Source organism: Panthera leo, chromosome C1 (genome assembly GCF_018350215.1).
Source record: "Panthera leo isolate Ple1 chromosome C1, P.leo_Ple1_pat1.1, whole genome shotgun sequence".
NCBI lineage: Eukaryota > Metazoa > Chordata > Mammalia > Carnivora > Felidae > Panthera > Panthera leo.
In genome coordinates this window covers 101,758,893-101,902,700 of record NC_056686.1, presented here as the reverse complement: position 1 = coordinate 101,902,700, position 143,808 = coordinate 101,758,893, and the positions used below count along the sequence as shown (strand labels likewise).

At 46.0% G+C, this 143,808-nt stretch overlaps 3 protein-coding genes across 3 annotated transcripts in view; 2 read left to right on the top strand and 1 right to left on the bottom strand.

Annotated features, from left to right (window-relative positions):
- The window catches only part of REG4 (regenerating family member 4), a 15,374-nt gene extending 1,217 nt beyond the window's left edge, over nt 1-14,157 (top strand). Inside the window, exons 2-6 of the mRNA XM_042952365.1 lie at nt 980-1,163; nt 4,177-4,274; nt 7,450-7,587; nt 9,285-9,390; nt 13,644-14,157. Of these exons, the coding sequence (XP_042808299.1) occupies nt 1,097-1,163; nt 4,177-4,274; nt 7,450-7,587; nt 9,285-9,390; nt 13,644-13,711 (477 nt within the window). The 5' untranslated portion in view covers nt 980-1,096 and the 3' untranslated portion in view covers nt 13,712-14,157. The remainder of the gene's footprint in view (nt 1-979; nt 1,164-4,176; nt 4,275-7,449; nt 7,588-9,284; nt 9,391-13,643) is intronic.
- Nucleotides 14,158-40,761: 26,604 nt separating this feature from the next.
- On the top strand, nt 40,762-59,963 carry HMGCS2 (3-hydroxy-3-methylglutaryl-CoA synthase 2). The gene is made up of 10 exons (XM_042951752.1): nt 40,762-40,907; nt 45,459-45,913; nt 49,376-49,501; nt 50,089-50,253; nt 51,692-51,857; nt 53,669-53,839; nt 55,150-55,256; nt 55,863-55,988; nt 57,447-57,558; nt 59,619-59,963. Exons 1-9 carry the CDS (start codon nt 40,804-40,806, stop codon nt 57,551-57,553), a joined length of 1,527 nt encoding a protein of 508 aa, XP_042807686.1. The 5' UTR covers nt 40,762-40,803; the 3' UTR covers nt 57,554-57,558; nt 59,619-59,963.
- A 3,595-nt stretch (nt 59,964-63,558) lies between these two features.
- On the bottom strand, nt 63,559-96,272 carry PHGDH (phosphoglycerate dehydrogenase). The gene is made up of 12 exons (XM_042953663.1): nt 96,016-96,272; nt 88,565-88,716; nt 86,520-86,585; nt 81,082-81,136; nt 80,885-80,983; nt 73,059-73,191; nt 72,410-72,558; nt 70,842-70,994; nt 67,169-67,301; nt 66,081-66,211; nt 64,785-65,022; nt 63,559-63,862 (listed from the first exon to the last, which is right to left on the bottom strand). Exons 1-12 carry the CDS (start codon nt 96,151-96,153, stop codon nt 63,708-63,710), a joined length of 1,602 nt encoding a protein of 533 aa, XP_042809597.1. The 5' UTR covers nt 96,154-96,272; the 3' UTR covers nt 63,559-63,707.
- Nucleotides 96,273-143,808: the final 47,536 nt, after the last annotated feature.

Below are 143,808 nucleotides of genomic sequence, written 5' to 3'. Positions count from 1 at the left end.
AAAAAATAAATATGACAGTTTTTGAAATTCTCAGTGTGGCAAGAAACAGAAACGAGAAGATGTACAAACTGGCAAATATTCTTAGTTATATGTGAAAGACAATAAATACACAAGAAAAGCCCTACAAATTCCTGAGAAAAAAGATAGTAATCGAGCAGAAAAATGCATAAAGCTCTAAGTCAAAAATTTGCAAAAGAAAATTTTAAAGATAAGCATTCTAGAAAAAGATGTTTAAATTCTTTTTATATATTTTTAAAATTTTTTAAATTACTAATTTAAGTAATTTAATTACTAATATGTTAAAAATACTAACAAAAACAATGAGGTTTTTCTTTATCAAGCCAAAATCAGCAAGAAAAAAATGGACAAATTGGGTGTTCTTCAAAGTTTGGGGGAACAGTACTGTTGTCCGCACACTATTGCCCATTTATTTTCTGAAAACAAAACAAAAAAAATGTGGTTATCACCTAAGTGTGAAGGAAAGAGGGTTGCCCTAAAGTCAGGAGATCTGGTTATAGCTGTGTGACAATGACCAAATGACTTCATACCCAAAGGCCTCAGGTAGACTCTCACCTGTAAAATGTGGACATTGGACCATATACTCACTTTTAATTCTAACACAGAAAAATTTACTCTTGGGACTGACTTGATTTGATTGAGCTGAATGTATAGAAAGCCCATTACTGCCTCATCTGTGAGAAAGCTTGGCTTAGGCTCCCTCTGCTGATTCCCCAGAGAATAGCAGGAGCCGGCTCTCCACAGTACACTGAGACCAAACGATCTCCATCCAGACTTTTCAGCCCAGTACAGTTACGTCTCTGGCGCTGGACCAGAGGTCTTGCAGGTGACATAAGTTAACTATTCCCAGTCTCTACATTTAGCTTGAGATTCCCTTCATTGTATAATCTGGGCTTAGGAAAATATTTTGTTTCCTCCATATGTGATTTGGCATCTAAATTCCTGGGTCTGTCTCACCCAGTGTGTTCAGGCTGCAGGTCTAGGCGAATCCAGGAGCTTCAAAGGAAAACTCACAAGGTCTTTGAAACCCTTGTAATAGAGGCTTCTGAAGCACTTCTGTGGCCAGGAGAAGAAGAAGATGGCCCCCCAAAGAATGTGGCTTCTCCCACTGCTGAGCTGTGTACTCAGCACTGAAGTCCTGGGTGGTGAGTATCCGTCACTCAGCTGGGACTGAGCCCACCCACAGCCTGTGTTCATGCAGCACACTGACAGCCATCCATTCACCGCCCCCCAAAATATTTAGGTGCTACAGGAAGTAGATGTCAAAGACAGGAACGAAAGACAATGTCACATGGTAAAAAAAGTACAAGGACTCGGGTCACCTGGGTGGCTCAGTCGATTAAGCATCCGACTCTTGATTTCAACTCAGATCATGATCTCATGGTTCATGAGTTCGAGCCCCCCATCAGGCTCCATGTTGACAGTGCTGAGCCTGTTTGGGATTCTCTCTCTCTCTCTCTCTCTCTGTCTCTCCCCGACTCTCTCTCTCTCAATAAATAATAAACTTTAGGGGAAAAACAAGTACAAGGACTATAGAATCAAACAAATTCTAACCTCACGTGGTTGTGAGCCATAGTTAAATCATCAACTAAATGTAGATAATAACAATAGTTTTGCAAGTTTCTTGTGAAGAGGGAAGGCAATGTGCACCTGACATCTAGTAGTCAATAAGTGAGCGCTATAATTAGAGGTACCCAATGTTTATGCATTGCTTTCCTATTTGAGTATACTGGGAATTCTGGTTTGCAAGGGACTTACAGCCTTGTTGGAGAGATGGCTCCCCCACACATGTAGACCCAGCATCAAGTACAAAGTAACATGTCAACAAAACAAGAATCAATACCCTAGGATCTTCCAGTGGAGAAAGCCAGGAAGAGAACTCATGAGCTGAGAATAAGTATCATGGAGTATCTGAAATGGAAAGAAATGAAATGTGGGCACATCTGGTGTAATGCCTTCGTTCTGTTTATGAGGCCCCAAGAAGGTAGAGACTTGCCCAAGGTCACAAAGCAAGATTACATAATGTTCTGGCGCCTCATCCGGGGTGCTTCTCATAGTCCTGCATGGCCCAGCGAGGGAAACCATGCCTGAGCACGTATATAACCTAACACTACTCCCACTGGGGAGTACTTTGGCCAAGGGGAGAATCAATTGGAAGAAAGCAGGAAGAGAAGCAGAGTTATTTCTGGCATCATGTTGGTGCCCGTGGCTCATGTGTGTGGTCCTTGCCTTAGCCTACCCTGGATGTGTCCTTGTGCTTCAAGGTTCTTTGCCCTCCACCCCATGCTGACTGCCAGCCACCAGTTCTGTCAATCCTTATGGCTGCTCGGGACCGGGGGATTGAGCCGCTTTCTCTGAAACGTGCTAGAATAGGGAAGACTGGGGCGCCTGGGTGACTCAGTCGGCTGAGGGTCCGACTTCGGCTCAGATCATGATCTCGTGGTCTGTGAGTTCGAACCCTGCGTCGGGCTCTGTGCTGACAGCTCAGAGCCTGGAGCCTGCTTCAGATTCTGTGTCTCCCTCTCTCTCTGCCCCTCCCCCACTCACACTCCGTCTCTCTCTCCTTCAAAAATAAATAAACATTAAAAAAAGTAAAAAAAAAAAAAAAGAATATGGAAGACAATGAGAGGTGGCCCTCAACTCTCCTGTGGAGGCAACCAACCAGGTGGTTAGCTCCAGGGGCTTGAAATTCACCCAGGCTAAACCTGGGGAGCGAGAAACCAGTCTCCCGACTCTGGGATCTCACCAGCCCTCTCTGGTTTTTCTCCTCTGGAGGAGGTAGAGCCAGAACATACCACCGGTTACTCTACTCTTCTACAGATCTTCCTCCCTGTTGTAGAGACTTCCTGGGATTGCTGCATAGGAAGATTCGGCTGGATAAGGCTGCAGAACCAGGTCATGAATGCCCTGCTAGCCAGAGTAGGGAGCTTATCTGAAAGCATAGGAAGTCCCTAGAGATGTTTAGGCAAAGGATGAAATAGATCAGGGCAAGCGAGTGACAGGAGTGTCATTTGAGTGGGGAGAGAGGAAGTGCTTGCTATGTGACAACGACAGACTGCGGAAGTCTCCGAGGAACGGAAAGACCCCTGCGCTCATCTATAGCACTGGAGTGCAGCCACGTGGTCACAAAGCCCGAGCTCGCCAGCCTGGCATTCCCTTCATCACCGAGGCCCTCTGTATTTCCAGCCATTTTCCTGCTTCTTAAACCTTCAGATTCGGTGATGTGGCCCACTCATTAATCAAGTAGCAGGAAGAGCCTGTGCCTCTCGGTCATGGCTTCCTTGTCCAGACCTTGATTCTCCTTTCCCTTTCCACCATGCTTGCCGGGACGATTCCCTCTACTTCAGGCAAACTTAAGTGCTTGCCCTTGTGGTGCACATCTTGCACGTTTCTGCCTCCATCCCTCTGCTCACACACCTCCTTTGCCTAACGTGTCCCCTCGCTATTGACACAACCCAGCTCACCCAGTGTCAAGTTCCATCCAAGTTGCCATCTAACCTGTCCTGTGTCCCCCTGGTCAAAAATACCCACTCCTTCCTTATAATGCCTAAACCTACCAATTTATGCCCTTTGCCCACTCTTGTGCTGCCTTGAATTATAGCTGTTTGACCTGACAACCAATGTGAGGATTCTGCCAATTGCTGAGTGTGGCTATTCTAATTGTGCATTTCATAACTGGAGAGATAATTGTGGGATGGATGTGGGGTCCCCCTGGGTCTGCTATGAAATCGTCTTAGCTAGGGGCAGCTGGGTGGCTCAGTCAGTTAGGCATCTGACTTCGGCTCAGGTCATGATCTCACGGTTTGTAAGTTCGAGCCCTGTGTCAGGCTCTGGGCTGACAGCTCAGAGCCTGGAGCCTGCTTCAGATTCTGTGTCTCCTTCTCTCTCTGCACCTCCTCCCTCCTCTCAAAAATAAAATAAACATTAAAAATTTTTTAAATCTGATTGTAGTCTTTTCTCCAGTGCACAGTTCCCCTTACAAAGGCCATAGTTCCCTTTGAAGAAAGCTGGGAGAAAGATTACCCGTATAAAGTTTGGGCAGCCCAGCAGGATCCTTCTTCAGGACAGCCAGCCTCCCTTGCATTCTGTAGACTGACGAGTGTGGGAATGGATTGGCTTTGCCATCATCACTTGCAATCGCCTTCTGTGTTTGTGCAGACATCATCATGAGACCCAGCTGTGCTGCTGGATGGTTTTACTACAAGTCCAATTGCTATGGATACTTCCGGAAGCTGAGGACCTGGTCTGAGGCTGAGGTAAGGAATCTGGCCCATGCTAGGACAGGTATCTCTAAAGCCACCTGGAGGTATCTCTAAAGGGGCCATCCAGAGCTGCAGGTCTCATTTGGCTCAGAATTAAGAGTCCTCCCTTGGCATTCTGAGGAGTCACCTGCTGCTGAAGTGCAGAGAATAGCGTTGTGTGTTCTCCTCTTCCAGTTCTATAAGCATGGATGGAGCAGGTGCTATCTGCCCAGATCCTAGGTGAGCTGTGAAGACGTAAGAATGGACAAGAAACAGCCATTACCCTCAAGGAGTTCGCTGTCAGTAAGAAAGACAGAAATACACAAATAGAAGGAGAATGAGAAGATAAAGTCCTTCCAGAAAGAACAATTGAATAGCTGCACCAGACTTACCAGAAAGAGCAGTGTGTAGGCAGTCCTGGAGCACACCAGTCTTCAGAACCACCTGACAGAAAGTGAAGCAGTCCAGACAAATGGAAGGCTTCATTGTCTACACAACCCAGCAAATGTGCTGGCTTTATCTCCCTAAGGCTTTGTCTAGAAGATACCCAAAGGGCCACCCCACCTCAGAGGAGTGTGGGAGCCAGTGCTGCCGTTTCTCTGGGTTGTGGCTGTTTAATTGACATGACTGGTTGGGGAAAATGTGGGGTGATCTGGGCCTAGAACGGCCTCAGAATTCTGTGTATAAATAACTCACCAAGGACAGAGCACCTACCAAGTGATAGCTGTTGAGGATACGAAGTCTTCTCTGACCTTAAAAAGTGTGGGGTTAGTGCAAGATTGTGACATTTAAATGGAAAATTCCAATGCAGTGTGAGCATAAGTGACTTTCCCAAGATCACACCCAGAGTAGGTAGCAGAGCAAATCCAGGGAAGTCAGCCCTAATGCAATGCTTCCTGAGCTGATGCGAATGAGAGAGGGAGAAGGAGAGAGAGAGAGAGGGAGGGAGAATGTGCTAAATGAAGAAGGGGTTTCTCAGACACTGTTCACTGAAAGGAAAAAAAAAAAGCTGGTGGAAAGTAATGGGCCTCTCCTCAATTCTTGAGAAGCAACTTGAAGAAATCTTAAAGGCCACCTGTATTGCCTGTACCCAGACATTCCAAAACTAATTCTGCCCAAAGAGGAAGTTACCTGGGAGGCTTGGGAGTAATACAGACCTGAGTTTGTTTAGTTATTTTTTAAATATAATTTATTGTCAAATTGGCTAACATACAGTGTACACAGTGTGCTCTTGGCTTTGGGAATAGATTCCCATGATTCATCTCTTACATGCAACACCCAGGGCTCATCCCAACAAGTGCCCTCCTCAATGCCCATCACCCATTTTCTCCTCTCCCCAACCCACTCCCCCATCAACCCTCAGTTTGTTCTCTGCATTTAAGAATCTCTTTTGGTTTGCCTCCTTCTCTGTTTGAAACTATTTTTTCCCCTTCCCTCCCCCCATGGTCTTCTGTTAAGTTTCTCAAATTCCACATATGAGTGAAAACTTAGGACACCTGTCTTTCTCTAACTGACTTATTTCACTCAGCATAATACCCTCCAGTTCCATCCACATTGTTGCAAATGGCAAGATTCCATTCTTTCTCATTGCCAAGTAGTATTCCATTATACATATAAACTACACAAAAAATTAAAAATAGAATTATCCTATGACCCAGCAATAGACCTGAGTTTAAATCATGACTCTGCCACTCACTAGTTATAGCCGTACCTCACTCTACCAGTTTTCTTGCTTTAACATGGGGATGTCACTTTTACCCCATGGCCTTGTCAGAAGGATTCATTAAAATAACTTACCAAGAGGGGCGCCTGGGTGGCTCAGTCGGTTAAGCGTCCGACTTCAGCTTAGGTCACGATCTCGCGGTCCGTGAGTTCGAGCCCCGCGTCGGGCTCTGTGCTGACAACTCAGAGCCTGGAGCCTGCTTCTGATTCTGTGTCTCCCTCTCTCTCTGCCCCTTCCCCGTTCATGCTCTGTCTCTCTCTGTCTCAAAAATAAAATAAACGTTAAAAAAAAAAATAACTTACCAAGAGCTTATTACACATGCTGGGTGTTCATTTGAGGTTCTTAAGGCAAAAACGGTCCAGGATTGGTACAAAGCCTTAGCAGAGTTAATTGCTCCTGAACATAGTGCAGAGAAGGTGCTGGAAAAGGACCCAACAAATAAATACCTTGGCTGCTGCTGCTAGTTGCCAATATTGAGGGCCAATCTTAGTTCTCGAAATTCCTGGTGTGGAGGGGACCATGAGAATGACAGTTTCCAGGTCTGAGTTCCAGGTCCTGTTGTGGCACTACCAGGAGCGTGAACTTGGAGAGAAAATCTCACTGAACCACAGAGACTCTTTGCTCTTTTGTCCCAGGAACCCTTTGTGACTGGGCCTCTCACTAAACGTTGATTGGTAATCTGGCTTCCATGCCTCACTAGTTTGACAGTCAAATGAAGTTATGAAAACATGCCGGTGTTGTGAAATGGTCATCAAGGGTGAGGAATGCATTAACATCCAACACCAGCCATGTCTAATCACGAGCAAGATACCAAAGGGGGGCATTGAAGTAGCAACTGCAGCCAAAACCATGTTTTCATTACATTAAATTGCATCATGGAGGCAGAACCTGTAATACAACCGCAAAAAAGCATAAGATAAGTATACTTCTCTAGAAGATGTGGATATATAAAATGTTTGCCTTGTTTATTGGGACAGTATGTTTCCAGTTAGAGAATGGTTATGCCACGTTTCATCCAATCCCTAAAACAAAAGGTGATTATCATTCAGGAATCGAGAAGAAAAATCCAGATTGCCTTCTCTCGATAGCATCTTTGAAAAGCAAGAATTTGGGATCCAAAAAAGACATATAGGGGCGCCTGGGTGGCTCAGTCAGTTAAGCATCTGACTCTGGATTTCAGTTCAGGTCATGATGTCATAGTTCATGGGATTGAGCCCCACATCTGTCTCTGCGCTGACAGTGTGGAGCCTGTTTGGGATGCTCTCTCCCCTCCCTCTCTGCCCCTTCCCTGCTCCAAACAAACAAACAAACAAACAAAAGACATACAGGAGTAAAACAAGTTCGGGTCTGGTGCTGAGAGTTTTAAAAGTTGCCGCAGAGAAGATAGTTATGTACTTACTAGGGTTCTGGGGTGAGGACTATGTGTTTAAACCTCAGGAGATGATTAGCACAACTTCTTGCCCACAGTACGAGTGTCAGTTGTATGGAAATGGAGCCCACCTGGCATCTCTCCAGAATGCAAAGGAAGCCAACATCGTAGCGAAGTATATAAGTGGCTACCAAAAAACCAAGCCTGTATGGATCGGCCTGCATGACCCACAAAAGGTAACCCCAGACTTGGCCCACACGTGTCCCATTGGGAGAGCCAGATAGATGGTCCCTGCATGGGAAATGGCTTCCAGGCCTACTGACGGAGGCACAGGGAGTGAATCTTTTTCAGTTACTGCCTCCAACCAACAGAGGCCAAAGCCTCAAGGTCTAGGTCTCAGTTCTGGCCCTCGACGGAGGAAATTATTTCAATGGCATCACTTTGTAGAACTTCTATCTAATTAAAGTCCTCCCAAATCTTAGAACACAAAATGACCGGCTTTTCACAGCCTAAAAAAAAGTTATGGGGCTCCGTCAGTTGGGCATCCAACTCTTGACTTCGGCTCAAGTTAGGACCTCATGGTTCCTGAGGAGGAGCCCCACATCAGGCTCTGCACTAACAGCATGGAGCCTGCTTGGGATTCTCCCCCCCACACCCTTCCCCTGCATCTGTTCTCTCTCTCTTTCAAAATAAATAAGTAAACTTTTTTTTTTAAGCTGTGTAAGCATATATAGATACATACACATATATGAAAACATACATACACATACACGCACATACATCTGTTAGGGGATGTAGCTTAATTAAATTCCCATTAGATCTTGAGTTAAAGTTGGGAACTTTCAGCCAAACTTTTTCCTAGATGCTATTATTTTTTTTCATGTTACCCATAACTTTTTTTTCACTAGACCTTCATTTTAATCTCCATCAGTACCTCATTGTAAAGAACGGTATGTGAGGTCTTTGGGCTGGTTGCCGAGGTCCCTCTGTGGGAGCTGCAGTTTACAGATTCTTCGTGGGAATCTTCTATAGTTAACCCAAACAAACATAAGGAACACCAGAAAAGAACCCCCAGACTTCCCGTTTCTTGATAAAACTTCGCCATAGATGTTGCAAATAATTTATACAATTAATTACACATTTTTATGTATTTACATTGCTGTCAATCAACTCTCTTCTTCAGAGTTAGGACAAATATTTACATCTATTTATACAATTTTGGGGGTATTTAATTTTCTACATTCATAACTAAAGAAAGTAATTGGCTAAAAAAGTCCTTAAAAATGTGTAATGTCTCTAGTTATCAAAGATGCAAATTAAAATAGAAATATAATTTGACTTATCAGATTATCAAACTTTTGCTTTGTCTTAATGAATAATATATTTAAGGACATAAAGACATTGTCCAGTAGATGGAAAGCAGTTTGGCCATGCATATCAGTACCCTCAAAATATTCACATCCTTTGACCCATTAATTCCACTTCTGGGTTTTTATCCTAAAAAAATAAGTTTAAGTACAGAAACAGCTTCAGGAACAAAGTAGTTCATAGCGGTATTCTTTATAATCATTGTAAATTAGAAACAACATAAACATCATCAATACCATTAAGGTAAATTATAGTGCACCATGACCATTTAAAAATGTTTTGAAAGCAAGATACACAGTTGAGTATGTATTTTTAAAGACCACCACCTATTTTAGTCCATAAAAGATCGTGATAAATAAAAATGTTTACACCAGAAGTAAATATGCCAAAATCAATAGTAATGTTTTCCTCTTTAAATGGGGTGACTTTTCTCTTTTTCATTCTGTGCACATCCCTGTGCTTCTTGTGATGAAAGATTTTTACGGGTTTTCAAGGGGCCTGAGAGGACCGCCTGGCTGTGAGCAGGTGCACAGGCTGACTGTCTTCCATCTGTGGTCACTTGCAGAGCCAGAAGTGGCAGTGGATCGATGGGGCCTTCTATTTGTACAAAAAATTGTCGGCCAAGTCCGCACGTGGGAACAAGTACTGCGTGGAGATGAACTCCAGGGAGGGTAAGATCCGCCGCCCCCCCCACCCCCCCCCCCCCCCCACCCCGGCCCCATTTCACACCAGCAGATCTGTTTTCCACAGGATGGTGGCCTTGCCACAGACATTATTTACCAAACCACAGTCATTTGTGATCATTTTACAATCTTTGCCATATCCATAGACCAACTATTCTTAATATCTTCTTTAAAATACACTCACTTTTTTTCTTAAATACACTTACTTTTATTTTTATTTACATTTTATTTATTTATTTTGAGAAAGAGAGAGTGAGAGGGGGAGGGCCAGAGAGAGAGAGAGAGAGAAAGAGAGAGAGAGAGAAGGAGGGAGGGAATCTTAAGCAGGCTCTGCACTGTCAGCACAGAGCCCGATGCAGGTCTCGAACCCATGAACCGTGAGATCGTGATCTGAGCAGAAACCAAGAGTTGGACTCTTAATCGACTGAGCCTCCCAGGGGCCCCAAATACATTTATTTTTTAAATCCTATTGTGTACATATGAAGGGGAAAGATGTCACATTTTGGGAAACCCAGGCTACAGGAAAGAAATACATATAACTTCTTTCTGAATTCCTTCTAGTTTGGGTTCCCCACGAGCCCTGGGAACCTCATCTTTGCCTGACTCCTGCCCTCTTGTTTGTTTCCCTGAGTTTTGTTCCCAAAATGCAGGGCCCAGAACCTTAGCTCTAGGTTGCACACAATCACTTGAGTCTCCTCGTTTTTCTTGTCTTTCATTCCTCGCTTTTTATGCTAATAACTTCCAGTTTTCAACTTTTGTACCAATGACATTTGGGGCTGGATAATTCTTCATTGTGGGAGCTGTCCTGTTCATTGTAGGTTCAGGATATCCTGGTCTTCAATCTTCAGAGGTGGGTAGAACCACTCCCCCACTACAGGTTGTTACAACCCAAAATGTCTCCAAATGTTGCTAAATGTCCCCTGGGGGCAAAATTGCTAGCATTTGAGAACCACGGAGATTAAGTGATGTTGAAAAGTCTTCTGCTGTAAAACAAGAAAACAGAATAGCAAAGAGAAAGAGGCTATTTGATGCCGAAGACAACATCCTAGTGGGTTTAAAAGGCCATCATGGTGTCACCGAGACACCCTTCCTAGGCCGGAAGTGGGCCTGGGAAAGGCCTGGACTGAGACTCAGGAACATGACGCAGGGTGGCTGTTGTCTGGGGAATAAAGTTTTCATATGCACAAAAAAAGAGTGTGAAAATTTTCCAACAGCAAAAGATGAATGGTAGAAATAAGGTAACAAACTCTGAGGCCAGGTCGAGACCCTTTGCAATAAGAGGGTCTCCTCACGGGCAGAGGAAGGGCTTCCCAATGACTTGTAGAGCCCATAGTTGCTGCTGGGAAAGGCATAGACAGCTCCGATGGAAGGAACACAACCAAGACCAATAGGTAGAAACTGGTAATACGTGGATTTCTATCTAAGGGGGGGAAAGTTTAACAATTAGCACTATCCAAAACTAGAACGTGCAGGAAACAGTGAGAACCCCATCACTAGAATTAACCAGGCAAAAGTGGACATTGTAGTTGTAGTACCAAAAGCATGAGAAGAGGAGCACATGGCACATGAAGGAATCAACTGAGGAACACTTTTGAAGTATAAATTCCAGGGATCACTTTGGACCTACAGCATCAGAATCTCTAAGGTTGGAGGCCAGACCAGCTTTGGGGAAGCAATGGACTAGACACCTTTCAGAGTCCTTCCTGTGATTCTGAGATTTCAACTGGACCAACTTCTCAAACACAAGTCTTTCCCATCAGTCCGTGTTCACATGGGCAAAATCCCAGGAACGAAGCCACCTGTGTGGGAACTGGAACCCTGATGTCTTCCTGAGAACTAGCTCTAGGTCTTTCAGACTCTCTTCCTTTTCTGGGTTCACTCAGCCCAGCTCTTAGGTACCAGAATACAGGTACTCAAGCCAGAAAAGCACAAGGAATGAAACAAGGATTAGCAAGAAACTGGTGGAAGGTAGGATTTTAGACAGCCTTCCCTTGGCCCTGTCAGTGTCATTTTCTATTTGTGTAACAGATTTAGCCCCGCCAACTCAGTGGCTGAATTGTTTCCTTCAGACCCAAAAGGTATGGTATTAATGTCCCCAAACACCGCCACACACACGTCCTGTGTGTGGCTAGACCTGTTCCTTTTTTATGTCTATTTAGAAAGACCCTCAGAGACCATTTTGTCTGGTTGGTTCTTTCACCCCCTCTGACTCCTTTTCTGCACCACGGCGGAACGTGCTTGTGACTCTCTGACAAATTGCCCTTACAGTGCTTTCTGACAACTCTACTGGTCCTCTCTGACACATTTAAAAATGTAGTGCTACAATTTAAACGGAAACTTCAGGGGCACTTGGGGGGCTCAGTTGGTTAAGCATCCAATGCTTGATTTTGGCTCAGGTCACGATCTCACCATGGTGAGATGGGAGCCCTGAGGCAGGCTCCACGCTGGCAAGGAGCCTGCTTAAGATTCTCTCTCCATCTCCTTCTGCCCCTCCCCTGCATGCATGCTCTCTCTCCCCCTCTTTCTCTCTCCCTGTTTCTCAAAAATAAGTAAACAGAAATTTCATATTCAATGGAGTTGGAGTCAAGACCATGGGCTCTGCCTTTGGAATGCCTGGGATGGGATTCCAGTTCCTTCAGTTAGCTCTGTGACCCTGAGCCAATTTCCTACTTCTCTGTGCCTCAGTTGCCTCTCCACAGAAAGGGAAAACCAAGAGTACTAATCACCTGAACGCATATATGTGAAGTGCTTATCCCAGTCAGCATAGACTCATGGTTCTCCGACCTGGAAGGGAGGGGTATGGTCTACACACACCTCTCTGGTGTAGAGGAACGGAGGAGGAGAGTGCAATCAGACTCCTCCCTAGGTTGGTGCCCATGGGGGAGCTGCCTGTGTTCTTGATTATTTGAAGCCTGGAGCCGTGTTCTCCCGGCCCCACACCCTGTCTGTACCTAGAACTCATCGTCTCCATATCATTACTCTCTGTGGCCCGGCTCTGGTTGCCATGGACATGGGCATGGGCTGGCCCCATCCTCTCTACCTCTGGAGACCTCTGAAGGGGAGGTGGCACACCTTCCCCCACTTTGCCTGGCAGTGCCCTCTGTCCCCGGGGCTCTCATCCCACCAACACACACTGGCCCCAGGGCAGGACGCACATGTCAGAGCCAGGCGGAGAGACGTCTAACGACTCACCACTCTGCTGCCCACACTGCAGGGTGATAAGCGGATCTGTGGACGGCCCTGGTGGGCCCTGTCCCCAAAAATACTTCCGTTTCCAAGATCACCTGCTCCTTGCCGTCAGTCCTTTTTTATAAAGGGGTGGCCTGTGGGACGTGACTGGCTCAGCAGCTTCCAACTCTTTGAACATCTTAGAGCCTCAGCTGCGGACTTTGGAAAAACCACCTCCACATCCTTGCAGCCTCCTGTTCCAGACACAAAAGACCCCCGCTTTTACGTCCAGCTCTCTCTCCCCCTCCGAAGTTTCGCTGGCATGGGGCTTCTGCAATTGTGCGTGACGTTTACATTATTTTTCTTTCCGTGAACAAAGTTAGTGCTGGTATTTGTCAGAGAAACAGAAGTAATTGGATGTATACGGAGAGAGATAGATTTCTTTTAAAGAACTGGCTCCCAGGCGCCTGGGTGGCTCGGTCAGTTAAGCATCTGACTTTGGCTCAGGTCATGATCTCATGGTTTGTGAGTTCCAGCCCCACATCAGGTGAGCGCGAGCCCTGCTTTGAGTGAGCCCCACTTCTCTCCCTCTCTTTCTCTGCCCCTCACTCACTTGCACCCTCTCTCTCAAAAAAAAAAAAAAATGGCTTTTGTGATTGTCGGGCCAGCAAAACTGACATGCGCAGGGCAGGCTAGGGACTGTGAATTCCCACATGCACTGATGTCACAATCCTGAGGCCAGGGCACTTTGGAAGCAGAATTCCTTACTCTTTGGGAAAACTCGGTCTTTTCACTGATTGGATGATTACCTACATTATGGAGGGTAGTCTGCTTTGCTCATTTAATTTTCTCATTACTAGTTTAAATACTAATCACATCCCAAACAAATCACCTCTGCAGCAACACGTAGACTGGTGTTTGACCCAACGCCTGGGTCCACCTCCTAGCCCAGTCCACGCATGAAATTAAGCATGGCAGTGCACTTCCCGGGGTTCCAAGCAAGAGACCCAGGGAACGCTGGTAAGTGCAATACAGAACTGGAGGGATTTGAACGTCTGTTTATTTTCTTGCAGACTTTTTAACTTGGAGGAGCAACGAATGCAGCACGCACCAGCACTTCCTGTGCAAATACCGAGTGTAGAGCACGAATCGAGGCTGTGCTCACCCCACACATGCCCCTGCCTTCCTCCCTCTGTGCATGCTGGCTGCGTCTGATCATTGTCTCAGAGCAAACACGGCAGCTGAGGCTGATCGGCCCTGTCACACTCACTCTTTTAGGTTTATTAGCGTCCGAGGCCTCAACACTGTACGACAGTGGCTTCTATGACAATTATAGGAAATGTGGCTTTGGTGTGATCTCGTTTGCATTTCTTAGAAGCACCCCCAGAGAGGAGAGGAAGTGTGGCTGGGCCGCCCACGCAGTTCGGGATGTGTGGATGGCCATCGGCTTCCCCCACGGTGCTGTGCCAACCGGTCAACACAGAGTCTTATGCCAGAACGTGAGAACACCCACCTGCACCCCTGTGACCTTAGCAGCCCAAGACAGGCTAAGAAGCTGGCTCGGGGAAGGGTGCAGCAAAGGGAGGGGGAGTGAACAGACAGCACGCTGGCCCTCCTGCCCCCTGCCCCACTTCTTCCTTCCTCCCCCCACACCCTTGTCACTCTTTTGGAAGCCAGAGAGGAAGACATCAGAGATAACGTATTGCTTCCTCTAAGCACAAAAAAGCTTGTTAACCCAAAGGATAAATGTCTTCATGGTGGGAGTCCAGGCAAGATGATCGGCGGATGGAAAAGGGTCATTCTTTGGAAGCTGATAGGTCAGCAAAAAGCAACCACCAACGCCTTCGAGGGTTCTGGGGAGCCACTGTTGGAGAAACAAAGAAAGGTATCAGATTCTTTGACTGAGATGGTAAGATAAATCAGGAATGCTAGACAGCCAGGGGCCATGTACGAAAATCATTGGGGCAAGTGCCAGATTCCGTGGTATTTCCTGTAAGAACTAACAGAATGTGAAGGAAACATGGATCACAATATCCCAAAACGGTAGAGGTTCCCTACGTCTTCTGACTAGAGCCCACCTGGGAGGTAGGCCCACCTACCTCCCTAATTCATTCATACTCTCTGGAGGAAAAGGAGCTCATGATGGCAGAGAAGTAAAGAGAAACAAAATAAAAATCCAAGAAGGGATGAACAACAGATGTACCAACACAAAACAAAGTAAAATCTAATAGTCATTCTGTAAATACATTAAACATATGTAACAGCTCCAGCTGAAGAGCAACACCAACCTAAAATACTCTTTAAAAAAATTTTTTTTTAATGTTTATTTATTTTTGAGAGAGAGAGAGAGAGAGAAGGGGCAGAGAGAAGGAGACACAGAATCCGAAGCAGGCTCCAGGCTCCCAGCTGACAGCAATGAGCCCGATGCGGGCCTGGAACTCACAAACTGTGAGATCATGACCTGAGCCAAAGTCAGATGCTCAACCGACTGAGCTTCCCAAGCACCCCCACCTGAAACATGTTTGGTGATGTAGCGAAAACGAAGCACCCTCTCTGAAATTGCTGACATGCCAACAAGCCGCGTGTACGTGTGCACAGCATGTGCTTCGCGACTTTCGCAAATAAGGATGGGCAGCTGCTTGTCTTATTAGAAGGCTGGTCCTTGGTTAACTTTGGAAAATCAGTGTGTGCTGATTTGTGCATATCGCATTTTAGTAATCTTTATTCATTGGGTAGATATATCACTACATCATTCAACAAAAGTTTATTGAATGCATGCTATGTACTAAGAACTCATTTCAGGGACCGCGAATCGATCAATGGACAAACCAGATAAATTCCTTGCTGTTAGAGAGCATACCGTTCGGCAGGGGTGAGGAGTGGAGGTAGAAACACAATTAACTAAGTAAATAATGTTGTATGAGAAGGTGACAGGTGCTATGATGGGAATACAAAGCCAGGAAGGGGGGATGGGGAGTGGGCTTGTGTGGACTATGTACGGAATAATTAGCGTGCTTTTGGTCACAACTGACAGCCAGGTTGTCTAAGCAAGACAGAGAATTTATTGGTATATGTTACTCTATGGTCCATGACTAGATTTGGGCTTCAGGCATAGCTTGACCAAGGGCTCAACAAAGTCACCAGCATAGGGTTTTCTCTCTGCATTATTTTTGACCTTTTTTTGCTGAGTATTAACCCCATTATCAAGCCCCATCGAATTGCAAGAATGGCTGTGGCAGTTCCCATCCTTACCTTATGAAAAAAGAGACCCCACAGCCCTCAAACAGAAGCCTCTAACCTAAGCCTCATTGGCCAAGAATCTCCTGACATGGGTTATGTGCTCAGTCCTCAACTAATCACTATGGCTAGGAGGGTGGGATGTGGTGATTAATTCCGCAAAGGGATAGCACACGTGACTCCCCTGGAGCTCAGGGGTTAGCCAGCTTCCCCTGAAGGACAGGGCCCCCACTGGCAGACACAGTGTCTTTGTGGGAACTGAGAAAGGAAGACACAGCTTCATGGACCCACAGGACAAAAGCAGGTTGGAATTCAGCCTTGACCTGCCCCTTTAGTTGTGTACTTGTGTGCAGTGCACCAGCCACACAACCCTCCTCTGTGGCCCTGACACGTGACACATATGCGCAAGGGGAGTCTCCACCTGGGGGCCGAGGGCCATCCTTTTGGAAACTGTCCAAAGGCTGCATGGCAGGACTTAAGAATCAGGTGTCTGAACTAAGACTGGAAAAGCATCTGATTCAAGAAAGATAACAATCAGGTGGATATTGTTTCCCAAGATGTACTCAGTGACATAAGACTCCAGCCACAGCCTGTGGTGAATTATTACAGTGGGAAGAGCAAAGCGCTTGGAATTAAGCCCCCGGCATCTGACCGACCCTGCCTCAAAATGGCTGTATTAACATGGAGCCTAAAGTCTCTGAGCCTTCACTTTCTTCCTCAGGGATTTGAGGATTAAGTTAGCTAAAATATGTAAAGAGTCTGGAATGAGGTCTGGCCTAAGAGCTTAACAAATGTCATTGTTCTCTGTGAATGTCACATGAGATGTCCTAAGTAGCTGCTTGCTTGCCGTGACACAAACTAGCGCCCTCTGCTGGAGCGTGGGAGGACAGCTGTAGAGGAGAGACCTTGGATTCCAGAAAGTTCTGTGGATGTGTCTGCCTGGCTGTGGACAAGCACATAGGAGGCAATACAGACACAGGATAGTGAAGGAGGTGCACACCAAGCACTAATTTAAAAATTTAATACACATTTCCATCAGGCTTACTATAATAGGTGAAGTCTTTGCATTCACTACATGAATAAAGATAGAGGAGAGTAATCTGAGGGCATTTAGATTAAGCCAGAAACCATTTATTTTAAGGGTAAATATAGGTAGCAATCTTTCTTTGTGATCTTGGGTTAGATGTATTAGGACACAGAAAGCAAAAACCAAAAAAGAAAAAAATTGAGAAACTACTTCAAAATATAATCCAAAAGAACAACAAAACAAAATGTGATACAACTATACATCCTCTTGAATGGCTAAAATTAAAAAAAAAAAATTTGTAATGTTTATTTATTTTTGAATGAGAGAGAGAGAAAGAGCACAAGTGGGGAAGGGGCAGAGAGAGAGGGAGACACAGAATCCGAAGCAGGCTCCAGGCTCTGAGCTGTCAGCACAGAGCCCGACGTGGGGCTCGAATTCATGAACTGTGAGATCATGACCTGAGCCGAAGTTGGAAGCTTAACCGACTGAGTCACCCAGGTGCCCCTAGAATGGCTAAAATTTAAAAGACTGATAATACTGGGGCACCTGGGTGGCTCAGTCGGTTAAGCCTCCTACTTCAGCTCAGGTCATGATCTCACAGTTCATGAGCTTGTAGCCCCGCGTCTGGCTCTGTGCTGACAGCTCAGAGCCTGGAGCCTGCTTCGGATTCTGTGTCTCCCTCTCTCTCTGCCGCTCCCCCACTCGTGCTCTGTCTCTCTCTTTCAAAAACAAATAAACATTATAAAAGGAAAAGACTGATAATACCAAGCACTGGTGAGGAGTCACAGCAGCCAGAAGCCTCAAATATACATAGCTACAGGAATGCAAAAGGGTCTCTCTGGAAAACAGTTTGGCAATTTCTTATACAAAGTTAAACAGACTTACCATAGGACCCAAAAGTCCTTTCATGTCCATTTACTTAATAAGAATAATGAGAACACATGTGCACAGAAAGACCTATACACAGTTATTAATTACATTTTATTTTGTGATAGTTTGATTCATAATAGTGCAAAACCAGAAAGAAACCCAAAGGTTTTGACTCACCTACTGGACCTACGGTGAATGGATAAACAAACTGAGGCAGATCCACACAATGGAAAACTGCTCGGTGATAAAGGGGAACCAACTATGGATACACATAATGGGGACAGATCTCAAAAATTATGCACATACAAGAAGTCAGACACAAAAGACCACATACTGTAAGAATCTACGTATCTGAAACCCTAGAAAAGGCGAAACTACAGTGACAGAGAGCAGAGCAGTGCTGGCCAGCAGCTGCACATGGGAAGGGGGTTGGCTGCAAAGGACCATGGGGGAATGCTTTGGGGTGATGGAAATGTTCCAAATCGCAGCTGCTGTGGTGGTCACACAACTGTGTACAGTTGTCACCCCATGACACTGTGCACCTAAAAAGGGTGAATTTGATGTATGTAAATTACCTCTCAATAAAACTGACCTAAAGTTATAGGAAAACTTTCCCAAAGGGGACGGAAAAGATTCACCCAGAAAGCATTTTCAGTGACTTCTCTGCTTCTGGAGAGCAAATACATGTCTCTTTTGAAAAACCTTAAATCTAAACCTATTTAGGGGCACCTGGGTGGTTCAGTCAATTAAGCGTCTGACTTCGGCTCAGGTCATGATCTTGTGGTTTGAGAGTTCGAGCCCCATGTCAGGCTCTGGGCTGACAGCTCAGAGCCTGGAGCCTGCTTCGGATTCTGTGTCTCCCTCTCTCTCTGCCCCTCCCCCGTTCATGCTCTGTCTCTCTTTCTCTCTCTCTTTCAAAAATAAATATTTTTAAAAAACGTTTAAACCTATTTATTTATAAAAACCCTTCACATTCAGGTTCCTCGCCTCAGTCTCCTCTCCCAACCTCATCCCTATGGGAATTATTTATTTTCCTTCCCTCCCTTCCCTTATCATTGCAACTACCTTCTTAATCCAATACCAAGCCACTTAACTGCATTATCTGTTAACACTTCAAGGGCCCCAGTAAAGTGAGAGACCAGTGGGTTTAACCACTCCTCCTCCCTTCCGATCAGGACCTCTGTGGGGAATACGCTAGAACCCCTTCATCCGCTAGCTAATGTCCGCATGTACTTCCCACCAAGTGCCCCCACCTCTTCCAATACCCCCACTCCAGTTTTGGTAACTAAGGCTTTTTAAGAAGTCTTTTCCCTCCTAACTGCTAGAGCACAAGGCCTGTCTCTCAGTTTTGTTGCCATTTTAAGTCTTTGGGATTTGGGACACATGTCTCTTTCAAACCTCAGTTTATGAAATGAGGGTCTTCAGTTAAACTCAAGTGCTCAGAGCATCTGGTTAGATATGAGTAAGTGAAGTGGCCTGATGTAAAGCAAGTTGGACTGGGAAACTCGTCAAATGAATTTCTCTCAAAATGCGTGTGAGCCAAACAGAGAGGGTCCACTGGTCTTTGCCCACGGAGGCCAGTAGGCAACCCTGGAATGAACAATCCCTTCCAACTCCAACATTCTCTTTTTGTATTTCTACCTGGATCATATAGTTCCCTGAGTCAGGGGTCGTCTCTAATGTCACCAGGAACTTAACAAAAGTCAACAGTGGGGATAAAATATAGAACACGCATGATGATGAAGGCTCAGATATGTGTCCTACTTGAAGACTGTCATTCTGGGCTATGTTGCAACCAAGAAACAGCGCAGACGTAGCAACAGGTTGTAAAAGTACAAGTAAGTTTATGAGCAACACCGAAGTCTTGCCCTGTAGCTCAGTGGCCCCGGGAAGGCAGCTGGAGAGGCAGGTTCAGGGACAAAGCTGGGGCAGAGAGGAATGTGCAGGAGGAAGCCTTGATTTTGTACTATTACCTACAAGTTAAGCCCTTTTAAGATTCTAGAATAAAGTACCATCCATAGTACATACACAGGAAGTAGTAAATACCTGATTAAGTCATCACATCTACTCTATTTTTTTATTTTCAATTACTTTTAATGTTTATTTATTTTTGAGAGGCAGAGTGTGAGCAGGGGATGGGCAGAGAGAGAGGGAGACAGAATCTGAAGCAGGCTCCAGGCTCTGAGCTGTCAGTACAGAGCCTGACGTGGGGCTTGAATCTACAGACTGTGTGATCATGACCTGAGCCGAAGTCAGACGCTCAACCAACTGAGTCACCCAGGCGCCCCATCACATCTACTTTAAAACTATGGTATTTTTGCTCTCCGCCCCCCCCCCAAAATTCTTGAGGATGTAATTAAAACCATGAAGTTTCTCTATGAAAATTTCTTAGAAAAGATGGCTGAGCAAACCCTAGGCCTCCTCCTGAGAGAGGTTTATGTAGGTGGTTTCCTATATAAAACCCACCATTAATTGGATACTTACTAAATGCCAAACATAATGCTGATTTACATACATCTCATTTAATCCTCAAACACATAACACCTGACAGATAGAGTCTCGGAGATGGTGAGCAATCTGCCCTTGACCATAAGTGCCAGAGCTAAGATTCAAACATAGGAATGTCTGACTCGGAAGTCCACGCTTCCAAACCCTATGCTGCAGATTAAGCGCATTCACTACTCCTTCTCTGTAGTGACAGAGTCTGCAGTCCGGTCTTCAGGGCCCGGCCACCGAGCACAGAGGAATAGTGCACCAGAGTTCCACCATCATTTGTTCAGAGTGGCTAGGATCTACTCCTGGTAATGCCATTGCTCAAGTAAAGCTGCATGGGTGGTGACAGGCAGGAGGGACAGGAGTGGCCAGAATAGTTTCTTACAGTGCAACCACACTCAGGGATCAAGACATCATACGTGGGCGGGCATGTCTGGCTGCGTTATTTTTAACAGGCAGAAGTCCGAGTGACAGATGAGACAGAATATGTAGATAAGAGTAGTTTATGCTGTTTCCTGCTTTGACCCACCTAAAATATCAAAAAAGAATAAAAAATAATTCTGGTTTGGGGTGACTGGGTGGCTCATTCGGGGAAGTGTCCGACTCCAGCCCAGGTCATGATCTCGTGGTTTGTGAGTTCGAGCCCTGCATCAGGCTCTGTGCTGACAGCTCGGAGCCTGGAGCCTGCTTCGAGTTCTATTTCTCCCTCTCTCTGCCCCTCCTCTGCTCATTCTCTCTCTCTCAAAAATAAGTAAACATTAAAAAAAATTAAAAAAAAATAATTCTGGTTAAAAAGTGGGTGAACATAAGCCTTATAAAGAAAAAGTTTCAGGTATAACTTAGAATATTATTGACGTCATAGCACATGAATATACCAAGCCTATAGTAGGAATATCCCAAGCATTTCTCAATACTTAAAAAGAAGAGCCTTTTTGCTAAATACTAAAAAAACAAATAGGTATTTTCATAACTAAGCTTGATATACATGGTTTTTCATCTTAAAGTAAGATACTATTTTGAGAACAAAAAATTCTTCAATGCCATGTTAGTATCTGCACGTGTAATGATAAGGAAATTTTCAGGTGTCAGAAATTGAACACTATCTATATTTAGAATCCTCAAATCAATTCCACCAACTTTTTCATATTCTAAGTTTAGAAAAATTGTTTAGGGTAACAACAAGAACAAAAGAATATATGTATCAATATTAGGTAAAAGATTCAGCAAGTCTAGAGTAGGTCCTCAGCATATGTGTGTTAATAAACTCCATAAGTAACTGCTATCGACCTCGAATAACTGAAGTTACGACGAAGAGCATTGTCTAATATCAGGCAAAGTAACACCAAGACTGATAGATAGCAACATACCATAGATAGTAAAGTGCACTGACCAATTGCTAGCAGCTTCTCATAGAAATATTTATAGTAATGGGGCACCTGGGTGGCTCAGTCGGTTAAGTGGCCGACTTCGGCTCAGGTCATGATCTCGCGGTCTGTGGGCTCGAGCCCTGCGTCGGGCTCCCTGCTGACAGCTCAGAGCCTGGAGCCTGTTTCAGACTCTGTGTCTCCCTCTCTCTGACCCTCCCCTGTTCATGCTCTGTCTCTCTCTGTCTCAAAAATAAATAAACGTTAAAAAAATAAATAAATAAATAAATAAATAAACGTTAAAAAATTAAAAAAAAATATTTATAGTAATAACATTGAACTCATACCAGTGTGGTGTAGACAAGGCTAAGTGTCTCTTCTGATTTGACAATTCTACCAGTGCAGACTTGTCGACAATAATGCATCAAAGAAATAGTTGTTTCTAACAGTTTTTTTTTTTACAAAGTAAAAGAACAAATCTTTGTGCTTTTCCAGGGAATCTCCAGGAAACCTCCAAGTTAGTGTTAGATGCAAAAGATATCCAGAAAAGATTGAAGTTTTAGTTTGAATTTAGAATTTGATCTTAGGGAGGCAGAAATCAAGTTGTTGGGAGATTTGAACATTTACATTAGAAACAATACTTGGCTGTTCATTTCAAAGTGATAATAAAACTCTAAGAGAGAGAGAGAGAGGGAGAAAGAGGGGATGGGAAGAAGTTAAACATTTCCTACATTCCAAATTGAAGTATTACAAACCAAAGCAAATAAAATTCATTTACAATTTTGTCTTTCAATAGACTCTTTCCTATTTGTGAACAAACTGATACTTTAAGACCATCTCAGGGGGTTCATGAGGTTAAAATTAAATTTATAACATTGCTAAGATATTATTAACATGCCACGCATTCATTGCCACTATCTTCGAATGAATCGATAAGTAAGTGTTTTAAAATTTGTTTCTGTTTTCAATATGGTAAATATCAATAATTATAATCCACAAGTAAAGCTCCTTGGGACCCTCAATAACCTTCAGGAGCACAGAGGGATTTAGAGATAAACCAATTAGTCCTGTAGGACAATACTCACCTTTTCCTTGACAAATAGAAGCACGTACACACAGTGGTATTTCTCTGAAACTATTGCTCCTAAATAGAGCCTTATCACATATATTCGTTATAACTTTTTTTTAGATTTTATTGTTTTAAATGTCTATTAATTTGTTTTCGAGGGGGGAGGGGCAGAGAGAGAGGGAGAGGGAGAATCCCCAAGCAGGTTCTTCACTGTCAGCACAGAGCCCAACGTGGGGCTCAATATCACCAACTGTGAGATCATGACCTGAGCCAAAATCAAGAGTTGGACACTTCACCGACTGAGTCACCCAGGTGCCCCATATTCACTATAACTTTTAACCAAAGTAACTTCTAATTTGCAGACAAAACTGGGGGGTGGGAGACAACTGGGGTTCCATACCAGCTTCTTTTCAAGTCCTGCAGAGCCCATCAATGCAACACATCTTTCTATGCCGTATTTTATACAACTTCTCAAAATAACAAAAATGAACACATTCATTAATAGACTCAAGGATATATAGTCTCCCTGTAGCAAAGAAGAAGCAAAATCATTTAAAGTTAAAATTACACTTGGTAATTAGTGTTTCAGTATTTATCTTACTTGGAGACTATAGGTATTGTATAGCCATCAATTAATCCAACTTCATGTCAGTCCGAGGTTTTAAGTTACTTAAACATCTTGGAAATTACCTTCAAGTTGACATACTACAAAGCATAATGCTGAAATAAAATTTCATCAGAATAATAAGTCAATTTGTGAAAAACAAATTTATATTTTTCCTAACTGTGAACGTTAAGCAGAAGTATTGTTAGCTTATTTGGTCAGTGAATCTGCATAAGTTTGAGAAAAATATACCCACATAGAACAAAAATCCACACTTATACTCTACACTGATAGAGCAGTGAAGACTTAGCTGTTTTTATTAACTCAAAACTGTTAAACTAGCTAACTTGCCAAATTTACCAAAATTACATGAACTTGAATTCTTAAAACATTTTTGACTTAGTATCAATAAAAATGCTTTTTAAATCTAGCACACTGAAAACATTAGAGGTTCAATTTCCTTATTTTCTGGGAATTTTAGAAATATTCCATTTGTATAAGCACATATTTATCTCTATAAGCTAATCAGAATAAAGATCCTTTCATTTAAGGTAATTTATAACCCAATTTGTTAATATCAACCATAGGAAAATATTACACCCACACACAATGAGGTGTAAAGGTCTTTCTCATACATAGACATCCAGACTCAGAGAGAGGGAGCTTACCAGTTCAATTCTAGAATTTCAGCCATGAGTCAAGAGTAAACACAGATTTACAAAACCTTTGGTCCATAGAAGAGGTGATGTATATATATGGTACATATATGGTGTGGGTATGTGTGTGTGTGTGTGTGTGTGTATGTATGTGTATATGTGTGTGTGTGTGTGTGTGTGTGTATACACATATACATATGTGTATAGGAATATTACAAAGCCATAAAAAAGAATGAGATCATGCCATTTGTGACAACATGGATGGACCTAGAGGGTATTATGCTAAGTAAAATAAGTCAGAGGAAGATAAATACCCTGTGATTTCACTCATATATGGAATCTGAAAAAAAGAAACAAATGAATAAACAAACAAAAAGCAGAATCAGACTTATAAATACAGAGAACAACCTGATGATTTCTGGGGGAAGTGGGGGTATGGGCAAAATGGGTGAAGGGGAGTGGCAGATACAGGCTTCCAATTATGGAATGAGTAAGTCACAGGAATAAAAGGCACAGCATAGGGAATATAGTCAATAACATTGCCACAGTGTTGTACGGTGACAGATGGATGGTAGCTATACTTGCAAGCATAGCATAGCATATCTGAAACTAATGTAACATTGCATGTCAACTCCCCTCAAATAAAAAGTATCTTTTTATATTAAATACATATAAACACCATATGTTTTCACTCTTATGTGGATCCTGAGAAACTTAACAGAAACCCATGGGGGAGGGGAAGGAAAAAAAAAAAAAAAAAGAGGCTAGAGTGGGAGAGAGCCAAAGCATAAGAGACTCTTAAAAACTGAGAACAAACTGAGGGTTGATGGGGGGTGGGAGGGAGGCGAGGGTGGGTGATGGGTATTGAGGAGGGCACCTTTTGGGATGAGCACTGGGTGTTGTATGGAAACCAACTTGACAATAAATTTCATATATTGAAAAAAAATTGTTTACTCCTCAAAAAAAATAAATAAATACATATAAACATTAAAATAGGTATATGCTTTATGCTTGTAGCTCTTACAAAACCAAGAAAAATGACTCGTTAAGTACAAATGAAACTATATATCCAATAAACTTCAAATTCACATTAATGTGGTTTAACAGAGAATGTGGGTTTGCTGCCACGAAACTAGGCTTGCAAAAGGAGCCTAGGATGCTTTGTTCTAGTTCAGCTTCTTTCTGAGTTCAACAGTTACTTTGTGGCTCAAATGTTGCTTTGCTTTTCTCCATCCAAACTACAAGGCCTTCATTGTGTGAAAGCCCTACGGCAACACTTGGCCTCTACTCCACACCCCGTTACAGGGGAACCAGCCTGTGTTCCCTCCCATTAGCTGGTAATCAAAGCAACACAGCTTGGTGCCAATGAATTTTGCCATAAATGCAAATGCAGCAGGAAACTCTCAAGGCATTACTCTGAAAGTAATTAAGCATATTATACAGAAAATGATCATTTCCCCCCACATTGTCATCAAAATGAAAATATACTTTAAAAAAATTTTTTTCTTTTTCTTTTTTTTTGAGAGAGAGACAGCGCAAGCAGGGGAGGGGCAGAGAGAGAGGGAGACACAGAATCCGAAGCAGGTTCCAGGCTCTGAGCTGTCAGCACAGAGCCCAACGTGGGGTCAAACTCATAGACCGTGAGATTATGATCTGAGCCGAAGTTGGGCGCTCAACCGACTGAGCCACCCAGGCGCCCCTGAAAATATACTTTTTTAGAAGTTGTTCAGAGAACCAGCAAACTCCCTAAATGATTCCCATCAAACACAAGGGGCACACAGCTCTAGTTTGAGAGACACCTTTTGGTGTTTAGATTCCTAAGGCAAGTCTTTATATTCCCCCACCAGTCCAACAGTTCTCTTCCTTTGTGTAGGAAGACAAGGAAAAAGCATGAATTTTGTTGTCAAACACACTTGGATTCTAGTCCCAGGTGTGTCAATTAATAGCTGTGTGACCTTGAGCAGCTCACTCAACCTCTCTGAGGCTGTTTTCCCATCTGTAAAATGGAAAAAAAAAAATTTCTTTTTTAAAAGGATCATTGAGTAGATTTAATGAAATTGTTCGTCAAGGAAGGTATTAAATTGGGAGGACAGTGACGTATGTCCCTAAGACCCTGGCAGCAAATCTTCTAATTCAAGAAATAGGTTCCTTGAATGGCTATCCTAAGTATATTGCAACTGTAATTGCCTCAGGCAGCCGGTGTCCTGGGATCAGAACTTACCAGAAAAGTGTCAAGACTTGGTTAAAATGTGGGACCCAAAGAATTTAACAAAAATCCCCTACCCCTGGACAAGCAGAGCAAGACTAACTCATTTTGTGCTACACCCACCATCTCATGTATAACCCCCACATGACGTGCTTATTGCTTAAGACACTCCCCCACCCTAGTCAAGCCGCTGAGCACACCCTTACTGGAAACGGGCTCATATAGGAATACGAAACCCCTAACCGCCAAAGAATGTAAACCCCGCCTTTTGCCCGCCAAACTTGGGCGCCAATTCTGACCAGAATGATAGGCTAGTTCAAACAGTTACTATAGGGTAAATTGTAATTCAATTGGCCACCTGCGTGTGGACTGACATGACTATGCAACTTTCTGTGTGTGTTACAATCTCATTGGCCACTGGCCCCTATAAAACTGCTACACCTCTTAACCTAGGGGTCTAAGTCCCTGCTCCCCTGTGTCGGGTATACTTGGGCCCAAGCTCGAGCTTGCAAATAAACCCTCATGCGTTTGCATCGGTATCGGCTCCTTGGTGGTCTCTCAGATTCGAAATCGGGGGCATTACAAAAGTTCCTGAGATTCAAGGTTGGCAAAGCCAGCACAGGGAGAGAGGTGGTTCATTTGCATAAGGAGTTCCAGAACAGGACTACTGTGTGGTGCTCTGGAGAATGTGCGTGGGCACCTGCCCCGGCCTGTGGCCAATTCTGTAAACCTTTGCAAGCAGTTCTCCAGCAGATACCTGTGTTACGCAGGAGCATGCTTACTGCCCAAGCCGGGACCAACCTACAGAAATGAGGGCTGACATGGGGACCTCTCCTTTCAGCCAGACGGAAATGCTGAGATCCTAGAAGACTCTTCCATATCACTCCCACTTGTACTCCCATCTCTAGGGAAGAGACATTTCGGCAGTGACCAGAAACGGTACCGAAATGCTAGATAAAGCAGGTATCAGAAAGCAAGAAAAAGAGAAGGCTGAGCTGGTCCCACTCCATAGCTGTAGGGAAGTCCTTGCAGAGTCCAACGGTCTTCGGAAATGTAGACAGCTGCCAAATAATGTTAAATTTCTCCCAAATTCCCAGAGAGCAGAGGAGAGAGTCTCGGTCCCAGGGCATTTTAGAGGATTGCTTGAATCTGTAAGTCAAGTTGCTGACATAGGCAGGATGAAGAAAAAACTTTAAGGATCATGTTACAACCCAACAGACTTTTGAAACAGACATGGAAAAAAGTCCTGTGAGACTTGACCTGGTCCTGACATTGGGAAAATCTGACTCTGCTGGATCAAGCCCTCCAAAAGGAATTAAAAAAAATTTTTTAACATTTATTTACTTTTGAAAGACAGAGATAGAGCACGAGTGGAGGAGCAGAGAGAGGGAGACACAGAATCTGAAGCAGGCTCCAGGCTCTGAGCTGTCAGCACAGAGCCCAACGCGGGGCTCAAACTCACGAACCACGAGATCATGACCTGGGCCAAAGGCAGATGCTTAACTGACTGAGCCACCGAAGCTCCCCATCCGTATACCTACTTTTGATGGAAACAATTCATAAAGAACAAGAAAGGTGACAAAACTGGCCGTTCTCAGATAACAAATCAAAGAGCAAAGTTGGACCCCCGGAGGCCAGAGGTCAGATCCCTGCCAGTAAGGAATGAGAGAAACAAGTCCCCATCTCTCACTGAAGGATTTCACAGAGAATGTAGCTGTTTCCTACTGCTGTATAAAGATGTACCATAAACTTGGTGGCTTAAAGCAACACATACTCAGAACTCAGAACTCCCACGGGGCTAGAGCCTCTGCACTGGCTTAGCTGGGAGCTCCTGCTCAGGGTCTCCTAAGCCTGCAATCCTGGAATCGATGAGGTTACACTCTCCTCTGGAGGCTTCCTATAGGGAAATCTGCTGCCAGACTCACACAGGATGTTGGCAGAGTTCATTTCCTTGCGGTTGCTGGATGGAGGGCCGTGTTTTCCTGTTGGCTATTGTCCAGAGGCAAGACCCACAACCTAGGGGCCACTACAATTTCTTGACACGTGGCCCCCATCCGCAGCTCACACGCGGTACTCTGCTTCTCCAAAACCAACAGCAGAATCTCTCTCTAGACTCCTATAATGTGACATAAGCCCAGGAGTGACCAGCCCATCACTTCTGCCCTATTCCGTTGGCTGGAAGTAACACCTGGGTTCCATCCGCATTTAGCGGGGAGCGATTATACAAGGGGTGGGACTCACTGGGAGTCACCTCAGGGTGTGTCCTCCACATGCTGATAATTCATTGTGCGTATGCAGGTGTTCAGGGTACATGGGCGCATGTGAATGTTTCTCTGTCTATGTGCCCCCAGTCTCAGATGCCGAGGCACGGATTCACAAGGAACTAGTCTGTGTGGGAGATGGTGCAGGAAACCCCAGGGGAGTGGGGACCTGAGACAAGAAAAGGAGGCAGCTTTTAAAGGGTGTGCTAACAAATTACAAAGTGTGGGCGACCTGAGCTTTAATCTCTCCGGGGAACTCTGGAAGCCTGCCCACCACACATGCTTCGGACTCATCGTATGTGACGGCCAAGGGAGACTCCGGAAGCATTTATACACCTGCAGCAGGCACTGAAATGGAGGCCTGAGAAGACACGGGCAGAGCCCAGATTGCGACTTTACAATCCCAACATCACAGGTGTGATCCCCCCTGGAACTTGGCATCTCACTTCCCGGAGGGCAGGAAAGCAGAGAGAAGGAGGATGGGGAAAAGCTTCCACTATAAGTTAGCGGAAAACTCTCCCTTGGAGAGAGAATTCGTGAATCCCAAACTGTAAATATTTCAAACGCTTTTCCCAGGTGAGAATGTATTGGGACAGAGAACATCTTGTTCACACTTTGTTCACCATCTTGTTCCACAACTGGGGAAGAACCAGTGGAGGCCAGGAGGCCAGGCAGCGCCGTTCGTTGACACAGAAGCAGATGGAGTGAAGCCTATACCTTCCGGGAAGCCGTGCAAAATGAGGAAGGGCACGTGTTGGGAGCAGGAGCTGAAAAGATGCCTGAGCGTGAGCTGTGCAGCAGGGACATGGCTGGGAGCTGAGCGAGGGAGGACCCCTACCTGACCAAGCAGCCAAGGAGGGCCTTTGGGAAGACAGGAGGGTCTAAGAATATTTCTTTCACTTGGACGCACGGCAAAGGGAGCAGATCGGAAGTGCACACCTCGATGGACTTTCACACATGGAACACATCCATGGAACCGACACCCAGATCAAGGACCCTAGGAGCTGCCCTCGCATCATTCCCAGCCATGACACCTCTCCCAAAGGGCAACCCGGCAGTCGGACTTTGAACAGCATGGATTCGTCTTGCTTGTTAAGTGTGCAGTCTCTACTCGCTCTGGTCTGGCCTCTTGCATTCAACACGGTATTTGTGAGGTCCTCCCTGTTGTCGCATGGTTGTGGATCACTCCTTCTCATGCTATATGGCATCCCATTCTGCACATAAAACATGTTTCATTTGTCCATTCTACTTGTGATGGACATTGGGGTAGTTTTTTTTATTACCTGAAAACCCTTTTCAATTGTATTTATTTATTTATCTTTATTGAGTTTTAGTTGGCATCTAACATTATGGACATTGGGATAGTTTTTATTTATTTATTTAGTATTTGAAGAACCTTGTACATTTTATTTATTTCTTTTTATTGAGTTTTAGTTGACATCTGGCATTATGTTAGTTTTGAGTGTACAGCATAGTGATTTGATATTTGTATATATTGTGAAATGATCACTTCTGTGAGTCTAGTTAACATCCACAAGTAGTTAACAAAATTTTTTATGTGTGATGACAACTTTGCCAATTTTTACCACCCACCCTTACCTCCCTGCCTCTTACAACCACTAATTTGTTCTCTGTCTCTACGAACTTGGTTTTTTGTTTTTGTTTTCATTTTCTTCTTTTTTTTTTTTATGTTTATTTTTGAGACAGAAAGACACAGTGTGAATGGTGGAGGGGCAGAGAGAGAAGGAGACACAGAGTCTAAAGCAGGCTCCAGGCTCTGAGCTGACAGCAGAGAGCCTGACGCAGGGCTCCAACCCACGAACCATGAGATCATGACCTGAGCTGAAGTCGGACGCTCAACTTACTGAGCCACCCAGGAGCCCGTGTTTTTGTTTTTAGATTCTACATGTAAATGTGATCATACAGTATTTATCTTTCTCTTATTTCACTTAGCATAATACTCTCAAGTTAAGATTTCATACTTTTCTTTACAATTGAGTAGTATTCCACTGTGTGTGTTTGCACAACTTTTCTTTATCCATTCATCTGTCGATGGACACTTAGGTTGTTTCCATATATTGGCTGTTGTAAACAATGCTGCAATGAATGGGGGGGGTATACATATCTTTTTGAGTTAGTGTTTTCATTTTCTTTGGATAAGTACCCGGAAGTAGAATTGCTGGATCATACAGTTATTCTGTTTTTAATTTTTTGAGGAATCTTCATACTGTTTTCCTTAGTGGCTGCCCCATTTTACATTCCCACCTACAGGGCACAAGAGTTCTCTTTTCTCCACATCCTCTCTAGTACTTGTTATTTCTTGTGGGTAATTTATTAATAGAGCTTTAGTTCATTTGTTGTATGGTGTACAATACAACCTTCTTCTCTGTCTCAACACGGAAGTCTTTCATCAATGATGTGTGACTTGAGGGTATTTTTTTTAATGTTTATGTATTTTTAAGAGAGGGAGAGACAGAGTGTGGGTGGGGAAGGGGCAGAGAGAGAGGGGGACACAGAATCCGAAGCAGGCTCCAGGCTCCGAGCTGTCAGCACAGAGCCCTATGCGGGGCTTGAGCTCACGAACCATGAGATCGTGACCTGAGCCGAAGTCAGATGCTTAACTGACTGAGCCACCCAGGGGCCCCTTTCCTGAACGTTTAGAAGGTAGCATGGTTCAGAGTAGCTTTTCTAACCTTGCAGAGCTCTCTCTTTTCTTATTTTCCTGCAGTGTTCCAAAATATGGCAGCTTGTTCTCTGAGATTTCCTGGCTCCGCGCCATTCCCCAATTTCTATCTCCACCTCTCTTCCTTTTCTTGCTGTTATCCTTCTCTTTCTCAGTTGTGATTCCACTCCCAGTATGCCACCAGTCCTGGGAAAGGGCTCTGGTTCTTCCCACTGTTCACAGCTGGCTCCCACCTTGCAATTGTGGATTGTTCACCTGTCTTCCCAACTTTGTATCCATGTTGTTAGCATGTGGTAAGCCTTGATGGGAGTATTTACACCACGGAAATCAGTAAACAACACAAATGGAGTTTTTAAATAGTTAAACAGCACACCACTGATTATGTTCAGCTCTTCGAATTCACTCACTGGCATTGAGGTAGGCAAAACCACTCCTATTTTGAGCTATTTTGAGCTATTGCTCTCTAACTGGTTGGTCTGGCCCGCTCTCCAGGGGTTTCTCACTGGCTCTTTAGGAATTCTGTTCTCAGATTCCTCCAACAGGTCACTGCCACCCTCTGCTTCCTCAGATGCCACCACAGGTTCTATGACTGTTGGTTTAATCTCATTTGCTTTTATGCTGGGGCCCATGGGGACACAATATCATTGAGTTCTATTGCAAATGTTCACGAGATTTTGGTTTTGACACATTGCTATCATCGAGGCTTTGTTGTTTCCTTTATAGAGCATAGGTAGAGTAGATTCAGCATAGTTCTTAAGGGCCCTGGGATTTTCAGAAGAGTAAATGAACATTGGTTTCAACTTCAAGTCACCAGCTGCATTAGCCTCTAACAAGAGAGTCAGCCTGTCCTTTGAAGCTTTGAAGCCAGGCATTGACTTCTGTCTAACTATGCAAGTTCTAGATGGCATCTTCTGATGTAGGCTGTTTATCTGCATTGAAAATCTGTTTTCAGTGTAACCACCTTCATTAATTATCTTAGCTGGATCTTCTGGATACCTTGGTGCAACTTCTACATCGGCACCTGCTGCTTCACCTTGTACTTGATGTTATGGAGATGACTTCTTTCCTTAAACCTCATGAACCAACCTCTGCGAGCTTCAAACTTTTCTTCTGTGGCTTCCTCGCCTCTCCCAGGCTTCACAGAATTGAAGAAGGTTAGGGCCCTGCTTTGGATTAGGTTTTGGCTTCAGGGAATGTCGTGGCTGGTTTGATCCTTCATCCAGACCACAAGAACTTTCCCCATATCAGTAATAAGACTGTTTCTCTTTCCTATCATTCAGAGTTTCACTGGAGTAGCACTTTTCATTTCCTTCAAGAACTTGCAAATGCAACTTTCCTTTGGCTAAATTGCTTGGGACAAGAGGCCTAGCTTCCAGCCTGTCTCAGCTTTCAACATGCCTTCCTCATTAAGCAGAATTATTCTAGCTTTCTATTTAAAGGAAGAGATGTGATATGCTTTCTTTCACTTGAACACTTAGAAGGCATTGAGGGGTTATTGATTTCCTAGTTTCGAAGTTGTTGTGTCTCAGGAGGCCTGAGGAGAGGGAGAAAGATGGCGGAAGAGCCAGCCAGTCAGTGGAGCAGTCAGAACACATACATTTATAGATTACGTTCTCCATCTTAGATAGGCATGGTTTGTGGTCCCACAAAACGATAACAGTAGTAACATCAAAGATCACTGATCACAGATCACCATAGCAAATATAATATTAATGAACTAGCTTGAAATCGTTCAAGAATTACCAAAGTGTTACATACAGACACAAAGTGAGCAAATGCTGTTGGAAAAATGGTGTCCATGGACTTGCCCAGCACAGGGTTGCCACAGACCTTCAATTTATAAAAAAATGCAATATCTACAAAGTGCAATAAAACAAAGCACAGTAAAATGAGGTATGCCTGTATTTAACAATAAACTGCAGGCACCAGAATTTTAAGAGAAGTAGGAGTCCAAAGTCCTCAGCACCACCACTTGAGCAAAGCATTTCATTTTTTCTAAGCCTGTTTATTCTGTTGAATGGCATTAATACTTGACTTGACTTTTCCTCTAGCTCCTACCTCCCCGTAAGTAAATACAGATTTCAAAAAAGAAAAGAAGAAAGTTTCCAATGGGCACAAGAGGAAATTTATTCTGCCTCTTATTCTGGGCTTGAAGGTCAGCCAAAAGCCAGACTAACCCAATACAGAGAAAATCCTTTTCCTCATCAAGTTAGAATCAAAGATGAGCCACAGGTATGATTGTGCTTTGATGTTCTAGATCTGGGAATTAGCGAAGTTACAGGCTGCCAAGTTCCCTTTTTCCCAGCCACTTGATTCTTAATTTGTTGTTAACCATTTTGTTGCCCTCGCTTTTGTATCTCCAACCACATTTTACCCATTCTCTCTCCAATGGTGGACACCCAAGTGATCTCCCACTCCTGATCTGAGTTCAGTTTGGGTTTTGTCCACAAAGTACCTCCTCTGTTAACTAATCTATCGTCCCCTAATTGGTTTGTGATGTAATATGTGTCATAAAAATGTCCGTGTATACATGAATCTTCAGCTGAGCCCTTTATTCTACCCCAGGGGTCTCTTCTTGCACCAAAACCACACTGATTTTATTACCAAGGGTTTGTATAACTGGAATATGTCTCCCTCATTATTTCTATTTTTCCAGTTTAACTTGGTTATTTCTGGATCTTTACGTATTCAGAAAAATATATCAAGTTTCCGAAAAATCCAACTGAAATTTTTATTGGGTTGCATTGAATTTGTGGATTAATTTGGGAAGAATAAATATCATTATAACATTAAGTTGTGCCATCTAAGAGCATAGAATGTTTCTCTATTTTTTCAAATGATCTTCTGTGCTATTTATTCAAGTCTAAATTTTTTTTTTCCCATAAAGGTCCTGTAGAGTCTTGGTTAAGTTAATTTCTAGACCTTATATTGTTTGTGTTGCTGTTGTTAATTAGATGTATTTTTTTCCATCATAGCTCCTAGTTGGTTAATGCTAATGTAGAGAAGCCCTGTTGATTTTTTAAATTGATGTTGTCTCCAACTTTGTTGAATCATTTTTTAGTTCACATATTTCATTGATTTTAGTTTTTTAACTAATCTACAAATAATAATTATTTACATCTTCTCTTTAGTCCTTTCAACTATTATTTCTTTCTCTTTTTTTAACAGCATTAGCCAGAATCTCTAGTACAGTGTGGTAAACAATAGTGGTCATCCTTGTCTTGTTCCTGCTCTTAAATTAATGTTTCTCCTTTAAGTATGTATATATGTATAGGCTTTTGGAATATAGCATTTTGAGGAGTTTTACTCAATTAGTCTGTGTATCTCCCATGTATACAGGCGGTATACTTGTTATTAAACTTATCTTTCTCTTGTTAATCTGTCTTTTATTACAAAGGCTCTCAGTCAAGAACCTAGACAGGTAAAGGGAAAATCAATTTTCCTCCTCTACAATTTCTTATTAATTCCTTGTAATACAAAATCTTCCCCTCCCTTCTTAAGTACACAGGATGATTTTTTTTTAATTTTTAATGTTTATTTATTTATTTAATGTTTTATTTATTATTGAGAGAGAGAGCATGAGCGAGGGAGGGGCAGAGAGAGAGAGAGGGACACATAATCTGAAGCAGACTCCAGGCTCTGAGCTGTCAACACAGAGCCCAACGTGGGGCTCCAACTCATGAGCCCTGAGATCACGACCTGAGCCGAACGAAGTCAGACGCTCGCTCAACTGACTGAGCTACCCAGGCGTCCCGATGTTTATTTATTTTTGAGAGAGAGGCACACACAAAGTGTGAGCAGGGGAGGAGTACAGAGAGGGAAGCACAGACTCTGAAGCAGGCTCCAGGCTCCGAGCTGTCAGCACAGAGCCTGACAGGGGGCTCGAACCCACGAACCGTGAGATCATGACCAGAGCTGAAGTCGGATGCTTGACCGACGGAGCCACCCAGGAACCCCTACAATATGATTATTTTAAGTTCTTGGTCTGTCTGTATCAAAAATTGTGTTTCAGATGATGCATCATTCAGTGTGCTGTCTTTTTTTTTTATAGTCCTCAGTGTCTCAGAGTAACAGCTGCTCTCTGGTTCTGTGTGTTGGGGAAGCCCTGAACGCCTGGCCCCAGTCCATGTTCCTCCAAGCATACTTCAAGTGAGAGGTGGGAATAAGCCCACAGCGAGAGCCCCAGACTCCACACAACCGCTGGTGGCCGTCCCTGTTTGCTGCCACTTCACCAGGAAACTCCCTTGACTCAAGTTGCACATTTTAACTGCTAGGAAACAATGGCACCAGGAGAACATATTGTCGGGCCACCAGTTTGGGGGGTTGAGAATGGAGGTTTGTTAGAATGATCATCAGAACATGACTGGTCACTCTGCAACTCTTTTCACAAACTGGGCAGCAGGGCAGGGCTTTTGCGATGCCCCTCCTCCCACCGCTGCCTCCAGCCATCCTTCACCCCAGGCTTCAGCCTGCTTCCAACCTCATCCCTGCCCCCATCCCTACCCCTCACTCCATCCGGGCATCCTTCAGACTCCTCAGGGATTGCTCACAGCTTTAAAAAAAAATTATTCTTCAGATTCTTGCTTTCCCGCATTTTGTTAGTGCTTTCTGGGTTGATTTGGGAAGAGGCATTCAACAACCTATGACAGTTTTTGCCACGTTGCCAAGCAGAAAAAGTTTTGACATAAAATGCCATGCAAATAGATATAAAACATGCTAATTATGACAAATGCATACTTGATAATGATCAACATTCTGAGAGCTCAAAAAAGGAAAAGCTTTCTTATACTAATTGGTTATTTTGTGACATATTGTTATTAACATAAAATGACTGTGAGAACATCATTTATTTTAAGCTGCTTAAATGTCTGTGAAGACAGAGGTTTGACACAAACACCAAAGGAGTGATGACAGATGATGTTAGGATTTGTTCATCGAGAATCATGGGCAACTGCACTGTCACTGCACTGTGTCTCCCTCACGCAAACACTGAATCTGCCTCACTTGAAACGACACACCATCTTGCTAGGTTTGCTCCCTTGATGATACAACAAAACGAGGTAACTCCTAGAATGATAAAACTCAAACAACAAAACCCCAGCGTTCAGTGTTTTTCTGAGAAACCTCATCAGTCTCCATGCCCTTTCCCCTACTTTTCGCAAGACCTCTCACCTAATTAGATAGGAATCTATGCCCACTAACTCCGAGCCCCAGCGCTCCTCCATCACAAAGCTCTGGAAGCTTTGGAATCAAAGTCTGAACTTCACTGCCAGCAATCGCAAAAGGCCAATCACCTGGCAAATAAGAGACTGGCTAACCAGTAACGAAGTCACAAGCTCCTCCCTTGACAACAGAGCTTGTTGTTGTCGGCTCCTCCCTTTGACAACAGAACTCACATGTAGCTGCAGGGAGGGAGCCCTAGAATTGGAGGTATAGCACTGAATTCTATCCTTAGCCCTTCTATCAAACTGAGGATATGCCCACAAGCCAGGCCACTTCATCTCTCCAAGTATCAATGTCCAAATCAACTTTGTAGAACCTTTGTGAGTACAGATCACACATGAAAGCACTTGGGAACTGCCTGTTTAGCAGATACAGGTGTATTGCATCACTATTAGTGTGAAATAAACATGGTTAATTTCCCAAAACACAAAAGCATTTCTCTAGGTCTAGACTAGAAATAACTTGCCTAAAATCCTGAAAGCATCTTTCCTTTAGGTTGAGATGTAAAGTGCAAGTCTACATGGGAGGGGGTCTACTTCAATTTATGAGTCACCAGGACCTGGGATATATGCACTTTCCACACATTTGTTGAAATGAGGACTGTGAGTTTCCGCAGTAAGAGAGACAGATGTGGCTACTAGATGTGGGTAAATCTACCTGGGAATCTTGTTTATAATTTTGCTGTCCTAAGCCATCACTCTTGGCAGCATTACTAAAAGAACAAACATTGTTTTTGCAAGACTTTCCCCCTGGATGTCTAAACATTTTAATCCATAATGATCAATTTATCTGAGTCTTAATATTTATCTATCATGACACACACTTTTGACCAATCAACACTCAGCTGAAAAGCTACAGCCCAGGAGCTGAAAATCTCACAGCAAAAATAAAAATGTCTGTTTTCACTTAGGAAGTACAGACCGTGTGTTCATTTAAGCATTTGAGATGCATCTTCCTTAAACACAACAGCCAGATGTTGTCATCTATTTCCTTCAAAACTTGGGGTGATGAATAGAAAAAAACAATCATTTGATCGTGCTTGCAGACAATTACTTGACAAAGTGAACTAAATTCCCTTCAGGACAGAAAGCTATCACCTTGGTGGTGCTACTAATTCCCCCTGTTTGCCCTTTACTATACTCCTGGTACTTCCCCAACTTACAGGTTTTCCTTATTCCAAAGGGAAAACTTCAATATTTGGTTGAACCACATGAATTGCCACTCTTTCAGGTCAAATATGGTGGAAGGCTGGCTCAGATTATGTGTAGGTCTAGACAGACAGCATAGATTCAAAGCCCATTTCAGCCACTTCCTAGGCCTAAAACCACAGGTGGTTATATATTTTTTCTAAACCTCGGTTTCCCCATCTGTGTATGAGATGTAATAATATTGTCAATCTCAGTTGTGAAAATTAAGTAAGATAATACACAAAAGTACCTATCATAGTACCTGGTACACAGTGATTTCTTAGCACATGCTGCCTTAACCAACAGAAAATAATTCCACCCACCTGTATGTCCAACGCTTAGAATAGTGCTTTTTTTGTTGTGTGTACCAAATAAAGTTTATACCAGATTGACTGATTTTGGTCCTCCATGTTATTACAATTGTCAGTTATGTGTCCATAATCCTATGTGAATATTTGCATATTTTGGTCTTAGAGCCTAATGTTCCTATTTAGCTCCAAATATTTTCTTAGAGAAGTGACCTGGATCACTCCAACATTTAGAGGAAGAGCAGCAAGGAGGAGTGGGTGGCGATTTGGAGGAAAAACATGGGACGTCAGGTCCTATAAGGCAAATGAAAAGAGTATTTCGAGGAAGAGGGAGTGAGAAGCCTTGCTGTGTGCTCCTGAGAAGTCTATAAGCTGAAGGTTCAGGACCAACCATTGGATTTGGCAATAACGAAGTCATTGATGACCTTGACAAAAGGAACTTCAGTGGAATTCTGGGAACAAAAGCTTAAATGGATTGATTAAAGGTAGAATGAGAGTAAGGATGTGAAGCATTGAAAATAGACAATGGCTTTTGTTATAGAATAGAGCATAGATTTGGTGGCACACTCAGTAAGACATTTAGGGTCAAGATGGAGTTTTCAAAGATGGGATTATACACGTATAAGAAAGGGAAATTGATCGGGAGGAAGAGAGGGGACAACTGCAGGACCACAGTCCTCACATAGAACAAAAGTGATACAATCAGTGATGAGTGGATACTTCAGCCTTAAGCCAGAGCAGGGACTGTCCCTCCAGATAGGAACAGTGGGAAGGCAGAGTATTGAGTGTAAAGGCAGGAGATTGCTGACTTTGCTGATGGAAGTCAGGTAGTTCTCTTCTGATTGTTTCTATTTTCTTAGTGAAATAGGGGTCAAAGTAATCAGCTGAGAATGAGCGGAGGATAGGGGTTGCATACAGAAGAGGAAGTGTGACTGGCTCTGTGGAGTAGGGGAGCCAATGGACTAGGAAAATGTAGTGGAATTGTGAGGCATGCTGGGAGCCCATCTGAGATGTGTGATTGTAAATGTAAAGCTAATGAGTCAGTACAATATTGAGTTTTTCTTCAGCCATAGTTAGCTGCTCAGATACAGGCATAGATTAGACCAAGCATGGGTTTCACCAAAGTCAATGGTTTGCTTGGCCAGTCTGACAGAGAGAGTACATGGCAAGGGGTGTGTGCAAGAGACTCTTTATGGTGATGCACCACAGGTAATCTGAGCTGCAGAAAGAGAGAAAAGAGGTGATTTAGATGTATGATAAATGGCAAAAAGATGGAGGAGCCAATGGTGGTCCCAGTGGGAGAAGAATGTGGGGGTTCTTTAAAAGTGAGCTGGGAAGATACGGTTTCTAATATGGTTATTAGAAATTAAGCTCCATGAAATTAAAATTTAGGACGTAATATGGATGCTGTACTGATATGGTCAGGAGTATGAGTGCACAGCGGGAGGGCTAAAGGCATGTGGAGGACAATGTCATAGAAGTGGGAACTTAAGTGAAAAGTTGGAGTGGATTACCTAGGCTGACATCTTCATGAATGTTGAGAGAATTGATGTGGACAAGCAGGCAGTGATCCATGTGGTTCAATCCTCATGAACGAGGGGAGTGGAGCAAGATTGTCAGTTGACTTCAAGAAGGAAGTGTGTGGGCTTGAAGAAAGTGGGGCTTTTGAGAGGAGGGAGAGGAAAAATTCTCCGGAAGTATCAATGCAGAGCCAAGAGGACATGTGCCTTATTCTGAGCACTGTGGTACCTAGAGTAACGGAGGCAGGGGGGTGGATATGACTGGGCTGGCAAAGAGCCCAACCACCATTTGAAAGCTGTAGGTTGAGACAGAGCAAGAAACAAAGGTCATTTTCAGAAGAGAAATTGGAAATAAAGAATTTTGATTGATGACAGAACTTTGCCAAAGGCTGAGTGTTGGGGCACGGGTGACAGAGTGAGTGGGGAGATAGGGCAGTAATGCACCAAGGTATATGGAGGCAAGAATCTAAACATGATGGAAGACCCAGGAGACTTAGACTTCTGGAAGGTCTCTGTTTGTAGGGAAATGAAGTCACCTCTGATTCCCCTAAAACAAGAACCACTCTGGCTCTTCTCCCTGCCTTCCACAGAGTCGAGTTAGGGAAGTTTACTGAGTGAACCAGTGAATGAATGCGTGACCTTTGTAAAATACAGGGAAAGACTGGTGCCATGAGAGAGGGGTGGAGGGAACAATTCACTGGAAGGTCAGATGGCCGGAGCCTTTTTATGGAGAAGTAAAAGAGTAGAGTGGAAAGACCAGAATCGGGAGTCAAAAGGCACAGTTGAGTCCCTAATCTGTCAGTTAGGTCTTGGGGAAAGTAGTGTCATCTGACTAAATATCACTGGCCTCATCTGTAAAGTGGGCCTTTCCTGGGGAGCCCCTTTGGGGGTCCCATACTTCTATGGCAACACCTCTTGAAGTTGACTTGAAAATTGTGTAGAGCTATACACGTGCAAGAGTGATGATAAAGAGAGGAGAGGTAGAGCAGAGTCCACATCCGCTCTACTCCCAGCGCTTTGCCTGTGTGCCAACATCCACTCCCAACTACTATTATTCATCCTTTTGGTTTTGAAAGATGCCCCTTATTATGCATAACATATTCAAATAATAACTGCTAACTCCACAGAGAGCATTCTGGAACAGTAAGCAAGAATAGGTCAGCTGAGAAGCCAGGGTCCAAGACAGGCCAGGTGGTGTTACCTCAGGATGTGTGGCAAGGACCATCACAGCCCCATGAAGTGGCTGGCTATAAATAAGGCTGAGAAAGGAGGGATCAGAGCCATCCACCCCCACACATGCCCAGGCTCAGGGCAGCTACATACAAGTTGGAGAGATGATGTTTGTCTTCGACTCGCCCATGTTCTGAGAACTTTGGCCCAGTTTTAGAAGCCAAATGAGCCTTGATAAGCAGGGGTGGGGCTTCCAGAGGCAGGAATCTCAGAGTTCTATAAAGCCTAATGGGGCACCTCTGGGTAACTCTCCCAAGGACTGTGAATCGCTGGCTTTCTGCTTATTTCTCTGGAAATGCAACGGCTGTTGACTTCAGTGAAACGGGTCTTGCAAGTGAAGAAAGCAATGCAGGAACCCTCCCTCTCACCTGCTAGCCTTCTCCCAGGAGCCCACCAAAGGTGAGTCACATTGTTCCCAGGGACTGTGCAGACCACTCTTTGAGAAGGGTCGTGGTACCAGTAAAAGATGGGCAGAGGGCCTGCCTTGAGGAAAAGCTTGGTAGAATCCCAGTGAAAAGTGGGCAAGGCCTGTGCACAGCCTTAGATAGGCAAGTTAACCCCTTTAGGGTCTCAGCTACCTTCTCTCTAAACAGGTGGTCCCTCAGCTGCAGAGCTCCGGGATCCCGAACCTCTGATACCTGTTGTTCACAGATGACATCTTTCACTCCCCCAGCTGCACAAAGCAGTGGAAATACCAGTACCAGGGGACCCCCCCCCCCGCCCCATCATTCTCTTCTCCACCACTGTTTCCACCTTTACCCTGAGCTCCTGCCAAGACCCACAGCATTCTGTGCCAACTGCAATGTTAGTCACACCCGCTGCCTCAATCACTGCAGCAAGATTCCCAATGGACTGGGGATCAGAAGCATGTTTCACTGCTCTCTGATTTCATGAGAAGGGGAAATGGGATGTAAAGATAAGTGTGTGTGTGTGCGCGCATGCGCAATGTGTTGCGCACAGAAGCACACACACATACCTTTTATTCGTAAACACTCCTCTGCTTTGGCCCATGTGCTTGGAGCCTACCAGCGTTGGTAGTAAAATAACTACAGCTAGCACCTCGGGACCCACTGAGCCGTGGGACTAGCCCATTCCTCCCACACTGCATTCCATGAATACTTAGAAAAATGACTATGATCTAGTGTCTTCCCTTGCCTGGGACTCAGGGAACCTGGCTGTATGAATGTGTAGAGTAGGGGCTGATGCTCCTTAAGCTTCTTATTCTCTTACTGATTCTCTGCCATTGTCCACATTCTCCCCCACCCTTTTTAGACAAGTCTAATGTCCCAGCTCAGCATTTAACCTGTTTTTGTATTTGTGAGGAAGGGATTGACCTAGGTGTGCTTGTTTTAATAAGCAACAGTGGGCTTCCCAGAAAGAGACAAACCTCAGAGCTCAACCAACCTGCCTCTCCTTCTGGCATCCTTGGTTCACACTTGGGATCTTTGTTCACATTTCCTTTTTCTGATGTACTCATAGCTCATCCCATTTTCTGTGGCCTGGATGAGCATTAAGCATCCAACTCTTGATCTCAGCCCACGTCTGGGTCTCAGAGTCTTGACTTCAAGCCCTGCATTGGGCTCTGCACTGGGCATGAAGCCTACTTTAAAAAAAGCAACCAAACAAACAAACAAACAAAAAACAATCTTCTTTATGGGTCTCTCTGTATTTCTGTCCCTTCCACAACACCAGCTCAAAATCTAACCCAAGAACTGCTCCCATCTTAGCTTATGTTTCACTGCCTGTTAAGGAAGAGTCGTGCCTTCCACTTGATGGTCCCCACCTACTTTTCTCCTGTGCTGTGTTCCTAATCCCCTCCACTCTCCACTCCACAGGAGGGGACTGTATTCAGTCACCCTCCACTGTGACTGCCATCCCACCGCCCCGCCCCCCTCCAGTTCTTCATCAGCAGAAGCTCCACTCATCCATCAAGGTTGATCTCCAATGTAGCCTCTTCCAGAAAATGTTTCCTGAGCCTTCTACCCATAAGAAATCTCTGCTTCCTCCAAACTCCTGTGGGATTCTGCCTATATCTCTCTTGAGGCCTTTATCACATTCTAGCTCTCCGTCGGGGTATGCATGTATATATGTATGTTTTCGTCTATTCCTCCCACTGGTCAAGGAAGTCCTCAAGAATCTTGACCTCCTCCACGGGGCGCCTGGGTGGCTCAGTCTGTTAATTGTCCTACTTCAGCTCGGGTCATGATCTCACGGTCTGTGAGTTCGAGCCCCACGTCGGTCTCTGTGCTGCCAGCTCAGAGCCTGGAGCCTGCTTCGGATTCTGTGTCTCCCTCTCTCTCTGCCCCTCCCCTGCTCATGCTCTGTCTCTCTCTGTCTCAAAGATAAATAAAAACATTTAAAAAATTTAAAAAAAAAGAATCTTGACCTCCTCTTGTTTTTTGCCTTCCCTCTCTACCTCTACAGCCTCTCCCTAGCACAGTGCCTGACATATAATAGTGAATTTTGAAACACAAGAGAAGGAGGAGAGATGGAATAAAGAAATAAAAGCTTAATGTGTATTCTTGAACCAAGCAACCTCCTCAGAACAAACCAGTTTTAAATGAAATAAAGTGATTACTCTCTAGAGAAAATGCAAGATTAAAAGGGTCCCCTTAACTCCAGTGGTCTGATGTTTCTGGAAGCCTCTACATGTTAACTTTTCTTCAAATCTCTGGAATCCATTTCCAGAAATATCTCTCTACTAAGATCATTACAAAAGCTACCAAGTGGCTGATTCTTGGAACCTCTCCTTGAAAACTGAGATTTCTAATTGGAAAGAGAGGGAGGGAGGGAGCTTAGAGAAGGCAGAATGAAAACAAGTCTGAGGGGAAAGCTAGCCAAGCACAAGACCAGTGCTGGCTAACCATTAGCTCCTATGTACTAGGGAAGACACTCCACAAATATTTGATAGTACAAACTCCAATTATTTGGGAGGAACACCAAATAAATAGGGCAGATAACTAAATTCCAAACCTCTCTTGTCAGAAATGGATGAACATTTATACTTTGCCTCACTGTTTTGTGATCCTGTGACCCACTTTGCCTCACAGCACTTCAAAGTGACCTTTCTGATGGGAGAACTGGGGTTTACCAGAAGCCCAGAATCCTCAAGATGATTGACAAATGCACTCAACCTGAGCTACTGTTCTGGTGGCATACAGCTAAATGTATAAGCCTGTGGAGCCATCCTGTCCCTCACCATGGTCAGGAATTCTGTAGCCAGATATGAGTCAAAGGACCCTAGTGGCCCTCATGAGTGCCTTGGTGACACCCAAGGTGGTGAAAGGACAGGGTATTTCTAACACATGAGTAACTATGAAGGTACTCTGAGCACATCACTTCACCAACGTATGCCATGATTTGACCATCTGTAAAAGGAAGAATATCACTAAATTTACCAGATTTCAGGTACTTTCGTGTGTGAACAGATGGAGGTGGACCTGGTGAGCTCTGTACTTGTAGCTGGAAGGAGAAACTCCAGAATTTCACCAGGGATATTAGCAGTCAGTGTTAAAGCAAGGTGGGTAGGTCCAGGAAAGAAACAGATTATCTCTTCCCTCTTCCACTGTCTCCTTCCCCATTTCCTCTCTGTTCCATTTAGAATTATTCTCTCTGTCTTCCATATTCTCACAGCATTTGCTTCTTACACTATGTATTTAGCTGTAAAATGCCTCTTCCATTAGACTGTGCTCTTTTGGTGGGCACAAAGGATGTCGTCTTCACTACTGGGCATCAAGAACATTGTGTGGGATGTGCTCAGTAAATATTGGGAGGCCCAATCAAGAAAAGCAGAGAGGATGGAATCAAGCATCAAAGTGCCTTAAAAAGTAGAAAAACAGGGCGCCTGGGTGGCGCAGTCGGTTGGGCGTCCGACTTCAGCCAGGTCACGATCTCGCGGTCTGTGAGTTCGAGCCCCGCGTCAGGCTCTGGGCTGATGGCTCGGAGCCTGGAGCCTGTTTCCGATTCTGTGTCTCCTTCTCTCTCTGCCCCTCCCCCGTTCATGCTCTGTCTCTCTCTGTCCCAAAAATAAATAAAAAAGGTTGAAAAAAAAATTAAAAAAAAAAAAAAAGTAGAAAAACAATAAGTGTGTTCTTGTGAAGTAAAAAGAAAGAAGAAGGAGGAAGGAGGTTAATGAGAGGGGCACTTTAAAAATGAATGATAGATTTTTAAAATTATATCCTATGGGGTTTATGACATGTGTAGAAGTAAACCATATCACAATAATAGCTCAAAGGGAGGGAGAGGATAAATGAAGTTAAACTAAAGTATGGTTTTTCACTGTTCAGAAAGTAGAAGTATTAATTTAAGTTAGAGTACAATAAACCAAGCATGTATATTGTAATCTCTCTGAGGTCATTGCTAAACGGAAAAGAGGGGATAAAATGGAATAATAATAAATACTCGCTTAATCCAAAAGAATACAGGAAAGAAGAAATAAAGAAACAAAGTCCATATGAGAGAAATGGAAATAAATAGTGAGATAATCAATTTAATCCCATCTATATTAGTCATCACAATAAATGTAATTGGACTAGTTACTCCAACTAAAGCATCAATATTGTAAGACTTGTTAAAAAAGAAACAAAAAAGACCTAACTATGTGCTGTTTAGAAGAGATATGTTTTGAATATAAAGACCCTAAGAAGTTAAAAGCATAAAAGGACAGCAAAAGATATACCATGCAAACAGTAATAGAAAAAAAAAAAGAAGGCAGCTTTCTTAACATCAGGAAAAGTAGACCTTATGGAAGAAATATCACAAAGATAAAGAGGGAAATCTAATAAGGATAAGAGAGTCAATTCAACAGAAAGATAACCATCTCAAATTTGCATTCATTTGACAATATAGCTTCAAAATACAGGAAAAATGGATGAAATAATTGCTGTGTTATATTTTGAGGAGACTGGCTGGAGACCACTTGTAAGATCTTGATTGTTATCTCCACTACAGGTTTTCTACAGTTCCTGCTGTCCCCTTGGCCAAAACAGATACTTGGCCAGAGAATGTGGGGATCCTTGCCTTGGAGGTCTATTTCCCAGCCCAATATGTGGACCAAACAGACCTGGAGAAATATAACAATGTGGAAGCAGGGAGGTACACAGTGGGCTTGGGCCAAACCCATATGGGCTTCTGCTCAGTCCAGGAGGACATCAACTCCCTGTGCCTGACGGTGGTACAGCAGCTGATGGAACGCACGCAGCTCCCGTGGGACTCTGTGGGCAGGCTGGAAGTGGGCACTGAGACCATCATCGACAAGTCCAAGGCTGTCAAAACAGTGCTCATGGAGCTCTTCCAGGATTCGGGCAACACTGACATTGAGGGCATAGATACCACCAATGCCTGCTACGGTGGCACTGCCTCCCTCTTCAATGCTGCCAACTGGGTAGAGTCCAGCTCCTGGGATGGTAGGTGCTGCCTGAGACCTCGTGTAAGATAGGAGCTGGGTTCAAGGCTGGATCCTTAGTTTTGTTTCTCCATTTCCCCAGTGGTTTCATCAGGGAATGAAGGACAACTCATTTATACAGCTGCTGCTGTCATCAACAACTACAATGATGATAAATGCTTAGACTTATATAGCTTTATACTGTTAATTAGGTAGCATGTGCACATAGCCATTCACTTCCAACAGCCTAGGAAGTGATTTTGATGCCTAGTTTATCAGTGAAAAAATGGAGGGTCCAATATCTTACACATAGTGTGTGGCAGGGGTGAGATGCCAAACCAAACCCAATATATTCCTCTTTCTTGTAAGCTTCTCTTTAGCCTCTGAGAGACAGAAATTTGTACAAGTTTAGATGTTAAGGGGAAGACACCCTGGTAGAAATAGACCCAGAGAATCACAGGATACACTAGTACACAGAGTATTTCTTCTCTTTCTCCCTTTCCTGGTTACTAGGAAATTGTTTTTTGCTTAACATACGAACATTATCCTGTCTCTTACTTATATTTTCCCTCAATGATATATTAGAGGATGAACACCTGTTGTGATAGCAAGAAAATGTCCAAGAGAAACAGAACAAGTTGAGAGTTTGAAACCTAGCTCTGTTGATCATTGTTGACAAGTCCCTTAACCACTTCGAGCCTCAGAGTTCTTATTTGGTGACCTGCCTTGCAGGGATGGTAAAAAGACTGTAGAAGAGATTCACAGAGCCGTGAAAGAACATTTCTGTCAAGGCACTTAGTATATTTACTAAGTTGGAAACTAGAGTTTAAAACTGTAGAAACCATAATTAACATTAATTGTAAAGTCTTAATGTTGGCAGGGAACTTAAAGTTTATCTAATCAAATATTCTTTGTTTAAAGAGAGGCCAAGAGTTGAACTCTTTGCCTCTGATCACACAGCATGGCAGTGCAATTCACACATCCATTCAGTATTGATTCTGACTGTTCTGTGTAGCCTCACCATCAAAGGTTCCATTGACTTGGGATGTCCCAGCCCCTACATCATCAAGTATGTTCTTACAATGCTTCTCCTACTTGGCACTTATTGCCTGTCCAGCAACCCCTACTCCTGTCATCACCAATATGTCCAGTCAAGCATTTAGTTGGAGAATAGAAATGAAGGGCAAGGGACACTCACCAACCTTTAACCAAAACTCAGAACCTTTTTCGGGAATATCATAAGCTTCAAGAATGTCATTTCAAATGAGTAGATTCTGCTGAGTGGCAGCATACTCCACAGGAGGGCATCCTTCTTTAACATGATGTCTTGGTCAGAGGGAGGAAAAAAAACTTGAGATGTGAATCATTTTGTATCAAAACAAAAGCGTATTTAAACTTTAGCCTAATGGCAACCACCAAGACTAGACAAAATCAGTGTAGGTGGGATTTCTGCTTTGACCTGGCCAACGTTCCACCTGGGATCCCTCAGATGGACAGAGATGGTTCTGGGACTTACCAGGAATTTCAGAATCACTCCAGAAAGACAGTAGGGTATGAGGGAAGGAAAAAGTCGTATAGCCTCAGATTGTCCAGCAGACTTCAATTTTTGCTCTTTTTTTTCTTTAGTGAAAGTAATTGAAATTTATAATTAAAAAATATACACATACACAAAAGAGTGGACAGTGAAGAAAAAGTTCCCTTTCAACACCTCATTATCACTTTCCAGAATTTCACGCTAACGGTTTCTATATATTCTTCCAGAATTTTTCTATGTACTTCCAAGCATACACATAAGTATTCAGTTTTAGTTTTTAACATTGTACATATTATTCCTCATCTCCATGATGTCTTAGAGGTCATTTTATATCCCTATATATAAGGTCTACTTCATCTTTGAAAAGCCTTACAATATTCTATTGATGAATATGCCAAACTTTATTTAATTGGTCCCATATTGATAGATCTTTAGACTGTGTATTTTTTACAATTATACAAAAATGTTTTATTTTTTAATTAGAGAGAGAGAGAGAGAGCCTGCAAGTGGGAGAGAAGGCCAGAGGGAGAGAGAGAGAATCTTAAGCAGGCTCTATGCTCAGTGTGTAACCCAATGGAGGGCTCAATCCCACAACCCTGGGATCATGACCTGAGCTGAAATCAAAGTTAGCTGCTTAACCGATTGATTGAGCCACCCAGGTGCCCTTAAAAAAATGTTTTAATGAACATTGTATAATAGCTTGTGATAATGTGGTAAGAATAAGTTCTTAGAAATGGAGTTGCTTCATATGTTGATTTGAAAGTTTAATAGAGGGGCACCTGGGTGGCTCAGTCGGTTGAACCTCTGACTCTTGATTTCAGCTCAGGTCATGATCTCACGGTTAGTGAGATTGAACCCTGTATCAGGCTCTGCGCTGACAGAGCAGAGGCTGCTTGGGATTCTCTCTCTCCCTCTCTGTCCCTCTCCCGCACACATACACACTATCTCAGAATAAATAAATAAACTTTTAAAATAAATAAATAAAAGTTTGATAGAATGTGCCAAACTGTTCTTCAAGATGTACTAAAAAGTACATTCTTACAATACATATTATCAAACTTTCTAATCTTTGTCAACTTAATAGGGAAAAATAAGAATTTGTCTTTTTTTTTCATTATAAGAGAACTTCAATATTTTTTGGGATGTTCATTGGCCATTCTCCTATTACATACCTTGTTTTTTTTATGAGACTTTTATAAATGAAAGAAAATAGCTTTTTGTTGATTTTAAATATTGTAAATATGTCCCCAGTTTGTCTGAGCTTGTTTCTTTTTTTTAATTTTTTTTAATGTTTATTTATTTTTGAGAGAGACAGAGACAGAGCATGGGCGGGGGGCAGTGACAGAGACACAGAATCTGAAACAGGCTCCAGGCTCAGCTGTCAGCACAGAGCCTGATGCAGGGCTCAAACTCACGGACCGTGACATCATGACCTAAGCCGAAGTCGGACACCCAACCAACTAAGCCACCCAAGCACCCCTGTCTGAGCTTGTTTCTGATAAAAAGTTTGAATTTTTAGATAGCCAAATTTATTAATCTTTTCTTTAACAGCTTCTAAATACTTTTTTTTATAGTTTCCAAACTATATATAAACTATATATAAAACAATATTTTTGTTGTTGGGGATGGAGTTGGGAGTTATTCGAATTCTTAAAAGAAGGTTCTTGGGTTTCAATGAATTTGTGTTGGAATCCTGACCCTAAATCCTTATCATACTATCTATTAGCTGTGTGCCTTGGCCAAGTGACTTAAGTTCCTTGGGCCTCAATTTCTTTGTCTATAAAGAGGGAATAACTGTACCTGATATATAGGCTTATTGTGAGAGCAGGGATATTTATTTTTGTTCACTGGTCTATCTTCATTACCTAAAATTGTGCCTGGGTCATAGAAAGCACCCCATCTACTCAAGATTTGGTAGTGATGATAATTACGTCTTGTCTCTCATTACAGGTCGCTATGCAATGGTGGTCTGTGGAGACATTGCAGTCTATCCCAGTGGTAACGCTCGTCCCACAGGTGGGGCTGGAGCCGTGGCCATGCTGGTTGGACCCAAGGCCCCTCTGACCCTCGAGAGAGGTCTGTGATAAACTGTGGATATGTGGTACAAAGAGACTGTGCATGGCATAGTCAAATACATAGCTCCCAATCCCAAACTGGCATACTCACTATGCACAGCTAAAGTATGGATTTGAGGATGACATTGCTTGCCTTCAAAAGGCTGTATGTACTGGGGAGCAAAGGGCAGGGAGGAAGGGAAGAGAGGGATTGGTGAGCTTTCCTCTTCTGCACGATCACACATGGGGATAATGATGCATGGAACGAGTGGCATTGATGCTGTAGATGAGGACCCTTAAGGAGCTAGACTGGCAACTGAATATGAAAGAAGATAATTGGGTATGAGGAGAAAGGTTCTCCCTTGAGACTTTTGGCATCTATTCCAGATTTTAAGCCTGTATAGGTATGGAAAGGGAAATATACATCTCATGCTCTAAGGGCAACAATCTGTTCAACTTCCTTTGAATGTGTGAGGGATGTTGAGTGGGTTCAGGCTTGAGCATGAGACAGAGGAAGACCAAGAAATTATTGGCACATGGTTCCCCTATCCTCTCTGCTCTGTGGGGACTGCATTGTACAGTCCTGAATCCCTCTGTGTGCCTTGCCAGGGCTTAGGGGAACCCACATGGAGAACGTATACGACTTCTACAAACCAGATGGGGCTACAGAGTACCCAATGGTGGATGGGAAGCTCTCCATCCAGTGCTACCTACGGGCCTTGGACAGATGTTACACATTATACCGTCAAAAAATCCAGAACCAGTGGAAGCAAGGTATGGGGCTCAGAGGGTAGAAAATGGGGACTCTATTTCCATGGGGCCAAGGGTTTGTCCTAAAAGCTTAAGACAAGGTTTCTTCTCTCCTCCAAAAATGATCTCAAGAGAACTGCTTCATGTAATTCCTTTGACACCCTTTGACACCCTGTAAGTCATCAAGAGTGAAAGTACCCTTCCTTTGACACCCTTCCATGGGTCTATGCTTAAGTCCATCTGGAAGCCATCCAAATTCAAGTATGAAGTTAAATGAAAGAAAAGAAACAATTCAGAACCAAAGCCACCAGTAGGAAACCAGTGGGTGTCAGCCACCTGGGGAGGTACTGTGGTGAGTCAGAATAACCACCTCCTACTGGGGCTAGGATTTGTTTCTGTTGAAGCCAGGAGTGATTTGACTCATGATTTGTAGTTTGCTACCTCTTAAAGTCTGGTTGATGTTGAAAAATCTGACCTCTATTTTTGGTACACTAACATATTAGTGTTGAAAAATCTGACCTCTATTTTTGGTACACTAACGTATTAGTGATTTGTCTTTGGATGGTAATGTTACAAGTTAATTTTATTTTCACCTTTAGTTTCTGAGTTTTCCTGCTAAGAAAACATGTACCGCTTTCATAATCAGAAAAGAAACAAACTTCAGCTTAAAAATACAGAGCAATCTACTTTAAAGAAAATACAAGGGTTCTTAACTGCGTACTCCTGCCCAGACAAGCATCAGTGTAAGAAAAGGCATGTACAGAAGTGCCAGAGCACGGATGCTCTAGGGGTGGCCTAAGGAGCCACTTCTTGACCCTTTCCACCATGCTGAGAGGAATGCCAGCTGCCACCGACCCCACGGGTTAAGCAGTCCACCTGGACCTCTCTACCTCCCGTCCACTATAAAATCGCTCTTGGCTAATTACTCTCACCAGCTCGGAATCCTTTTGGCATTCTAATTTTGCTCCTTAACCTCCTACGAAATTTGATTGATGCTGCTTTGACTCTCAGCACTAAATTATAAACACTCCTAAGGGCAGAGGGCACATTGCCCTCCTCCTTGGAGTGAGAGAGACAGTCTGGGGTGTAGAGTCAGAGACATCAGAACCTAAATCCAAAGTCAGCCGTTTTCAAGATGGGTAATCGTGGACACATGCCCTAGCTTCATATTTTAGAGACTCTGTTTCCTCCTCTGAAAAATAGAGAAAGTAATGCAACAGTAGTTTGATTTGGAGGAATTATCTGTCAGAAAGGTTGGCTACAGTAGAGAGGAAGAAAATATTTGTTTCTCTCACTTCTTTCTTTTTAAGTAAGTGCTTAGCAGAATGCTCCTTAAGTGAATGAACAAACCCATGTGGGTTGCTGGAGGCTGTGAGTCCCTCAGCACACTTAGGTTGCGGGACACAGGTCTAAATGGCTCATCTGCCATGGCACATCCTTGCTTTCACATTTCCTCTTCCAGCTGGCATCGATCGGCCTTTCACTCTCGATGACTTACAGTTTATGATCTTTCACACGCCCTTCTGCAAGATGGTCCAGAAATCTCTGGCTCGCCTGATGTTCAATGACTTCCTGTCAGCCAGCAGCAACACAAAGACCAGCCTGTATAAGGGGCTTGAGGACTTCAGGTGAGTCCTCTTTGGGGGAACCTAGACGTTCATGAGGGCTGAGGAAAGAGGAGGTTTCTGCACGTCTAGGCAGCCATGGGGGGAGAAGGGGCAATCCTCCAACACAATACAAATGACACGGAGTCCACGAGTTATTGGGTAATGGTCTGCATAGCGCCCTCCTCCTTTTATCTCAGGGAGCACAGGGCGTTTGCCAGCACCTCGAGATCAAGTGGCTATAAGAAGCTTCAGAGAATAAGAAAAAAAGGGGAAAGGGAGTGTGGCTAAATCATTCAGTCAGGAAACATTTTTTTTTTAAATTTCTAATGTTTATTTATTTTTGAGAGAAAGGGAGACAGAGCATGAGCGGGAGAGGGGCAGAGAGAGAGGGAGACACAGACTCTGAAGCAGCTCCAGGCTCTGAGCTGTCAGCACGGAGCCTGACTCGGGGCTCGAACCCACAAACCGTGAGATCATGACCCTAGCCGAAGTCCAAAACTTAACCGACGGAGCCACCCAGGTGTCCCAAGTCAAAAAAACATTTTATGCGTCAGGCATCATACTAAACTCTAAGGACACCAAAATGAATGTGACTCCCTGGTCCCTGCCTTGAGGATCTTACAGAAACACCTAGAAGCAGACAATCACAGTATGGGATGGCAACTTCAGGAGCGTCAGGCCTCATTCTCACTTGCCTTTGGTTTAATGTCTCACTTGTTGCCTCAACTTCCTCCACCTATGAAATGGAGATAGTCTAGTTCACCCCCTTAGAAGAGTACTATTTATTGAGGCATCACTCCAAGACATTTAGAAAAGAAGACTCTTCAATATACAGTTCCCACTGGGAAGAAAATATTCCCTTTTATTCTTGGTAGCTGTTTTTTTTCAAGTTTTGGTGTATTCTACCAACACTTGCCCCTATTGCTAACCTACTGCCCCTACTCACCTCACCACTAACTAAAATATCAAAATTAGCACAAACACTGCTTCTAAGACCCATGTCTTAGATCCATGTCTTAGAAGTAGTGTTTCTGTCCCATGAAAAACAAAATTCTAATATACACCAAAGGTAATAGTTTACTGTCTTTAATATATGAAAGCCTCATCAACAATAAGATAAACACCCTGATAGAAAACGGAGAAAAAGATATGGACCAGAAATTTCCTCGAAGAAGAAATGCACACGATCCTATTTTTCAACGTGCGCACTCAGTGGCAACGAATCTAAGCGAGTTACCATTTTCCTTACATAGCTGTTTTAAAATTTGAACACCCAGAAGTGACAAGGCTCTGGGAAGACAGGCAACCATGGACGTGTCAACTGACACAAGGACATTGGGGAGAAATAGGAAAACACGAAGCAAAGGCCTTGAAGAGGTGCACACCTTTTGGTTCAGTAAATCCACACGTTGAAGGGAACAGGTAGCTCTTTGCTGTAGTGTTTTCACTGGGGGACAGGCGTGGGGAGAGTAGTTAAGGTAGGGCATGTTGTACCATGACTCGTTCTGCAGCCTTTAAAAATAATGTTATGGAAGATGATTTAATGTCATAGGAAAAATTAGCCAGGGAAGCATGATGAGTAGAATGCATAGCATGATTTTATTTTCCACTTAACTCTATGAAAGCAGGATGTATTCCGCAAGAACAGTATGACCTAAGTGCTCTCTCTGAATGGTAGGACTCTTAGTGACATCGTTTTTTTTTTGTGCTTGTCTGTATTTCCTAATATTTTATAATAAAAACACGTGCCCCAAAGTCTTCTTTCCAGAAGCTGTTACTTTCCTCCCCTCTTATGCTGTCTCACCTGGCCTGTTTTTCTGGCCGCCTCCCAGGGGGCTAAAGCTGGAAGACACCTACACCAACAAGGACCTGGATAAGGCACTTCAAAAGGCCTCTCTGGACATGTTCATCAAGAAAACCAAGGCCTCCCTTTACCTCTCCACGCACAACGGGAATACATACACCTCATCGCTATATGGATGCTTGGCTTCCCTTCTGTCCCAGTGAGTACTGTGTCTGGTCCCACCATCTCCCTCCCAACCCACGGTCAGAGGGGTCAACCAAGTTTGGTTCCTCTTCTAGTTCAGAAATTTGTAAGGAAGGAAAGAAAGAAGGAGAGAAAATGAAAGAAACTTGTTTCAAAAGTATATGTATAGGCAGCTTTACTATCGGTATTAAACAATGGTCTCCAATGTGATGTTGTATGATGTCAAGGGATGTGCAAGACCTGCCCGGATGCAGCAAGTATACAGGAGCACTTTTGTGCATGTTTTTATCCCATCCATTTGAAGTCTCTGTACTTAGGAAGAGAGTACACAGCACTCCACTGAGTTAGAGAGCACTTAACTGGTGGTTAAGAGTCAAGCTGTAGAACCTGCAACCTAGGTTCAAATACCACTTATCAGCTTTGACCTTGGAAAAATACTTAACCTCTGTGTGCCTCACTTTCCCCATCTATAAAATGTGTACACTAATAATACCTACCTTTTTGGGTTTTGATGAGTGTTAAATGTCTAAAAGAATTAAGGGCACCTCGACGGCTTAGTCGGTTAAGCTTCTGACTTTGGCTCAGGTGATGATCTCATGGTCCATGAGTTTGAGCCCCATGTTGGGCTCTGTGCTGACAGCTCAGAGCCTGGAGCCGGCTTCGGATTTTGTGTCTCCCTCTCTCTCTGCCCCTCCCCTGCTTGTACTCTGTCTCTCTCTCAAAAATAAATAAACATTAAAAAAAATTTTTTTTAAGAATTGAAACAGTAGTGTTCAGCAAGTGCTCAGATGTTATTTGGTATTTCTGTTGATATTCTATTTTGTGGGTTTTATAAGGTGATACCTGTACTATAGTACCTGTATATAACATAAGATATATATATGTATGTATATATATATATATATATATATATATATATATGAACTCGATCAAATTATTACTGATGAGGGGATGATAAAAAAGTTACATGTGGTGAAACATTACCAGCAAACATGGAAGCCTTGAATTGGTCTGACCTCCAAACTTCGAGTTCACTGAATTCATCTTGTCCTCATAGGTGAGAAGGAGCCCCTTTCATACCCCCAAATTCCGTTATGCTCATTGTGCCTTCGGTAGCTTGGATTTTAGTTGCTCTCCTCCTGGCAGATTTTCTTCTCTCTGGGCCTATCCCCAGGGTCTTCCAAAAGTCCCTATTTGCGTAGAGAGCCTGGAGCCCATTTCTACTTGCAAGAAGTTGACTAGATTGGGCCGATAGGTTGGTGGCTTATTTGAAGTGCAGAGTATAATGCCAATACGTTTCTGGGGTTTTGATTTCTTTCCCTGCAGGCACTCTGCCCAAGACTTGGCTGGCTCCAGGATTGGGGCCTTCTCTTACGGCTCTGGCTTGGCAGCGAGTTTTTTTTCATTTCGAGTGTCCCAGAATGCTTCTCCAGGTGAGTTCTATCAGGCACTTCTGGTAAGATTCATCTGGTAAAAGAAACCACGCTCTGCCTCATCACTACTGAGGCTCCTATCTTGACAGACGATGTTGTGATTAAAAGCCAAGGAACTCCCTGAAGGGATTTAAGCAATGGAGTAAGTTTGTCTAACTTATGTAGTTGAAGCATTTGCCTGGCTCCTACTTGGACTAGACTGAAGAGAAACAAAGGCAAAAACAGGGGAACAAGTCAGGTCGTTCCAGCAAATAGACGAGGCAAGAAATAATCAATGGTCATTTGTCACAACCGGTTAAAGGGAAGTTGGTGGGTTTGAGATATCCAATAAATAAATATTTGCTGATTATTTTATGTCAGATGTGATCAGGGGTGCACACGTAAGCACTGTGTGGGACATACCTTGACTGGATGAGTGTGTTTGCTTGTATGTTTTGCTAACATTATGTTTGCTGACCTTTATCATTTCTTGACATGCTAAGCCCCACACAGCACTTTCCTTCAGGGTCTGAACTTTCACAGAACCTCGCTGTCTATCGGACTCATGGTCAGCAGCAGTGATAATGACCGTGAAGTAGATTTAACAGTCTGGCCACTGTCTCCCAGGATCCCCCCTGGAGAAGCTGGTGTCCAGTGTCTCAGACCTGCCAAAACGCCTCGCCTCCCGGAAGCGTATGTCTCCCGAGGAGTTCACAGAAATAATGGACCAAAGAGAACAATTCTACCATAAGGGTAAGAAAAAGGGCAGGAAGAGAAAGAGAGGGATTTTTGTTCTCAGATTCCACGCCAGGGGCAGAGAGCTGGGGATTCATCGGAAGTCTGGACTACAGCGGGCCAGCGCAAATATGTTTATGATATGATGGGGAGAAAACCTGTTATGTCCAAGGGTGCAAGAATTGAGTGGGGAAGCATTTAGCAGAGTAGAGAAGAGGGGGGAGGCAGCATGTAACTTCCCAGGATAGACTGTAGCTACCTACTCAAAACAGGATACGGGACAGTGTAGTCCCAAGGATACTAGATGCGTGGTCTTGAAAACTGCTATCTGTGTAACAGGTGAAAGAACCCAGACTTTGGAGCTGGATATTCCAATCTAAACTGACCTATGACAAACATCAGCTCTTTATCTTTGGGGAAACTATTGAAATCTTACTCAGTTGTCTCATTCTAAAGTCATTACCAGCTTTGCAGGATTGCCAATTGATTAAATGAATTAATGTATATAAATAAGCTATCAACAGATATTACTATCTCTGCCTACCTGCCCCCTTTCCTTAAGAAACATTAAAAAAAAAGTATTGCCCTCCCCCCAAAAAAGCAACAAAGGAAAAAAAGACAAAAGCTAAAGTTACAACTGGAAAGACCAGATGGTGGTTTAAAACAATTTTTTTAATGTTTATTTTTGAGAGAGAGAGACTCAGAACACGAGCAGGGGAGGGGCAGCGAGTGAGGGAGACCCAGGCAGGCTCCAGGCTCTGAGCTGTCAGCACAGAGCCCAATATGGGCTTGAACTCATGAGCCATGAGATCATGACCTGAGCCGAAGTCAGATGCTTAACCGACTAGCCACCCAGGCAGTGGTTTTAAAACCAGTACCAGAACAAAACATATTTTCTCAAAGACTTGGGACACATGGCTTGCAGTGTGATATGAAAAGGACACAGAATTCACAGAAATGGGAACGTTCTGGAAAACTTTAGACCTAGTAGTCTGCATGTCTGCAACAGGGGACATGTTAGAATAAAGAAGAAAAACAAAATAAAAACAGGACCCAAGATGAATGCTGACGGACAAAGAACAGAAATACTACAATGCATCAGATCCAGAGAATTTAGGGCTAGGAAGGAAGTGTCTGTTAGAAGCCAGGAAGCTCAAAGGCACACATACCTCAAGCCAGATAGCATTGACAAAAGGACATGATGAGGACTTCAATAGAGGAAGGGTGAGTTTACTGTAGGGAAAGGTCATACTCCTTGAGGAAAAGTTCTAATAGGCAAGCCAAATACTAGATTCAAGATGGCTGCTTCTGGTTCTTGGGCTGGTCCCGGGCTCTGTCGGGGGGGAGGTAACAGGTGGCCTCACAGCCCCTTGCAGCACAGGCAGGACAGCTTCACCGTGAAGGCATCCCCAGACTATTGTCTCTTCCCCACCCCCATGCAGCCTTCCCTAAGCATTGCTTCTGCTCCCTCCACAGTGAATTTCTCACCACCTGGTGACATAAGCAGCCTGTTCCCAGGCACCTGGTACCTGGAGCAAGTGGATGAGCTACATCGTCGCAAGTACGCCCGGCGGCCGGTCTAAAGGTGGTGAGTGATTCTGCAGGGCTGGTGGCACAGAGCTTTTCCTCTTCAGATGCAGTTCCGATAGTGTCACCAGGCCAGGCTGGATCGATAGCTCCAAGGTGATCAGAGGTGGGGAGTTTGTACCACGAGGACCACATCAAACTGTTGGGGCTCTTTGCCTTGGAACGACTAGAGCTGGGGAAAGGCCATGCTTGAAACTTGGGAATGTCAAAAAAAAAAAAGGGGGCAACTGGTTTACCCAACCTGCTTACCAGGGCAAGGTTCCCTAGAAGCTTGGCAGAAACCAAGTTAGCATCTATGAGGGGAAGCAGGCTGTGAGCCTGAGCCTGTGGGACTTGTTCTTCCAGCGGGGACAGACCAGTAACAAAGATGAGTGGCTTCAGGAAAGGTACTCACTGGTGTGTTGGGGGCAGATCCATGAAGAAACAGGGTGCTGGGGATTCTGCTGGAGCCAGAAGCTTGGGTGGAAGGGAGCCTCACCATGTAGTCCTTCCTGGGGAGGAAGGGGTGAGGTGTGGAAACTCAGCAGGGGATGGGAGTGGGGAGGACAGAAGGGTTCCTGCCAGAGGACTGCCTGAGAAGGGGGCATGGGAGACTTCTTTGGGTGCTTTTAAAAGGAAAGTCAAGAATTCCGATTTAGAATCTTGTAGTTCATGGACTCAGACATCTGCCTTCGGTTTATCTTGCAAGTTGGTAAAATGCAGAATGGAGGAGGGAGAAGCAATTTCTGCAACGACCCATAAATCTCAATAAATGCAATCCCCAAATACTTCCTGTGTGTGTACGTGTATAGTGTCCCTCCTTTGGTAGATGAAGGAAGAAGGGTAAAAAGGTTTGCGAAGGACAAGGTGTGGAGCAAGGGAAGAGGAGGAAGCCCGCAGGGAAAGGAGATATGCGGATAAAGCAGCAAGACCACAGGATGCAGATGTCCTCGGTTCCCACGGCCTGGCCTCCCCTGCGGGGATGTGAAGTGCCAGGCGAGGTGGACAAGGGGCCTGCCGGGCCAGGCCCGCAGGGTGTGGTGGACCCACGAGCTCAGCGAGCAGGGTCACAGACTTTGGCACTGCCTTGGGGCCACTGGTTGCTGGCTTGCTTGTTTGCAGTCTGATTCTTACGGGCAAGTCAGTGGCAAAGAGGAGACAGCTGCATGCGTCAAGCTAGTTCGGGCATCAGAAGCAGAGAGAGAGGGGGGCGCCTGGGGGGCCCAGTCGGCTAAGCGTGTGACCTCGGCTCGGGTCACAATCTCACGGTACATGAGTTCGAGCCCCGCATCAGGCTCTGCATTGATGGTGTGGAGCCTGCTTGGGATTCATTCTGTCTCCCTCTCTCTCTGCCTCTCCCCCACTCATTCTTGTTCTCTCTCAAAAAAATAAATTAATTAATTTAAAAAAAAAAAAAAGAGGAGAGAGACAGAAAAATTTGGGACTTTCAAAGGAGAGTTTCCGAATTAGGCTCCCTTCCCATCACGATCCATAAACATGATGCCTCTGAAGAGGAAAGCTGGGGCTCCTGTCGTCATCTCTCTCATGCTGATAACTCGTACAAGCGAGGAACCTACCACAATGAAATTTTAGCTGAGTTAGATTTTATGTCAGTGTGGTGCTCTGGGGAGCTCCGTCTCATCACCATCCAGCCTTGCCAGCCTGCTTTTTTATTATTATTATTTTACTATTATTTTTTTTAACGTTTATTTATTTTTGAGAGAGAGACAGAGACAGAGTGCAAGTGGGAGAGGGGCAGAAAGAGAGGGAGACCCAGAATCCGAAGCAGGGTCCAGGCTCTGAGCTGTCAGCACAGCTGAACCACCCAGGCACCCCAACCAGCCTGCTCTTGCATCAGGCAGGATGTGTCCCTTGGCTCCCGTGGCACGGGGCACAGGGGGGGCTCAGGCACCTAGGCTCGGGTCTGGGTGGGCAGCAGAGCTCCCCAGACCTCAGGACCAGGTAGGAGAGTCCCTCTGCATAGCCTCACCTCAGGCAAGAAACAGGTACCAGGAGCAAGGGGGGGATGCCCAGGATGAGAGTTGCATTGATGTGGTTCTTTTCTTTCTTTAAATTCTACAGATCCATGGAGTGGTTCCTGAGAAATCTACACCAGCAGAATTTCTGCCCACGGATCATATTTTTAAAAGCCCACTCTTAGATGGAAATGGATTGGATCGGACACAGTAGCCCCCAGAAGCACTGCCCCTGGAGAGTGAGGGGCCATCCTTAGCACTCTTTATGTCTTTCTCTGCCACAATCACTGTCAAGGGCTTATGGTACTGCAGCGGTCTTCTGGGGAGGAGGGGTTGGAAAGAAGGCCTACCTCACAATCGCTGCCCTCCAGAACTGTGAAAACACCCAGATAACTTTGCTTATCACAGCTTCGTGGCTGTTTGTATCATTATTAAATTTCTGTGCTGTTATAGCTTCATTCCTTTCTTAAGTTTTTCTGTCAATTTCTAAATTTTATACCGGGAACTGTTTTATTTATTTTTTTATATTTATTTATCTTTGAGAGACAGAGTGTGAGTAGGAGAGGGGCAGAGAGAGAAGGAGACACAGAATTCGAAGCAGACTCCAGGCCCTGAGCTGTCAGCACAGAGCCTGACGTGGGGCGCAAACCCATGAACCGCAAGATCATGACCGGAGCTTAAGTTGGATGCTCAACCGACTGAGCCCCCCAGGTGCCCCTATATAAACCCATATGACACAATGCAAAAGTTAGAGGGAGGAACTCGCTCTTATAGTTCTCGGAAACCAGCACAAAACCTGCACCAGCCAACATGCACAGAAGCCTGCTGGACCTTCGGGCTCCGCGGCCCCCAGTCTCCTCACCACACCGCTCCCCCCACCCCCAGCTGTAAAACTGCTAAGCACACACCTCACACCCTCCCTCTCTCCGTCCAGTTCCACTCTCTGAGAGGCTTAGGGGAAACAGCTTTTGCGCCCAGCTTCCTTCCCTGATCTAATGATGCCACCACGCAGAACAGGCTAGAAATGACTTCAAGGGCAACCAAAGCTCCTCGTTCAGGCCTTGCCAGTGTTATCTGGGGCAACAAACACAGGGCAGAGGTTAATACAGCATGCTTTTTACTCCTCCAGCCAAAAAAAAAAATTTTGGTAGCTACCAGGGAAATTTTCCACCACAAGATGGTTTGTACCCCCTTGGGTTAGGGCACTGCTTTTTCTAGGGTCCTCATAAAATAGCAGTGGTTCAGGGAGGTGGGATTGAGCTGGGAGAGGTGCGAGAGGGGAGAGGTGCGGAGGACAAGGGGCCTTTTAGAAAGCTTCCTCAGCTGTTCCAGTGAGAAAGGGGTGCTATGAGGCAGAGAAGATGGTTTCCGTTGTTGGGGAGCAGGGCCGGCTGGCAGGGGAGGCGCTAAGGATAGCGGGGCACGGGGCCTGTGGGAATGAGATGCTGAGCCAGCCCACTTCACTGTGTGCCCAAGGCCATTCGTGTCACAAGAGGGACCAGAAAATCCGAGATAAACCCTGATTTGAGCAGCTAACACAGCATCAGCTGACTTCCCAGCCCTCTCCGGGCGCGTGCTGGACTCCTCCGGTTACACCAGCTGGGGCTACGGCTCAGCAGCCCCTCTTTGCTGAACCCTGCTGCCTGCTCGCCCTTGGCAAGCTGTTTGGGGCCCTTAGTCTAGTTGGCAATCCTGGCGGGACAACATATGCCTTTCCTAAGGTCTCTGGAGTGGCGTCTGTAGGCGTGGGGAAAAAACCCTACTCACCGGAGTTCTTGAGATCAGAGTTACTGGGCCTTCCTTGCCTTCTATCCAAACGGAGCTCACTGTGGGGTCTTGGTGCTGAAACTGCCTCTGCTGGCCTGAGCAACCAGAACCTTCCATATCACCCGATGCTGGTGCCTGCCTCCACTCAGGAGTCATGTGAACACAATGTGGGCATGATCATAAAAAGATTTAACAACGAGGATATCAGGATGCCGACCAGTTGAATAGATGCTGCCTGTGCCCTTGGCACACCAGCCGATTATCAGCCCTGGTTCAACCCAGGGCACCCAGGATGTCATTGGTCATTGCATCTACTGCACAGAGGTTCCTGGCCCCATGCAAGTCCCCTCCTTCACTGAGAGCACTGGGCCTTCCTCTCATGGCTCTGGGAGCACTTCCTTGAAACTGACACCTGCTGGCTGTGAAAAGAGCCCTCCCCACTTATGGAAAGTCAGCACAGGAGGGAAGGATTTTCAGTTGCCCTGTCCCACGTTCACCCTAGAGTCTGCTACTATCATTGGTTTATTTGTCCACAGAGGGCTGGCGGGTAAAGAATTTCCCTGTGTAGGAAAAAAAAAAAATTGCCCTGATTGACCTGGAGCAGGAAAGAGGATGAAAGGATCACTAGGTAAGGGCAGCGAGCCACGTTACAGGTGCCTCGAGCAGGAATGCATCACATGACGCATCAACACAGCCGTGAAGACTGGCCGGCCCACTGCTTCCATCAGAGAGCTGAAGGCACGCCTCTCCTTCCAGGCCAAGATACACAAGAATGACATTGCTCTCCAAAGTGAGGTGTACAGAGATGCCACAAACCACAGAGGGACACTGAGGAATAAACACAGCATCCTCTGTGTGGCACCAGCTGGGTTTGCAAGTCTTGCTTTTATGGATCTGGGAGTTATGTGGATGGTCGTGGGACAAGACGATGCAAGGAAATTGTCCCATGCCTTTTCATGCCACCAAGGCTAGAAAGCCACTTAGAGATGCTCCAGTAGTTAGAGTTCTCAGAAGTTGTTCTGACCACCTTTGAGCACCAAGCACGGTGTGTCCAGAGAGTTTTGAAGAAAAACACCGAGACTGAATGTTGAGTTCGAATTTCAACGCACTTTGGAACTTGATCAGTTTCAGCCTGTTTTTCTAGGATCGGTGGCCTCAAGGGAAGGCCTCGTTGGTGCATGGGATTCCGTGAAAGAGACTGAGGGAGACCTGCCGTCTACTCTCAAAGAAAGGGATGAAGAAACTGGTATTTACCAAGTGCACTTCCCAGAAACCCCATGTTAATCGCTTTAATCCTTGCTGGGGTTCTGAGGCACCCATCCCTCCTCCTGATGAGAAAACAAAGGTTTAGGAGAATTAGACATTCCTTGAAGGCCCACCCCTTTCTCGGAGCACTGCAGACACAGCACAGCCACCATCCCCGGTGGTTCCCCTGGGCCTTTCACTCAATCACAGCACTCAAGAGGCCATAGTGGGGGGTCGCTCCCGCGAATGCCCACCAGCAGCCCTGGGCCAGGCCTTCTCAGTCCAGATGGGAGCCTCAAAAACAGATGCTATTGGGCCCAAGGTAGGTATAGGTCATCTCCTCCTAAAGGGGGGGAACCATCAAAAGGTAAAGCCCTTAGGGTCAGAGAGTGCCATTCTGTCATGTTTCGTGAAAACCATCTTTTTTTTTTCTTTTTTAAAGTCAAGTAATACACTGTCCAACCCGTTCTGAGCTGGCTTTGTGAAATCGCAAGTATTCTCATGCCTCATACCTTAACTTACTTTCTTCCCCTTATGAAACCTTCCGAACACCTCAGGGATATCACCCTCAGCTCAAATCATGCCTCTTCTGGACTCAACATGAATTCATACACACCTCAGCACACCCAGTGGCCTCTGTGTGCTGTCCCTCCCACTGAATGGTGACTTCTTTGGGAACGGTCTGGGTTTTAAGCTTCCTCCTAGGCAAATCACCTAGCCTGGTACCTGGTGCATAATGTGCCCGTTTGAGGAATTCTGTTTTTTCACGTGCACATATACTCCCAGATGGAAGGGATCTGAAATACCACAGGATTCTGAAATACCAAGTTTTCTACCTGCAAAAAAATGTGCTTGAATAACCTGAGAGACAGACAAGAGAGGGATCCCTCTTCTAAGCACACACCCAGGCATGCACTTTGCTCACCCCACTCTCCCGCCACACCCACTACCCTCCTGCAGCCGAACCTTGCCCACGGCTGCCTGCGGGTGCCCTCTGGTGGCTCTTCAGGGTAATAACAGCAGTGCATTGGAGATCTGGGGTAGGCTTTTTATTGGGTGGTTCTCTCTGCTCTACAGAGGTCAGCTGAGGTCTGCAGAGTAAGCAGTGTCGGCCTGAGAGATGTGGATCTCCTCTCTCTGTTGGTCACGGTGGGCAGGTTTTCTTCAGAAAAGCCCCCAGGGCTCAGAACTGGAACTGGAAAGCCTCAGTCACATGTTGCTTCCACGCATCCAGGCTGGGCAGCAGAGAGGAGAGGCCCATGACGTGCCAGGTCTCCCCATTTGACACCATCGAGGTCTGGTAAGACAGCAGCTGCACTCCTGCCTCTGCCAGAAGGCCTGGGAAATAGACAGACAAACTCCTGGTTGGCACGGGGCATGGGGGAAGAAGCAAGAGGCAGGGAGCAGGATTGGAAGTCCTGGATTCCTGTGATCAAAGTTGCAATGGGGGGTGATAGTCTCAGAATCAAAGAGCTAAGGGACAGTTCACCAGGGCACCTTCCCAGCTTCCCTCGCTATCCAGAGACTCTTTAGGAACACCCTGACCATCAGGCAAGGCAGAGAAGGGAAGATCCAGGCACAGATTTCGAGCCTTCTCCTGACTTGCTTGTTGTCGGTTTTATCTGGACCAACAGCAAAGGAGAAAAGCAGGGGAAAGTGCCTCTGGTCAGCTGGCAAGGATGGTGAAATTAGGCCCTTTGAGGTCTGTGGATGCACTCAGCCAAACCTGGAAGGTCTCCAAAACTCCCAGTGTCCCGGTGCCAGAGGCCTGGGGCAGGTCCAAAACGCTCACGACTGCCGGAGCGGATGTCTACACAGGCTTGGTTGCCGTCTGGCCCGCAGGCAGGAGAGCCACACTCAAAGATTCAAAGTTCCTGGGCCCAGAGGCCTGGGACCCAGCTCTCCAGGCACGTCCACGCTGTGTGCTTAATATGGTGAGCAGGCCAGTCAGTAGGGGCTCTGGGGTCCTACCGCTGGCCCACGGCTCTGTGACCTGAGATAAGGCACTTTCTCTCTGAACTCTGTATCCACTTCCCAAATGTTCTGGGAACTGGCAGGACAGACCCCCCACCCCCGCCCCCACTGTGTGCTGCAGATCCAGAAATGCCCTGAGGGGCAGAGAGGGGCTACAGGAGGCAAAGGTCCATGGAGTCCAATGTCAGGGAAGACCACCGCCCCCCCCACCCCGCCCCAGTCCTGTGCCACACACACACTCGCCCCTGCTTCAAGGGCACGGCCAGCCCTACGAACCCCTCCTCACCAATCATGGTGGGCAGCATCGCAGGATTAGCCGGCTGAGCCCGGAAGATGAGCAGGGGCAGACCCCTGCGGAGAGGCACCTCTGGCCTGAAGACAGCTCCGTTGAGCGCCTGCAGCACTGGCGTGGTGCCCTGGACCAAGCCCACAGTCTGGTAGGGGGCACCTGCCAGGGCCACGGTCAACAGGCTTTCCCCACAGCACTGCTCCCCTGGCCCAGCAGGGTTGTGGGAGGTGGTCACCTGTGGGGAGAAGGCAAGGGGGCTCCGTTATGCCTGCCGGCTGCATTGCAACCCCCCTCTGTGTCCACCTCACTGCTGATCTGTAGCGCTCCAAGCCGGTCAACACGCTCAGCGATTCAGGGCCGGAGGAGAGGGCCAATGGGCCCAGTCAGGTGTCCCTGAGCATTAGCTTCCTGGGACAGTCAACAGCCTCCGTCAAGGGAGGGCAAAGAGAGATCTGCCAGGTACGGGCAAAGGCTGGGAGGTGGGAAGGAGGAGAATGGGGGCGGCCCGCCCTGCCCACCACTTCCTGCACAGAGTCCCTGGCCTAGTGGAGGAGGAGCAGAAGAGGGGACACATGGGAGGTCCCGCTGGCTGAGAAATGCAGACTGTGCTCTAAAAAGGGAAGCAGAGGGGAAGACACCAAAGGGGAGGCATGAGGGCCGTGTAGGAAGCTTCCAGAATTTGCAAGCTAATCAAGAAACTGGGTGCTATGGGGACGCCTGGGTGGCTCAGTCGGTTAAGCGTCCGACTTCGGACCATGTCATGATCTCACAGTTGGTGGGTTTGAGCCCCGCATCAGGCTCTGTGTTGACAGCTTGCAGCCTGGAGCCTGCTTGGAATTCTGTGTCTCCCTCTCTCTCTGCCCCTCCCCCACTCACACTCTGTCTCTTGAAAATAAACAAGTGTTAAAAAAAAAAAAAAGAAAAAAGAAAGAAAGAAACTGGGTGCTATGGTAAGAGGAGTCAGAGACTGCTGGTCTACCTCCCAGCCTCCGGCCAGATGCAGCCTGGCCCCTCATCTTCCTCAGCTGTAAAATAGGGGTGCTGCTCCGGCCTCCCATTCTCATGGGGCACCTATACACAAAGCACTATCAGGTGTGTTGGGTTCACTCAGCAACACTCAGAGGCAGGCGGACAGAGAAACGATGGCTGCCTATCACAGACGGTCAGTGTCAACGACGGGGCCTGCACTCGGGGCTCCCACTCAATGAGCGGGACTGTAAGCATATTCTGGAAAGGTAGGGAGAGAAGGGCAGGGCCCAGAGGGAAAGGAAGGGGGGGGCGAGGGGCACACACATTGAGGCCAGCCTCTTTCACCAGCAGCTTGGCGTTCACCAAGTTCACATCCGCCTGATTGGAAGTGTCTTTGAGGAGGCCGACAATGACCGCGGGGCTCAGGCAGTTCCCAGCATTCTTCAGGGAGGTTCCTGGGGACGGAGAAGTTATCATAAGATCACCGTTTGGTGAACAACACAGGAGCCGCGGGCCAGAGACCACTGGCGCCTAGCTTTGGGTGGCGGCCTCCTCGCTGCCCTGTCCCCCCCACCCCCCACCCTGCCCGGGGCAGTTCTGCTTCCCTCTGGAGGGCAGAGAGCCAGTAACTGCCACCCAGTTCCCTGCATTGTTTCCTCCGGGGATCCCCTGGCTCTGACCTTGCCTATTACTGGCAATGCTCAGGGTCTAACCACCCCCGAGCTCTCCCCAAGTGAGCAGATGCATAGCAGGCCATAGTGTGGGGCAAGCCTCGGCAGGGTTTGGAGAGCTAGACTCCTCCCCCATCTCTCACCACATCTGCACAGGCTGGACCCACTGCAAAAGTGGGTGGAGCCTGAGGGCAGACCTCAAGTACTGTCCTCATTCCCACTCCCCAGCTGATCAACTGCTCCCTAGGACCATCGGCTTGCCCGAGGACCCACCTTACTATGTCACAGAGCCCGAACTGTCCCACCGCCTCGTCTAGCATGCCCACCCCAACTCTCACTTTTCAAGAACCCAAGGCTCAGAGAAAGGAAAGTCACACAGCAGGTAAGCGACAGCGCCAAACCCAGAATCAAAAGTCCTGTCGCTTAATCTGGGACTCCCTCCACCAATCCTGTGGCCTCTCATGTGAAACTCTGTCTCTTGTGGAGGTTTCTCTGGCACCCAGAACACCTACATCTTAAAAATACTATATAAACGTGACTTGTGAAAATCACATGTATTTCCCAGTGATTTTTCTGCGCCCCTCCCCTCTGTCCCCACTGGGTAGCAAGTGAGCCATATGCGGACATAACATGGGACATGGGGTCACAAGACCAGGTCAAGTTGCTTCCCAGTCCCTCACTGTCGCTGAACTGCTGCACACACAACCCTCTTCCCCTGCCTCTGCAGTGTCCCCAGCTCACCCTGTGTTACCACCTGGATGGTCCCTTTGGGGGATCCAGCCCAGGCTCGCATCAGTGCCCCCAGAGCTTCTGCCAGACCAATCCAAGGCTTGGTGTGTGGAGAGAAGGCACTGGTAAGGGCCTGGGCGTTCACCTGCACAGAAAGGGGAGCAGAGCTAAGGTCAGGAAAAGGAGGGGCAAACGTCTGCCCATCTCGGCTACCAACCACAGCTCCACGTAGACAGCAAAAGGCACAGACCCATCCTTGCTTCGTGTGCCTGAGGGGCTGGGAGGGAAGGCAACTTCCATCAGCCACCAACAAGACAATAACTTGCTGGGGATTGCTGTAAAGCCAGAAAAGCACACAAAAGGCTAAGACCATTCCAAATCTCCAGAAGGGGGATAATGGAATGTCTCCCTCCCTGAACAGTGCCAGCCTCACCCCCCCGCCGTGGGAGACTGGTCTTTCCTGTGCTGGGGAAGGGTCCGGACGGCACAGTAGGAAGGTGGGTCTTTGATGTAAGCTGTATGGCAAGTCACAGATCACTTGGACCTAGAGTGGTAGGTCGTTCCAGGATGCCTTCCTGTTTACTTTATACCTCAATTAAAAAACAGTGAGTGTGTGTGTACATGGTGATTAATCACTTTGACCAAATATCACAATTTGTGAAGTTGGATTCACATACTCTTGATGATCCTATCACCTTTCAAACGTTGGCCCACCACAAGGCAACCTGGGCAGCTAAAGGGGGCAAAAGCCACGTGTCCTTCTAAAGGTAGAAGTCTAGGGGCACCTGGGTGGCTCAGGCGGTTAAGCATCTGACTTCGGCTCAGGTCATGATCTCGTGGTTCATGAGTTCAAGCCCCATGCCTGGCTCTGTGCTGACAGCTCAGAGCCTGGAGCCTGCTTCAGATTCTCTGTCTCCCTCTCTCTCTGCCCCTCCCCTGCTGTGCTCTGTCTCTCTCTCTCTCAAAAATAAATAAATGTTAAAAAAAATTTTTTTTAAAGGTAGAAGTCTAGGGCAGGTCTGGACCCCCAACCAGGAACTTGATAACAAAGCCAGCTTGTCCTGGGTCAGAATTTTGATTCCATTTTGTGGCTCAAGATGGTCTGGCTCTGTAAATAAACTCTACCCAGAAAAAAGGGTGAGGCACCTGGGTGGCTCAGTTGGATAAGCATTTGACTCTTAATTTCAGCTCAGGTCCTGATCTCATGGTTTGTGAGTTTGAGCCCTGTGTAGGGCTTTGTGCTGACAACACAGAGCTTACTTGGGATGCTCTCTCTCCCTCTCTCTCTGTCCTTTCCCTGCATGTGCACTCTCTCTCAAAATAAATAAATGAACTTAAAAGAAGAAAAGAAAAGAAAAAAGAAAAAAGATGGTCTGGCTCTGAAATTAAGCATTGGCCACTTTGGTGACTCAACGTGTAAAAAGAACCAAAGAATTGAAGGATTTAATTTGAAACCCGGGGTTCGATCCAAATCAAACAGGCTGCTGATGTTGGAAATAGCCAGGGGGCAGAGCTTCCCACCAGACCCTTCTGTGCGGGTGGCATCCTGGCTCGAGGGCTCCTGTGGCAGGGTTCCCCTGCTCCTCTCCAAGGGGACACAGAAAAGAGCAGCAGTGAACCAGGAGGTGGGACGAGGCAGGCCCAGTGGCCAGGAGCAGAGTGGAAGTGCCACCCGCCAGCGGGCTGGGCTGAGCTTGCAGGACGTGGAGGAAAGTGTCCTCTGGGCAGCCCCTGCGGAACCCAACCCGGGGGTGCTCCTTGCAGGGTCACAGAACAAGCAGGAGGGCTCCAAGAGTCAGGCGCCTGACCCTACTGTTAGTCTGTGTCTAAGGTTAGGACAGAACGAAACTGAAGTGGACACACGGGGAGAGATTTCCCATGTGACACAAATGTCTTTCTTTCCAAAAGCCTACCGCAGGACAACCAGCCGCTTTGCGTGAGACTTAAATTTTCCCAAGTCTAGGGGCACCCGGGTGATTCATTTGGTTAAGCCTCAGACTTCGGCTCAGGTCACGATCTCACAGTTCGTGGGTTTGAGCCCCACATCGGGCTCTGTGCTGACAGCTCAGAGCCTGGAGCCTGGTTCGGATTCTGTGTCTTTTTCTCTTTCGGTCCCTTCCAGCCTTGCGCTCTGTCTCTCTCAAAAATAAATAAACATTAAAAATAGTTAAAAAAATTGTTTTGCCCAAGTTTACTTTGACCAAAAGAGTTTACCTCTGATATAAGATGGGAATAGCTTGTGGTTCCATTTGATGGAGCTGGTGGTAAGGAGCCCCCAGCATGAAAAGGCCTGGAATGCCACCATGACCTAATGACACCATGGGAACTCCCAAGAGCTGTGACAGGTGGGCAGACGCATGCCTGGCAAAGGGCTACAAAGGGAAAAGCCCAGCCCCAGTTGGTGGATACTGGCCACTGCCCAGGCCTCAGCCCAGGTCCCAGCGCATCACCTGGGGGGACCTGCTCAGAAACTAGATGTGCAAAGGGAGAAAGTGCCCCCCACTCTGGGGAGCCAAGTGACGCAGAATACATAGGGGAGAGGCACACAGATGGGCTGGCCAAGTGTGGTTGCTGACCACCAGGCTGGCCCTGGGGGCGGGGGATGGGGTCGGTCCTTCAGGGGAGCAGCTGGCTCCCTTACTCCCTCAGGGTGTAGATGGGAGGGTGGCCCGGAAAGCTGGGCTATCAAACCAGGGCTGGCGGGCTGAACAAAGCATCCTGTGTCTCTCCTGCTATGGTTCCGTCCTCGGCTGTGAAAATCCCCAGGCTGAGGCTCAGCCAGGAAGGTCGGGGACCAGCCTTGGTTCCCTTCTGGAGTAGTGATTCAGAACTTAAAGATATAAACTCATGAGATCTTAACAAGGGAGAATATGGTCCATTGCCAATGGGTTGAAACTGGACTGGAAAGTTCAAGCAAGTCTTTGTGAAGGGGTGGCAAGCCCCCCTGAAAGAGAGCTATGCTTTCCTTAGTCATCGGTGTCCCCAGAGGGTTAGGACAGATTCTGGTACCCACTGGAGCTTAAGGGACATCCAAAGACTGAATGATTGAGACGGGACCGGAAGTAAGTTAAGTAAGTTAAGCTTGGAGGCAAAATGTGCCAGGAAGGGCTGAGTATGAGCTAAGAGAGGAAGTAGGGATACCAGGCCATGATTTGGGGAAAGAGAGGGGGCTTGGGGGGGGTTCATTCTGGGACTGGGGACTTGCCCCGCCCAGGGTTCTAAGGTGGACATGGGACAAGGAGCACTCAGGCCTCGGAGGTGAGAGAGGACTCTGACAAGCTTCTCCACCGGCCGGTCCCCCAGCTGCCACTCCCCACGGCATCCAGCATCATCCAGCATCACCCAGGCCACACTCCTTCATTCCCGAGGCTTGTGGAGAACAAAGGAGCGTTTCTCCGGAGCCCAGACCCTGGGAAGAGCAGCAATCTCAGCAGCAAGGCTACAATATAGCAGTGCCGAGCCGGCTTCCCAAGGCCCGGCTGTAGCTACCAAGGCTGGGACAGGGCGGCTCCTGCCACCCCACCCACAGGCCTGGCTCAGGGGACTCCTTGTCTTCTGCTCCCAGAGCAGAATCAGATCGGCACACTACCGCTCACAGGAGCTATCATCACTCCCCAAAACCAGATGCCCCGCTCCTGTTCCTCCCCCTGAACCTTGGGCTCCAGCCCCACTTGGCCATACTTACCACCCCCGCCAGGGACTTCCCCTTCACCATGTCCACAAACTGGATGGCAATCTCCTCCCCACAGCGGCTCTGGGCCTCCTTGGTGCTGGCACCCAGGTGGGGGCAGCTGATGACGCTCTCGTGGTCCACCAAGGCGCGGTCCCTCGGTGGCTCCTACCCAGAAAGAGACACCTCTTGGTTGGCTGCCCAGGGAAAACGGAGAGAAGGGCAGGGGTGACGACGCCTTCTACTTCAGTCTTGCCAGGTCGCTGGTCTCCAGGCCCGGCTTCCTCATTAATGTCCCACCACGGCAGAGTGGACAGAAGGATGGATGGGATTTGCATCTCAGCTCCACCGTTTGTGCGCCTTCGGGTAAATCTCCACCTACTTCTCTGAGCCTTGGTTTCATCATCTATAAAATGGGCTAATACCAGCCATCCGGTAACACTGCTGTGCAGATTATGTGCCAGTAACTCAGGAGGCTGTCAGCCAGTGTTCCTGTTACTGGTTTTTCCCCTGAATCCATGCAGCACGGGCTGTCAGCTCTTCACACAGTAGGCTCTCTGCACAGGTGTCACATCTTGGCTGTCACCACAACAGGCGGTCCACCCGAGCCCCTCTGCCCACCCTCCAGTGTCCCTCCCACCCTTCGGCTCACTGAGCACAACGCACTGCCTTTGGGAACATCACTCAGGTTTCTTGTCTGGCCGCTTGGGCCTGTGAGTGCTGTCCACATATTAGCAAGTGCCATGAGGAGGCCAAAGACAGCAAGAGGAAGGTGCTGGGCTGGGGGATGGCCAGGCATGAGTCTGCCTTCGAGAAGCTTACCGTCTGGTTAAGATGACCGGGAGTACCAACCCAAGGCACTGTGTCCCTGGGCAGGGAAGACACAGTGAGTGCTCCAGGGCTCAGAGAGGGCTGGGGACCCGCCGAGGCCCCACCGCAAGTAACCAGCAACCCCCAGCTGCCTAATCCCAAATCCCTGCTCTTTCTCCCGGATCTCTGATGCTGGTGGCAGGGCTTTTGAGAGAGGCCAACAGCATCCGAGTGGAAATGCCCTATCCATCATTCCAGCTCTCCCGTGGAGAGACAGAAAGAGCAGCCCATGCTCAGGACCAGGGGGACACTTCCAGCCATTATTCTCGGGCTTCGTTTCCTTCCCTGAAGAGAGGATAAGCCAACAGACACTGGGTGGAACATCTTCTTGGCAATGGGATTCATTTCATCAGAGACCTGCACCAATACATTACATCCTGCCCCAAGTGACCTCTCTCTGCCCCAGGTCCTCAACCTCAGAACTCATTTGTGGTGCCGTCTCCCCAGAAGTTATCCGCATGGCAGCAGTGGAGGGCGCCTGCGACCAGGAATTGGGTCCTATTTAACATCTGAGTGTTGCAAAAAACAACATGGCTGTCTCTGTAGTAAGCTCTGCAAGGGCTCCTCAGATCACAAGGGTGTGATCTATGGCAACACGATTTGTCCCGTTTACCACAGGTGCTAGAGACCCTAAGCCAAAGGCCTCTGTGCCTGCCGGGCTCTCTGCCCGGGGCCGCTCCGCTCACCGCTCCTGTCCTCTGCCAGGCACTCACCTCCGTAAACACGTCCAGTGCAGCGCCAGCACACTGACCCGACTGCAGGGCCCGGAGCAGGGCACCCTCGTCCACGATCCCTCCCCGAGCGCAGTTCACCACACGCACCCCCTTCTTGCACTGGGCAAAGGTGCTGTCATTCAGCAAACCTGCGAGGAGGGAGGAGATTTACTGCAGCGCCGGTGCTTGGCATCCGGGCACCAGTACCAGGCCCCCCCTTGCCCACACCAGCTCCTTCCCCGCTGGCCTCCTTCCAGCAGGGCGACAGCCTCTCTGGTCTCACCTCTCCCTTCTCGGACGCTCTGGAGCAAAAGTCTCTGTTCCAGACTTAGGCCTAACTCAGTTTAGAAACATCCTAGTACTGCCTGAGGTATTCGTGCATTGAGCAGGCCCCAGAACCAGAAAGGTCAGCAGTGGCCCCAGGAAAACACTGTGGGATCACTGGTCGGACATGTTGACCCAGTTCATACCGTGCATTTTCAGCTAGCTCACCCCTGCTCCGTGTGATGCAGGGCCGGCTAACAAAGCATCACCGTACGCCATGCCCGAGGGACCTGGTCACCAGCATCTGCAGAAGGGCCAGACGGAGGGCCCACCCTGATCCGGTCTGTGGCTTCTGAGGCCAACCCATCAGCAGGGACACACGTACCTGTGGTGGAGGGCAGGAGAGGTGTGTGCACAGTGATAAAATCACAGAGAGGCCAGATCTCCTCCAGGGGCAGCTGCTGAACACCAAAGGAGGCCGAGACTTCCGGCGAAATGATGGGGTCGTACCCTATAGTCTGGTCAGAAGCAAGAGAGAGACAGAGAGAGGAGCTGATGTCACTATTAATTTTAGTATTGGTATTATTAATAACGGTGGCCGTTTAGTGAGCCACTGTTGCTAAACTTTTCCAAACGCTGGTTTACCTCTCACAATAATACAGTAAAGGCTGGCACTATTCTATTTTAGAGCTGGAGAAAGTGGGGCTCACACATTAGGAGGAGCGGGCCCCGAGTGCAAAGGGAGGCCCAGGCCCTTAACCATCAACAGATGCAAAAGCAGCATAGGGGGGTGCGGGGGGAAAGGTGGAGCTCAGAAACTCATGGCAAGCAGGGAGCCCCGGAGAGGCAGGACAACCACTTGGGGAGCAGTGACGCACTTGTGGGGTACAACCAGGCAAGAGAGGACAGGCTGGCCGTGGCCCAGGACCCACGGGGTCAGAGCGCAGGCAGGGGCACTGACAACTTCAGCAGAGTGAGGAAGCAGGGGGTGGGGGCAGTGTGATCAAGGAGACCAAGAATGGACACTGGGGAGTGGTGTAGACACATCAGCGAGGAAAGTTTGGTTCCTTCTTGAAGTTTCTTAAAATGCATCTTGTCTTGGAAGGCACGACTTGGTGACTAATCACACAGAGGTCTAAAGGATGGGAGACGGATCCTTTCAACAAGACAAGTTTGATGGGGGTGCGGAACAAGGATGTCAAGAGGGAGGAAAGGGAGACATAAAGGAACCGTGGATGGGGAGGGACCCAGAAGAACGTTCTGGGCTGACAGGGGAGGAGGGGATTCCCCAGACAGAGTGACCTCTCCGAGGCTGCTGAGAAGGAAGGGAGGCCGACTCCTGGGAGACAGGGGGCAGGCAGGAAACTCCGGGGGTACAGACTCCATCAGCCTCATGGTATTTACCAAAGGCCATCAGATACCGGTGAGGGAAGGACAATTGGAGAAGACAAAGCTCAGAAGAAAGAAGAAAGGAGGAGTAGTCATTGCTCATAATGGCGAACACTCCTTTTGCATTTACTATGTCATATCCAATGGATTAGGCACGATGATTTCCCCCATTTTACAGATGAGGAAAGTAAGGCAGCGAGGTGAAATGATTTAGTCATGGTCACACAGGGGGCAAATGGTGGCGTGGGGACAAGAACCAGTGTTTGGATTTTGGGGCCTGTGCCCACAGTGCCCATCCTTCTACATCAGGTAGGGAGGCTCACAGCCCCTCCTGAGAAGACAGGGGTGGAGGAAATAGACACTTCTCTCCTGCATCAGAACCAGTGTTGGGTGCCAGTCGCACATGTCTCAGCAAGGGCAACGCTCTGAAGGTTACCAAGCCAGCACAAGAAGCTGGGAAGAACCCGCAACCAGCCATGAAGCATCACACCTCTTTCAACAGCAAAGACTTAATCCACTTTCTGTCGGGTCTACCCAGGAGGTCGACCCCGAACTCTCTCCTTCAGCTTGGTCCATGTCAGCAGCATTGACTGGGGGAAAGAGATGTAGCAGCCATAAAAATCTCAAAGGCATCAATGTCCTCAAGAAGGCAGGACAGCCAATTGACCTGGGCACGCCGGCAGAAGCCAAGGGGCGGACACCGAACCAGGAGGCCTGGACCTGGGTCCTCAGTCCTAAGTAGAGGAATTAGGTGGATGATTTCAAAGTCCTCCCCTGCTCCAACATTCAATAATTCAATATTCCTTGAAAAGAAAAGTTCCCTTAACCCGGAAACGTTACAGGTGAACCCTACAATGTTCAGAGATGGCCCAGGATTAAACAAAAACAAACAAACAGAACAGAACACATAATACTTGAACACTTTAGCGGTGGTCACCTCTGTGTGGTGGAATTTTTTGCTCCTGTATGTTTTCCTGTGCTTTGTACTGTTTCCCCCACTGATCACCAATTCTTTGGGGGAAACATACAAGTTATCTTAGAAAATCACAGCAAAGAAGCTTTCTATATAAAATTCAGCCCTTCCAGAGAAGGAACTGAAAATGGTTGGTTATGAATAAGGTACAGATTTCAGATCACGTTTTTCATCATCAGCCTCGTGGAACCAGGAAAGCCAAGGTGGAGGTTTGGGGGGAGAGGCTGTAGGTCACAAGGTCATGACCACCCCAGCCCAAATGGTCATTCCCTTCAGATAGAACCTATTCGTTTCGTGGGGACAATGAGGTGTCCGGGGGAGGAGAGAGGATCTCTGCCCATGTCCTTACAAGTCCTCTTTGTCTGCTGGCTCAGAGGCTGTCCGGAACAATGGCCCTGTTCATGTCTAATCCTGATGTACTTTGTTCATGTGAGTGGGGACAGGTCGGGAACACCAGCAGAGGTCACAAAGCCAAGCCTCATGGAGGCAAGTTCACGCAACGCTAGGGCTTCTGGGCTCTCAGGAGCCAAGAAGCAGCCGGGGGATGCTGGGAGGAAGGGTCCTGCGGGCCGAGCCTGGCTCAGCGTCCCCACGGGAGGGGCCTATAGCTAAAGGGGGAGATGGGGAAGGAGGAGATGGGCATCTTCCACAGTGGTCAACGGGCCCTGACTCAGCTTTCTTTCTCTTGTTCAGCTGTAGACAACTGCAGGGAAGAATTCGGCTGAGAAAACCCGTTTGCATTTTTCACTCGAGATCCTCAGGGCAGACAGGAGCTGAACTCAGCCAGGAGTTGGGGTTCTCACATCAGGAGACCATTAGGGGAGGAGTGGGGAGTAGGAAGAGTGACACTGGGCCCAGGAGACCAATGTCTGAGTAGGGTCCTGACGGGTCCTGGAAAGGGTCAGATGTCCTGATGGACAGAAGTTGGAACAATTCCAGATACATACCATCCGATGACTATTCCTAGAGGAGCCTTAGGGACACCCGCAGAGGGGCTCCACGCCTGAACCCCGGCCTCACCAGCCTCCTGTTGCTGGGCAGCAGCGGAAGCCTAGCTTTTCATGCACAGCCACCTCCCCGCTGGTGACACAGAAGGCAGGAGAGGCTGCCTACGCCTACACTGGGCCCTCTGGCTTAGCAGTGGATGCCAGAGAGCAAGGGGGCCTTCAAAGGAAAGGCGCCTCCCCGTCATACCCCCTTTCTACCCCACAGCCAATTTTTTTGCCTTAGAACTCTCTCCCCTTTGACAATGAAATCTTACCAGAAACCCAATATAAAAACTGACCAAGGCTGCAGAGGTGAAGGCCCAGAGCCCCACCACCTACTGTCTCCCAAGGGTCCCCCTCCCTGTGTCCCTAAGGCACGTTTCTGGAACTTGAGGCTCTGGGAAGAACTTGAAAATCAGTACTCTAGGGCAGCAGGAACTGCAGTTACCAGACTGAGATAGGAGCTGCCTGCCTCGGGAGGCTTTGTCCTGAGAAAGGAGGAGCACAGAGACACGGCATGGATCATGCACCATGCAGCCGGTGCAGATCAGGACCGAAGACCGTGCTGGTGCACGACAAAGGGCACCAGACTGGAAGTCAGGAAACCTGGAGTTTCAGCTGGACTCCACCATTTACTAGTCCTATTATCTGGAACATTATCATACAGCCTTCCTGGGCCTCAGTTTCCTTATCTGTAAAACTGGGATGATAATATTGACCCCGAGGGGTCATCGTGAGCACAGTATCTGACCAGGCAGACCTCAGTAAACATTAGCTGGGTCTGAAAGAAATCAGTGAGAGCTGGCGCCTTGGGTTCAATGTCCACCCCTCTGGGCCAACTTCAGATTCATCACGACACTGGCCGCACAGTAACTGTCAAGAGATGCTTGTCTGCTCCTCAGGAAAAAACCTTGGTAAGAGAGTGCAAGGCTCAGCTCCTGGCGGGCTTGGGTCTGATCACACATTCTAGGGGACACGCCAGCGTGAATGTCTCCGAAGCGTACAACCTGTGATTCGGCACGAGGTTGGGAAAAGTCTTCAGGCAGAAAGAATGCCATGGAGCCTGACTCAGATGACCCAGACCACCAGCAGGCTACCAGCTGCCAGAATTATCCCGAAACACACATCTGTGCCATGAGGCCCAGAGCCAGTCAGCAGCTGCTCTCGGCGGGCCTGGGAAGGTTCCTTCCAGGCCTGTGCTCGTTGGGAACGACAGCATAGAAGGGCTCTCCCCCAACACACACTCAACCAGGTGCTGCTGGGAAGCCCCCTAGCAGAGCTAAGGTCCAGGATATCCCCCCTTCCCTGAGTGACCAGATAGTGACAAAGAAAGGACAGGAAAAAAAGGGGGGGCAGCCCCCACATCTGAGCACAAAAGGGTCTCTGCCAACCCTCCTGTGACATGAAGGGGTCAACTCTTAAATCATGATACTGTGGAAGGGGCTGGATGTTAGTCATCCATTAACAGCCTCATTAGTGATTAACAGCCTGGGTGACAGATTAAAGCCCGGGGTAAGACCCGAGGGGAGGGGGTGATAAAGATAATCTGCACATGCTCAGCCGCGTTGCCTGAGCCGCCCAACCAGGACTCCTCGGAGTCTCCTCCGCCTCCTGGTCCACTCTGTCTTCAACCACAGTGTTCGCCCAAGTTACTGTAACAAACTACAGCCCTTAATAGTTTTATTCTATTTCCAACAACTGCACAGTGAACTCCCTGCTAAGGACCACTCCACAGATAAAGAAACTTGTAGCCCATGGGTAAGGGGTGTCTGGAGATACCAGAGTTTTAAAGGCCGTCTGCTTCTACATCTGCCAATGCATACACTTCGTCCACACATGCCGGCCAAGTACTCAACCAGTCTCACAGGTGTATCTGCAGTAGTGGGAGACTTAGCTTTCTCCCTTCCATCTGGGGCCAGCTCTGGCTGTAGTTCTGTTCCCTCGGGCTTGTACCTCTTGGTCCTCCGTGGATCCACTGGTTAGAGAGCAATACTCTTCTACAGACTGCCTGTTAGCTATTGGGCAGCCTCCCAGGATGCCTCCCAAGTCACGATGGGGCTCAGTGACCCCAGTGCCTTCAACCCTTACTTAGGAAGTATAGACAGGAACCTCACACCATCACCTTCCATCTCCAGAACTTTCAGTCTCGCAGAGCTTGGGTTCATAATACTTCAGAGTCTGACTGGTACAGAGCATGAGAAATGTCACCTTCCTTGTTCTGGAAGCCATGCTTCTTTTAATGCTGCCAAAAATCACATGACCTTCCTATCAGCCATGCCACTTTTAACTGTACACTGTATTTCTGTCAACCAAAGGTCTCCCCCCTTACAAAAGCTTTTTAACAACACCTCTACATCTAATATATGTTTAGTTGCTTTGGGGGACCATGTGTAGGGCACTGATAGGTATTCTAGCTAGACTTCCTGTTAGGATGCCCAACTAGCATTCTAGCCTTCTTATGTTTTTTAGGATCTCATTCCACACCCTTGAGAATTAACCACCTCTCCCTGCTTCCTGTCATCCAGGCCATTGATGAAAAAGGTGGAGAAGGCAGAGAGCCCTTCACCATCCTGGACCATCTCCCTCCAGATGGAGACAGGGCTATGTTCAACCAGTTACTAAAGCCTTAGCACCAAGCTCACGTTTTCCATCTTAATCCCAAGGGTATCATGAAAGACCTCACCAACGTCTTACTGACGTCCACATTTCCAAACCATCTAAATGTCCATCCTTGAGGAAATGGCTAAATAAAAGGCTATTTGTCTACACAACAGAATTCTACGCAATAGTTTAAAAATATGGTAAATGTATTTATTACAAAACATACATTTTTATGTTGGCAGCATGTATAACAGTCTATTCTCAAAGGGCACAGAATCCCTCTGTAGGCAAAGAACTGTATGCATTCCGTGTAAACGCACAGAAAAAAGTCCAAGGTGACACACGCTAAAGTGATGTTACCTGTGAGACCAGGATTGGGGTGGTACCCAAGGAGATAAGGATCTAGATGTCAGTTTTTGTGAGAAGGCATTCACCTATTATATAACTGAAATAAAATCTTAAATCCCCCAGGTACAAGACATCTGGGGATTCCCACCATCCATCAGTTTACTGCTGGTTTCCAAAGGCAGAACAAGGCCAATGGAAAACAATTTGCGTCTAGTAAACACTGATCATTGTTTCCTGCCTGGATGCCGATAAACCCATCCCTTTCACAATTTGTTCAACGATCCTCCCTCCTCGCCCTTTGGAAAATCTTGCCCTTTGCAGCCGCTCACATCAACCTAGCAGATCTGGACCAAGCGGGTCAGTAATCTGTCTGCCCTGCAGCAAGACTCACCTGGGCTCGGGAATATGTTAGGAAGCTCCGTCAAAGTGAGCAAACAGTATAAACAAAGGCTACCTGGGCCACTCCGAAATGACCAGGGCTGCTGGCAAGGGTGGAGGGGTGGGGGGAATGACCATTCCCAGGGATGTTTCGGGGGTTTCCAAAGATCATGTCCCAAAGCAAGACAGCCGACAATGACCCTCCAGAGACATCCGGACAGAAGAACCCCCAAGTGAAGCACCTACGTGAAGCCCTGACCCCTGCTTTTAGAGCAGAGCCCTTATGTTAATCCCTCACAAAAGAGAGGAGGAGAAAGCACACCTTTCAGCGCATGGCACCTCGCTGCCCCTGCACCAAAGGGATGGCTTTGGTTTGTTCTCATGACCAGTGGATCCTGCTGGGCCAGGGATCTCGAAAAACGTGCCGTGGCTTAGGGAAGATGTCTGGCTGGCATAAATAAATGTGGTGGGGAAGAGAGGCAGGAGGGAGAGGAAGATGTTCAATGCGGTATCATGGGGCACCCACCTGGATTCTTGTCTACCTTCCGTTTGTGGGAAGTCTTAGCAAATACATACAAACTCCAGACATCAGTATAAAAGTAAGGGTTAATCTATAAGGTTCCTTCTAACTCTGTGAAGTGGGGAGGCGGGGGGAAGGACACAAGAAAGGGAGGAAGAAGAGGAGAAAGGGAGAATGCCATAGCAGGTCTATGAAAATTTTTCTAGAAATGATCTGCTTGTCAAAACTGTTTTCCTTTATGTTTAACGAAAGCCTTCCTGGCTGCAGTTCGAACACACGATCCCCCGACAGCCCCGGTGAGTAAGGAGACGTCAGCTAGCACTCCCAGCTGCCTGGTCCCTGGCCCCTGCAGGTGCTCTCCTATGTGTGGCTCAGCAGCCTCCCCCTTTGCGAGGCCTCCCAGACCGGCCTCAGGGGGTGGCACTGCTCTTAATGACAGCCCCTCGCTCAGCCAGAACCACTGAGTTCCCAGAGTGGGATAAAGCAGGTCCTGGAGGGAGACGGGGGTCAGGGAAGAGTTCTGAGAAATATGTCGTGCCTCAGCCACCGCAGGCTTTAACATCGTATCACGGCGTACACGGAAGCACGTTGCTGTCTCTTCTGCACTATGGAGTGGAGCCAGCCAGTGGATGGACAGCTGCTTTGCTAGAAGGATCCAAATTTGCTCCTGTTTTTCTAAATTATCACAGGGAACAGACACGGCAAAACAACGAGCCCTCGTGGCAGGGGAGGAAAAGGGCAGGACACTAGACCCCTCTGCTCCACGGGACTCAGGGCAATTACTCCCCCTAGAGCTGAGTGGCCTGCACCAAGTTATTCCCAGATTTTGAGGTCAGGTATCCAGAATGGCAGGCCAACGTTCCTCCCCTCCCCGGCTACACTGCCTACTTAGTCAGGGGCTCTACCGGAGGGTCAGAGCCTCCTAGGAAAAAACCTTTACCTTCTCTCGAGCAAGGCTGCCTTTCCCGAAACTGCTACAGAGAGCCCCACGTCCAAGGGGTTTGCCAGCCTCTTACCTTCATCCCAAAAGACTGCATTCGGGTGGCCACCTCTCTTCCAATCCTGCCCAGGCCAAGAATTCCCAGGATCTTTCCATTTAGCTCTGTTCCCATGAACTGCAAGCAAACAAGCAAAAAGCAAGGAAGCCAAAGTGAGCAGCAGAGTGGACCCCAGGCACCGAGCCAGGCGGGGCGGGGCAAGACCGGCTACTCACCTTCTTCCGTTCCCATTTGCCGTCCTTCATGGAAGCCGTGGCCTGGGGAATCTGCCTGCAAGGACAGACACAGGCTCAGCTGGGGCCCACGCAGGAGGCAGGGCTTGAGGTCTGACCGGCCGCCTCTGACAGTCATTCCCCTGGGGGCCAGGCTCAGTCTGGGTCTGGAGCTCAGGTACAGAGACACCGAGGGGGGTCAAGGGAGTGGAGCAGAGGGAAACCGCCCAGCGAGGCCTGACAGGGGAGCCCTGGGATTTCTGTCTCCAGCCAGGACTCCGGGTCAAGGTTCTGATTCCACCTCAACCACCAAGTGACTCTAGGCATGTAAGAAGTCAGAGCCAATCCTCCAGGGTTCCCAGGGATAACGAATGGGGTATTGAGCGACTCTGAAGACATCAGGTTCATTAAGGAAGTTCAAGGATTTTCATTTTGTTTTTCCATCAAAGGCTGCCACCTGCATTTTCTACTGTATCAACAGACAGCTGGTTATTTAATTCTTCCTTACAGTTTCTTAAGCCGCAGCAGTCTCAGGCTACCCTAGGATGGGTGGGTGCCACGGTGCATACCAACTCCTACCCCAACACCCAGCCTATTTCCTCCTATTGGTTAAAACAAAGGTCTGAGTCTCCACCTGTTTTCTGGAGGGGACAAAGGAAGTTAGGGCAGAGTCAGAGGTGAGAGGGTAAGATTATGTCATCTAGGCTTCTCTGGAAGTGCAAAAGGGAGACAGGAAACAATGTTTAAAATGTTTAAGGAGTGGGGTGCTGGGTGGCTCAGTCAGTTAAACATCCAACTTCAGCTCAGGTCATGATCTCACAGTTCATGAGTTCGAGCCCAACGTCAGGCTCTACGAGGACAACCCAGTGCCTGGAGCCTTGCTTCGGATTCTGTGTCTCCCTCTCTCTCTGCCCCTTCCCCACACACACTCTGTCTCTCTCTCAAAAATAAATAAAAATTAAAAAAATGTTTAAGGAGTACCTTCTCTATTTTAGACACTCCATAAGAAATGCATAGACAAGGGGCACCTGGGTGGCTCAGTTGGTTAAGCATCTGACTCTTGGTTTTGGCTCAGGTCATGATCTCACGATTTGTGGGTTCGAGCCCTACATCGGGCTCCAAGCTAACAGCACGGAGCCTGCTTGGGATTCTCTCTCTCCTTCTCTTTCTGTCCCTCCCCCCCCCTCCCCCGCCGCCGCCACTGCCGCCATGCAAGAGTGCTCTCGCTCTCTCTCTCAAAATAAAAAAATAAATTTAAAAAAATGCTTAGACACATCTTAGCACCTGTAATGCTCACAACATCTGCATGGAGAGAGACAAGGCGGGGACTAAACACCCTGAGCAGGCATCACCCATTGGAAGTAGCTGAATTGACTCAAAGCCAAGGAGGACATCACCCTCACAGTTAAACTCCAAAGTATTTAAATGCAGTCTTTCCCGCCAGTCACAAAACTCAGGGCGGTGTGTGTGTGTGTGCATGTGCACACCCACACAAGCACGAGTGTGTAAACAGAGAGATTCCAACATGCTGTTCATGTATCTCCATCTCACTGAATTCTTATAAAAAATACACTTCGTGGTCTACACATTGGCCGACACACTTCCATCTGAGGGCCGGTTGAGGGGGGCATCTGTGCCCCCGTGACGTCACGGGTAAGCTCACAAAGCTCAAGTAACACGCTTCACGGGGAGAAGCTCCCATCAGACCCATCAGGCCTCAGTAGTGGGTCCTCATTTCAGGAATGTCCCAAGGACAATGACTTGCCTTGAGGAAGTGCTTGCTTCTCAGCAAAGCTAGCCTGATAACATGCTCTAACCTAGTGAGACAGAGCCCACGGCCTCCTCTCAGGTCTGGCTCACTGCTACCCCCGAGCCCTGCTATTTCCTCCTCTCTGCCCTCCTGAGCCCACAGTACCATCTAAGACAGGTGCATGTGGCACCATGGGGCACAAGACACTCCCAAGCCCCTCTAGCTGCTATACCCAGGTGCTCACGAGTCCTCCTCAGGCTTCGGGGTCCTCACGGGACCAGTCTGGGGAGGACCGTGATGGGGGCAAGGGGTCTCCCGAGAACCAAATGGTAGCCTCCTGACTCACAAAAGGAGAAGGTAAAGCGGGGGAGAGGTTGCATTCCCCTCTGTTTCTTTCTGTGTCACTGTTCTCCTGAACCTCAGGAACTCCTGCCATCTGTTCAAAGTCCCCCACTGTGAGGCCCATTCAGGCCCTGTCTCCACCCACACTGCCCAACGCTCTCAACCTCACATCCACGGCTCCCACTGTGCTGTCGCTACCCTGCTGGAAAAGCAGTCTGACCAGACACACAAGAAGGTATGAGAGACTAGCCGTCTTCCTTCCTTCCTTCCTTCCTTCTTTCCTTCTTTCCTTCCTTCCTTCCTTTCCTTCCTTTCTTTCCTTTTCTTTCTTTCCTTCCTTCCCTTTCTTTCTCTTTCCTTTCTTTTCTTTCTTTCCTTCCTTTCTTTCTTTCCTTCCTTTCATTTCTTTTCCTTTCATTCCTTTCTTTCCTTCCTTACTTCCTTTTCTTTCTTTCTTTTTTTCTTTCTTTCCCTTTCTTTCTTTCTTTCTTTCTTTCTTTCTTTCTTTCTTTCTTCTTTTCTTTTCTTTCTTTCCCCCTTCCCTTCCCTTCTTTCTTCCTTTCAGAAAGACAGAGAGAGAGGGGGACAGAAGATCCGAAGCAGGCTCTGTGCTGACAGCAGTGAGCCCAATGCCAGGCTCAAACTCACAAAATGGGAGATCATCACCTGAGCCGAAGTTGGACACTCAACCGACTGAGCCACCCAGGCGTCAGTATCTTTGATGAGTGAGGTTGTTGGATGAGAGGTTGGAAATTTCACTTCCTTGAAATCCTTCTACTTTAGTTGGGTCCTGGAACAGGAGAAAAATGATTCCTGGCTCCCAAGCCTTTCTTTCCACCTCCAGAGAAGAGTAAGAGAATTAATTAGATAGAAAGCTAATAGAGAAGTCCCTCATTCAAAAAACAAAAACACCACTGAATTTAACTGCACGAGGGAAACCAGGACATCAGGCTACTACAGTTGTCCAAGGGGAAATACACCCAGCCCCAAGGTTCTGGAAGCTGTAGACGGCCAGCTCAGGGACCCCATCCAGACTCTTTTCTCCAGTCTTTCCTCTTCACTGGCCATGAGTATCAGTGAATACCTAAGCGCTCCGGTAGGGGAAGAGTTAGAACAAAGGTCACTCCTCCAGACCCTGACCTCAAGGAGAACAGGTTTGAGAGGGAGAGAGAGTTAATTTCTCAGCCCTAGAAGCCTCAGGCCCGAGTAGAGGAGTAAAGACCCCTGTCTGCCTAGGTCCCCCTGGTTTAAGGATCTAAGGGTGTGAGAAGGGACCCAGTGAACTTTCTGACCTGTCCACTGGCTCCTTGCCCTCCCCACTGACCACAGAAGTGCCTGAATGGCCTATTCAACAGCAGTGCTCAATACCATCGTTTTACTACCGAACACATTATGTGCACCATATCCATGAGTTCCTAAGCCGTCCCCTCTACTGAAGAGGCCTGCACTCCCAGAATTCCTGCTGGAAGAGCAAGACATGTGACCATTTGAGTTCTCTTGTGTTAAGAATCCACAGGTAGGTACAGGGATCCCAGAGTAGCTTTGCTCCATTATGTTACAATAAAGAGCTGTAGGGACAGTGACAGAGTGAAGTCCTGAAGGCCAGGGGAATCAGTGAGGGACACAGCCTAGCTGGGAGATCCAGAGAGAGCTTCCTAGATGAATTAATACTCCTGCTTCATCTTGAGAATAAGAGTTATCCAGAGAAAGATGATGGAGAAGACTAGTTAAAAATTGTGTATCAGAGGCACCTGGGTGGCTCAGTCAGTTAAGCGTTTGACTCTGCCTCAGATCATGATCTCGGGGTTCATGAGTTTGAGCCCTGTGTCAGGCCCTGTACTGACAGCTCGGAGCCTGGAGTGTGCTTCAGATTCTGTCTCTTTCTCTCTCTCTCTGCCTCTCCCCTGTGCTCTCTCTCAAAAATAAATAAACGTGAAAAAAATGTTTAGGGGCGCCTGGGTGGCTCAGTCAGTTAAGCGTCCGACTTTGGCTAAGGTCATGATCTCACAGTCTGTGAGTTCGAGCCCCGTGTTGGGCTCTGTGCTGACAGCTCAGAGCCTGGAGCCTGCTTCAGATTCTGTGTCTCCCTCTCTCTCTGCCCCTCCCCTCCTCATGCTCTGTCTCTCTCTGTCTCAAAAATAAATAAAAACATTAAAAAAATATTAAAAAAAATTTAAATCTCAGCCTTATCATTACAAAAGATGTATCAATATTTCAATATTGGCAAATTGGTTATGACCAATCCACCATACTAATGTAAGGTATTAATAATAGGGGAGGCTGAGTATGAAGTATATGGGAACTCTACTATCTTTACAACTTTTCTGTGTATCTAAAACTCTGAAAATAAAAAGTTTATTGGGGCACCTGGGTGGTCCAGTCAGTTAAGCGTTCTGACTCTTGATTTCGGTTCAGGTCATGATCACACGGGTCATGGGATCAAGTCTCAGGTCATGACAGCATGGAGCTTGCTTGGGATTCTCTCTCCCTCTCTCTGCCCATACACCTCTCTCTCTCTCTCTCTCTCTCAAAATAGAAAAATAAACTTAAAAAAAAAAGTTTATTTAAAAAATCGCTATGCCAAGTCTCACCCATGCCAATTAAATCAGAATTTTGGGGGTGCAAGCCAGGCATTAGTATTATCATCTCAGATGATATCAATATGCAACAAAGTTTGGGAACCTGTGGTGTTATGAGAAGTCCCTGAGGTGTGGAGGCTGTAACATTTTGGCATTAGTTCACTCAAAAATGTTCCCAAGTAAATAAAAATGTTGAGCATTTCTTCTATTTTACATCTATGTGAAGTTAAATTAAAAAAAATTTTTTTTTTGTTTAATGTTTATTTATTTTTGAAAGAGAGAGAGAGAGAGTGTGTGTGAGTGGGGGCGGGGCAGAGAGAGAGGGAGACATAGAATCTGAAGCAGGCTCCCGCCTCTGAGCTGTCAGCACAGAGCCCGACGCGGGGCTCGAACCCCCAAACCGTGAGATCATGACCTGAGCCAAAGTTGGAGGCTTACCTGACTGAGCCACCCAAGCGCCCCTAGTTGAATTTTTAATAACGAGTGTGATAAAAATAAAGTAATGGAATGACTTGGGAAAAAAAAAAGAGATAATCGGGAAGGATATTCCAGGGAGCAGAAACCTTATTTTTGAGGCTTAGAGTTCGAAAAGCCAGAGGGTGGCATAGACAGCAGGAAACGACGAAGGAGCGTTCCGTAAAGGACTAATGGCCTTGACGCATTTTTAGCAGTCTGCGTGTCACCAAGCGTTTCCGGGTCACTTTGTTTGGGGAGGTCATAACAACTGACACACCAGAGAGACTGGCTCCACTCAGGAGTCAGGGACTTACCTGGCCAGGCACATGATCATCCCACAGGTGAGCTCCGCAGCACTGAGGCTGTTCCCATTGGGGGTGCTGAAGAGCAAAGGAGAGAGGGGACTTCAGTAGGTCCAGACCCCATATCCCCACTCCTGTCCCGACAGAAAGCCTTGAGTGCGGTGTGCTGGCGCTCCCGCCCTCTCACCTCACCCGCTCTTACAACCTCCAGCCCCATGCCTCCCCCCTGGGTTCTCCGATGGACCCCTCCCCTAATCCCAAGGCTAGAAGACAACCCCCTTGCCCTGACTCTATGTTTTCATGCAGAGGGACGTCCATTAGAGAAACATAGCTGGCCTCTTGACTCAAACTCGCTTCTCTGCAGGCAGAGAAGTGTCTCACTCGATGGGAAGATATAGATGTGGCTCAGTCCTTTTCTTTGCTCTCCTTTCAGGAACTACTTGCCTACAGGAGACCCAGATTCCCGCTGTTCTGTGTCATCTGTCTTACCGGGGCTGCGCCCGAGATGGGTGAGCAAGTCCATCAGATTCAGGTCAGCCCACTGGCCACACACCTTCATCAAGTTGCCCAGCCTGGCTTCTATCAATCACAAAGCTAGTATTTTTACCTCCACCTGACTGACTTCTCCTCCTATCTCTCAACAAGTTCTGAAGTGAGAAAGCTTCCTCACACCTTCACACACACAGCAATGCTGACTCTGCCCATTTCACAGACAGGAGAATAGGGCTGAAACTCACACAGGTATTTTTCTTTTCTCAAAGTCTCTTTGTTTTTTTTTGTGGGTTTTTTTTTTTTTTGTTTGTTTTTTGTTTTTTGTTTTTGGAATAGTTTATTAAAACACATATAGGGGCGCCTGGGTGGCTCAGTCGGTTAAACGGCCGACTTCAGCTCGGGTCATGATCTCGCGGTCCGTGAGTTCGAGCCCCGCGTCGGGCTCTGTGCTGACAGCTCAGAGCCTGGAGCCTGTTTCAGATTCTGTGTCTCCCTCTCTCTGACCCTCCCCTGTTCATGCTCTGTCTCTCTCTGTCTCAAAAATAAATAAATGTTAAAAACAAAACCAAACAAAAAAAAAAACACATATTCACTGCTTCTTGGCCTTCTGGCTAAGATCAAGTGTAACACACATGTTTAGCCTCCTTTTTCCTTTATTGGATCTTTCCATCTCTGGAAATGAAAGTTACAAGGAGGAAAAAAATTAAGAGATCCTACCAATCCTACAAAAAAAAAAAAAAAAAAAAAGGTCAAGATAAAAGGATTCTCAGAGCCTGTCTTTCCACCTATCAAAAAGGCTAGACTGGGATGCTAGAGGAGGGGCAGGACTGGGGGCACTGCCTCTGTGTCCAGGGCAAGAACATAGGATGGGCTATGACCAATTAACCCCTCCACTATAGGAGGAATCGGAGGGAAGGGAGGGCAAGATTTTGAGGACACAGCGTCCCAAGGGAAGGGAAGAGGCTGGAGAACAAAGAAGTGGGCTAGAATAACCTTGCCACACCGTCTAAGTGCCAGACGGGAGCCAGAGGCAAGTGTGGCCTAGCCCTGGCACGCAGTCGTGACCTCTGCTCTGAGTTTCTGCAAAAACAGCTCTATCAGGACCCCTTTCCTGTTGGCCCTGGAGTGTGAAAGGGCAGCTGGGCTCCTGCCTGCAGAAGGGTGAAGGGAGGTGAGGAAGGGAAAGAATATAGTCACTCAACAAGCAAAGGCTGTGCTCGGCCAAGCAGAGCCCAGGAAAACCTGACCCCAGATGCAGTGGAGGGGAAGGGGCAACGCTGGAGTAGGGAACGCAGACAGATGCACTAACATTCTTCCGTTTCCTGAACCAGGCTGCTGCTCAAACATCTGTGGGGTGGGTTTGGGAAGTGATTTGCGATTACAAAGAGAGCCTCCTGGTCAAAAACCTGGGGCACCACTATGCTATGAGCACGGACCACCTGTCTGGGCTCAGCCTGGACCAGCCATCCTCTTGAAAGCCTCCTACTCTGTCCTGGCCTTCTTGAAGTTTTCCCCTCCCCGCTCGTGGTGAGCCTCCACATGCTCTCCCGGGCTCCTCGACTTACTTCATGACCAGAACGCCCTTCCTGGTGGCAGCCTCCAGGTCGACGTTGTCCACACCCGTGCCGGCCCTGCCCACCACCTGGAGCCTCTCTGCTGCGTTGATGACATCAGCAGTCACCTTGGTGGCTGAGCGGACGATGAGGCCTTCACAATCCTGAGGCAGAAGAAACATCTGGGTCCACAGTCGGTCTTCCAGACCTCCTAGCACCTCTTTGCCCAAAGTGGGAGTTCTTGCCTGCCAGCTGACTTTGGATATATTCAGAGTAAGGAAGGGTCCGCCGTTAGTCAGGCCTGGAGTCAAGTCCCGGCTCCCTCCCCTAAGAGCTCAGAATTTGAGATCTGGCCTCCTCCAGTGCATGAGGAAATGAGCGAGGATAGGTATCGCACCTGGCAGGCTCTCTGGCCCCACTCAACGGACATGACCTCCTCCATCAGACACTGCCCCGCTCAACAGACATGACCTCTTCCATGGGACACTGCTGCTGAATGGAGAGGTGGGACCAAGTTCTACTTTGTAAGCCCCTATGACTGGCACATGCGAAGCACTCAGTAAGTGCTGGCTGGCTGAGCGACTAAAAAGTGAGGAAAAGACAAACTGTTGAAAGAAAGACATTTCCTAAAATAGAGACCAAAGTAAGAGGACGAAGGGAGAACAGTTCAACCAGTCTATAGCTGTTGAGAAACACAAGCCGTTTTAGACTAAAAAGTATGCATACTTTCTGGATGCATTGAAGCCGCTTTACTTGTGCTAAGTTAGACCTCAAGACAAGCTTTCTTGGGCTCTTCCAGAATCCTGTGATATGTTCTCTGAATAAGGATACTGTTGCCCAAACACTCAGTGAGAGTCCCCAGGAAATGGGCCAGGTGCACGGGGGCCTGCTCTGCCCCAAACTGGCTATCCGGGGCTGCTGAGGAGGCAAGTGCTGTTGCAAAAGCAGGAAGCTGGGGATCGGGAGGCTGGGGTTCCAGTTCCAGGTCTGCCAAAGTTAAGGCGGGTCACGATGCTAAGCCACCTCCCCCACCCCTGGTCTTCACCTGTAAAGTAAGAGGGACAGAGCAGACGCCCCACGTCTGATCTGACCCCACTGATATAAGCCACTCCGCCATTTCCCCCGGCAGAGCTCTCACCTGGAAGCCATGAGAACCTTCTCCCTTCCCTGCCCACCACACACACTGGGAGGACAGAGAAAGGCCACTGTATCCGGCTCCCTGGGCTCCGCACGGGGGTCTTCTAAGCACTGGAATGACTGGTCAGTTGTAAAATTATTCCTCGGGAGGTGCTTATGCCTCATGCATGCTCCCTGGTGGGGGGGGCTGTGCCTGACCACAGAGAGCCCTTTCACGTCCACAGTTCTGAAACAGAACCTCAAAATGTGAGACTCCAAGGAACACGTGACCAGCCTCTGGTCCAACTGCATTTCACAGATGAGAAACAGAAGCCTGACAAAATTCAAGATGCCCGTGTCCCCTCTTCCTGCCCTTTTCATGCCTTCCTTCCACCTATGGGGTGCCTGGTAGGTATGTAGCCGGCAGTATGCTAGACTCCGTCAACACAAGAGGAGTAAGTCATAGTCCCACCCCTCAAGGAGCTCACAGTGACAGACATGCCAAAGCTCACCATTACGCATGTATGCTGTGACCTCGGAACGTACAAGGCACATGCACACGGAAAAGTTAGAGGAACCGAACAGGAACCACCCCATCTGGGCTCACTGCCAACACTGGCCAACGCCAGGGAGAATCTCGAGGGTGCTTGAAATTCCTCCCTATAAAGCAGCCTCGTTGGACATGAGCCAATGCCTGGGCACATGGGGACACTGCTGACTGTCCCACATTCAAGTCCACTGCTCTTGGCTCCAAAGCAAAGGATCCCCATGCCTGGCCACCCACTACCAACTTTTCCAGGTACAGCGAACTTCTCTTCCATGAAACCTTTGCCAACAACCCTGGATTTAACATCACTCCCTCCTCCTATTTTTGTATCATCTGTTTTACAGTCGGGTGTTCTCGGTCTGACCTGCAATTTGGTCTCTTCATCTATATGTTACATCTCTAAAGCAGGTTATTTTAATAGCTGATAACTTACCTTTTAAAATACCTTATTATTTTGATAGCTGGAATACTCCATTGAATAAATGAATTCAGTGATTTGAGAGGCCATGGAAACCTACCCTCACCATTCTCCCCACCACCACCTTCCTTCCCTAAATAATTCAAACATGTCACATGATCAAAAATGCACCACTGTAGGGGTGCTTGTGTGGCTCAGTCGGTTGAGCATCCGACTTCAGCTCAGGTCATGATCTCGCGGTCCATGAGTTTGAGCCCCACATAGAGCTCTGTGCTGGCAGCTCAGAGCCTGGAGCCTGCTTCATTCAGATTCTGTGTCTCCCTCTCTGCACCTCTCCAGCTCATACTTTTGTCTGTCTCAAAAATAAATAAACATTAAAAAAAATTTTTTTTTTAAATCCACCACTGGAAATTCCTTCTCCTGTCTGTGATAAGGAGGCAGAAGACCTATACAACAGCATTCAAGAGTTCTGTGAGCTAAGAGTAAGTCAAGGGGTGCCTGGGTGGCTCAGTTGGTTAAGCGTCCGACCTTTGGTTTCCACTCAGGTCATGATCTCACAGTCTGTGAGTTTGAGTCACGATTGGGCTCTGTGCTGACAGTATGGAGCCTGCTTGGGATTCTCTCTTTCCTCTCTCTCTCGAAAATAAACTAATAAACTTTAAAAAAAAAATTAAAAAAAAAAAAGAAAGAAAGGATAAGTTAGGAGAGAACCAGGGCGAAAATGTTCAGAAACTGACAAATTGCTCAACAGAACCAAATGGGTACCTGGCAAACAGAGCCATGTGTGCCTGGAATAGACAAACAGATCTGTGTCTGTCTGGGAATTGAGAAAATGATAAAGATAGTATTCAAACTGATGGGGATAGGAAGAGCTATGTGATACATGGTATGAGGTAAATTTAGAAAAAATAAATAAATTTCTATCTCACTATAGATTTTTAAAAATCCAGAAGAATTAAAGAATTTTTTTAAAGATAAGCATTAGGGGGCGCCTAGGTGGCTCAGTCGGTTAAGAGTTCGACTTCAGCTGAGGTCATGATCTCACGGTTCAGGAGTCCCAGCCTGGCATGGGGCTCTGTGCTGACGGTTCAGAGCCTGGAGCCTGCTTTGGATTCTGTGTCTCCCTCTCTCTCTCTGTCCCTCCCCACCCCCCACTCAAAAGTAAGTAAACATTAAAAAAATAATAAATAAATAAATAAAAGCAGATAGGCATTAGAAGAAAATGTAAGGGGATAGTTTTATGATCTCAGGATGGGGAAACTTCATAAGCAAGGCCCAAATCCCAGAAACCCTAAAAGAAAACACTGACAAATTTGATAACTTTTCAAATGTAAATTTCTTCCTTTCTTTCATCCTTCCTTTTTTTTTTTTTTTTTTTTTTAAAGTAAGCTCTAAACCCCAGGACCCCAGAGATCAAGATCAAGAGGCTCAGCCTCTACCATCTTTTAAATGTAAATTTCTTATGGAAAAAATCCCCTAAACAAAGTTAAAGGAAAGTGATGCGTTAACATACGGAAAAACTCTTTGCACCATGTATAGCAGAACAAAGACTCAACACCAAAAATAATAAAGGCTTCTTACAAATCTTTCTTTTTTTTAATGTTTATTTATTTATTTATTTTTATTTTTATTTTTTTAATTTTTTTTTTTAATGTTTATTTATTTTTGAGACAGAGAGAGACAGAGCATGAACGGGGGAGGGGCAGAGAGAGAGGGAGACACAGAATCCAAAGCAGGCTCCAGGCTCTGAGCTGTCAGCACAGAGCCCGACGCGGGGCTCGAACTCACGGACCGTGAGATCGTGACCTGAGCTGAAGTCGGACGCTTAACCGACTGAGCCACCCAGGCGCCCCTAATGTTTATTTATTTTTGAGAGAGAGAGAGAGAGAGAGAGAGAGAGAGAGAGAGCATGAGCGGGGGACAGCAGACAGAGAGGGAGATACAGAATCGGAAGCAGGCTCCAGGCTATGGGCTGTCAGCACAGAGCTCGATGCAGGGCTCGAACCCACAAGCCATGAGGAGATCATGACCTGAGCCAGAGTCGGATGCTTAACCAACTGCACTACCTCGGCACCCCAATGAGCACATATTTCTTGAGAGCTTCCTGGTGACCCCTCAAAACCCCTGCACTTCTAGGTACCATCCCCTCCTCAGGTCACAGGTCAACCCTCCAAGACCTGGGTCCAAGCTGCTGGCTCCTCTACTTAGGCAAACCGCAGCCCCGTGTCAATCCGCCCACGTCCTCCGTGCAGTTTGCTGTGACTACAACTTTTTTCTCCGGTGTCCTGCAGTCCATTTTGGCACCTCTCGATGCTGCACCCACTCTGTCTGCCGTCTAATGCTCTCTGCAGCTGCCTTAGAGCTGGAAAACAGCCAGTGTTCTGCTGGATTTATAGCTGTTCCGGACAAAACTATGCTAACTCAGCCCTGGAAAGCTGTTCACGTTTCTCAAGTTCAAACCTGCTTCCTTTCCCAAAGAGGACAGGTTTGGCCTTGAGGGTGATGCTAGCTAGCATTGCTGGTGCCTCTGACTTAAATCTCGAGGGAAGCGGAACTCTCCAGGTCATGTTCCCCAGCTACAGAGAATGCAGGGAGATGCTGTTTAGCACAATGTGTGCCATCCTGATTAAGTACATGGCTACCTTAACTGTTGCAAATTACATCCCTGTGCAAAGGCTGGGAACTTGCTATTTTAACGGAGCCTTTCAAAGGATGGAATCTTGCATGGAAGTTTTTCCCCTTATCTTTCTTAAAATTCTGAGATAAAGATGTAAATGTGCTCAGTAAGTTAAATGCATTACTATTAGCACGTGATTTAGTGGTTTCTGACCGGTACTGCTATTCAATAGAGCAGAAGAAAAATCTATGTATCACTAAGTTTATTATTCCAAGACAGTGTTTTCCAAACTGTTTTGACTAAGACTTACAGTAAGAAACATCTATTTAAGTTGTGATTTTACGCTCACTAACCACATAGGCACAAGTGCCCACATCATTGAAACAAATTTCATGACATAGTACTCAGCCTATCTGCCCTGCTCCCTGCTACTTACTTTGTTTTTTTTTAAAATGCTAATCATGACCCACAAAACCAGCTACCCGCTACCCACAGCGTGCGGGGATCTGTTTTGAGTCTGAAAAGCACCATTCTCAGGGGTCATTGTACTTTCTCACCACGGAGCCAGTGAGAGCAAACTGTGCCCGCCCTGAACAGCGAAGAGTGGGTACAGAGGCCAGGCCTGGGCCGGCAATGCGCTCCAGCTTCCCTCCGCGTTAAGAAGATTTAAATGGGAGAGGGCAGGAGGCACTAACACAGATCCCTCTCCACCCAGAGTAAAAAAGACACTGTGGATATGAGGCCCCTCCAGGGGGCTGCCTAGATCGACTAATTGATGTTCTGAAGTGAATGTTTTACAAAGACAGTCACGAAGGCTTGGGGGGCTCCAACAGCCCAGCAAGACAGATGCCGGCCAGTAGCTGACAAAACACCCCTCCTCTCCTGCCAGGATCTGTCAGTGCCTTTAAGATGTCCTTCCAAGTTGTAGCTCCAGACTCCAGCAACCCACCCAGACAACTTCTCAACTTCATGGAACCCCTCCAGTACTGGTGAGGCCTGGATTCTGCTCAGTTCTGCCTATATCCCCGCACCCTGTCCCTCCCTGGAAATCCTAGAAATTAGGACTTCTAATTTCCACAGGAAAGCTGCAAAGCCCAAGGGAGGCCACTCTTCCCAACCTGGTGCTCTGGCGGAGGGGAGGGTCAGAAGCTGGTCTAGAGGCCACAGCACTACCTTCTGGCCACTGCCGAGTCAAGGCCACTGACAGCACCCATACAAAAGAGAAGGAGACAAGCTGAGGTGCCTGCCTCCCATCCGTCCCTACCTTGGATCAGGTCCTGAGCGCCTGTCCCCCACCCCCATTAAGACCGATCAGCCCCCTTGTCTCCACTTTTGCAGCAGCAGAACAGGCAGAAGGTAGGTTGCCGGGTGGTCTCACTTGGCACTCAAGTACTGTGTCATCTGGTCAATACTCTCGGGAGTGATGGCCAGGCTCCCTAACTAGTCCACACACCTCTTGAAGGCAGGGACCAGGCAGACACTTCTCTAAGAACAAGACGGGCTCTGGATCCCCAGATACACCACCGTGGCGGTGCAGGGCTGGGGCGGACGGGGAGGGACACGCAGATACGAGGGCAGACAGGGAGCACAGGCAGCTTCCAGGACATGTGGTTCCGGCACAGCGAAAGCAACTGCTGCCGCCTCTGTGGTTTGCTTCAAGGGGCCCTCCGAGGAGAAAATGGAGGGGGTGGATGTGCGCCGGGGTTGAGCGAGGTTGGTAGGAGGCGGCACTGCGGGGCTGTGGGAGTTGGGGGTGGGAGAGAATACAGTGGGGCGCGGACGGGGCGGGGGGGGGGGGGGAGCGGAACTAGTGAAGAGCTCACAAAGTAAGTGCCCTAAGGTTGCACGAGGTCACCAAACCTCACCGGACCAAGGCAGAGGAAGACTTGAAGCAGATTGCGCTAACTGTGCAGCACGGCAAACTGATACATGTCTGAGAAAGATTTGCTAAGAAACAGAAATGTCCTGGGGGCGTTTGGGATCGGATTCGAACCCAGGCTGGTCATTCGTGACCAGCGATAAGGCCAACCATAAGGCAGGCGGGCATGGGCTTTAAAGCCTGGAGCCCGGGGGCCGTGGCGGCAGCTGCGGGGGCGGCCCGGGGACCTCCGGCGCCCCCCGCCCGCCCCCCTTCCCTCCGAGAGCTTTCTGGAGGCCGGGGGGCGGGGAAAACTCGCGGCAGTCTTGCATCAGACGAAAGGCGGGTACGGCGTTTGCTGCCCCAGCCGGGCCGCCTTCCCTGCAGCCTCTCCGGCGGCCACGAGACTGGCTGGGACTCCGCCAACGCCCCGGCCACCCCCCAAGGAAGGCTGTACTTGCCGGGCGAGCCAGGACCTGGCCCGGGAAGGATCGCCGGTCCCTGGGCTCCCCGCGGCGAAGCTACTTTGGCGCCCCTTCCCCCAGTGCCCCGGCGCCCGGGTAGGGGGCGGCGCAGGGCTGCCAGGGCCACAGCGCGCGAAGGCTCAGGGGAGCCGCGCTGGCATCCTTCGGGCAGCCCGCAGGACCAGTCCGGGCAGCCTGCACTTGGCAATGCCGGCGGGAAGCGAGCCAGCGCGAAACATGCGGTTGCAAACTGAACGCAAAGTTTGCATCCTGCAGCTCGCGGCTGTTTCTTCTCCTTCTCCTCCCTCCCCCACTCTCCAATCTCAGGAGGCCCCAAGACTGACTGGTACCGGGGACGGGGAGTGGGGGGTGGGGCGCGCTGGCCCCGGCCGGTCTCGGCAGAGGATGCCACCGAGCCCCCGTCTTTCTCCCGCTCGCCTTACCTGCAGCTCGGCTATCAGCTCCTCTTTGCTCAGGTTCTGCTTCTCCACCACCTGCAGCCCTCCATCTTGCAGGATCTTCCGGCAGCAAGGGTCCAGGCTGTCACTGATGAGCACTTTCCGCAGATTTGCAAAGGCCATTGCTGGAGTCTGCCTCGGAATCGGCCGCTCGCGCGGGGCAGGAGCACCTAAGCCTAGGAGCTGTGGTTCCTGCTGGCGGGCTGGTGTAACTGGGCAGGATTCGCGAGCTCCCGCGCCCCTTTTATCTCCCCCTTCTGCTTATACGGCCTCCTTCTGATTGGACAAAAATACTCAAACTCTCGGTGACTCCGCCTCCTCCTCGAGGCTCTGAGCCTTTAGTTCCCCGCCCCCTTTATTATGCTCCCGAGGTGAATTTCTCAATCTCAGCCAAAGCCCTTCCCTACACCTGGTGAGCATATAGAAGCACAATTTGCGCTGACTAGCTGATTCGTATCTGAAACAGAAATATTTGTTCTCACCGTGAGAGAAATATTTCATGTTCACTTCTTTCTGCCTCAGAACATATTCAATAATTCCTTAACAAGAATTCATTGAAATGTGCAAGGCACCGCGCTGGATGTTGAAGGGGCAAAGACATCCTGTGGTGGGCTAACACCGAGGGTACCAAAGGCAGACACGGAAAGCTAAAAAGTAAGAAGCAATAGGAAACTTTCTGAGACCTCACAAAGCAGTGCTTAATTACAGATGGATGACGTAATGAGAATTACCAGTATGAAAGAGAACAAGGACAAGATGCATTTAGAGCAGGCAGGATTTTTGTTAGAGCTCCCCATTTTCCTCTTCCCCCACTTCCTCTCTGATTATGAAAAAGACAAAAAGAATGTGAGATGTCAGTCTGGTCTAATTTCTATGCTGACCAAGGAGGCACTTTCCATCTCTTAACTCCTTTATGTTTAAACCCCACAACAAATATACTATTCCATGCCTCTCTTTACAGAAATATTGGGAAAATCCGTTTTGGATTATTTAAAGCCATCTAGGATCAAAAGCAGCATCAGGCATGCTCCCAGGTGAATTAGAATTCAGTTCTGTTAACCTGTCCAGACATTAGCTGTTGTGTGCCCTGGTCCTGAAAACCATCCAGCACAGCCTAGGGGCACCGGGAAGGCTTTCCAGCAAGGTTGCCTTTCAGCTGACGCTACTGCTCTCTGAAGTCAACTATTCTGCCAGGCCTGAGGATAAGGAAATAAGTAAGACATTATCTGCCTTCAAGCTGCTCCTAGTCAATTGCCTTGAGGGCTGAATAGGAAATAACCAGGTAGAAAAGAAGTGACATTTACAAAGGCCCAGGGTATGTGCTTAGGGGTGCAGGAGGCCAAACTAAGGAGGGGTCAGGGTTGCTCAGGAGGGTCTTTGCCCTGAGGAGGAGTTTGAACTGCTCTCCAAAGCAGGGCAGGGGTGAGGAGTGATTTTCTGCTGTGTGATACCATTACCTTAGCTGAGCAGAGCCCTGACACCGAGAATGTAGATAATATCCCTCTGCACCCACCCCACTCCCACCCTTCACCATCCAACATCCACCCTCCAACATCGACTGCAAGTTGAGGATTTTTCTTTTACGATCAGCGACCAGTCTCCCCCGACCCCGTGTTATTGCTTCCATCCATAAAGCAGGAACTCTGGCCTTCTTTTTTTTTTTTTTAATTTTTTTAATTTTTTATTTTCTAATGTTTATTTATTTTTGAAACAGAGAGAGACAGAGCATGAATGGGGGAGGGTCAGAGAGAGAGGGAGACACAGAATCCTAAGGAGGCTCCAGGCTCTGAGCTGTCAGCACAGAGCCAGAAGCTGGGCTCAACCTCGTGGACCGTGAGATCATGACCTGAGCCGAAGTTAGACACCCAACCGACTGAGCCACCCAGGCGCCCCAGGAACTTTGGCCTTCTAGGAAAATAGTTCTGCAATTCTCTCCAGAACCCCCACTCCATCCCCTCCCTGAGCCCCCAAGCCCCTTGAGAAGAGTCACAGTCTGCTTAGTGAGTTTAGGGGAAAGGTCCTAGTGCCGGCCCAGGCCAGCCTCTGCTTAGCTGTCTCTTTTGGAGATGAAGCCCACAAATAATGTGCCCTCCCTGCTTCCTGGCATGTGGTGAGCCCTCCCAGGGCAAGCCCAACCAACCCTATGCACCTAAGGGTGCAGGAGCCACAGCTGTCCGGCACCTCTGCCTATAGAGGATGAGGTTAAAGGGGGAGAGTAGAGGGGGAGAGGTAGGAATCTTATTTTTCTACTTGGAGCCCAGCTGTGATCGCCAAAGTCACATTATGAGTAATAAAAACAGACAATTTGAGCAGGAGATGATGAACTGTCATCTGCAAAATAGGCACATCTGAATTTGAGTTCCAGCTTCTGAAATTACTGATAATGTGACCTTGGGCAGGTGACATTGCTTCTCTTAGACTTAGTTTTCTTCTCCGCAATATGGGGCTCATAGGGCAGTGCTTATTCACAAGGTTGTCATGAGGATTAACTAACGCGAAGCACTCAAATGAGTGCAATCTGTAGTGCTTGGCTTTCATTTGTTCATTCATTCATTCATTCATTCAATCAGGCAGCCAATACATATTTATTGAGAGCCTATAACATGCCAGACATGGCTGAGGGTGCTGGGAATGAAGGTTCAAACAAGACAAACATGGTCCCTGCTCTCACGGAGCTTATATTCTCTTTGGGGCCAGAAAATAACCAAATAAATGAAGAATGGAAAAAGACAATCTCAGGCTGCGAAAGCATGATGAAGAATACAAAACTGAGTAACGTGCTAGAGAGGATAGAGGGGGTGGGGGGGAGGGAGGGGATCTATTTTAGACTTTAGAGCCAGGGAAGGCCTTGCCAAGAAGATGATAGTCGAGGTGACACTGAAATAAGAAGTTAATTTGCAAAGAATGGAGGAAAGAGAATTCTGGGCAGAGGACACATTTAAGTCTGGCACATTTAAGGAACTTGCCCCCGGATATTCCTGTAGCCCGTACTGTGTGCCAGGCACATGACCATGCACTGGGATAACAATGTTGAGCGTGTCACACGTGGTCCATGCCCTGAGAGGAATCACAGTCTAATGTTGGAGTGTGTGGCCTGTGGTGAATGGTCAGGAAAATCTCTGAGAAAGCAGAACTTCAGCTGAGATCTGAAGGGGGAAGAAGAGAGTGGGGAACATCTGGAGGAACATTTGAGAGAAACTAAGAACAAGGTCACTTGGGTAGGAAACAGCACCTGTCATATAGACAATAAGGGGGAACGTGGCACAACGTGAGATGGAGAGGTTGACGGGGGACAGACCACTCAGGCCATGTGAACAGTCTGGACTTTTATGGATGCAAATAATAAAAACTCAATTTCAGCTGGCTCAAGGTGTCCAAAAGGATCAAACGTGGGCAGGAATGGGCTCAAATCAGTGTCATTGGCAACCCGTCTCCCTCCTGTCTCTGTTTTCTCTGGATTCGTTTCATTTCCAGAAAAGCAAGATGTGGCAAGAATGTCACCAGCTAGTGGAGAATATAAAATTCAGTCATATATTCTAAGAAGTTTAGTAACCCCAGAAGGTTGTATTCATTTTCTAAGAATTGCAGCAATATTTTCATACCTGATCCTCATTGGGCCAACTGGGATCACACATCCATGAACCTAACACTGTGGCCAAGGGAATGAATATGCTGACTGGTCAGTCCCGAAGAAAGCACTCACTTCAGATCTGAGGAAAGGATTAGTCCCGTCTGGAATAGACACTAAGAGTATGAGGAAACTTCACGGTGTTAAGACAAGAGAAGGAGTGGAAGGTAGACTGGCAACCCCAACAGCTGACCAGTCCACCACGCTAAGGAGTTCAGATTTTATTCTAAATAGGATGGGAGACGATTGAAGGTGTAAGGCGGGGAATGTATTATCTTGGCTTTAAAATGACCATTCTATACTGAACCCCCAAAAAGCTCCTCTTTAGGTATTGTTTTGATTATCATTATGATGATGATGACAATGAATACCATGATGATTATGACTGACAGAGAGGTGGGTTCTTGTTTGGCACCTGGAATCACTCGGTAAGGTACAGTCAGGACTTGAAAAGGCAAATCTCTGACAGTGAAACTGGTAAGAACCAATGAATAATGGGTGAATTTAACCACCAGAGAAAGTAACTCATCCTGAAAGAAGGTAAGTGTCTGAAAAAGGACTTTTGGGAGCCACCAGGTCAAATTAAGAGAAGAATACTGTTTCATCCAACTACCACTAAATGTTGAAAAGAAAAAGAAGACCCTCTTAATATGATCAATTGTATTATAATTTTTCTGCTTGAAGAATATATTAATAGAAAGGTTGGTCTGCATGTTCAAAAAGATGATCCAAGCTGTGTGTTGGTGTTTACCCAGTGCTGTTCCAGAAGAAAGAGAGGAAGACTGAATGGACAGACAGGAGTGCCGTGGCCAGTAGCAAGGTATACTTCGATGTGGTACAGAGAGAATTCACCAGATTTTGTCACAGTCTGTATAAAAATATCCCTCTAGGGGTGCCTGGGTGGCTCAGTCGGTTGGGCGTCTGACTTCTGCTCAGGTCATGATCTCGCAGTCTGTGAGTACAAGCCTCGCGTCGGGCTCTGTGTTGACAGCTCAGAGCCTGGAGCCTGTTTCAGATTCTGTGTCTCCCTCTCTCTGACCTTCCCCCATTCATTCTCTGTCTCTCTCTGTCTCAAAAATAAATAAACGTTAAAAAAATATATATATATATCCCTCTGGGGGCACCTGGGTGGCTCAGTTGGTTAAGGATCTGACTTCAGCTCAGGTCATGATCTCACAGCTGGTGGGTCCGAGCCCCGCGTTGGGCTCTGTGCTGACAGTTCGGATCCTGGAGCCTGCTTTGGATTCTGTGTCTCCCCCTCTCTCTGCCCCTTTCCTTCTTGTGCTCTGTCTTGTTCCCTCTCAAAAATAAATAAACATTTTTTTTAATTGAAAAGAAAATATCCCTTCTGATTGTGCAACTCCCTTCCTTTGCCATTCTTCCGAATAACTATTTTATTTTCCAGATACCCTGATGGGGTAAGGGGTCACTGAGATCTGTTTTTCACCAGATCCCATTGCCAAGTCCTTAACTAAAAGAAGTAGGCTTGGCCCAGAAAAAGAGCTATTACCAAAGACAACTTTTTATTTGAAAGTCCTATCCACATGGCAAGGCTTACATCTAATTACTAGCCATTTGCTCTCCTTATAGTACTTTAAATTACCCTCTTGCCCTTGGAAGCCCAGGCCTCTATCCTAGTCCTTAGCTCAGGATGGCATATAATCTTCTATTGCCTGGTTTGACCTTGGGTCTTATATTCTAATGGGGCTTTGGTATATATGTGTTTAAATTTGTTTTTGTCCTATTAATCTGTCTTGTGTTAATTCGATGACTAGATCAGTCAAAAGAATCTAGAATAATAGAGGAAAAATTTTCCTCCCCAGTAGGAGGATGCAAATTTTTACTCTTGTCTCTTGTGAGGTAGGCTACTAGTAGTCTCTGAAACTCTGATCACTACTAGCTTCCCTCTGAGGTCTCAGGCTCTCCTCTCCTTACCTTCAACTACAGGCTCTCAAAACCCCTTTAGGTCACTGAACTCTAGAAGAATCTGAAAGAAGCTACAAAACTGTGCAGTTTGGGGAATTCATGCACATTTTAAGGCTTCTTCATGGGCCTCCTAGGATCCCCTCTTGTTAGAATCCCATATTTCCACGGATTAGACATGGTAACAAATGCAAAATAATCATAATAATAATACAAAATTAATTGATCATGTTATTTATTTTTATTTTTATTTTTTTTTAATTTTTTTTTTAACGTTTATTTATTTTTGAGACAGAGAGAGACAGAGCATGAACAGGGGAGGGTCAGAGAGAGGGAGACACAGAATCCGAAACAGGCTCCAGGCTCTGAGCTGTCAGCACAGAGCCCGACGTGGGGCTTGAACTCACGGACCTCGAGATCATGACCTGAGCCGAAGTCGGCCGCTTAACCGACTGAGCCACCCAGGCGCCCCACAAAATTAATTGATCATTTTAAAAGCGCTAGCTAAGTGTAATGCAGTAAAGCCTCACAATAATTCTAAGGAATAAGTGCCACTATTATTTGTGTTTTATAAATGGTAGATTTGATACACATATTTATCCCAGCTTTACAATTTAGAGAGGTAAAATGACTTACCAAAAGTTACATGACAATAGATTGTAAAGTTATGGTTACAGCATTTCCTTAAATCTCTAGTCAAACTTCTTTTTTAAGTTTATTTATTTATTGAGAGAGAGAGAGAGAGAAAGCACAAGCAGGGGAGAGGCAGAGAGAGAGAGAGAGAGAGAGAGGGAAAGAATCCCAAGCAGGCTCCATAGTCTCAGCTTGGAGCCCAACCTGGGGCTTGAACTCACAAACTGTGAGATGGTGACCTGAGCGGAAACCAAGAGTCAGACACTTAACCAACAGAGCCACACAGGCACCTCTCTAGTCAAACTTCTAATTGTGCTGTCCTTGCATCTTTCAAAATAAAATCAAAAGTCCTTCCTTCTCTAAAACATTACACTCAACTTAGAAACAATGCGACAGGCTTTCATGTTATAGCTATTTTTTTTTTAAAGTAAACTCTACATCCAACGTGGGGCTCAAACTCATGACTCCAAGATCAAGAGTTGCATGCTCTATGGACAGATATATGGAGCACACTGATTGGATGGGGGGCCACCAAATGTGGGATGTCCCAATTGGGGTAGGAGGCTGGTGGTGCAGGCAGTGTTCACCCAAGGTAGAACAAAAGAGATAGAAGTTTTCTGAATACACTGCAAGGGAGGGGTGGGCAGGATTGCAAAGAGAGACCAGGTGGTGATGAAGAGCCACAGTTATAGGGTGGAGTGAGGGAGTATAGGGACCTATGGAAGTTCCCTTTCTTTGGTTATCTTAGGAACTGTGCCTGGTTGTAACTGGTCAGTTAAGGCCTATGGCTATTTCAAAATGGGTCGCTTAATGAGCCTATTTGTATTCAGCTCGGTGGGGTGGTTGCTATGGGCCTTTTGGCCTTGCTCAAGTTTCCATGGCTCAAGCCTGTTGCCTAAAAGCAGCCTTTACAAGGCGCCCCTTGAATGTGTTGTGATTGTTGAGGACAGGCAGAAATCAGGATTCTATGTTGCCTGAGAAATTGTCCAAGGTATTGGTATTTACTGAGAAATGTGAATCTTGGTCTGAGAGGCAGAATTATGGCTCCCCAGACGTGTCCACATCCTAATGCCCACAACCTGGGACTACCTTCTGTGGCAAAAGAGGCTTTGCAGATGTGAATATGCTACAGAATTTGTGGTGGTGAGACGATCCTGGACTGTCTGGGTGGTATGATTTAATCCTGAGGGTCCTCACTGAGGGATGCAAGGGGGAGCCAAAGGAGAGAGAGGCCATGTGGAGGGAATCAGAGGCTGGAATGATGTGCTTTGAAAATGGGGGAGGGCCACAAGCCAGAAGTACAGGTAGCCTCTAGAAACTGGAAAAGGCAGGGACCCGGGTTCTGCCCTAAGAGCTTCTGGGAGCAACCAGCCCTGCTGACACCTTGACCTTAGGCCTGTGAAACTGATTTCTGTCTTTGGAACTCCAGAACTCCAAGAGAATAAATGTGCGTCCCTTTAAGCCACCGATTTTGTGATGATTTGTTAAGCAGCAGTAGAAATCTAATACACTTGGAAATCACGCTAAATGAAAAGAACAAATTTTCATCCAGACAGAGAGATTAAGCAGCGGTGAAGCAAAAAGAAATTTGAGAAGACAAGAAGGGTAAAAGGAACATTAATGGACCCCTCCCTACCTTGCCTCTTATTAGCCAAGGAATTTACACTAAAACAAACAAAGAAACAAAAATCCTGGGTAGCCCTTACTTAGTTAAGCCTAAAATGAGACAGGATGGATGGGGTGGGAGGACTCTCTCCCCTTCTCCTCCATACTCCTCCTTGAGCATCTATTTCCAGGATGGCTGGTGGATAAAGGACGCCTAAGGGCAGAGATGAAAGAGACAGGAAATGAAGGACAAGGTGCTGTCCATCCCCAACCAGTTCAAGGGTTGGATTGTGAGCCATTGGAGAGCAGGGCATGCCAAGCATCACTCTAATGCCTCGGGGACCTTTGGCTGCATCACTGGCAGAGATGCTGTCCCTGGAGCACCAGCAGAGGAGCGGAAGGAGGCAAGCGCAGACAGTAGTGTAGATGAGGGGGCAAGAACCAGAGAGTTCAGCCTCTCCACATTAGTGTAGTATAAGAACATGGAAGCTACATCTAAATCAAAGAATCTTCTGCGGCTTCAGGTGCAGTCCTCCGATGCGCCTTTGAAGATGCAAGCACAGTGACCAATTTCTAGAGAAGGTGCGGTTTGATCCTTCAAGGGTCTTAGGGACTGGGTAGGGAGGGCACCCAGGCACTGTCACTCCTTTAATGATTGCCATGAAGGTAGGCGTGGGCACCGAAGACAAAATGGGCATCTCTGAGTAGGCACCAGACAGCAAGCTTCATCCCATTTCGTCTCCTGTCATTACCAAAATGAATCAGAGACCCGGGGAGGACAGAGCTGCTTTCCTGTAAATGCCACAGTCAACCTGGGCTGCTATAGCAAAATACTCCAGACTGGGTGGCTGACACAATATTTATTTCTTACAGTGCTGGAAGGTAAAAGTCCAAGATCAGGCTGTCAGTGTGTCTGGGTTCTTGGTGAAAGTCCTATTCCTGGTTTACAGATGGCTACTTCCTTGCTAGTCCTCCCCTGGCAAAGAGAGAGAGCTCTGATCCCCTTAACCCCTTGTAAGCATACTGATCCAAGCATGAACGCTCTGTCTCCATGACATCATTAAAATCAAATTATCCCCCTCAAAGGCCTTATCTCCAAATGCCATCACTTTGGGGACTAGGGCTTCTATATATGGATTTTAGGAGGCCATAAACATTCAGTCTGTAGCACTCTCTAACACCTTAGCATTTCCCCCCCTACAAACACGAGCTCCAAGGTCAGGCTTCCTCAACATCTATCAAGCCCAATGGTCCATACTCCTATAGCACAGTGCACAGGAGATTCCAGAACACAAATATAGAGGAGGAGATGAGTTACAAATTCAAAGTGATTACACACCTATTACAAAGTGCTATGCAGGGTTGGCAATCTGAAGAAATGCAGGCGTAAATGAAATACAAGCTCTGTTCCCAAAGAAGTTTGTATTCTATTTGAGGAATCTGACATGGGGGGAAAAGGGGGCTAAATTTAGAGAAGGGCAGGGCAAGCTCGGCATCTGAATGGAGAGTGGAGCTCCACCATCAAAACTGCACATTTGGACACTGGTATCATGGGTCTACTTTGAAATCAGGAGCAAGGTCTCTTCATCCATTAGGCACTCCAGGCTCAGGGCCCAGGACCTGCGATGGTCCTAAAACAGTTCTCAGTGATAGTTCAAATGGAGTCTGCCATTTGAAGACTTAAACAAAATCATAACACTAGTCTTTCCTTTGACAAGCATTTATTGAGGGCTTCCTTATGAGTTATGGGAAACGTTGAGGATATGAAAACTAGTAAGGCATTATGTTATTATTATCGTTATTATTAAGTACCAAGAAAATGGAATGGCCCATATGTTTGGTGGTTTGCTCAGAGGTGGGCTAGTATTTCTGGAATATTTCATGGAATGGGTGGGCTGGGCCTTTAAAAGGGGATAGGATAGGATAGGATAGGATAGGATAGGATAGGCAGTAAAGAAGAGTGAACCTTTCCAAAGGGTTCTAAGCACAGGTGTGGAAGCAGCAATGCGTATTAGCAATTAGTGAAGGTGAAGGCAGGGAGAGTAGGGGACATTGGTGTGCCTGTAGTGGATGCCTTTTGTTGGAGAAGAAAGGAGATCAATTTGGAAAAGGAGGTTATGGAAAAACCTTTCATGTCGCAGAGGGGTTTTTAATTTAGAGATTGGCACAGGACTCAGGCTGTTGATAGGGAAGAAAAACAGACAAGCTAACTGGCAAATTCTAGAGTCAAGTCCATGATTATATCCTCATTAGCAATTTTCTCCAGCCGTCTATATAACAAGTTATTAGACCGTGTATAATATATACACATAAGCACTTGTGTTTCTGTATTCTCCAGAAGGCAAACAGAGACTCTTAGGACATGAGACAGGCAGAGAAGGTATAACTGGCAATCCAATAATTAAAGTTGATAGACATTCAGGTTGGTCATATAGTGGCTATCGGGTCTTTGATAAATCCCTTCTCTGTAGCTCATTGTCCGCGTCTGAAAACAGTTGTTGTGCACCTGTGCACGTGTCCTGAAAAAATAAAGTGAATGTGTTTTGAAAATAAGCATCCTTAACAACTGTTACTTGTTTTTACTGCTCAGTGATGAGAAAAAAGAGCCACTACTGTTCTGGGGCTGTTTGAAGGCTACCTACTTGATAAGAAAAAAGGTAAATATGTTCAAAGGTGACTGTTCATTTTCTGTCATTCTACAACCATTTTCATTGAACGTGTTTTCCTTATAGCCATTTTTTTTTGATTGGCCTTTACTCCAGTGTCTCTTCTTGACTTGCCCATCTGTACAAAGTTATAAGAATCACCTCAAATACAAGTCAAACAAACCAAAGAGTGAAGCATATTGTGTAAATATTCACTTATTCCTCGGTGTATTTATGGTTCAATGAAAATATGCCACGAGCTATGCAAGCTAAGAGAGAGTCTGCATCTTTTGGAGCTCACAGTGAGTGGCTCACACAGTCACACAAATCAGCGACACTAATACAGAGCAATGTGGAAAGTGCTCTGGTAAAGGTGGTCTCAGATGCGCTAGTAGAAACCAGATCAGCTGCGGCACAGTTACGGCACTGGGCTGAGGAAGTCCCAGCACCGGGGACACTGAGCTGAATATCGAAAGCCTACAGGAGCAATCCAGTAACTGTATCACACTTTGTACAGAGGAAATGGGATACCTAAAAGTTCCAGTGGGTGAGAAACAATGGCATGTTCTGGAAACTGAAAATCGATCAATAATATCAGAGCGTAGGATATGAGGAGGTGGTGATGTGAAATGAGGCAGGTGGATGGATACTGGCCAGGTCGGGAATAGCCCTGCAGTCAAGGAGGGTGCATATTATCCAAAAAGAAATAAGGAAGTCATAAAGGGATGGGGAGTTGATTAGACGGTGGGCTTTTATCTGGAATACGTCAAAGGGGTGCTAGGTATGGATGTGTGGACAGCATTCAGTTATGAACAACTGTGGAGCCTTAGATCCTGTTTGTCTTGTCTGGTCCTTTTACTTCTCTTATTGGCTACCGCTGCTGAATGTCTCTGGACCACTTCCATGTGGCAATCTTGTAACAAGAGCCTAGGGTGAGGAAAAAGAGAAATGAAGCCTGTGAATAAGTGAGGGAGCTCTACCACTGTCATCCAAATGACTCATGTGAAGGGGGTGGGCTGGATAGACTAAAATGGAAGCAGTTTGTGGGCAGCAGCATCTACCAAGTACCTGTTATTATTATTATACATATTTTGTGTCTAGAACCTCTGGACAGAGAGATGATAACAGGTAGCATTTCTAGTCCATTTGAAAACTCAAAGGGCTATTATAAGTAAATCTGGCAAAACCATGTAGGGAGGCAGGAAGTTCTCTGCAACATCAGATACAGGTCTGTGAATCCTCTAGAATGGAGGGTTAGGTGCAGTCCTGAGTTTGATAGAGATGCATAGCAGAGACCTAAGAGACAGCCTATAAATCGGACTATTACCCAACCCCCTGAGGGTCAACAGAAGCCTACAAATAATTAATTCCAGAGAGTGGAAAAACTGGCTTGTGGAAGTGTGGGGGGATATTAATAATGCTCTGTTTCTCCAGTGATCCTTTCCCTCAGGGGGAACAGGAGGGCTTGGCAAGCAGCCTCATCGCTCACAAACCCTGCTTCCGCTGGGGATGGCGAGATTGGGAGGCATCATTAGATATACCATCATACAGCAGTAGCAGTGAAAGGTGTAGACGGTCTTCCTCAGCCCACCTTAGGAAGTTAGGTCCATTCAACAATCAAGAAACATTTATAGAGTCTATACATGTCTGGCCCTTGGTAAGGGCTCAATAATGTCTCTGTTATTATAGCCCAGTGTCTAGTAAACGGTAAGTATCATGCAATGATTTATTGTTGGAGGGATCTAGAAATAATCTTACCACGCTCCCAGGCTAGAACTCCTGCTACTACATGTTCTTCCTCAGTCCCCTGCAGCAGATACTGCTAGCTGATAATCAATCCTGTTCTCCAGGGCACACAATTCTATAGGTACACAGACCAAAATTTTCCAGCCCTGTTGGATTTAGGTGTTGTCCCGCGACTGAAGTCTAGCAACAGAAAGCCAGCAGAATCGATGAGCGCCCATTCCAGTCCTGGCCCTTAAAACCAACCTCCTTCATGGTTCCACCTCTTGTAATGAGAGAGGAAGATGCTACAGAACGTCCCCCTCCGTGAAAACAAGGATCAAGTCTGAACATAAGGCAAAAAGCAGCTACCTAAAGATATTAGAAAGGACTGGATAATGAAGAGTACACTCTTTGCTTATTTCCAAAATATATAAAGAACTCATACATCTCAAAATTAAGGAGACAACTCAATTTTTTTTTAATGGGCAAAAGATTTGAACTGGTAGTTCACAAAATAAAACATCCAGATAGTCAAAAGGCAGATGAAAAGACGCTCAGCCAGTAGTTGCTAGGGCCATGCAAACGAAAACCAAGACTCTACTACACACCCGCTAGAATGGCTAAAGTTGGAAACACTCACAGTTCCAAGTATTGGTAAGGACATGGGGCAGCTAGAAATCTCAGGACTTATTGGTGAGAATGCAAGATGGCGCCACCATTTTAGTAAACAGTATAGCCATATTTTATAAACATACCCTTCCCCTATGACCCAGTGATCCCTCCCCGAGGTATTCCACAGGAGAAGTGAAAATATGTGTACACACAAAGACATATATGCAAATCAGAGCAACATTATTCATAATAACTAAAACCTGGAACTCATTCTGATGTGCATCAACTGGCGAATGGATTAGCGAGTCACGGTGTGTCCATACAACGAAACACTGCTCAGCAGTAGAAAGAAATGATCTGCTAATACAATCATCAACATGGAGTGTGCTGAATAAAGGAAGCATGCCACAAAATAATACATAATGTATTCCATTTAAATGGAATTGAAGAACAGGCAAAATTTATCTTTACTGGCAGAAAGTCACCTGGGGCTAAGGGTTGGGAGGAGGGACCAGATATAAAGGGGCACCAGGAACTTTTTTGGGTGTTGGAAATATCTATACTTTTATTGTCACCGTGGTTATACATCGGTACACAATTACCAAAAACTCATCAAACTGTATCATTAAAATGGGTGAATTTGATTTTATGACACCTTCACATGAGCTTCTCTTTCCGACTTATTTGCTAGCTGAGGTCAGACAGGCTTGGGAAGCCATGTGCGGACAATGGTAAAGCCCATCACCCGGGTCCTTTAGTGAATAAGTGAGGCAGTCCCTCCCCTACTCCCCGCTGCTGACCAAGAATCCCACACTGGATGGTTCTATGAGTGAGAAATAAATGGTGGCAGTGTTATGCCTCTGAAATTTGGGGTATTACAGAAACTAGAATTTCCCTAACTAGTAGATCTCTAAAGCAAAACACAGTCAAGACCATTTAAATTTTCTTGCTGAATTCACCTTATTTATTCATTTATTTATTTTTAATATAATTTATTGTCAAGTTGGCTAACATACAGTATGTACAGTGTGCTCTAGGTTTTGGGGGTAGATTCCCATGATTCATCGCTTACTTATAACACAATTCACCTTATTTAAACTGGAGAAAAAACCAGTAATAACCCAAATGTCCAAAACATGGGAACAATTAGGTAAATTATGGTATATTCATCTTATATAATACTTACTATATAACCACTTACATAATTACTTCAAGAACTATGTAGTAACCTGGATATACTCTCAAAATACTAAAGTGAAAAAAGGCAAAACCCAGGATTTTATCAATGTTATTGTATCAGGAAGCCCAGACACCAAATTATGTTCATCCAAGGCTTTAAACCTATTTAGTCCCGCCTGAAGGGACCCACATGGCGTATATCTATGCACATGGGACTGAGAACCTATTGAGTAAAACTCCATCATAAAGAGAAGAGACACGACTCAGGTAAGCTCAGCTCGGGCAGAGTTGGCAAAAAGAAAAGGGGATGATCAGAAATCCGTAGGTGTGAAAACAAGCGCAGTTTCACTAAAATCTTGCCGTTTGTACTGTCTCAGAGCCTGTGTCGCTGATTCTAACGCAGTGGGTTTGTCCATGGAGCAGAAACAAGCTAAATCATGCACTGAACCGGCCCTCCTTGGCGGCTGGAGGCAGAATGAAAAGGGAGGAGTCAGCCCCTCTCCTGAGGTTCCAGAACTTTCTGCAGCAGTTGCAGCAGCAGCAGCAGCAGCAGCAGCAGCGGGAGACGTTACCAAGGGAGATGCTGAGAACTGGAGGAGAATTGAAGCTGGGTGCAAGATAGCTGGGAGGATTCCCTCCTGAGAACTCCAGAACTGGTGAGGAGGGGGGTTGAGGATTAGAACCGTTGCTGAATGAAATGGGGTGGAATCTTATTCCCAGTGTGGCCTGATGTTCACCCTCAGGCTGGACTCCCCTGTAGACGCAGAAGATTTGTCTGTGTATGTTTGTGTTTGTGAGTATGTACGTTCTTTGTTGCATCTTTGTAAAAAAAAAATAAGCAAACATATGAATAGTGTGACACAGAACATATAAATTAAAGCATAGTGAAACAGTAAGATTATACATAATTTATCCTTTTTTTTTTTATTCTGTTCATGTTACTATTGTCTTCATAGAACCTACAATGATACACATTTCCATCCTCCAGTTATTTGTCCTATAATTTCTTATTTTATTTTATTTTATTTTATTTTATTTTATTTTATTTTATTTTAGAGAAAGCACAAGCAGGGGAGAGGGGCAGAGGGAGAGAGAGAGACAATCTTAAAGCAGGCTCCACACTAAGCGTGGAGCCCGACATAGGGCTCAAACCCACGACCTTGGGATCATGACCTAAGCTGAAATCAAGAGTCAGACACTCAACCGACTGAGCCACCCGGGTGCCCCTCTCCTATAATTTCTCAATAAATTATTCCTTCTGTTCTCATAGCATAGACATCAGAAGAACAGAAAGAAGAAGACATCAAGATCTCGGGCCAGCGTATATTCTTTTTTTAAAAAGTTTTAAATGTTTATTTTTGAGAGAGAGAGAGAGAGAGAGAGAGAGAGAGAGAGACACTATGAGTGGGGGAGGGGCAGAGAGAGAAGGAGACAGAATCCAAAGCAGGCTCCAGGCTCCGAGCTGTCAGCACAGAGCCCAACGTGGGGCTCGAACTCACCCAACCGACTGAGCCACCCAGGCGCCCCTGACCAGTGTATATTCTAAAACAAACAGATCTAGTACAAAGGATATTTGGGACTTAACAAAAAAACAATTTTTATTTTAATTTTTTGCTTTCTGTTTATCATCTCATAGCAAGATTACTTTCTCTTGGAGTTTAATCATGGTCCTTTCTAACAGAAAGGGATCTTGTGCAGCAAACAAAGGGAGATTTCCCCGGGCCAGCAGCAACATTGTGAGTCAGCAAAGCTTAGAATTTATTACTTGGCATTTCCAGTCAGTTCTGAGGCCCTGGCTGACCAGGGCTCACCTTGATTGGTCACTAACACAAGTCTCATAGCTTAGTAGGAATGAAGGGCTGTCCGGACACCTGGAGATTCCGTGTGCTTTACCAATCCTACGCAGTCCAAGCTGCAGCAGAGAATTTCCTCATCATTCTTTCATGCATGCATGCATGCATGCATTCTTTGAGCATGTATTTATTTATTCACCCAACCTGTATTTCTGGGCCTGGCACTGTGTTAGATGACGGAGATAAACAGCTCAGGTAAGCAAATATTCCTGCGAAAACGGATATATGGAAACAATTAGGTATCAAAAGCATTTGCTGTTAGCGATGTGTACTGTGGCATACGGCTGACAGGTTAGCGCATCCCGCGGGGAGAAGAAGGGAGAGTGGGCTGCCTGCCACGAGGCTTACCAACTTTCTGGGCCGGGACAACCATGCTCGCTATCTACCCCCACTGCTAAGCTGATGCTGCGTATTTAAGGTCTCTTCATGACAGCATCTGTCTCCAGGTACCAGTGTTTATATTATTAGGAAAGGCTAAGCTGTAGCAAAGGCCTCAAAACATAGTACTTCAACAAATGAAGTTTCTCTCATACGTGATGGTCCCCCAGTTGAGCAGTCCATGGGTCAGTGCTGTGCTCCACAAGGCCATCCAGGGTCTCCCCTTCCTTCCACCTTGTCGCTGTGCTATTTCCTTCGGTGCTTTCCTTGTTTTCACGATCGAAGGTGCTTTTCACGCAAGAACTCACCCCCAAACGATGTCCAAACTTTTCCACTACGAGTATACTGGTACACTTGTGAAGTATGTGTTAGAACAGAATAGCAGAGGGGCACCTGGGTGGCTCAGTGGGTTGAGCATCTGACTTCAGCTCAGATCATGATCTCACAGTTCCTGGGTTCAAGCCCCCTATCGGGCTCGGTGCTGACAGCTCAGAGCCCAGAGCCTGCTTTGGATTCTCTGTATCTCTCTCTCTCTCTCTCTCTCTGCCCCTTCCCTGCTCACACTCTGTGTCTCTTCAAAAATAAATAAACATTTAGGGCGCCTGGGTGGCTCAGTCAGTTGAACATCCAACTTCGGCTCAGGTCATGATCTCGGGGTTTATGAGTTTGAGCCCTGCATCGGGCTCTGTGCTGACAGCTCAGAGCCTGGAGCCTGCCTTGGATTCTCTGTCTCTTTCTCTCTGCCCCTCCCCTGCTCACACTCTGTCTCTCTCTCAAAAATAAATAAACATTTGGGGCGCCTGGGTGGCTCAGTCGGTTAAACGTCCGACTTCGGCTCAGGTCACGATCTCGCGGTCCGTGAGTTCGAGCCCGCGTCGGGCTCTGGGCTGATGGCTCAGAGCCTGGAGCCTGCTTCTGATTCTGTGTCTCCCTCTCTCTCTGCCCCTCCCCCGTTCATGCTCTGTCTCTCTCTGTCTCAAAAATAAATAAAACGTTAAAAAAAATTAAAAAAAAAAACATTGAAAATAAATAAGTAAATAAATAAACATTAAAAACTTTCTTAAAAAAGAAAAGGATAACAGAAATGTATTAAATGTGTTATTTCTCTTTCAAAATAAGGGTATGAGAGCCATAGGTTATTTCTGGTTTCTAAGGGGACCGAGAGCTTGTAATAGATGTGTCGCCCTGGAGGGTGTTTGGGGATGAGGTTAACATTTAAATTGGTGAATCTTGACTGCTCAGACTGCCCACCAGAATGTGAGCGAACCTCGTATAATCAGCCTGTTCTTTTGAACGAAGAGACCAGTCTCCCCCAGCAAAAGGGAATCCTCTAGCAGACTGCCTGCAGATTTTACCTCCACCACGGGCTCTCCTGCTAGCTTTTGCACTGGAACTAGCATAGATTGTCCTGTGTCTCCAGTCTACCTACCCACTCTGCTGATTTTGGACTTGTAAGTCTCCCCAATTTCATGAGCCAATTCATCATAATACATCTCTCTATACACACACACACACACACACACACACACACACACATCCAGTTGGTTCTGTTTCTCTGGAGGTCCCTGACTAGACAAATATAGAACCAGTGCTACTCTGTTTAATAACATGCTGTTTAACACAGAATCATTAAATCAGAATCTTTTCATGAGCACTGGGTGTTGTATGGAAACCGATTTGACAATAAATTTCATATATTTTAAAAAATAAAATAAAGTACATAAAAATAAAAATAAATCAGAATTTTTTCCTTCTTGACTCTTTTTTCCTTTTTCTTATTCTTTCTTTCTTCCTCTTCTCTTCCACTCTCCTCTTAGAAGTTATCCCTCTTTCTTTCTCCAAGGCAATCCCTACTCCACCCATGGTTAACTAACGCTCAGTCTCCCAAACTTTTTTTTATTATTTTTAAAAATTTTTAGGTTTATTTATTTATTTATTGAGAGCACATGATGTGTGTGTGTGTGTGTGTGTGTGTGTGTGTGTGCGCGCGCGCGCGCACCAGCGGGGGGAGGGGCAGAGAGAGAGGGAGACAGACGATCTCAAGCACGCTCCATGCTGACAGCTCCGAGCCCAGCTCAGGGCTCCATCCCAACCGTGAGAGCCTGACCTGAGCTGAAATCAAGAGTCAGACGTTCAACCGACTGAGCCACCAGGTGCCCCAGTCTTGCAAACTTCTTAAATCCTAGACACAAAGTAAGTATCAAACACCTTCGCTTCGTGTTACATACTTCATTCAACAGACACATCTTGAACTCTTACATAGTACAGGACCTCTACCATGAACAGGGGATAAAAACAAGAATTGAACATGGTTCTTGACCTTGAGAAACGCAAACTGGGATTAAGTAATATTTGGATTAGTCAAGCGTTTCTTTTTTACCCCCTTAAAAAGGGTATTCCCTTGGATTTCTATTGTGTGAGGCAAACAATGTTTTATTCCATTACCTTGTGAATTTTCCCAATTGCTTCTTCCCTTTGGTGTATTGACGCTTCGTCTTCATTCTTAGGCAGACACTTCAGATTCCAGAAACCAAGACCCAAATATATTAGGGACAAATCTCAATAGGTTCCCGGAGTCCTGTGGCTATCACTGCATGCCACCCCAGCACTGTCACCATTACAGACCATTTCTTGAGTACCTTCTTGTCCAAGAGATTTCATTTGGGACTCAGGATTCATATTGAGGTGGCCTGAGTCATAAATGTTTTCAGTTTCTTTATTTATATTTTAATACATACAGTGTTTATTATGTGCCAGACATTGTCATCGGCACTTTTATATGCAATCATTCGTTCGTTACTCATAACAATGCCATGAGGCGGGTACTAATATTATCTTCTATCACAGATTGGAGATTATATTAACCTCTCTATGAGGAATATAGAGATTTTAACACGTGCCCACGTCTTGCAGCTAACCTCATAGCAGAGTTGAGATTTAAACTCAGGGAGTCTACCTCCAAAGTTTATACTCACATCGAAAACACTACTATCTTTCTGCTAGCTTTGTGGAAAACAAACAAATGCATAAAACAAAACAAAAAAACTTCCCCACACTACAGACTTTCTGGTCTAGAATATGTTCAGTACTGACTTCCCATCCTGATATATATATATATATATATATATATATATATATATATATATATATATATAACCTGATATATATAAATATTACCAACGATGGGCATGCCAGTGACATGGTTTGGGTTTTGCCTGGCTCTCTATCCCCTCAAAATCTCTGAGACGCCTTAGTAGATCCATTTGGTTCCCACTTGCAGACTCAGTTACATCCCTGAATCAGAGATGACTGATACGTAGGAAGAATGTAAGGTACTATAGAACCAAGGCTCACTGACTTAGAATCAAGTCAACCTACTGCTAGTCCTCTTGGGAACTTACACTTTTGTTTGAGGAGTACAGAAAAACCTTGGATTGTTCTGTGAGTGTTCCACAAGATGAGTAAACATTTCTAATAAATTTTAACTTGATAAACGAGCGATGTCTTGCAATACGAGTAGTAGGTGATGCTTAGCATCAGGTGATCACAACTGAGCCAATGGTTTTCTCTCTCTCTCTCTCTCTATCGCTCGCTGCGGATTGTGGGTGATCATCAATGCGATGTCACATTTCCGTGAAGTCCTCAAAAGGAGGCAAAAGCAACTGTCGTTGGGCAGGTTCCTTGCTAAAGTTGCACGAAAAGAAAAAGATTCCATTGTGCCAATAGACAGCAGTGATTCCATTAGTGATAGTGAAAGTCGCCCTACACAATAACCCTCTTCTCTCTGGTCTCCCTCACACCAGCCACGAAGGTTTTCAAAGGTAAGTGCAGGTTAGTTTTTTTTTCTTTATATTTTGCATTTTCTTTATTAGTTTGTATTACGTTACAGTACTGTAATGATTTTTACATGAATATTTTTGGGTTGCAGAAAAATCATCTGAGTTTCCATGATTTCTTATGGGGAAATTCGCTTTGATATACAAGTGCTTTGGATTACAGGCATGTTTCTGGAAGGAACTATGCTCACAAACCAAGGTTTTACTATATGTGCTTTCTCAAAATTGCCACTTCTACCGTAACACTGGTGACTAGGGGTCTGTTTTATTTCCCTGTGTCTAATTTCCTGTCTTGGCTCCTAGCTTGGAATGCTAGTTCCTGTCTTACTTCTCCCAATCCTAGAGATTATAGTCCTGGCTTGACCCTCAGTTCCCTGGCTAGGTTCCTGATGCCACTTGATATCCTGTCAGGCTTCCTTGAGGTACTGCATTGCCCTCCCCCCACCCCCCCCCCCCCCCCCCCCCCATCCCCTGCCTGGTTACTTTCCTGATACGACTCCCAGGACAGCCTCATGGTACCTATTACTGAAGCCTATCCCAACATGGTAGAACAGTCAAGTTTGGGGGGTCTTAGCCTTCTGGTGAGCCCCTCATCGATGCTAACAGACCCCCAGTTCTGACCCTAACCCAGCCCTAATCCAGCTGAAGGAAGAGAGATACAGATAAATGGAGGAGACAGGACCCAAGCAAAAAGTCAGAAGTACGAATGCTTAGTGGTCAGATATGACCTTTATAGGCTATAACGACACAGGAAATTTTGTATGGTACAGGCCCTGAGTTAATAAGACAGTATAAAGTGTGTCTCGAGTCTTGGTTCAATTCTGTTGGAAGGTGTGATTGATGTATTTTGGGAGTTTATGGTTGACAGGCTACCTTCAAATTAAATTAGATCTATAGGCTCTGTGCGGTTGCCTTACTCCTCGTTTGCATAGCAGGGATTCGTAACCTGGGGTCCATGTATTCCTAGGCATCTATGAGCAGGCATTGGGAAATAGTATGACAGTATGCCTAGGAGTGTTTTCTTGAGGGAAGGCTAAGTTGTTTAGGTCAGATTCTCATAGGAACTTGTGACTGACAACTCTAGAAACTTTCCCACAACTACCAGCAATGCTGAGTGAAAGGGTCAGACATTTTCATTAACTTTTTCTTTCCACACTGAGTTCTCTAGAACTTTCAAGCCATGAATAAAGTGAAAACATGTAGTTTGAGTGAAACACATAGACAATTATATATGCACATTCTATGTAATATAGCCTGTGCATATGGAATATAATATACATATATAATTATACGTATATGTATATAATTGTACGCGCGTGTGTGTGTGTCGTGGGGTCTACATGCAGCCCTGCTCTTTTTAAAGACCAATTGGCAAAGTGATTCACTAGCTTTAGCGCATGGTGCTTGATTGAAATTAATTTGACTAATTTGACAGCATCATAGGCTTCTAAGTTAATGAAAGCAGAAGTTTGAAAGACCGCACCCCGGGGAAAAGGTCAGAATACAGAGGCTTGATCTAGTTCAGATGCACAAAACACAACATGCTGCAGAGATCTATAGCAGAAAGAAACAGAGGAGACAGCTGGGTTTGGGTGGGGTTGGATTAGGGGGCAGGCCTGGGTTGCTCTGGAAGATATTTTACCTAAAGAGAAACACCTTGTTTTTTTTCCTTAAAGCGAAGCTCATTGTCCTGAAACTTCAAAGACAGAGCACTCCCGACCTTGAGGTTCACACTGAGCCAGGATTATCAATTGACCTCATTTAAAAACCAGCCATGCATAGATGTGGGCGGAGGCCAGAGGCAGAAGAGTGAAAAGAAGCAGAGAGATCTTCTAGTTGCTGGGTCACTAACTACTGGCCAAAAACACACTTGGTTTTGGGCCCGCTGAGTGTTTCAAAAGTAACTTGAGCCAATATTGGAAAATTCAGGGATTTCACATGATAGTCAAGATTTCCTTTTCTTTTGAGAAGTCTGGAAACATTGCAGCGCCGGCCCTGTGTTCCCTTGGGGCCCCCTCATTGGCAGCTGTCCCTTCTAGAAGGGGAAGTGCCTGCACTCCCCTGGGGCCCACTGTCTGGAGGCTGGCAGTTGTGTTACTGGGGAATTGTGAGGGCAGAGCTGAAATGGCAGGGGCGAGTGAAATCACACAGGGAGAACTTGCGCTGCTGTGGCTTCTCATCACAGTGGGGGCCCCGTGTCCACTCTGTCAGAAATCGCCTGGAGTCCAGAACTCCCAGATTCCTGTGTGTGCCCAGGAGGCTGTCTGGGATCTCAGATGCTCTCTGGCCTGGAGCTGTTTTTTGTTTTTGTTTTTTTTTTCCTTAGTGGCAGGCATTGCACTCACCCTTTACAACCAGAGTCCCTTATTCCTGCTTTTCAGCTCCTTCCACTACAGTTTCAGGCTTGACTCCAAATCCACTCCCAGCTCCTCATGGATCAATATTTATTCTTTCAACAATTTCTGGCTGCCTGTACTCTGTCAATTGCACACGGTGCTGAGGAATTGAAGACAAGTCTTAGCGCTACTGCGGAAGGAACTGAAAACGCAGACAAGAAGCTAACGAGACTGAAATCTTTGTGGGGAACACCAGAGCACGTCCGACTTGGTAATAGAAATCTGTCCACCAGATGGCGCTCAAGAGAGCCCAGTGTAACAAAACCACCCCGGGCATGGCGAGGGCGGGGCAAAATTTACCCTGTGGAAGAACATGGCACCATGACTTCCATTTCACGGTACTCTTATGTCCCATCAAGCCTCCAACGTTCCCCAACCCCCAGGATTCCGGGTGTGATGTTAGGACCGGGAGGAGCACCAGCTCCCACACGGCCGGCCCCTGCCCTGCCCACACTAATCTGAAGGCGGAGCCCTTTCCCAGTGAGACCAGCAAAGAACTGCCCCGGCAGAGGGCAGGAAACACCTTTGGATAGGAAGGCTGATTGTCACCTGAGTTCATTAACCAGCTCCGCGGTGTCCTTTAGGAACAAGCCCAGTCTCTCCTCTCATAGCTGCTCTGGTCTTGGTCCCCATCTGCTCATCTGCTGTTTAATTTGATTAAATATATTGGTTGTTGGTTTTTTTTAATGTGTCTATTCCAACCACTTATAGCTTTTCAAAACGTTGGGGTTTTTTTTTTCTGATTATAATAAGCTCATTAAAAGAAATGCAAAGAGAAATTAATGACTTAGAAAGGATCTGATACCTCTACATATAATTCAAGTCTTAAGAGATACTCACTGTTGACAGTTTGGCACGTATTCCTCTAGAACAGGGTTTCTTACCCTTGGCACTATTTTTTGTTTGGAGGACTGCTGTGTGCCTTGTAGTGCATTTAGCAGCATCCCTGGTCTCTAACCACTGGCTGCCGGTAGTAACCCCACCACCGCCACCCAGTTCTGACAACCAAAAATGTATCCACGCATTGCAAAATGGCTTCCCACGATAACTGATTTCCTGCAACTTGATTAAAAAACAAAAAACAAAAAACTTAAGGAACACATCTTAGTCAACCTTTCCATTTCAGAATACCTGGATCTACTATATTCTTTGATAATAAGAATAACTATAACAATAATAGCAATAATAATAGAGTGGGACTTAGTTGATTCTACCTGTGCTTCATACTAGCTTTGTGACCTTGGGCAAGTTTATTTGCCTCCTAAGTCCAGGCTCCCTCTTCTATAAAATGAAGGTAATGATAGTACCTACTTCATAAAAGTTGTTGTGGAATTTCATTCATTAATGGCTGCAGGGTTTTAAAAGATTAAATCAGATTGTGCATGAAAAGCACTTCCACAGTCTACTACATAAGTAACATGCACTTACCTGATATGGGTATTGTTATCGAAAGAAACTATTGAATTATATTTGCCTTGCGTTTGGCCATTGTGCTTTCTGTTCTTACTAATTTTAACTCTTTTTCTTTTTTTTTTTTTTTTTAGTTTATTTCTTTGAGTTATTTAGTGGATGTTATCCTTTGTAAATAGTAATTCTCCGTGTTCTCCTTTCTAAAGGAAATTTATTTTTGTGTCCTGTCTTCATGTATTAGCCAGGATCTTTCAAATGACGGTAATAATACAAGGGATAGTAGATATTACAATGGAATGACTTTCAGGAATTCACCTTGAATACAATGTGGGCTTTTGGTCTGAAGTTATGTTTTTTAAATCATTTTTAAAGAAGCATTTTTCTATGAGCCATTCCTTTTTGAAATAACATTTTATTTTTTTGGGGGGGAAGTTTTAGATTCACAGCAAAATTGAGCAGAAAGCACAAAGAGTTCCCATATAGCCCCTGCTCCCACACATGCACAGCCTGGCCCCCATCAACATCCCACACCAAAGCGGTACATTTGTTATAATCTTTGGACCTAAATTGAGACACCGCTACCATTATCCCTCTTGTTATCATACCATCTATGAACGACAACTTTTGTACAGCCTTTATCAAGAATGGATATTTTATCAAATGCTGTTTTAGCATGAACTGAGTTCGTATGATTTTTTTCTTGACCTATTATTTGTATGAATAGACTTTTTAATAGCACTTTGTCCTTGCCTCCTTGATATGAAACTGCTTTGTCATCATGATTTTTCCATTAGTGGTGGTGTCACATTTGATTCATTGGTACTTCGGGTGAGGATTTTCATATGACAGTTCATAAAATGGATCGGACTGTAAATTTTTATGGTGTTCTGTGTTGTCAGACCATGAAAAGTTCTCCCAAACACTCGAGCACTTTTCCTCTCAATTTGGGCTGGTCTTCTTTCTATTAAAAAGAACATTTTTTTTTTTTTTCTGACAAACCATGAGTTTGTCCCTTTCAGGTTCAAAGAATATGTTCTGAGCTTTTCACGTCATTCTGGCAAACATTTGATGAAAGAATTGAGACCGATTATTTACAATTCTTCCAAAGAAAGAGAAGAGGTAGGAGTGCTTCCAAATCCTTCTATGGGGTGTTACCCTGATGAAATCAAAGACATCAAAAACTGCAGACCAACATCCTTTATGAATCTAGACACAAACACCCTCAATGAAATACTAGCAACGTGTAAAAATAATCATATACCACGACCAAGTATTTCCTTAGACACAAGGCTGATGCACCTCTTAGTAGTATGTGTTTGCCCTCTCTTCTGTCCACCACTGCCAGAGTGCACCAGCAGTGCAACATGGTCAGGACAGAATGTCGAGAGCTGTTGGAGGAGCAGAGGTCTGATTCAAGCTACTTCATCTAACATTTACCCTTGGAAGTCTTACCTGCCTACCCCTAACCTCATGAAGTACTTATCAGCTAGTGCTTGGTGCCCCACTGAATGCCATACACCCATCCATCCAAGATATCTATAACATTTTCACTTATTTGGTTTTTTGTTTAATTTGAGAGAGAGTGAGAGCATGAGCGGGGAAGGGGGGCAGGGGCAGAGGGAAAGAGAGGGAATCTCAAGCAGGCTCCAAGCTCAGTGCGGAGCCCAACATGAGGCTCGACCCCACGACCCTGGGTTCATGACCTAAGCCGAAACCAAGAGTCAGATGCTCCACAGACTGAGTCACCCAGGCACCCCCTGTAAAATTTTCTTATACGTATTTGTCCACAGGTCTGTGTTTCCCTTCGCAATGTAATGACTGTAAACAGTTGGCATCTTCAGCATCTGGCACAAAGTGGAAGCTTAAAACATTTGTGGAATGAACACACTTGTGAGTGAAGTGACATAGCCCAGGGAAAGTTGGACGGGGAAGTCTGGAAGGGCCTAGAACACCAGTAGAACCACTAGTTGGAAGCAGGGGTGGGGGACCTGCTCCAGGTGCTGGGAGAAGGGTCTGTGAGGGAAAACACACTCAGTCAAGTGACAGGCGCTAGTCCGAATAAATGATGGGCATCGTGAGGTCTCAGCAAAACATACAGAGTGTCTCCAGAGGAGGAGGAGAGTTGTCAGGAGTTTGAGAGCGGGACTAGCCAAGGATTCCCACGGGCGATACCAGGAAGCTCAGCCAAGGGGAAACGTTGTCTTGCACCACCCACCCCCCCCCCCCCCCCAGCATCACACAGGTGCTTAATGAATTTTTCTGCCCTCCAGAAACTTGTAGTCTGATTGGGGTCTGTCGTACACCATCTATGACATTAACAGCTGGGAAGAGGCCGTCTCTCAGATAACCGCTGGGTAACCGTGTCCCTAGTTGGCTCCCCCACAGCCAAACCCACCCTTCCCCGTCAGACTTTGTGATACCTCAGTGATTTTGAGGAAAATCCTAGTAACAACATACTTCTTAAATGTTTTTCAGGTAACCTCTTTTCCATTTCATTTCATTTCATTTCATTTCAATTTCATTTCATCTCGTTTCATTTCAATTTCATGTGCTTCCTCTCTAACATGGTCATGGGTTTTGCTCACAGTTTCTTTTTCACTGATTTTAATTCCAGGATAGCTAACATACAATATTATATTAGTTTCAGGTGTATAATATAGTGATTCAACACTTCCATATATCACCCTGTGAGTGCCCTCCTTAATCTAATCCCCATCACCTATTTCCCCCACCCCCACCCCTTCCCTCTGGTAATCAATGGTTTTTTCTCTATAGTTAATAGGTGGCTTCTTGGTTTCTCTCTCTCTCTCTTTTCCCCTTTCCTCTTTTACTTTGTTTCTTTCTTTTTTTTTAAGGTTCATTTATTTTTGAGTGACAGAAAGAGAGAGACAGAGCATTAGCAGGAGAAGGGCAGAGAGAGAGGGAGACAAGATCCGAAGCAGGCTCCAGGCTCTGAGCTGTCAGCACAGAGCCCAATGCAGGGCTTGAACTCATGAACTGTGAGACCATGACCTGAGCCGAAGTTGGACGCTTAACCAACTGAGCCACCCAGGCGCCCCCATTTCGTTTCTTAAATTCTACATGTGAGTGAAATCGTATGGTATTTATTTTTCTCTGCCTGACTTATTTAGCTTAGCATTACACTCTCTAGTTCCATCCATGTTGTTGCAAATGGCAAGATTTCATTCTTTCTATGGCTGAATAATATTCACTTGAATGCGTGTGTGTGTGTATATATATGTATATGCATACATATGTATATATATACATATGTATATATATGTGTATATACACACACACACACACACACACACACACACATGCATACATATACATACCACACCCTCTTTATCCATTCATCTATCCAAGGATGCTTGGGCTGCTTCCATAATTTGGCTATTGTAGATAATGCTGCTACAAACAGCAGGGTCCATATATGCCTTTGAATTAGGGTTTTTGTTTTTTGTTTTTTGGTTTTTTCGGTAAATACCTAGTAGTGCGATTGCTGGATTGCAGGCTATTCTCTTTTTAACTTTTTGAGGACCCTCCACACTGTTTTCCAGAGTGGCTGCACCAGTTTGCACCCCCAGCAGTGCAAGAAGGTTCCTTTTTCTCCACCTCCTCACTAACACTTGTTTTTGCTTGCAGTTTCTTAACTGTCCCTGTTACTAGCCGGAAGAGTGAAGCCCATTCTGCATAAATGCAGAAATATGGTTTCGGTTTATTTAAAAAAAAAAAACCCACATTATTTTTAGGCCGCATCTCCTCTCAATCTTGTCAATGCTCTAATATACCAGCCCAAGTACACTAATACTTTGGAGACAACTAAGTCAATAATTAATGTAAAGGCAAAAGCAGTTTGGCAGAATTCAAACTCCCTAGGCCAAAGGTGGTAACAAACAGAGTAAGCCAAACATGCACACTTTATATATTTATCTCTAGAGCAGAGACTCATGAAATCCCCATGCGACTCCAGATTTGTTTTGTTGTCTGTAATTTGGTCCTAAAAGATGCTTTCCACTTAAATTAACACAGCTGTCCCCAGAGAAATGGTCTTTGAGAAAACAGCCTTCCCTTTCAAGATCAATTACAAGGAAAGCCTTGCGGTTCTCCATCTACTACCGGTTGCAGGTCTCCAGAAATAATCTTCTCTGTCGTGAGATGTGTCGGCTAAATGAAAGGTCCATATGTTACGCCATAGTAGCCAAACATGTGAAGAGATGATGTGCGCTCTAGTAAAAGTGTTAGTATGGAGACTTACTGCAGATGTCTTCTTAAAAAACCAGTTCAGGGGGCGCCTGGATGGCTCAGTCAGTTAAGTGTCCAACTTCGACTCAGGTCATGATCTCGCGGTTCATGAGTTTGAGCCCCACGTCTGGCTCTGTGCTGACACTCTGAGCCTGGAGGCTGCTTCGGATTCTGTGTCTCCCCCTCTCTCTGCCCTTCCCCTGCTTGTGCTCTATCTCTCTGTCTCTGTCTCTCTCTCTCAAGAATAAATAAACATTAAAAATTTTTCAAATAATAAAAATTAAAACCCAGTTCAGGAAGGAAAGGGAAAGTTCTTCCTCACATCTTACAACAAAGCCACCCTTACATCTGCCTTTGGTTTTGTTCGCTTTTGGTTTTGCTATCGCATTCAGGAAGTGAAAGAGCCTAAAGCCTCAAAAACAAAGAAATGCTTTCTCTATAAGCCAAATCTTTTACAAGCATCCTCAGAAAGAGAGAATCTCAGAAAGAGAGAATCATTTGGATCTTTATAGTGAGGACTCCATTTGGCCAAATTCAAGAAAAATCTTCTTTTTTAAAATTTTTTAACATTTATTTATTATTTAGAGACAAAGAGACACAGAGCATGAGCACGGGAGGGGCAGAGAGAGGGGGGGAAATACAGAATCCGAAGCAGGCTCCAGGCTCTGAGCTGTCAGCACGGAGCCCGACGCGGGGCTCGAACTCACAGACCTCGAGATCATGACCCGAGCCAAAGTCAGATGCTTAACCGACTGAGCCACCCTGGTGCCCCTCAGGAAAAATGTTAATAACTGGGAGGTGTAGCCCAGGGAATCTGCCAGATGTGAATATGAAACGAACAGTTTTATGTATACTTCACACCCACCAGAATGGCCAAAATGAAACAAAAACAAAAACCGTGCTGTGAAAGATATAAAGCAATTGGAACTCTCAAACATCATTTGGGAGCGTGTCAATTGCATGACCACCTTGGAAAACTGTTTGGGCGGTATCTTCAAAGGCTGAGCATACCTCCATGCCCTAGCAGCCACTCTTAGGTGAATACTCTGCAGGAACGCATCATGTATTTACCAAAACGCACGTAGTAGAAAGACTGTGGCAACACTATTCATAAGAGAGCCTTCAACTGGAAATAACACAAATGCCTGGCAGAAGTAGAATGGATAAATAAACAGTAGTATATTTGTAACGAAATCCTATACAGCAATGACAATAAATAAGCCACAACCTCCATGTAACAACACGGATGAACCCGATAAACACACTGTTGAGTGAGAAAGAAGGCAAAACAAAAGAGTTATAGGCATTTCCATTTATATAAAACTCAAGAACAGACAAAATTAATGTATGGTGTTAGAAGTGAGGGCAGTGGTTACCCTCAGGAGGGGGGCAGAGACAGGAGGGGGCACAAGGTGGGCTTCTGGGACGGTAATAACGTTTTGTTTCCTAATCCGGATTCTGGCTGTGCAGATGTGTTCTGTTTGGGAAAATTCTCTGAGCTGTGGAATGGACTTCAATGGACAGCTTATCCCTCTGAGATTTCCAGAAGTGAGAGCATCACCGCATATATAGTCAGAGTCCCTGCTGCCCCTCTCCTCTGTTGTCCACTGTCACTTTGATTACTTCTGGGTCCTGGTCTTGCCACTGCTGTCCTTCTCTGGACATCTTGTTCTCTCTCTTCCAGTCTTCTGTGCTCTCTTCTCTCTGGCCAGGTCATCCACACATTCAGTTCCTTGGGGAAGACCCCCCACAGCTGCCCTCTGTGAGCCCTTGGAGACACAACCCTAGTATTTCTGCCACAGCTCTCAGGACTCACAGGTACCCTGGCAATGATGGGTGACTGGGACAAGGGGTAGAAATAACTGTTCTACATTATGCCTGGAATGGGTCCCCATATGCTATTGCTCAGAACCCATGTTAGAAATTTCTAGAAACACTTCTTTATTCGAGGTCATTTGCTCTCTATGGGCCAGAGCCCCTACCATTCTGCCTCCCTGAGGGTTCTCTCGTTCACTAGATAGCTTGTATGTTTCTGAACCCCAATTACAGACAAGGATCTACTTCCTTCCAACCAGGAGGGTAACCAACTCATCCTAACGTGCCCAAGATTTTCCCAGTTTTAACACTGGAAGTCCCAAGTCCCCAAAGCCTCCCCAGTCCCAAGCAAACCGGGATGATTGGTGACCCTATAAACCTGGCTTCTGGGACCCAGAATGGGCCCCACTAGACACAGCTGGACATCTGTTTTAATTTGCCCCTGATTATCTACAGCAGTTAAGAAGCTGATCCAGCTTCTGGTGCCTGGATGGCTTAGTCAGTTAAGCATCTGACTCGGTTTTGGCTCAGGTCATGATCTCACAACTTCATGGGTTCGAGCTCTGCATCGGGCTTCGTGCTGTCAGTGCAGAACTTGCTTGGGATTCTCTCTCTTTCTTCTTCTTCTCTCTCTGCCCCTCCCCTACTCGCACTGTCTCTGTATTTCTCAAAATAAAATAAAATAAATAAATAAATAAATAAATAAATAAATAAATAAATAGCTTATCTACCCAGAGCACACACAAGTCCTTTAGAGGACACTGTTGTTTATCTCTAGATGCAAACCTACTGGCTAGACCTTGACAAGAAAATTGAGAAACCGAGAATTAAAAACCCTTGGGCCACAGTCAATTGAAGAGTCTGTCCTAAATCTGGCAGACCCAATTCTTCCTGGCCCGCATGAAACATGTCTCGCCAATTCTTGAGGAATCTTGAGCTGGAGAGTTTGCTGGCTTTCCAGACCAGGTCACGTGCATAAAGGCAAGACTTATAGAGAAAGTGAGCCAAATGATCAGAAACTGAGCCACAGATCATCACCAAAGAGAGGAAATTGGATGTTGTTTATGGAGAGCCTGAGCTTCCTGGAGATCCATCTGGAAAAATCCTGGGATCAAGTGGAAAGCCCAAATCTTTACAATGGGTATCAACCAAGCAGAGAAAATTCTCATTTCATCAGCTGCAGAGTGAAGTAAACAAGAGGTTGAATTGGCTAAAGTGAATTCAAGTAGGAGACCCATTGTCGTTAGACAAAGCTGAAGAATCAAACACATCCAGGTGAGGAACAGTCTGAAGTCACGGTACTCTTCACCAAAAACAAAAACAACACCATCCCTCCCCACAAAAAAACATAAAATACTGTTCTATTAAATGTTTGCTACTGGAGTACTTTCGTGCTGATAACTAGATTTTTGGTGTAAGTGAAAGATAAACAATTATGGATAGAATTGAGAAGTTTCCCATTAACTTAATTTTTTTCCGGGGAAATGACACCATTTGGTTCAAAGTCAGTTGAAAAAACCTCCCAGTTTATGGGAAAAAGTAGGAGCCGAATTTGAGAACCACTACTCTAAGGAACAAGTAAGGCTCTTGGGATTTGTACTTCAACTTGCTTCAGATATCTTTTCTTTTCTTTTCTTTTCTTTTTTCAGACCTGTTTTGTTAAGTTAAACATTTCCCATCACAATCTTGAGTCTGCTCTTCATTTACCCTGCAAATCCTATTATTCCAAGTTCAAAGATGAATCACATGTGCAATTTATTGAGATTTTACTGTATGGAACAAAATCTGAGTTCTCTTCCTTTAACATGGTCCTGTTTGCTTCTTGCCTCTCATGCTTCTAGTTCTTTCCTGGGTGACTACCTGGGGACTTGAGAGTGACCATATATACTCTGCAATGCAGGGACTTTGTCCCATAGTGAACAAACCTCACTCAGCAACTAAGGAAGTGACTTATCGTCAAGGAAGGAAGGGGATAATGAGCCAGCTGCAAATGAGTGTCTCTTGACTCCAACTGATAACTTGGGTAAAGAACCATTAGGTTCTTTTGTGTAGTTTGGCTTATCAGTTGGAAGACTGCTCTGCCTATAGCATATCAAGCTCAGTTAGAACTCTTTTGCAGTGAAATAGGTTTCAGTGAGGTGAACTGATGGTTTCTTAATGTAGTTCAATTTGTTACGGTGTTAGCAATCGGTACGACTGTTGTGGGGGGGGGGGGGGACGCAAATCTGCCACTATGTACCCTGCTAAGCCTCTTCTGTGTCTACCCCGAGCACCTAACCTCTCTCTCTACTGTTTCACCTCATGAAGTGTGACCTTAGCCCAGTCCCTAACCACCTCTTTTTCAATTTCCTGGAGCAAAATCATCCCACAACACAATTGCCGATCAATGAGGTCATATGTGAGGGGACTTGTAAAGAGTAGACTGCTTACAAGATATTTTCATGCTGGTTTAATCCCAGTTGGAAAAGTCAAACAGAATCCACTGAGTTCTCTAAATCTCCATCAGGGGGCACCCGTTCATTCCATATTCTCTATGCAGCTCCATGGCAAGAAAAGGGAGGGTACTGCTTCCTGTCCTCTCAGCCTAGATGTTGGGACATGGCTATCATGTGTGATTATGACCAGAAAGATCCCTTTTCTTTACACTCTTCGCAAATAATACCCTACGTACTTTATTAGTTTTGAAGTCCATTTTTATGGGAAAATATGGTCAGCGTTGCAGAAAAACAAGTGATGAATATTATGCATATGTATCAACTACATCAGAGTGTGGCAATGGGGGTACAAGACACTTTGGCGGGCGGCAAAAGTAACTGACAGATGTGGGAACGGTTCTTTAAAGTCTATCTTGTTCTGGATGTTTTACAGATATTATGTCACTTAATCCTCCATAAGGGGCTAGCAAACTATGACCCACAAGTCAAATTTGGTTGGCTGACTGTTTTTGTACGTAAAATTTTATTGGATCACGGCCACAATCATTTGTTTACGTATTGCTATGTGTCTTCACTGTATGAGAGCAGTGACCATATGGCGTTGATTGTCTAAACTATTCACAATCTGGCTCATAACAGAAAGGGTTTGCTGACTGCTGCACTACAATCACGTGCCATGGGCATTACTTGCATTTTGCTGATGAATAAATGGAAACTCAGAAAAATTAAGTAACTAGCCAAAGTCATACTGCTAGTGAATGAAACAGCTAGACTCTGACTCAGAGGCACCTTTCTTTCCAAATCCCTGGCTCTTTCTGCCCTAAGTGTACAACAGCCTCCAGTTTATCAAGTGCCCACATAGGCTTGGTGTTTTATCATGGGGAATCTTACGTATTACAATGAGATCAAACTGCTTTGCATTGTTTTCAAGAATCTGTACACTCTAATTTCAGCTTGCCTCTCCCGCCTCACTCCTGTTCCTGCCCTGCTGAGCGGAGCCAGACTGGAACTGGTGCTTTCACTGCTCCCAAACACGCCTTTCGCTTCCTCACTCCATGCCCCCATTTTTTTGATGCCACTGCCTCCAGGTAAATACCCTCCCTCTCTCTTCAGATCCGGCCTCCAGGAATTCTGCCCTGAGCGCCCATCCAGATGTGATCTCTCCCTCCTCCATCCTGGAGAGTGGTTCTCCTTCCTGTTGATCTAGCATTTATCATAGGCGGCCTTGGATGATCTTTTAGATATGAACATCTTATCTTCACAAGAGTTTGTAAACTTCCTGAGTATGAGGACTGTGCATACCCCCTCCCCTCCCCTTCCCCCCTCCACACTCTGGTAGACTGTCATCTATGTGAAAACCATGTAATGGCAGGTCCATTTGACGGATGAGCATTCTTGCATGGAAACAAACTGCTCACCCTTCCACAACTCAGCACGCAACTGAAAGCACAATACTGGCATCTGGAAACGGGATGTAAAATGTGATAAAATGAAGAAAACCGGGGGAAAGAGTGCAAAGAAATAAGCATCTTTCCCTTATTTTTCAAATCTAGGACTGCATTATTAGATTTCCCTTCAGGTGCCTTTCCTAGGACGGCACAGTCATTAGCAGCCTGAGATCTGGAGTCAGACCTGGGTTTGAGATCTGACTCTTTTACTTACCAGCTCTGTGACCTTGGGCAAATTACTGAGCCTCTCTGAGCATCAGTGTCTTCACATTTACGATAGAAAAAGTAGTCACGCCTAATTGGTTTGTTGGGGGGAGTAAATGAGGAGATACATTTACACCTCTTAGCACAGTCTCTGGCACACAGGAAGCTCCTTTTTTTTTTTTAATGTTTATTCTTTTTTTTTTTTTTTTTTTTTTTTTGAGACAGAGAGAGAGCATGAGCAGGGGAGAGGCAGAGAGAGAGGGAGACACAGAATCTGAAGCAGGCTCCAGGCTCTGAGTTGTCAGCAGAGAACCGGACACGGGGCTCAAACCCACGAATCGTGAGATCATGACCTGAGCCGAAGTTGGACACTTAACCAACTGAGCCACCTGGGCGCCCCAAGGAAGCTCTTAATAATCACCACCCATCATTTCTCCAAAGCTCTGTCCCTAGGTGGGTATCAGATGTAAACATTTAGGACCGACAGGCCCCTGTCCGCCTACTTCTATGCATTAACCATCCTTCCTGACCGGGTCATCCAACACCACCACAAAGTAGCCACCATGATCGGAGGGGTTACCAAGAAAGCAGATGATGAAGACTCTGCCCACAGCACCTGTCTTTTGACAGAGACACCGGAAGCATAAAAACATATATGTCACCTCACCCCTTCTCTCCAAACACCATTTACAGCAGAGGCGAGGTCAAACTGGAGACAGAGTTGAGAAATAGTCATGTGTCCTTGTCTGCTAGTGTAATGCCTCAGGGTCTCCTGGGCGGGAGACTGTCTTTGGTAACAATCGGTTTCTTCCTCTGCCCCCTCCAAGAGAATTGGTACCTTGGGGCTGCAGGTTAGTCCCGCCCACCTATTCCTTTCTTCCTTACGCTTCCTGTGCTGTTTATCAGTCCAGAACATACTGAGTTTTCAGATTTAAACACTGACTCTACTGTAGGTTGCAAAAATGTGGTTCATGTAAGCAATATACAGATGGAGAAGCCACTGGCATTAACCATGGGCATTTAATCCAGCCCGATCCACCAACTCTGGCTTCAGAGCTCCTGTGTCTTTCCCTCTCTACTTGGTCAATTTTTCTTTTCTTTTTTTTTTAAGTTTATTTATGCATTTTGAGAGAGAGCATGCAAGTGGGGGAAGGGCAGAGAGAGAGAGGGAGAGAATCCCAAGCAGGCTCCACACACTCAGTGCAGAGCCCGACATGGGACTCATGAATGGTGAGATCATGACCTGAGTCGAAGTCGGATGCTCAAGCGACTGAGCCACCCAGGTGCCCCAGTCAGACGATTTTTCAATATGGTCCTTGGATACATCTGGTGTTTTGTGGTGACTGCGAGATTTTACCCCTGGCTTCTAGTTAAAACTGCATTCTATATGTAGCTATCTGAATTCTTAGAATAGTTATTCCCCTGGTTTCCATGCCTTCAAAAACCCTTCACATGATCTTGAACTGGAGCCTCCAGCCTGGAACAAACCCTTGTTCTGATCTTCCAGCATCTTTACGTGGAGTCAACCCAAATATCCCAATAGATATATCTAAGGACGCAGTCCCAATTAACCGTCCACCTCCTGCCTGGTGCTGGATTCCACTCACCCTCTAAAAAAAAAAAAAAAGTCTTGACATAAGATGTAATAACTCTCCATAACTCCTCTGTTTATTTTTAATGGGTACGCAGGTTGACTGGTTCCTTTTTCAGCTGACCTTTTAAAGCTGTTAAACTGGTTTGTTTATATTCAGCAGCCAAAGCAAATGACCACGAGTAAAACCTCACAGGGGAAAAAAAAATGTGCAGTATTTTATCTTTAGAGTTACAGATCATGTTCCAGGCAGGAGAGCATGTGGGTACAATCAAAGCACCTAAGATACAGCCATACTGGGACAGAATTCCCATTTCATGGGCTGGTGTGGGTAATCTCTATAAATGATTGTAAGTGTTAATGATTAAAGCAACGATTAAAGAGTCCATTGGTAATGGATTAAGTGCCTCTGGGAGCAGCCAGAAAAAACAGAAGTCTGTACGAGAATCCTGGAGTAGTAGAGGGAAACAAAGTTAGCAAAGTAAGAGAGAGAGTGTAGATTAAGTCCTGGACCAGACAAGACTGGCTGAGAGTAATCAGGAAGCGAACCCAGGAACTAAGTGCAGCCGGACTACTAACTATAGGACCAGGGAACATCTACTTTGGGAAGCAAGACCAGGAAGAGGCTTAGTGGAGTTTGGAGGAGAGCTCACAAGGCCAGGGGCAGGCTCAGCCTTAGCTCCACTCTGAGAAAATCTGAACTCTGCACCTGCTCCAGGCCATGACAGTGTGGCTGCTGAGTACTTCCTCTGAGTTCGATAGAAGAGAAAGGGGGGGGGGGGGCTGCACCCCTACAGGTGCTTCTGAACCTACTCTGTGCACAGTGAAGCAAGGGCACTCAGTGGGAGAGGTGGATGAAGATAAACGTGAGGCAAGATTCCTGCCCCCAAGCTCTGAGTCTAGTTGGGGAGACAGAACCAACAATTTGCACAAAACATCTCATGAATCAGGGTAAACAGTATAAAATAGAATGCAGTCCATCAATAGATGAATGGATAAGAAGATGTGGTGTATGCATACGGATGGAATGTTACTCGGCCATAACAAGAATGAGGTCTTGCCATTTACAACAACGTGCAACACGGATGGAGCTAGAGGGGATTATGCTAAGCAAAAGAGGTCAGTAAGAGAAAGAAAAATACCATATGATTTCATTTTTATGTGGAATCTAAAAAACGAAGCAAATCGGGGGCATCTGGGTGGCTCAGTCGGTTAAGCATCTGAGTTGGCTCAGGTCATGATCTCACAGTTCGTGAGTTCGAGCCCCGCATCAGGCCTGTGCTGACAGCTAAGAGCCTGGAGCCTGCTTCCGATTCTGTGTCTCCCTCTCTCTCTGCCCCTCCCCTGCTCACGCTCTGTCTCTCTCTCAAAAATAAATAAACATTAAAAGAAAGAAAAAACACGAAACAAACAAAAAAACAAACAAACTCTAAAATACAGAGAACAAACTGGTTGTTGCCAGAGGGGAAGTGGGTGGGGGGATGGGTGAAAAAGGTGAAGAGAATTAAGAAGTATGAACTTTGAGTTCTAAAATAAACAGGTAGCGGGGGATAAAAAGTCCAGCACAAGGAATATAGTCAATAATTTGTGATAACGTATGGTGACAGGTGGCGACTACATTTGTCACGGTGAGCATCAAGTAATGTACAGAACTGTTGCATCAACATGTTGTGCACCTGAAACTATACAACATTTTATGTTGGTTATACTTCGGTCTTAAAAAATCGGAATAAAATAGAGTTCGAATGTTCTGTGGCGCAATCTACCAGGACTCTAGGTGTTCGGGGTGGGAAATAGGAGAGTGGAAGGAGCAAAAAATTTGGAGTGAAAAACAGACTGTAGGGTAAAAGAACTGAGCCTCAGTCAACAAATTGAGGCCTGGAAGGCAGATAGATGTGGCCCCGGGATCATTTGACTTCCCTTCAAACTCATATTCTTTAATAAGGACGGCTGGTGATGATCAGTTCCATTAAGAAAAATCAAATCCCAGGGCTCCTGGGTGGCTCAGTCGGTTAAGCATCCGACTCTTGATTTCATGATCATCAGGTCATTATCTCATGGTTCGTGAGTTCGAGCACCACGTTAGGCTCTGCACCGGCAGTTCAGAGCCTACTTGGGATTCTCTTTCTCTCCGTCTCTCTCTGCCCCTCCCTGCTTGTTCGCTCTCTCTCAAAATAAATAAACTTTAAAAAAAAGAAAAAAAAAGAAAAAATCAAATCTCTCTTTATGATCAAAGAAAGGGATTTATTTTATGTGCTAACTATCGCAGAATATTTTACTTATTTGGAATTATCTTTTGTTCGACAGTTTTTCCAGCACCCGTAACTGGAAAGCATTAGTCATTCACACTCACAAAGGCAGAGATAACTTACTTGGAGATAGCTGCAAATCTTGTTCAAGATATGTTTCCTAAGAAAATATTTTTCTTAAATCACTGGGAGAGTAGCAAGACCACTCACGGTATGTGAAAAGTGGCTTTTAATATTTAATCTAAATACCTTATTGTTCTAATTCCTTAATAGCAATGTACTCACACTTCTCTTGTATAATGAGTATATTTTTTACGTGTCCTTTCTGTTGTTTACTTATTGGCCTCGATACCCATAAAACAGCACATTGCTACAATCTGTTCTCTCTCCAGTTTTCATTTCCCACTACATGCGTCCATGGGAACATGAAGGGATTAAAAATTATATTTAAAAAGATCTCTTATTCTCTGTGCTTTGTCTTACACTGGTTTCAGAATTCGGCTGCCAGCTTCAGGTCTTCTTGGGATTGGGACCAGACTCCAATTACACCAAGAAACGTGCATGTATGTATGTATCACAGAAAAATCTCAACTAAGCTAAATCCACAGACCTAGGAGTCTGTGTTTTTTTTTATTTTTATCCAAGGACACTTACTTCTTGAGTGAGAATAGAAACAATTTACATTTCCTCACTTGTGTTGAGAGTGTTGGTGGAAATCTGATGTAAATGGCACTGAATCTCTGATGAATTCCTGGGGTGTTTCAGTGGCTCCATGGATTGCAGCCTGGGGCAGCTGACCCTCCTCTCCTGGTCCTTATTTTGTCACCACGCTGATGTCATGGAAACTCCAAAGCTCAGTTCCCTCACCTGCATGGAGATAGTATCTATAGCGTCTACCTCATAGGGTCACTCGAAGCTTGGACGAGGTAATGAATGTGAAAACATTTTTGTACGTTGGACAATGTTGGCTTTTTCTAGGCTGTTATCTCGTGAGAGGGGGAGAATGCTAGATTGCTCAAGAAATACTCCAGGAGAATCCGGACCCACAGTACTTCTTGGCTGTCTAACACTCCTCTTGAACCCATGGTTCAGAATACATAAGTGACTGGAATACTATTGGAAAGAGCAATGTCCTGGAAGGGTGTGAGTCTAGGTCACATCCCCAGTACCGCACTGCAGGGAGTTGTATGAATGTGGGCAAATCGCTTACCCTCTTTAGTTTCTTCATCTGTAAGATGAGATGTTTGGACCAAAAAGACTTCGTATATTCTACAAATACGGAAAACCGTGGTTTCAGGCTTCTAAGATACTCAAGATTTGCTGAAATGTACATAGTGCAAGCTCATGGACACGTTTTCTTCACTGAGGTGTCCTCTGGTGTCATATACTAGGCCTGACATAATAGTAGGTGCTCAATAAATACATGTTGAATTTAAGAATGACCGTTCAATTGTAGTAGTAACTGATTTGTAGGGATTGTTTTATAGTTATTTTTTTTTGATTTTTTTTTAATGTTTATTTTTGAGACAGAGAGAGACAGAGCATGAACAGGGGAGGGGCAGAGAGAGAGGGAGACACAGAATCTGAAATGGGCTCCAGGCTCTGAGCTGTCAGCACAGAGCCCGACTCAGGGCTCAAACTCACAGACCGTGAGATCATGACCTAAGCCGAAGTCGGACGCTTAACCGACTGAGCCACCCAGGGGCCCCTGTTTTATAGTTATTTTAATGCAATTCTATTTCTTTCAACAAAGATAAATGGTTAAATATGTAACTTCATGTAGTTAATAAGAAATACTTTCCTGGGGCGCCTGGCTGGCTCAGTCAGTTAAGCATCTGACGTTGGCTGAGGTCATGATCTCATGGCTAGTGAGATCCCCGTGTCAGGCTCTGGGCTGACAGCTCTGAACCTAGAGCCTGCTTCCGATTCTCTGTCTCCCTCTCTCTCTGCCCCTCCCCTGCTCGTGCTCTGTCTCTGTCTCTCCCAAAAAATAAATAAACATTAAAAAAAAAAAAAGAAATACTTTTCTAAGACATTAAATGAATCCACAAATCCCAAAAATGATTCCAATTTTGGCTTGGAAAAAAAGTCATCATGTCTTGAAAGGGATACAATATTTAAACTCAGGAGTTTCTGGAACCATTGCCTTATCTACGTGCTTTCTTCTACCACTAAATGCTGAAATCTAAAATGGCTGACTTAACTTTTATTCCTCCCCACCCCCACCTTCATTCCCTCATCCTGGCCTCTTTCGGCCTTCCAGGATATTCTGCAATGGGTGCCAAGTTCTTTCTGGGCTCTGCTTCTTTGTGCTTAGGATATCTTTGACCCAGAATCACATCCCTCCTTTCCTCTGTCACCTGGCTAACTCCTACTGCCCCCGTCAAGCTCGGCTTGAAGCTTTTCCAGAAAATGGTTCCTGACCCCTACAACTGGATTAGGTAAACATTTCTCTAATGCAGTGTGTCTGTATCATGTCATTTATCACACTAGATTGTCATTAGGCTGTTAAAGTGAATGGGATAAGTCACAGACACAGGAGCTGTGCTGCTGGGGCTCCAAGCCCAGTAGCAGGGTGAGATGGGGGTTGTCCAGATAATTAAATGATTGACGGATTCCTATATGGAAGAACAAGGCTTGTCACACAGTGTCATATAATGCTTGCTGATTCTAGTGTTAAATATTATTATCTGTTTGGTCAGCTCAAGCCCATAAACTTCAGAGTAGGAACCATATTTTATTTACTGTGGTATCCTAGCACTAGTAATGCTCTGTCAATATTTGTTGAATGAATGGATTTTTCTTTTCTGTTTCATTAAAGCCGTATTGGGGGACCCTCTTGCTTGATCACAGATGTTAGACCTAGTAATGAAGCCACAAGGATCAAAGAGAAAAGGTGATGTGTGGGTGGGGGGTACTTGTCAAGTGGACTGAAGGTTTAATGCGATCATATTCAGAATAGGGAAGTTTTACTAACACTTTTGTAAAAGCTGTAACTGGTGGTAAATTACAGGAAAATGAGATGGCGACGGAAGTGATCACTGATGTTGAGTGTAGACATGAAAAAATAAAGCGGTTTAACCCCACATCTTTGGTTTTTTTTTTTAATTACTATTATTTTTTTTAATGCTTTCTTTATTTTTGAGACAGAGAGAGACACAGCATGAACAGGGGAGGGGCAGAGAGAGAGGGAGACACAGAATCTGAAGCAGGCTCCAGGCTCTGAGCTGTCGCGGGGCTCGAACTCACGAACCGCGAGATCATGACCTGAGCCGAAGTGAGACGCTTAACCGACTGAGCCACCCAGGCGCCCCCCCACCCCCGTCCCCCCCACATCTTCATTCAACCTATAAGGACTGAGCCATTTTCTTTTCAATGTCTACCCTTTCAGATGTTCTCTTTTATCCAGTCTGTCTCATCCCCCCAGTGCTGTGTCCTGTCCACACTCTTTCATGTAGCTCATACTGTCATTCAGGACCTGGGCCCACAACTAATTAATTTTCTGGCCTGTGGCACTCTGCGGGAACATCCTGGACCCCGCCCCCCCCCCGCCCCCCTCCCCCCTCTCCCCCCCTCTCTCCCTCCCTAATTTTTCTGAAGTACAGAAGTGACCGAAATCTATACCTTGGTCTATATTAACCTAATTTTTCCTGTGACTCACAACTTATTTTCCTCCTCTCCCCACCCTTGAGGGGTAAGAGCTTCCAGGCTATTTGGAGCCCAGCAAGGAACCAAAGTCTTGTGCTCATGCTAGGGGAAACGCTTGTAGGAGGCAGACCATTTTAGAGCTAGCCCTCAGCCAAGTTAATCCCCACGAAAGCATCCCCCTTCTCCTCCCTCTACTTCCTTTAATCCTTTAAACACTCTCACTTTTCCCATCCCCAAATTCTCCTCCAGGAAATAAGACAGTCTTCAACATTTGAATACTTTACTCTTTAATGAGATATTCATTTTTACACATTATGCTTTAATAGAAAGCTTACTAAAAAAAAAAAAGTATCTAAGAGAAGTTGCCCACAAGTGAACATTAAATGCTCCTCACAGATGCTTAAAACATATTTCTTTATTGGATGCATTCACCAAGCACCTTTTGAGCTCTTGCTGTAAAAGCTGAGTGCTGTGCTAGTCTCTTGGGACAGAACTGTGAATCAGACAGACACAGACTCTGTACTCACAGAGTTTCCACTCTAGCTGTAGGAGAGAAACAAAACACAGGAGAACAATGTCTATTAAAGTGGTTCAAACATGAAGGAAAAAGGACTGAGAGAAAGAAGCGGAGTCCACTGTAGATGGAAGGCTCTGAGAAGGTCTCCACAAGGAGGTGGCAGTTAGGTTTAGTGTGGGAAGTATCCATCCACAAAGAGATTGGGACTGAAGGTGGAAAGCTGGTTCTGAGAAGAGAAGGGAGATCGGCCCTGATGAGGGAATACAAGTTTTTAAGCTTGACAAGAAGCAGCGAAAGGCCACCCGCAAACGAAACAAAAATCTAAGGACAAAAAACTAAGCTGCATGTGACCTATTAGTAAATAAACCAGGTTCCACAAGAAGTGTAAGAGTTGAAAATCTTTTTTTTTTTTTTTCAGTTAATTGATTTTTCAGCAAAAGTACCAATACAAAGATGAGAACATGGCTGATCTCGCCCAAGTCAGGCATTGACGGATCCTTAATGTTCCGGGTCATTTCAACCCTGGAAGGTGGTTAGTTTCCCACACACAGTCCTAACCAGCCTGGATGATGGAATTAGAGAGCCGGCAGGGGCAACTACAGGCACCTCCTGAGAAAAAGAACACACGTCACTGACGTGCTGTCCAGGTGAGTACATTCTTGTCTGCTGCTCACCTCCCTCTTTCTTGAAAAACACCAGGAGCCACACTGTAAAGCATTCAAAATCTCCGCGTTTAGTTACAACTGTATCTGTTGAAGAGGTAGACGTCCAATTCAATTAGATAAATAAACAAACACAGGGATGGTTGGGGCTATTTAATCGTTCATATGACTGACAAGTGGGATAGGTTAGGAATGGCTGGATTTAAGAATTCAGATAAACTTCTTTTACTTTCTCTGTCTTTCCCTCCACTCCGCTCTTTTCTCTGTTTTGATGCCACATCCAGGCTACAGCTTCCAGCTTCCAACAGCTTCAGATTTATGTGGTCTTTTCAATTAGCGGCTCCAATGGAGAAAGAGGGCTTCTTCTACATTAGCTTCAGGCTCAGTTGCCCATCCTGAACCCATCACTGGTCTATGAGATGTGGGAGCACTGCTGGGCCCGCTGGGTTACAGACCTACCCACCCCCACCCCCCACCCCCTCCCCCACCGGGAGCCACAAGACAAAGAGGTAGAGGTGGGGAAGGTGAAAGGCTCTTCCAGGCAAGACTAAAGTTGAGGGAGGGACAGCTTCTCAGAAGTCAAATGAGGGCATTGTTATAAGTGGAAATGCAAGCTGAGCCATCAAAAAATAATAGCCATGCCTTGGCTTCTCTTCTTCCATACACATGATTTTTAAAATGTCCCCACTTAATAGCATGCAATTGTTATGCACACACATGAAAATGTACTCGCCCACACTCCAGAGGGAGAGAACTTGACTTTAGGTCTGGCTCCTGGTCCCTGACCTTTAAGTGATTTCTATTCTTTCTCATAGCTCATGGTGAAACTACAAATTTGATGATTCCCCACACAGTCGCTGTAAAGTGGCAGAAGGAAAAACAGGCTAACTTTTACTGGAAAACAAAGGCAAGGGGAAAATAATAAGCAGGGAGATTGTCCTACAGGATGCATTCAATTCTGCTAATTAGAAGTAGCAAGGATTACCTGCCAGGAAAGGAATGGAGTTCTTGAAACAATGTAGCTATCACCACTTTAACTCTCCCAGAAACATTCTCATGATTTTCATCCATGACCACAACTGTGATGGCAACTGAGGACGGTTTCCCTTCTCAGGACTGAACTGCTTTGGCCACCGACTTGCTGGTGTCCCTCAGCAGTGTGGAGCTCATCTACACTCTGAACCCTGGCCTGGAGCTGTCTGTCTTTTAAGGAAACACCTTAGGGTTGATTCACTTTCCAGGCTTCAGTTTAACGGGCCAACTTGACCTCTGCCTAGGGGCGATTGGAAACAATTAACTGGGATTGAAGACGACTGACAGGTTGGCCTCTCGATACAAGGCCAGGCCGTATCCTAGCGGTGAGCTCTTTTAATGGGGGTGACCTGCTTTAGAGCTGTCATTCAGCTGTAATTATTAATAGCACCCCTCACCACATTCCAAACTGTCCCATTTTGGATGATAAATTATACAGTCACCCTACTTAAAATGAGGTTAAGCCTTTTCTTCCTCAGGCAGGGAGGGAACAGCAGGAAGAGTTTGATGCGGACCCTGTACAGTCTTTTTACCATGATCTGAGTTTTTTGCCCTCCTGCCTTTGCTGTTACTCTGGAAAGGGCAGAGAATTTCATGTTTCCAACCTGGCATGGCTCGATATATCTGACTCTTGACCATTTGGGTTTGCTGGCTAGAGTCAGAAAGAACGTCTTTACCCAGGCTCTAATTTCTTCCTCCCTGCTTCCACTGAGGCCAGTTTCAACACTAGCATATCTGGTTCTTCAGAATATTTATAAACACTGCAAACAGTCCAAACCTTCTAAAATGCTGTCATTTGTCAATCAAGACCTCTACAAGCCCACCCTTGAAATGCCGAGGGCTGGAGATGGAGACCTTTGCATTCAGCGTTTTGGCTACCGTATCACAAGGATTTCCAATTCCCCAGCCTGGTACCGAGGGTCCTTTCATGTGTCACCCTTCCTCAATTTAGCCAGGTGCACATTTAACAATCTGCACTGCAACACTCCACACTCAATGTATAGACCTCTCTTGGCTGCAAGAGATAGAACTTCACTCAAAATAGCTTAAGCCCAAAAGGGAATGTTTTGGCTCATCTAACAAAAAGAAAATCTAGGGTTATCTTGGCTTCAGGCATGATCAAACAGTATCACAAGGATTTGCTTGTGCATGCGTTCTCTCTGTCTCTCTCTGTCTCTGTCTCTGTCTCTCTCGCACACCACCCCTCCCTCTTTCTCAACTCTGCATCCTCTAGTAGCTTATCCTCTATACAGCAATGGAGCAGATTAGCTGGTTGGTGTTGATTACATACCCATCACTGGAGTGCAGGAGGACATGGGCTCTGCCCTTCTCTAAACCATAAGGATTAAGGTGAAAAGGGGATTATTTCCCCAAAGGTGCTGTTACCAAAAAAAAAAAAAAAAAAGAAGGCGGGGGGGGGGGGTGGTGGTAGGGAATGGATGCTTGTGAGGGTAAGAAAACAACAGATGTCCACCTTATACTTGAAAGCTTAAAACGTGTAGGCAAATGTCTCCTGGTTCAATTCCCCCTTTGAAAGGTGAGGCTGAGAATAGTTAACTATTCTATCTTAAAGTGAAGGGTGGGGGGAAGGCAAGGGTAAAATATTTGCTTAATTAAAAAATTAAATCCACACACTTAAAAGTTGAGACTTTTCTGAAGTTGCTGCATGCCTTTGGAACCCGTTGTGGAGTCGGAAAACTTGACATCCAGCCTGTAGCAGTGGGGAGCCCTGGTTTCCCTCCCCTCACTCCCTATTACCTCCCCAGAGGACTAGAAGGGTGGGGGAGGATGCATGACGAGGGAGAAAGGAATGTCATTTCTGCCTGGTCTCAGACTTTGCTGATCTTAGCTGGGAATGTGCAATTTATTAATTTCCATCTCAACATCTTCAGCAATGATATGTAACAGGAATTAGTTAATTCAGCAAGTATTTGTTGAATGCCTGATCTCTTATCCTTTCTCCCTCCTGTCTTCACCCTCTGCCTCTCTCCTAGTCCTTTCCCATCAGCATTTAAACATCCCCAAGGAGCTGTCATCTTAAAAACTAAACAAATACAAAGCCCACAAACAGAAACTGCCTTCCCCTTAGACCCTTCTCCCTTCCCAGCTACCACTTCTTTATAACCAGATTTCACACACTGAGAGTCCCTAGGTACTGTTTGCATTTCCTGGCCTCTCTTGTTCCCTCCTCTGGCCACTGCTGTCCCACTCCTGATCTTGCTGGAACAAAAGAGTTTGTGGAAAGAGCACCACTCTCTAAGAACAAAACCTCGGTGTTATGGCTTTGTCATAGCACTAGAATACTAGATGGTAATTGTCTGTGTGATGTCAACTTGAGTATGAACTTCCCGAGAGTTAAGACAGAGTTTGCAGTTAGTCAATATCTTATGGCTGAATGTTAACATACGTCTATTGTAGGTATGGTGACTAGCATGTAGGGAGCATTACACAGATCTCTTTTGAAGCAACTAATTAACCTGGGTTGGCAACAAAAGAGAAGGGCAGGTTTGATATGGGATGGAGAGGAGCGAAATTTTAGGGATCTTGAGCTAACTGAGAAATGTAGGAGGAGAATGAGGAGAGTGTGCTATATTAGAAGGAAGGCAGAAAATAGCTTCACCGAGGGCGTAGCAGGCAACGTTAAATGCCACAGGGAAGTTTCATCTTTTCAAGTTGAACACTACGAGGGGTCGCTGGATTTGCCAAATGATGATCAATTATCTGTTTTTCCCCTTGGTGGTAGTGGAGGGGGCAATTTCAGGGGGATGTTACCAGATTGCAAACCTTTAGGAAGCTGTAATTTATAGGGTCTGGCAAATGCGAGGATTGCAGTGAATGCAGCAGGAAGCTTGGGGAGGTACGTGATCCTATCTGCACACTTGTCACAATTTCTACACCTGAAATGGATTCAGCCCATGTTATCCCTGTGGTCAATTGTTCCGAGAGAAAGAGAACGACAGCAGAAAAGTGAATGCACTTTTCTTTTTTTATTTTTATTTAAAAAAAAATTTTTTTAACGTTTATTTATTTTTGAGATAGAAAGAGACAGAGCATGAACGGGGGAGGGTCAGAGAGAGGGAGACACAGAATCTGAAACAGGCTCCAGGCTCTGAGCTGTCAGCACAGAGCCTGACACGGGGCTCGAACTCACGGACCGGGAGATCATGACCTGAGCCAAAGTCGGACGCTTAACCGACCGAGCCACCCAGGCGCCCCGTGAATGCACTTTTCTTAAAGTACACGGAGACCCCGGTGCAGTTGTTGTAATTCGTGTGCATTTGAAATGTGAAAGGCCAAGTGGATACACAGGGTGATTATGACCTTCTGATTACCTTTCAAACACACTTCAGAGCATGCTAGAACTCTTCCTTTCCTAGCTCGGTTCATCCCATGCTTCTCACTCCCCTGAAGAGAGAACACAACTTTTCATCATTCAGTCTCCAAGTGGCCCTTCCTTGATTTTTCCCACGAGGTCCCGGATATACAGTTCCAGAACTAGACAGGACTTTGTGGAGGATGTTGTAGACTCTGGATAGGCTGCAAGTGGAGTTCTCCGTCCCGAAGCCCCCTCCACAGACGGCCATAGTGGGCACTGCGTCTGTTTGTAGGACCCAGGATACTGACTCCTAAAGGTGAACGAGTAGAAATTCCAGCAGCACACGGGGTTTTTACTTGTCTTGGGGCTAATTCACATAATTTGTTTTCAATCGCTTAACTTAATTACTTTTCTTGAAAAGATGCCCGGGACAAGGCCAACGTCGGAGGGAGCAAAGTCACCGGGTCAGGATCTGGAAACAATCAGCTCTCACGGTCCGAGGGATGAAGCGCCAAGATCTTAAGGAACCTGCATTCCTGGTGAGCAGTCAAATTCTTTTAATCCGCTCCCAGCAGGATTCCAGCGGTTTAAAAGACACAAGGAAAAGGAAAAAGAAAATCTGTTGCAAACACAAGTCAATCCGCAGCGAACCCACCCGAAACTTCCTCCTCTCCGAAGAAAAGGCCGCTCCAGCCGCAGAGCGCTCCCGCGTGTACCGCGACGGCTAGGCGGCGGACCACGGCTTAGGGGACCGCAGCCTTGGCGGCGAGCGCGGACCGGGGCGCGCGGA

Excerpts from the sequence above, each read along its gene's own strand:
- HMGCS2 (XM_042951752.1), top strand. The coding sequence starts at position 40,804 with ATGCAACGGCTGTTGACTTCAGTGAAACGGGTCTTGCAAGTGAAGAAA. Across the intron at positions 45,914-49,375 it reads AGAGTCCAGCTCCTGGGATG|GTCGCTATGCAATGGTGGTC; the intron begins GTAGGTGCTGCC and ends CTCTCATTACAG. Across the intron at positions 49,502-50,088 it reads CCCTCTGACCCTCGAGAGAG|GGCTTAGGGGAACCCACATG; the intron begins GTCTGTGATAAA and ends GTGCCTTGCCAG.
- PHGDH (XM_042953663.1), bottom strand. The coding sequence starts at position 96,153 with ATGGCCTTTGCAAATCTGCGGAAAGTGCTCATCAGTGACAGCCTGGAC. Across the intron at positions 86,586-88,564 it reads AAGGGCGTTCTGGTCATGAA|CACCCCCAATGGGAACAGCC; the intron begins GTAAGTCGAGGA and ends TTTGCTCTTCAG. Across the intron at positions 72,559-73,058 it reads TCTCCTGCCCTCCACCACAG|GTTTGCTGAATGACAGCACC; the intron begins GTACGTGTGTCC and ends CCCTCCTCGCAG.